General features: G+C 50.7%; 6 protein-coding genes and 1 long non-coding RNA gene across 8 annotated transcripts; 2 read left to right on the top strand and 5 right to left on the bottom strand.

Annotated features, from left to right (window-relative positions):
• Positions 1-4032: 4032 nt before the first annotated feature.
• TRIM46 (tripartite motif containing 46) lies at positions 4033-21924 on the bottom strand. Its single transcript, XM_063145629.1, has 10 exons — positions 21850-21924; positions 16891-17146; positions 15898-16244; positions 15232-15375; positions 14418-14513; positions 13202-13455; positions 12199-12320; positions 8372-8671; positions 5689-5986; positions 4033-4460 (listed from the first exon to the last, which is right to left on the bottom strand). The coding sequence occupies exons 1-10, from the start codon at positions 21910-21912 to the stop codon at positions 4085-4087; spliced, it is 2256 nt and encodes a 751-aa protein (XP_063001699.1). The 5' UTR covers positions 21913-21924; the 3' UTR covers positions 4033-4084.
• Positions 21925-23077: 1153 nt separating this feature from the next.
• On the top strand, positions 23078-25690 carry KRTCAP2 (keratinocyte associated protein 2). The gene is made up of 5 exons (XM_063145686.1): positions 23078-23191; positions 24077-24231; positions 24636-24699; positions 24829-24895; positions 25427-25690. Exons 1-5 carry the CDS (start codon positions 23188-23190, stop codon positions 25545-25547), a joined length of 411 nt encoding a protein of 136 aa, XP_063001756.1. The 5' UTR covers positions 23078-23187; the 3' UTR covers positions 25548-25690.
• Positions 25635-38587, bottom strand: LOC134411960 (uncharacterized). The gene is made up of 2 exons (XR_010026376.1): positions 38374-38587; positions 25635-25847 (listed from the first exon to the last, which is right to left on the bottom strand). It is a non-coding gene; the product is annotated as an uncharacterized LOC134411960 (long non-coding RNA).
• Positions 38588-38724: 137 nt separating this feature from the next.
• On the top strand, positions 38725-40176 carry DPM3 (dolichyl-phosphate mannosyltransferase subunit 3, regulatory). The gene is made up of 2 exons (XM_063145706.1): positions 38725-38791; positions 39600-40176. The coding sequence occupies exon 2, from the start codon at positions 39620-39622 to the stop codon at positions 39899-39901; it is 282 nt and encodes a 93-aa protein (XP_063001776.1). The 5' UTR covers positions 38725-38791; positions 39600-39619; the 3' UTR covers positions 39902-40176.
• Positions 40177-45561: 5385 nt separating this feature from the next.
• On the bottom strand, positions 45562-54234 carry SLC50A1 (solute carrier family 50 member 1). Its single transcript, XM_063145589.1, has 6 exons — positions 54113-54234; positions 53577-53654; positions 52489-52612; positions 49525-49686; positions 46664-46783; positions 45562-46376 (listed from the first exon to the last, which is right to left on the bottom strand). Exons 1-6 carry the CDS (start codon positions 54184-54186, stop codon positions 46275-46277), a joined length of 660 nt encoding a protein of 219 aa, XP_063001659.1. The 5' UTR covers positions 54187-54234; the 3' UTR covers positions 45562-46274.
• Positions 54235-73231: 18997 nt separating this feature from the next.
• EFNA1 (ephrin A1) lies at positions 73232-85376 on the bottom strand. Its single transcript, XM_063146346.1, has 5 exons — positions 85185-85376; positions 77551-77846; positions 76642-76707; positions 75865-75915; positions 73232-74720 (listed from the first exon to the last, which is right to left on the bottom strand). Exons 1-5 carry the CDS (start codon positions 85283-85285, stop codon positions 74605-74607), a joined length of 630 nt encoding a protein of 209 aa, XP_063002416.1. The 5' UTR covers positions 85286-85376; the 3' UTR covers positions 73232-74604.
• An 11783-nt stretch (positions 85377-97159) lies between these two features.
• EFNA3 (ephrin A3) lies at positions 97160-138614 on the bottom strand. 2 transcript variants are annotated; one of them, XM_063145594.1, is made up of 5 exons: positions 138380-138614; positions 102103-102392; positions 100191-100256; positions 98782-98859; positions 97160-98408 (listed from the first exon to the last, which is right to left on the bottom strand). In XM_063145594.1, exons 1-5 carry the CDS (start codon positions 138505-138507, stop codon positions 98287-98289), a joined length of 684 nt encoding a protein of 227 aa, XP_063001664.1. In that variant the 5' UTR covers positions 138508-138614; the 3' UTR covers positions 97160-98286. The 2 variants fall into 2 exon arrangements, with proteins under 2 accessions (XP_063001664.1, XP_063001665.1); XM_063145595.1 differs by lacking the exon at positions 98782-98859.
• Between the last annotated feature and the right edge of the window lie 2051 nt (positions 138615-140665).

Genomic DNA, 140665 nt, shown 5'->3' with positions numbered 1-140665 from the left:
GGTAAACTGGATCTGATTTATGCAGGCAGGGAGTAAACTCGGCCTGAAAATGCAACCTTCGTTGCACAATTTTGGATGGAGGAAATCCCTACAGGAACATTTGTTCGGAGACATGGAGGGGCAAAAATTTGTCGTTTGAGCGTCGGACTGGTCCTCGGAATTTGCACACCAGAGATAAGGCACTGGTGGGCCGTGCACATTCTTGGTCAACCGCCCCTGAAGCTGGCACACCCGTCACAACAGTGCCCCCTCCACACGCCACAGTTCTAGCACGAAGACCTTTTCTCTAGCCTTCTGCATTAAAAACAGCAGAAGGTAGTAAATAGTACTTTGTGGGTACATGCTTGTTCAACGGCCTGTGATGGCTGTTGGCTACTAGCCACTGCTTGTTCAATAACTGGTGAATACTTAGGTACAGAAAGACAAAACTGTCAAGTCCGATCCCGCTCAGTTTCTCAATATTAAACCTGCAAATTTTTATATTGTATTTTAGGCTGTATTTTGTGATTTTAGTTGTGGGCCACCCAGAGAGCTTCAACTATTGCACAGCAGAGAAATGTAATAACTACATTAATTAAGTTCATTCTACCCCAACCTTGCATCAGTTTGTATTTTCTTCTCTAAGAAGTCTAGGCAATTTCTTAAAACACATTTCCCCTAATCTATTCGTTTTTGTATGCACTTCTCCCAAATCTATGTATTGGGGGGTGTGCTTTTCCCCCTCGTATGCGTGATCTGCACACTTTCCCCAAGGATACGCCTTTTCACATGCGCGTTTTTCGATTGGCAAACTGCCTTGCGAAATTCGGAAAAGTACGAATATTGCCATAGAATTGTATTTCAGTTCGTGGGCGAGTTTGGGAAGTAACTCCATACTACATGCAAACCCAAATAATTTATCTTGCGTCCGTACTTCTAGCTACTCACATGGGTGGCTAATTAGCATGGCCTTTTCTGCTGTGGCACCTCAGTTGTTGAAAGAGCTTCCCAGAGAGGTTTGCTCATTTCAGCGCCAGGCGAAGATCTTTTTATTCTCCCTGGAATTTTAGTTTTTTAGTCTATTTTTTTATTTGGTCCTGTACTTTAAATTTCTTGCTGCCAGCTCAGTTTATTTATTTTTATATATTGGTATTTTAAAAGCTTTACGTTGAATTTTATCACCTACATTTCATTGTTCAATATTTTATCCTTTTAATACTTGCCAACGGCCCAGAGAGCTTTGGCTACTGAGCAGCATGAAAATGTAATAGATAAATACATCAATAAACATAAATCACTACCAATATTTGGCTGAGTGGCTGTTGAGGAGACCACTAGTTACCACAGCCATGAGGTGGGCTGAGATGAAACGGACTGCCGACGCGTTCTGCATGGCTAGAAAAGAAACTCGTTTGAAGAGTTGCAACACAGCCGGTGACGCAAGGCAGACAGCGCTTGAATTTGCACACATGCCGCTGGCTCTGGACAGGTGACCTAGGGGATTGATCCTGCATGTAAGCCTACTACTGTCTGCCTGCTTCTGCACCACCATCCTCATTCAATTTATGCATATGTCAATAACCAGATATTGCCAAAAGAATAAAATAAAAATGCCACGAAATCTCCCGTACTCTCTCGGCACAAGAATAAAGCTGTGAAAAGCTGCCTCTCTTGAAAAGCCTCCTATCACCTGAGAAAGAAAGCCAGGAGTACCTCAAGTCTCTAGCCGCATGTTACCCCGACCTGGTCTTATCTGACGAAAAAGATGATTGCTGCCATCTTGTGTTGGGGCCATTAGTGATGCAGCACTGCCCTCTGTTGGCTGTTGCTGGAAGCGCAGGGAGGAGAGGCCATGGTAAGCGATCCATCCCTCAAACTTATAAAACCCTTCTGGTTTATTTCGATTTTTAAAAGGTGGCCCGATGAATCAGGAGTAGGGATGTCAGAGGAATCCCTTTGGGGGGTGGAGCTCAAGGGGTTTTCCTCAGTTTGGTCCCCTGGCCTTCGTTCGGTTTTCCGCTGTGCAAAGTACAGCTAAAATTATCCTGAATTTGTGCAGATCTCTACAGGCGCAAAATACGGGTCGACGCACACACAGAAAACACGCAAAATGTCCCCAGAGTTCAGAGGAAAACGCGCAGTGGATGCAAACTGAACCAGGCAACCTGGAGAACTCTGACGAGGCAAAAAGGAAGCGGATTCCCCAGCGATGGATACCTCTAATGAGGTATCATTAAAACAAACAAACAATTTTATTACGAATATTAATGCGCTACCTTATAGTCAGACCCTTGGTCCATCTAGCCCAGTATTGTCAACACTGACTGGCAGCAACTGCTCTCCAGAGTTTCGGCAGGATTCTTTCCTAGCTCTACCTGGAGAGGCTGGCAATTGAATCTGAGACCTTCTGCATCCTTAAAAATAAAGTCAAGTTTCCAGTCCTCATGGTTCTGAATAAGGGCTGGCTTAAATAGGAACCTAGGGAGCTGGTCTAGCCAGTACTGTCAACACTGTCTGGCAGCTGCTCTCCAGCCAGTGTTGGCTAGATGGACCCAGCACAAGGAACGACAGGAGCCTGGAAGGCCAAAACATCCAGAGAACTGTCAGCTGTCCAACCCAGTGGGATCCTGCCTGACGTGTAGCCGCTAAAAGCAGAAGAGCTGCGCCCGGGAGGGAAGAGGAAAAGTTGGCAACCTCCAATACTTCTCAACAATCGAACAATCCAATGAAAGACAGAAGTGATAATCCAGGGGGTGGGGGGGTTGTCAGAAACATTAACAATAAAAAAGAAATCACGTTTTCTTTTTTGGGGGGGCGGGGGGGAAATAAATCAGTCACCTAGCACGGCAGTACAGAGAGCTTATGTCCAGGTTGTGAAATGTGGGTTCCCCATGGAAGAAAGGGGAGTTCAGAGGAATTTGGAGGGGACCTTTTTGAGAAGAAACATCTAGGGTTACAGTGGGGGAGAAATATATATTATTTTTCTAACCATCGAGCAAGAGAACCGGATAGGATTCACCATTCGTTTAATGGTCATGACGACTACTTGGAAAGGAGCAGGGATTGATTATCTAGACTACAAAATTTAAACCTGATCAAAAACAGTTTGACGGCCATGGCTCCCCCCCCCCCCCGCCCACAAACACTCCCTGCCCCCACCCCCATTTTTCCCTGACGGAGTTTTCTCATCAATTGCGCTTTAATCCCTTCCCAACAGCTCCAAGACAGATCAGAAACAGATTCAAGTCAGACGCAGTTGGAGGATGGATGCAGAGGGGCAGAGGACCTATGGGTTGTGGCAAAGTGTTCTGGGGGGAAAAGGGTTTCTACAAAACTCAGTTCAAAATGGGGGCCATTGGAGGGGTACGGCAGGTGCCAATCGCCCCACCAGGGGGGTGGATGGAAGGGATTGGGTTGAGGGGGGAAAGCCATCTTTAAAAAGGGGAATAGAAGGGACAAGCTGTTAAAAAAAAAAAATAAACACCTTGGATTCACCCATGCACCAAACAAATGTCCTTCCGACCTCAACGGTTGGGATTCCTGCCCCACAAGTGGATCAGGAACACCATTCCCTTAGTCTTTGGGGGTCACGTCCCCGGTGGAGAAAAGAAAAGCTTTGCATTTCACCCACCCAAGGCACAAGGACAGGAGGGGGTGGGGAAAAGTTGGGAGGGGGGGAGAAAGAAGGGCCCTATGACACAGAAAGAAGTCCTCCCTAAAACACAGGCGTGAGGGGGGCGGCGTGGGGGCAGCGCCGCTCTCGGCGTCTTCCCACCTCGACGACAACTTTCTATAAGGCGGGGCCTTAATAAATTCATAGTTGTGGCCCCCTTGCTCAAAAGTATCTATCTGTTGGAAGGTCCATCAGTCCACCAGGGGGCCCCATGGAGCAACTCTGGGTACACCCTGCAGTGGATGTTAGAGCCTCGATTTCCCCCAAATCCCGTTCAAGACTGGCTCGAAGCCACGAGGCGGTGTTTCCCCGGGGCCGGGTGGGGGAAAGAGACGGTCCCGCCCTGCTTCGTTTGCCCTTCAGGCCTGGGGGTTGAGCTCCCCTGCCCCGCCGCCTCCCGAGAGATGCCAAGGGCCCCAACAGAGGGCGAGCTCAGTCCAGCTTGGAGAAGCCGCCGATGGTGACCTTCCGCTCCTGCCGGTTGGCCACCAGCTCTTGGAGGTGCAGGGCGCCACCGCCGATGAAGCAGAAGGCCGGGCACACAGGCCCCGAGCAATCGATGCCACACTCCCAGAGGCTGCGGAAGGAGACAGCGTCGAAGAAGGCCACCTTGCCGCGCTCGTAGTCCAGGCAGATGCCCACCCGGGGGGGTAGAGGCACCGTACAGTTGCCTGGGTCCCGGGAGGTCAGCGCCACGCCGTGGGACAGCAGGATCTTTCCCATGCCGATGGTGAGGAAGGCGAAAGGCGGCGACGTGTCCAGGGTGGTGTCTTCGGCACCGCTGTCATGGCCGCTGTCGGGGTCATACCTGCGCCGAGGAAAAGCGAGGGGCAGGGGCAGAGGGGGTTAGGCCTCGGACGGGCAGAGGGCAAGGCGTAAAGGTGCGGAGGGACCGTAAAGCGGGTCGGACCGTCTGAAGCCGATATGGTCTACAGCAGGCGTGTTCAACCTCTTTTAGCCCGAGGGCTGAATTCCATTGAGAAGCTCTCGGGGGCCGCATCCCAGGGGTGGGTGGGGCCCCAAAGGCAAATGGGGCGGAGCCAAAATTGCCAGCCTATTGCGGCTTAAAGCCCTTGATGCCAGGAACTAAAGCCCCAGGAAGGGCCTTTTAACCTTGAAATGCACCAAGCAGGGAACCCTACAAAATGATTGGTGCTTGGAGAGCTAGACTGGGATCCCAGGCGGGCCGAATTTGGCCCCCGCAACTAAGGTTCCGCACCCCCACGCCTACTTCAACCTTCTCCACCTGGCGCCCTTCAGGTGTGGGGGATTACAACTCCCATTGTCCCCAGCCACTGGGGCCCTTTCTGGGAGTTGTAGTCCAACACATTTGCAGAAGGCTCACCAGGGACATCAGCGGACGGGGTTTTCCCTGGCCCGGTATCAAAGACCCTTTTAAACCAAAGACACCGGGGCAGAAGCTGGAACCTAGCTGAAAAATCTGCTACCCGTTACATGGTTCCAATGCTGCCCTCTGCAGGAAGAGAGACCAAGTCCGCCCCAGATCCAGCTCTTGCATAAGAAGCCTTCATCATGTCTCCCCTGAACCTTCTCTTCTCCGGGCTAAAACATCCTCAGCTCCTTCAGCCATTCCTCACAGGACCAGTGGCGTAGCGCAGCTGGGAATCCCAAGGTCAAAGCCCCAGGATTCTTTTTCTGAACGGGGTTGCCAATGTCACCGGCCTTCCCCCACGGAATACTCTCTGAGCTTAGCTGCATTCTCGCAGTAACGAGGGGGGTGGATTTTCCCAGTAACAATATATTGCTCCCTGTTGTAGTTTGGGGGCGACTTGGTCCGGAATAGGCAACTCAGACCCATTTGCTTGACAGGAGACCTGCTAGAACTGGTTTCTTATGGATCAACGCAGCTGCCTACAGTTTTATACTCTGCTCATGACAAGTTCCCGTTTGCACTTCCAAATTCAAACCCCACGTCATCAATAGCCTTCTTAAAATCTCAGCGGGCCATGGTCCGGACGCGTCCGAGCCAATTTCCCGCTGCCCCTTCCAAACCCTTGGTCTGAAGAAAGGCTCACCTGGGGCTCACCACATCCTGGGGCACCTGGAACCACTCCTGCAGCTTGCTCTCCAGCCCCACGCCCACCTTGACCAGGTAAGAGCTGGGATCCACGCAGCAGGCCCAATAGCTGCGGCCCTGGGTGACCGCCACGTCCCCAATCACCAGGTCGATCGAGAGGTGGCAGCTGGTCATTAGGCGCTCGGCGGCGAAGAGCATGGGCAGCCCCGGCACGCTGCGCACCGCTCGCTGGTCCTTGCTGATGGCCAGGCGCTCCCGGTTGAAGCCCCACCGGTTGTCCAGGAAGAAGTTCAGCACTTGGGGGGAGAGGAAGAGGAGGAAAGACAAGGAATCAGGAAGAACCCAACGCTGACAAGACGTTGAAAATCACTTCTGCATCCGGATCAAATTCCTTGCCCTTAAAACAGGGGTGATCAACCCCAGGCCCGCTGGTGGGTCAATTGTGGCCTGCCTGAATTCATCATCCAGCCCACCTGGGGTTCCCCAGATGGCCACGCCCCCTTCTAGCCCCACCCCCTTTCGGCCAACCACCAATCATTCCATGGTTCATTGGCCTTTGGACAGGCTTTTTCCACTTTGCTTGAACCCAAAGACAGCACATGGATGGGCGGCACTTCACTTTGCAGTGTGCCAGCCTCCCAGTTAAAAATAATTTAAAAAACCATTTTAAAAAATTAGTAAAAAATGAAGTAAAAATCAGGAGGGGCAGGGAAACCAGCAGGCACCAGGAGAGATGTCTGCGGACACATCTGTGCCACCGGTCACCATTTTGGAACCCCCCAGATACAGACAGACAGCTGGGCTACAATTCGAAATGTACTAAAAAACAGAGATGAGAAACCTCTTTCATCGTGAGGGCTGAACACCACGTTAGAGAAGGTCTGGGGACCACGTCCCAGTGGTGGGCGGGGGCAAAGGGGTGGAGTCAAAAACGAGCATATTTGAGTTTGACTCTCTTACTGCCTGTAACTGAGGCTTAGGAGAGGCATCTGAACCTTTTAGAAATAGGGTCAAAACTGCACCAGAACTCGGATACCACCCAACGATCAGTGGTTGGGGAAAGGGGTGGGGCCAGGCGAAGAGGGCGGGGCCTGATTGGCATGCCAGGCAGTGGAAGCGGGTGGCTCCGATGCCCATAGGGTGAAAAATCCGTTCCAGATTTCAAACACAACCAGTCAAAGCTTTAAAGGCGCTATCCAAGGTGCTGAACCTATTCATTGGTTTGGCTTCTGCCCCTTGGAGAGCTCCTTTATTTATTTATTTCTTACATTTATATACCGCCCCATAGCCAAAGCTCTCTGGGCGGTTTACAAAAGTTAAAAACAGTAAACAGTAAAAAAGTATGTTGTTGTTGTTTATTCGTTCAGTCGCTTTCGACTCTTCGTGACTTCATGGACCAGCCCACGCCAGAGCTTTCTGTCGGCTGTCGCCACCCCTAGCTCCCCCAAGGTCAAGTCTGTCACCTCCAGAATATCATCCATCCATCTTGCCCTTGGTCGGCCCCTCTTCCTTTTGCCTTCCACTTTCCCTAGCATCAGCCTCTTCTCCAGGGTATCCTGTCTTCTCATTATGTGGCCAAAGTACTTCCGTTTTGCCTTTAATACCACTCCCTCAAGTGAGCAGTCTGGCGTTATTTCCTGGAGTATAGACTGGTTTGATCTTCTTGCAGTCCAAGGCACTCTCAGAATTTTCCTCCAACACCACAGTTCAAAAGCATCTATCTTCCTTCGCTCCGCTTTCCTTATGGTCCAGCTCTCGCAGCCGTAGGTTACTACGGGGAATACCATTGCTTTAACTATGCGGACCTTTGTTGTCAGTGTGGATTTTAAACCATCAAAACATAAAAACAATGGTACAAAAATAACAGTATCCATTTAAAAAACAACAGTTCTGGGGTCCGTTAAAAACAAACAAACTTAGCATATGCTGTTAAATGCTGTTAAATGCCTGGGAGAAGAGAAAGGTCTTGAGCTGGCGCCGAAAAGTTAACAAAGTTGGCGCCAGGCGAGCCTCATCCGGGAGATCGTTCCATAATTGGGGGGGGCCACCACTGAAAAGGCCCTCTCCCTTGTTGCCACCCTCCAAGCTTCCCTGGGAGTAGGCACTCGGAGGAGGACCTTAGAAGTTGAGCGCAGTGTACGGGGAGGTTCATGTCGGGAGAGGCGTTCTGTCAGGTATTGCAGTCCCAAGCCATGTAGGGCTTTATAGGTTAAAACCAGCACCTTGAATTGGGCTCAGGAACGTATAGGCAGCTGACGCAAGCGGGCCAGAATCGGTGTTATATGTTCGAACCTCCTTGTTCCTGTTATCAATCTGGCCGCTGCATTTTGCACAAGCTGCCGCTTCCGAACCGTCTTCAAAGGCTGCCCCACATAGAGGACATTGCAGTAATCTAATCTGAAGGTTACCAGAGTATGGACGATTGAAGCTAGGTTATCCCTGTCCAGATAGGGGCGTAGCTGGGCCACCAACCAGAGTTGGTAGAAGGCACTCGGTGCCACCTGAGCCTTAGTGTTCCGACTGAAAGCTGGAGCGGATTCCCCACCCCACTAGCATCAAGGCCACCAGCCTCTACTACAGAAGCTCCACTGAACGTCACGGGGCATAGTCCCGTGTAAAACAAGCAGAGGACCACCCCGACAGATCAAGGTGGGCGGCTGCGTTTCCGACCACCGCCTTACCCGGGGCAGGGGGCGTGTGCAGGTAGATGTCCTCGCTGTACTCCCCAAAGCCGGCCTTATTGCAGCCTCGGACGCGCAGCACGTAGACGCAGTCCGTGTCCAGGTACTCCACCACGGCGCTGGTGCCGCGCACCTCCTCCCGCCGCTGCCACAGCTTCAGCGCCTTGCCCTTGGGCTCAGCCCGCCGGAACTCCACCGTGTAGTGCCAGGCGGGGGGCGAGTGTTGCGGCAGGCGCCAGCACAGGAAGATCTGGTCGTAGGCGTAGGTGCGCTGCGTGTCGATCACGGGGGCCTCCGGCGCTGCGGTGGGGAGAGAAAAGGGGGAGGGGGGAAGACGCCGGATGTCAGACGTCGGCCGGCCGCAAGGGCTGGGCACTCTGGACGGACCGACAGACAACCAGCTACAGGCTAAGGGTTCCAAGAGGCAAAAAGTAAACGGCACACGGGCCCAGGAGGAACGGCGGAAGGGGGAGAGGAGGGGAGAGCCGGGGCAAGCTGCTGAGAGACTCCAGGGAGCGAGAGAGAGGCTGAGTGCGAGTCGGGGAGGGGGGTGGGGAGGGAGAGGGTGGGGGGGAGAGAGAGAGAAACAGAGGAGGCAGTTGTGGGAGGAATGGCGGCGAGGCGGAAGGGGACAGACCATGGCAACGACGGAAGGCAAATGGACACAGGACTGGCAGCGGAGGGGTCAGTTTGGAAGTTCACAACAGTCCCCCACTGCCACGACCCCACGGAGAGTCCCACAAAGGCAGGTGGCTGAGATGATTCATGTCAGCAAAACAGTCCTAGCAGGGTTCATCCTCACCAGGTACGGGTCTCTTGTAAAGCAAATGGGTCTTAATGGACCATTCCAGAACCGAAACCCCCCCCCAAATATTTTGCATGGCAGCAGGGGACAATATATTGCTGCTAGGGAACCCCACCCCCGTTGCCTCTCACCCCCGCTCATGTGAAGATTGCAGCTAAGCTCAGAGGCACTATCATCTTGACCCTGTGGGGAAGAAGAAGGAGCTGTGGGTCTGCCCCTCCACTGGGAGATGAGAGGGCGGAGCAGGACCTTCCCACCAGCCTGAACAGTCTCCTTAATTTCTTTTTATTTTCTTCCTCTTCCCTCCCCATCTCCTGTTCCTTGTGTGTCATGTCTTTTTTTAGAATGTAAACCTGAAGGTAGGGACTGTCTTCTTTACTGATCAATTGTAAAGCCGCTCCGAGAGCCTTTTTGGCTGAGGTGCGGGATAAAAAATATTCTAAATAAATAAATGTAAACATCTGTCATATGCTGCCCTGAGGCTCTTGTGATACAGGGAAGGATATAAATGTTTTAATAAATAAATATTGCTCTGCTCCTCCCGTACATGACTGTGCAATCACGTCTTCCAGAATGCAGGAGCTTCCGTGGGGCGCAATCTACCTCCGTATGCCCAACCAAGGGGTACAGGCCATGCCTCTCCCTCTGTCTCACTGGGCCTGTAAAGGTGACATGCTAAGCCACAGTTAGGCCGCGAACTCTTTTGCACCAAGTGGTTAGCGAGCGAGTTTAAACCATGCTTAGGCAGCCACCGTGGTTAGGGCTGGTTCACACGACACGCTAAGCCATGAAGCTTAGCTCAAAATGCTTAACTAGCATTATGTCTGAATAGGGTCACTCTGATGTATACATAGTTGAGGCCTCGTTTGCTTCTACGATTGGATCAGGCCCAGGTTCTACAGGACAGAAGGAGTTAAAGCAGGGGTGTCTGATCACAGGCCAAATCCAGCCTGCATCAGGTTCCAATCAGGCCTTACCCAGACAAACACGCCCCCTTCCCCTGCACCTAACCCTTTCCCCACCATGGCTAAGCATTGGGTGGTTTCCTGGCTTTTGCACAGGCCCCTCCCCATTCTAAAAGGTTGAAATGCCCCTCCTAAAGCTTCGTGACTGTCAGTCTGATCTTGAAGCTAAATCAGGCTGGATTGTTTTAGATTGTAAGCCTGTGGGCAGGGACTGTCAAGAAATACTTTTGTAAGCCGCCATGAGAGCCTTTTTTGGCTGAATGGCGGCATAAAAATGCTTAAATAAATAAATAGTTTGGCCCCGCCCCTTTTGCCTTTGGCCACGCCCACCCCTGGAATGCTCCCCCGCCCGAGAACTTCTCTGCAATGGAATTCGTACTATAGTCAGTACGTCTCTACATAGTTGAAAAGACTCTCTTAAGGCTTAGTTACGGACACTAAGAGCTTTTAGCTGCAATATGCTGATATTTGGTGTCTTTCTGGTCACACCTCTTTGCCTTTGGCCTCGCCCACCACTGGAATGTGACCCTCCCTCCCCTCCGAGACGTCCTCCAAAATTGAATCTGACCTTTGAGATGAAACCGATTTGACACCCCTATTTGAAACCAATTAAACCACAGAAAATCTCACAGAGTTCAGGACAGCTGGGAGAAAGCTGGGGTCTTTTAAGGGCACAGAAGGCAGAAGCAGGAGGCATGGGATTGGGAGGGGGAGAGAGGGTAAACAGTGAAAGCACAGAGGGCCTGTAGAACCCTCTGAACCCACCCCATCCCACCAACACACAAGAAGCCTTCAAGAGAGGCTGAAAGTATCGTTTTTCTTCCTGAAACCACCAAGACGAGAAACCTTATTTGAACACCAGTGACAGCAAACCCTGTACTGGGATCCGGGGCTACCTAAGAGGCCCAAAGGTAAATGGGATGAGAACGGCCTTGCAGAGAGCAGTCGTTTTTCCACCCCTGCCCTGTTTCTCAGATGCTGGGCCTGGTGCCGTCTGGATGCTTGGGGTCACAACTCCCACCAGCTCCAGGCAGCAAGGTGTCTCCCCCAAATATCCGGGTTGCCTACCCCTGAATTCTGAAGGGTCCAAACCCAAAGTTTAAAAAAGCACGGAGAAGGGTGAGTGCGGGTGAAGCGTGCGGGATGGAGGCAGAAGGATGGTCTATGGGAATTGAACAAGAAGGGAAGAGAGAGAGAAAGAGAGAGAATAGGACGGCGGGGGAAGGGCTGGGTGGAGGGATCGTCTGGGTGAGAGATGACTTGCCTCATTTTACTTCGATGATGACTCAGCAGCAGCCAAAGCCTATAAACAAAGAGAGGTAAAGCAGATGGGTCAACAGCCAGGCATGGAGAGGACGTGGGCCTCTGTGCGGGGTCAGGGAGCACTGCGCCTGGAATGTCAGGTGGGCTATGGTTCATGGGATGCAGGATTTGCAGTGACTGGGGAAAGATGGGAGTGGACGGGGGCAAAGAATCCTGAGGTGGGGGTGAAAAAGATCAGGTGATGTGGAAATGCAAAGACACCCTCCTACCCACTACCCCCAAATTGGGATGGGGTGTGTGCGTGTGTGTGTGTGTGAAGAGGAATGGGTGAAGGAGGATGAATAAAAGCAGCCCCAACCTGGCACAGTCATACTCACCCGGCACGGCCCGTTGTTCAAGGTCCATCTTCCAAAAGGTTACATCACCTACGTACCATATACCCTCGAGGGGTTAGCAGCACAGAACTAGGCTAGTACCTCCATTGCCAGGGGACTCCAAGGCTCGGGCTTCTGTGGGAGAGGTCAGCCCACAGCCCGTCCGAAGAAGAACAGCCCTGCCCTGCTGCCGTTAACGATGAATCTGAATATGCCATTTGGCATCAGTTCTGCTCCGGTCATTTTCCAACCGAGGGCAAGCCGATTGTACGTGACAAGGCAGAGGGACATTTTAACGCCTCCCTCCAGAAACTGCACAGAAAACTCAACCTGGCATGGAGATCAACCCGAGTCCCCTGCCTGCTCTGCAAACACCCCCCACCAATTCCTATCCCTGGCCAACACCGATTTCTTACGTACCTTTGATAAAAGTAAGGTCCGTAAGCAGTTTCAGCTCCCGGCTCACGTCCACTTGGAAGTGGCTGAAAGATGCGCTGGCGGCCGGCCGGAAAACCTGCAGTGAGTCGGTTGCCCTGACGATCCTGCCGCCAACAGGGGACAGTGGGAGGGAAGAAGCAATCAGATAAAAAGAATGGAATCTAAACACAGACCCAAGGTCAACTCTAAAGCACTGTAAATTCATGCTTAAGAGGCCAGCATATTAGAACACTTTTTACCAGAGACGGTTTTGTGTGGACACTTGCTCAATAGTCTTTGATGGCTGGTGGCTACTAGCAGTGTCACTAAAACTGTGAGGCTGGTGTTATTTCAGAAGAGGGATTCTATGATACATGCACCCCAACCTTTCCCAACCTCTCACCCAACAGATGAATTGAACTACAACTTCCATCAGCCACTGACAGCATGCTCAGTGGTGAGGAGTGATGGGGGATGTAGTCACAGCCATCTGAAGGGTGCCAAATTGCTCTGATTTCTTTCCTCAATGTTTAGCTGCTAATTTATATACTCCCACTATTCTACACTGGGTCGCTTTCTTTTTTAGTAAAAAAAAAAAAAGTGATGAAAAGCTTCTAAAATAAAGTGTTTGCTTAAAGAAAAAGCTATTTTCCCTTCTCTATCACCCTCTTCTAAGATGGAACCTTCCGACCACAGTTTTTCGGCCTGACGGCTAGTAGCCACCAGCCATCAAAAGGCTATCGATCAAGTGAACATCGTCTAAATCAAAAGCAGAAGAACATTTTATTGTAAATATAATAAACGATCAATCTTCAGGAGGAGCGTAATACATTTGTAGAACTCCCAAGAGCTGAAGCTACAAGGGCGTTGCAGATAAGTTATGCAAACAGGGATTTCGAGACCACTGTTCGGCGTTGTTGTTTAGCAATTCCGGTGGTTCTAAAGGACTGCTAAGCCACTGCGAGCGGAAGGCCGGTGGGGAGCTAGGCGCATTTGTCATAAACACCTGTTATGTAGCTGCTTGGCCGCTTGAACGAAGCACGGCTGATCTGTCTCCTTCAGCACCTCCTGAGCGTATCCCACCATGCCGGAGTTCTCCACCATGGCCTGGTGCTCATGCAACTGCGTGCGCAGGTTGGAGACGCGGTCCTGCCGGCATTCCTCAATAGCATTCAGCAGGGACGCCTGCTTCTCCTCCAGTAGGGCACTCAGGCCGCGCATCAGCCGCGCCACCTCTTCCTTGGCTTGTGCGCCATTCGCCTGCAGCAGGACAGATCGCAGAAAAGGAAAGCGGGTGGCTAGCTGTACTGTGGGCACTGTGGGGGCTGGTGGCTCCATGTCAGTGGGGAGGTGAATCCACTCCAGGTTTCAGTCAGGACCCCTCGGAACTCTAAAGGAGCAATTCGCTCCTTGGATCGCTGCTTTAGAGTTCTGACTAAAACCTGGAGTGGATTCTCTACCCCAATGATATCGGAGCTGCCAGCCTTGACTGTACGGACAGCTCTGGACTTGGAGAAGGAACACCCAAGGTTCAAATTCACTCATTCATTTAAAATTATTCTCAGGCTCCTTTTAAGGGGAAAACCCCTCTGCAGGTGCCGAGTGAGCTTCCACAACTGGGGTGCCACCACTGAGAAGCCCCCCTGTCTGGTACCCCACTGCCTTGCTTCATTTGCTGGGGCCACCAGGAGGAAGGCCTTGAACTTTTATCTACAAATATATATATTGCCAGAGAACCAAGGTCCACTGGGAGGCTACACCCCCTAGCTCTCATGAACAATGTCATGGCAAGGAGGAGGCCAAGGTGGCCCCACACATTGTGTAGAGGAGGCACAATTGCAGGGACCTTGTTTTCATTTTTTCCTGCCAGAAAAAACACTTGAAAGAACTTTGAAACAAAAAACTGGTGCTGGAGCTGCCCTTTATTCCTCCTCCCTCCCGATCCTTTTTCCTTTGGTGTCGTGCCTGTTAGATCATAAACTTGTCCGCTTATTCATCTTTTTAAGCTGTTCTGAAAGGCCTTTTTGGCTGAAGAGCAGGGCAAAGAATGCTACAAAGTATGAGAGAGACTCTGCCGGCCCTTGGAACTCTACTCATTCGCTCCCACCACGTGGAAAGCGACACGTAAAGGGAGGAAGGAGGTTAAAAAATACGGGGGGGGGGGGGCCTTTCAGATGGGCTTCAAACACTGCCACGACCACAGCAAAAGAATGCACCCTGACCTCCGTGAGCCTCAGCGTCTCCTCCAGCTCACTGATTTGAGCCTGCACGGTGTCTTGGTTGCTCAGGATGTACGTCAGGCTTTTCGTCAGCTTTTCCTGGAAGAGAAAGAGAAAGGAAGGAAGGGAAAAGAGGTAATGAAATGGTAGGCAAAGGTAGCTCTCGTCCACGCTCAGCCCCTAGCTTCTGGGACTCCTGCTGCTATGCTCCCTTGTGGGTACCCAACTCCTTCCTTGCCTCTGCTTGTCCCACCGCTGCTGCCGAAAATCAGGACTGACTGTCCTCAAAGCAGAACCAGGAAGTAGAAGTGCCGCCTCTTTCAGAGGGCTGTGCAAGGCACACACGTCACGCTGCCCAGCGGCAGGGCCACCTCGGCTCCTGGCTCCCCCAAGGCCCGTTTCCTGACTGGAGCATAATGTAGTTAGATCTGTCAGGTCACTCGACGGCTCTCCATCTTAGCTACAGAGCCACCATTTAATTCTGTTACCTGGATATTTAGTACAGAGGGAAGGGCGCAACGCTGAACAAAGGAAACCAATTACAGGGCAGGACATCAAATAATTCAGCAGCTGTATTATGCTAGCCCCAATACCAGCACAGATGCCGTCCCGGGGGTTTCCCGCCCCGGCCCAACCCCATCTTGTGCCCCACAACGCCTCTGCAGCAGCATCCTTCTCAAACCATCTCCAAACTACCTTTGGAGACTCCATCGCATCGCCAACCAACCCTGCTAATTGAGAGGGGCTTGTTTATTCGTTTGTTCTCTGAGGCCCGGCGACAGGAAGGAGGAAGCTTAAACCCCTACAGAGCGCATACCTTGAGGGCCTGGTAGGCACTGAGCACAGGCGTGATCTTGTGCCCCGTGTGCGTGCGGCGGACCCGGCACAACTGGCACACCAGCCGCTGGCAGGTCTTGCAGTAGTGCGACACTTCTTCCCTGTGCTCTGGGCACGTCAGACCCTGCATGGGATGGGAAAGGGATCCGGTCAGAGCGAGCACCTAGCAGCCAGCACCGTGTCAAGCATGCCAGAACTCCCTGGGGCTTTAATTTGGAGAGAGCAAGTTCCTAGCCCTCATTGACCATTTTTCATTCCATGGGTTCACTCTATCTCGCATTCTACTATTACTGAATTCAGGCCTGATGAGAGCTGAATTTCTATGGGGTCCAGCACAGTGTGGGGGTGAGAGTTTGGGGTTAATATGCATAGGAATCCCCCTCCCCCCCCCTGGAAAAACCAGAAACAAAAGCTGTAGTTGCATCCTGCAATGCAGATCCTGCATTGAGCGGGGGGCGGGGGGTGGAACAGATGACCTTGCTTGGCCCCTTCCAACCTACTATTCTATGAAAACGAGACCAAGGCGGATGCCTCGCATGCATTTGGAAACAAAGCAAAGACAGTTTGGGTGTCGCCAAACGTGGGGAGACTTTTGTGCGAAAGCTGCATCCCTTCTACCCGGGGGTTGGTAAAGGGAGACCCTTACCTTGGGCCGGAAAGTCAGCGTGGGCGGTGTGGGCTCATGCTGTGCTTTCTGGGTGCCCCAGGGGTGGTACAGCTTGAAGCACTCGTTGCAGAAGCTGGACTTGCACTCGGTACAGCCCTTAGTGGCCTCCAGCTGCGGCGGCTTGCAGAACTGGCACATGATGGCCGCGCTGACGTTGATGGTGTGCCGGTAGCGCTCCACGACCCGTTCCAGCGTCAGGTTCCGGAAGAGGCTGCCCAGGCCCCGATCGCCCAGGTCCACATCTCGCTGGCACGAGGGGCAGGGGAAGAGAACGCTCTGGGGGTGCACGATGCCGCCACGCTTCCGTCCGGGGTACGTACCGAAACCTGGAGGCAAGGGAGAGGGCATTACGAACACCAGAAGAGCCCCAGAGTCCATCTAGTCCAGGATTCTGTTCGCACAGCGGCCCTTGGTAAGCCCGCAAGCAGGACAGGAGTGCAACAGCACCCACCAACCCATGTTCCCCAGCAACTGGTGTATGAAGGCATTCTCCCCCTAGCCCCAGCCATTGCCAACTTTTGATTCCCCAGAGGTCGGGCCAGAATTCTGCCATTCTGATCTTTACATTTGTAAACACCTCAGGGCAGAGATCCATCTTCTTGCCCTCCACAAAACACCAGGTGCACTGTGCACAGCCAGTGTGGTGTAGCGGCTAAAGTGTTGGACTGGGAGTCGGGAGATCTGGGTTCTAGTCCCCAGTGGGCCATGGAAACCCACTGGGTGACTTTGGGCCAGTGACAGACTCTCAGCCCAACCCACCTCACAGGGTTGTTGTTGTGAGGATAAATCGGAGAGGAGGAGAATTATGTACACCGCCTTGGGTTCCTTGGAGGAAAAAAGGCGGACTATAAAGGCAATATATAAAATTAAATAAATTAATTAAATAAAACATTCCGATGCCCCCCATGCCACTCTGCGTCCCGCCAGACAAGGCCCTCCTGCCGCCCATCTGACATCCCTCAAAGAGCCCACCTGATTTCAGGAGCCGGTCCAGGCGTTCGGGCTTGGGCACAACCCGGCGCCCCAGGCGGGGGCTGCGTGTGGCCGGTGTGGAGGCGGGTGAGGTGGGCTCGGAGGTGGGGTCCGGGCAGACGTAGCCCTGTTGCAGCAGGACCTCGGTGGCGCAGATGTGGCACACGTTGTGCATGCACGGCAGCACCAGCGGCTGCTTGTACATCTCCTTGCACACAGGGCAGAGCAGCTCCCGCTCCATGTTCTTCATGCTGGTCTGGAAGGTCAGGGGAAGCGGGGGCACAGAGGCAAGAGAAAAGAAAAGTCATTCCGACCAGCAGCCGCCCTTTCAGATCTCCTACCAGGGCCGGTCTAAGGTTAAATTGTGCCCCCAGCAAGGAGTGACTTTGGTATAACCTTTGCAGGGGCACCCAGAAGGTTTACAGGGCCTGATCCAGGTGTGATGTTGGCACCCCCCACCCCAGGTGACCGCCTAGCTCACCCACCCCGAACGCCAGCCCTGTCTCCACCCATATGTACATGCTTGGAGATCCTGTATCTACTTGCCTGGACCATTTTATCATCTCCTCCCATGTGTACCTGTCCAGACCCTATGATCCCGTATGCACTTGCCCGGACCCCAAAATCCTATATAAATTTAAAAAAACCCAGCAACTAATTTCTGTGGGCTGGTTTTGGAACAGAAATTCAGGAAAGAAGTTACTACGGGAGGCTTGTTCTCGTGCTTTTGGCGGCTGAATTTGCAGAGGTTCAGCAGGTCAGAACAAGCTGCTCTAACAAGGATGGCGCTGGAATGTAAATTCTGCACACCAAGATCATATACAGCGACTTGCTGGTCACCTAGGGCGAGTAGCAGTCATCTCCAGCCAACCAAGGAAGAAAATGTTTGCTAGCTGGAAGAGAAGTGCTTCACACACACACCTTTTTTGATCACTGATTTCCCAACTGTGTTCCTGGGATTGTGGCATTCCTCAGAAATTATTAGGGAGTCTTAAAACTGAAAATAAGTAATGGGCATTCAGGTTCCCTCCAAAAAGAGATAACCCAAAACTCCTTCCCCATCATCTGTCTCCACTGCATAGTGTCAGCTGAGGGCAGACTTCAGTTTTGCTGGACCGGCTTTGAACTCCAAGATCCACCACCTGGTGCAAAAGACACACACTAAGAATTAAAGAATTCTGAGCCCAGGGGTCTGTTTTGAGTACCAGAACTGAACTCGTGGTACTCACATTCCTTCCCTACAAAAAATAATTAAAAAAATAAAATTCTATTCCTGGTTACCCCAAACATTTCAGCAGTATAATTTGGCAGGAAAGAAGAGTCATTTTGTTACAGCTGTCGTTACACAATTGGTGGTCAGAAATCCGCGCTGATCTATTGCAGATCACCCAGAGATGGCCCAGTTGACCCAGATCAACTTTTTGGCTATTCTTCGTCCTAAATTGCTGTCCTGGTTCTCAATGGGTGGCATGAACCCAGTGTGCCAACTTTTCCCAGAATCCTTTGTAACATGCAGGGGTGCTGATTGGACAACTGCAAGCCCAAAGCCTTTCAGCCTCTTGTTTATTATTTATTTATTTAGGATATTTATCTACCGCTCCTCATTGAAAAAATTCAAAAAATTTATTAGGGCCTTCTTCACAGCCCTTTATGGTTACTCACTTGCAACAATGTCTGAAGCAATTGTGTTTTAAACAATTTGTTGTAAATAATAGCTGCAGACATTGTTGCAAGTGAGCATAACATAATTTTAACTGTTTTATTACTGTTTAAATATATGTGCCCAATTAACTATTTCTGTGGAGCACTTAAGTTGCTTTATTGTTTGCACGTATGTACAGGCCCTGATTTCAATGTGCTCCTCTAATGGTATTTATTTCTTTCTGTGTAGTCTCATTCCTGTTCTATATGTCTTTGATACAGCCCTTTTGAAGAAGGCCTAATAATTAAGCAAGAAACCAAAATAAATAAGTGGGTGTGACTTGCAGACAGACTTAAATCCCGCCATGTGCTCTTTTTAAAAATTTAAAGGCAGGCTATGTTGATGGTAGCAAACAAGCAGAAAAGTGAGGAAGAAGATTAAGCACAGATTATCCCCCCACCCACGGGAAAAATCTAAACTAACAACAGAGGTGGGAAAGAGGGCATCTGAACATGTGTAAAGCATCTCTCTCTTGCTCTTGAGTAAATAATAATAATATATTTATTTGTTACCCGCCTCTCCCTCCAGATCGAGGCAGGGTACAACACAAATGCAAACCCCATAAAATACATATAATTAAAACATTCAAAACTAATACATCATTAAAAGCAGCACATTATTAAAAGGCATCTTAAAATTCAACTGGGTAGGCCTGCCGGAAGAGATCAGTCTTTACAGCTTTCTTAAAATCCGGAAGACTGTTAAGTTGACGAATCTCTCCTGGCAAGTCATTCTATAATCTGGGAGAGGCAGAGGTAAAGATCCTCTGGGTAATAGTTGTCAGCCTTGTTTTTGTTGACCGGAGTAAATTCTTCCCAGAGGACCTGAGTGTGCGCGGCGGATTGTACGGGAGAAGGCGATCCCGCAGGTAGCCTGGACCCAAACCATGTAGGGCTTTCAAGGTGATAACCAACACTTTGTACTTCGCCCGGAAACTAATTGGCAGCCAGTGAAGAGATTTTAAAACTGGTGTAATGTGGTCACCCCTAGGTGTACCGGTGACCAACCTGGCTGCCATATTTTGAACTAGTTGAAGTTTGGGATTCAGTTTGGAAGCATTCAGTTTGGGATTCAGAGAGACTAAATTTCTATGCTGGAAGGTGTGACTTGTAGGTAAGAATTGGAACTTGTTTCAAAGTTTAAGGCCTACAGATGCGTGAGGAATATTAATATGCATGTGCCTTAAGATAAGAACTTGCACAGTGGAAGATGTGTGGGTATAGGAAAAGTACTAAACAGGGTAGCCTCCTAGATGCTTGGTACTACATCGTTCATTATTTCCAACCAGGTTGCCAACCACTCTGATCAGGGCAACTCTAGCCACAGTGCTATGCTTGATTACCCAGAAGTAAACACAATAGAAACCAGGACGAAAAACTTACTGGGGGGGAAATACACGTACAGATTCTGGCACCCGTCAAATAAGAGAAAGTTCAAGAAATCAGGGCTTTTGGGCTGACAGGAAGAAAAGGAGGCTGCTGTGGAGGTGCAAAGGAATAATGAAAGGGGACTACTTGCTTTTACGAACACAGAAAGAGAGAAATTTACTCCCTCTGTTATAACACTAGAACTCGATTGGCAGCAACGGACAAGTAAACCCTCTGTCACACAGTGCATAGTTCACGTACAAAACGTGGCCATGTCTTTGTACAAAAATAATATGGCCGTTCTCGGGAGGGAGACAAGCCCAGAGTCAGGGGTCAGCAGCAGAAGCTCAGTTGAACCTCCCTGTGTGGTGACAGTCTATCCCGCCCCCCTCCAGAAAAGCCGTCGCCTCTGCATTCTGTCTGGATAGTGTTAATAATACAAGATGCTGGAGTGGCAGAGGAAACTCTGATGGATTCCTGACCCTACAGAAATCCCTTTCTGTTCTTGCAGAAATCTTTTAATTTACTTATCGTTGCTTCCCATGCAAAATGGGTGAGTGGGCCCACCTTGCTGCTGGGCGGGGAGGGGGGAAGGAAAAGGTTTCCAGAGCTCTAGAAATTGCTCTCGTTCTGCCCCTCCCCTGCACCCGCCCATTAGTGTTATCCCCCCCCCCCCGCCTGCCCCCATCCTGGCTGGGTCCAGATCAGTCGCAGGGCCTGTCCAGAAATACCCTCTGGCCAAAGCTGTCTAGGAAACGAGAGATTCCCAATAGCAGACCTGGAGAGGGCAGCCCATTTTCCCCACCGCTGGGCACGGACAGACCCCGCCTCCCGGTTACAGGCAGCTTGGCTGGTTGCCCGGACCCTGCCGCGTCCCGTCCAAGGGCATCCGTCCTTTGGGGAGAGGGCGGGGGGCTTTCTGCCTCGGCAGTGCTCCCCCTCCCAACTCTGGGCACATCCCTGGCATCTCGTCCTGTTCCTTGCCAGCGCAAGGCGCACCCGGCATGCCAAGCCAAGGGAAGGCGGCAGGCACAAAAGGAGAGCCACCTTTACGCCCACCGGTGCCTGATCCATAGCCAGCTCTCCATCCACCATCTCTCTGGCTGCCTCCCAGCCAAGATTTCCCCGAGACTTGCCCCAGCCTCAGGGTGGGGTGGGGTGGGGTGGGGTGGCAACACTCACCTTGCCCATCACTCGGCGGGACGCCATCTCTCTCTCTCTCTCTCTTTTTTCCTCTCGGCTTAGCGAAAGGACAGCACACAAAGCGCGTGGGGGGCGGGAGATGGGAGGGAGGGGAGAACGGGAGGGGAGGGGAATCAGGCAGGGAGAGAGCCACGGCTGGACCAGGGGCCTGGCAGGCAGCCCTGGAGGAGGAGGAGGTTGCCATGGCGACGCAGGGATGTGCTCGGATGCTCACAGCATCCTTGCTTAGCCCCAAGGAAGAAGAGGAGTCCAGGGAAATAGGAGGGGGAAGGCGGTGGAGCGGGAGGGGGGGGATGTACATGCCTTCTTAGGCTAGATACCAACAGGGGGAGGAAGGGACAACACCCTGGGGAGTATAAAGGGGGGGCAATCGCCAGATTTAAAGGAGGAAGCAATGCTCAGACTTTTTCATCCTGGCCATCACAACATGGATACCGGATCATGCCGACACAGAGGAAGACAATAGGATGTAGTTCGCGGATAACCCCCCCTCCCAACCCCCGTCCCCCCCCCCCCGCACACCCGTTCCTCGCTGCATGCCCACCTCCTCCCCACATTACACTGCACACGGGTTTTAATTCCCTCTCCATTTCGCATCTCATCTAATCTCGTGTCTCTCTCTCCCCCCCTCCCCGGATTGCAATGCATCGCGTCGCACACCCACCGCCCCCCCCCCCAGGTTCTCACACTGATCCGGACGAGCGCATCCATGATCGAGGTGAAAGAGTGCAAATCCTCGCCCTCGGCCATGACTCCCGTGGGGGTGGGGGGGATCCAGGCCTCTGCACCCCCGTGCCGCCCCGGCAGCGGTTGCGAACGCCTCGGTCTATTGCTGCCGAGAGCCGAGCCGTCGGGGAGTGTTTGGCGGGGGGGGGGGGGAGAGAGAGCAAGCAGTGCGCATGCTCATCCGGAGAGCCTCAACCCAACTCGCCCTCCCTCTTTTTCTCCCCCCACCCCGCTAGCTTTGAAGTGCTGATGTTGGCGAAGTGGGGGGGAGGGTGTAATTAATTATTAGCATCGCTTCTGCAGCACGATGGCTGCACATGAGGCTTTACGAAGGAACAAAAGCAAGCAGAAGGGGGAAAGGTCCCTGCCCCGAGAAGCCTCCAGTCTTTGCGCGCCATGCAGACCCAAGGGTGTGGTCGTTTGAGCTAGTCTGCTCAGCAGGCTTTGGGTCAAGTCCAACATCAGCCCTGTTTAGAGTAGACCCAATGAAATGAATGGGACTAGAGTTAACCGTGACTATCTTATCTCCCATTCATTTCAATGGGTTTACTCTAAGTGGGACTTATGTTGGATTTTACCCTTGGGCCCCGGAAGGGTGTTTTCACTATACGAAGGACTTAAGCCTTGGCCTAGGCAAAGTACTGATTAAAAAGGGTCCTCTGAGCCTATGCAGAGTGACTCCCCCCTTCCGCACAGGATAACGTTGCCACCACCAGTCTGGGATTGGAGCTGCTAAACACGAGGCTATACAGCTCTCCAGTAGCCATACCTGACATTATTATAGTGGGTTTTTAGCTCGACCGCTACTTTGTTTTAATATTTGCCCAGGCACCCCAATTGTCCTTGTGGATAAGGCAGGACTCGAACCTGTAACTGCAGGAGCCGCCCAGGCCTCCGCGTTCCACCTTCGACTCCTTTGTTCGATGCCTCCCCTGGGAAGCGTGGAAGAAAACCGTGCGCGCATGCGCCCTCTGGTGGCGAGCTCCAGGAAAATCAACGTGGCTTGTAACTATAATGACGCTCTACGGCCGCTAGGTGGGACTCATTGCTGCGCATGCGGAAACGCCCAAACGCACTCCACCCTCCCCTCGGGTGAAGGCGCGGAGGGCTTTCTACACATGCGCAGAAACAAAGGCACACGTCTCCTCTCGGAGCTGTGGGCAGTCCCGCGCGTGCGCACCGCGCAACCTTCCTCCAGGCGACGCATGCGCAGAGGAAAAAGAGCGAGGGAACTTTGGTTCAAACTAGGGGGGAAATTGCTTCTAAACGGACGGATCAGGGGGCGCCTCGCAGTGTATTATGGGTAAGGCGGCATTATGGAAGGAGGGCGCGGGTGTGTGTGTGTTAATAACATTGATGCACTTTGTTCATGAGAGGGACGAGCACCGAGAAATGTGTTGAGACCTTTGCTATCAGCTCCTTTTGCAGGCTCAAGGTGCATTGTGGGTAATGTGGCATTGTGGGTAATATGGGGAGGGGGCACCGTGCCACGGCTAAGGTGGGTCCCCCCAATCCCTCCTGGCCGTGCCAAGTTGCCAGCCCTGTGCCAATGCTTTTGCCATCAGCTGTGGCCTCTTGGCATACTCAGGGTGCATTGTGGGTAATGGGGCATTCTGGGTAACGTGGCACTGACAGAAGGACAGGGGCATCGTACCATGGCTAAGCTGGCTCGCACCAATCCCTCCCGACCATGCTACTCCACCGTCTGTGCCCATCTTTTGCAATCAGCTGTGCCTCTTTGCAGACTCTGGGTGCATTGTGGGTAATGTGGCATTATGGGTAACCTAGCACGGGAAGGGGAATGCTGGATCGTGGCTAAGGTGTGTCTTCCCAATCTGCTGGGCACTCCCCTCCGGGCTAAGGTTTTGCTATCATGCCAAACATATGCTACAGACAATAGAGAGCTGTGGCTAATGTGGCATCAGAAAGTGGACTGTCCCACGGCGAAGGTGGGTCTGGACAGTGCCTCCCACCTACTAGGTGCTGCTGTGCTGTGCCAAGAATTTTGCTATGAAGTGGCATCTCTGGCATGCTAGGAAAAGTTGTGCTACCAGCGGCTGGATCCTAGTGCCACCCTGCACTGGTTATGGCCGCCCCAGCAGTGCCTGTAGGGATACGCCTCTCACCCTCTTCACATCCCACAGCTGTGAGGACCAGCAGTGACCCTCTCCTTGTTCTGTCTCCCCAGCTGTCGGCACGGGAACGTCTTTGGTCCTCTCATCGCTGCTCTGTCTCCTGCTGTTCACGGGGATGCAGATGTACAGCCGCCAACTCGCCTCCAGCGAATGGTTGACCATCCAAGGGGGGCTGCTGGGCTCCACCCTCTTCATCTTCTCCCTTACAGTATCCTCAAGGCAGCCTACTTAGAGTTGGGTGTGTCCAGTGGGTTGAGGTGAACATTTATCCTTCCAGTGGTGTAAGATCAGTCTTTTAGCTGTCAAGAGGGTGTGGAGTATCCCATCTGCGCTGAGCATGTATAAACTTCCAGGAAGCAGATAGATCATTCAAAAGGCAGGTACATCCGTAAATCTTAAGGAGTGTTCCAATTTACAGAATTTATCCATATCCTAATCTTAGAAATAAAGTGCTGTGGTGGTTGCAGCTATTGGGGCAAGGCTGAACTGATGGAGAGCGGGGCTTAAGGGATGGAGAAGGAAGCATTTGGAGGGTTGCGGGACAGGAACAGAGCTCCTTCTCCCTTCCTGATGGGTTACGAGACATTTTCCTTGACAGCAAAACCTTTCCAGGCCTTCAACAACCTCGAAAGCTTAATCTTTGGCAAAGGATTCCAAGCTAAGATCTTCCCTGAAAGTAAGCCAAACGGATGTTGTGGGGCAGAACTGACTGCCTTGTGTGGGGCAGCTGGGGGGCCTTTGAGATTCTGGGGGGCAGCTAGGTTGTTTCTGATCACTTCTCTCTGACCCTTTTCTTTTCCACCAGTTATCAGCTGCCTTTTGCTGGCGTTGTTTGCGTCGGGATTGATTCACCGCGTCTGTGTCACCACCTGGTAAGTACACTCAGACCATGGGGGATGGGGCAGGAGAGTTGGGGTATCCCCAACACCCCCACCCAAATAAATCTGGATCAAGACAATCCAGATTCTAGCAGTTTTCCCCAACTGTCACGCCCTCCAGATGTTAGACCACAAGCCCCAATTGTGCTTCTCTAAGAACAGCCCTGCTGGATCAGACCAAGGGTCCATCTAGTCCATCATTCTGTCCCGAGTGGCCAGCCGGCTGCCCACAGGAAACCCACAAGCATGACATGTGTGCAACAGCACCTTCCTGCCCATGTTCCCCAGCAACTGGTGTACATAGGCACACTGCCTGTGATACTGGAGGTAGCACATGGCCATTGGGACCAGTAGCCATGGATAGCCTTCTCCTCCAGGAATTTATCCAACCCCCTTTTAAAGCCATCCATCCAAATTGGTGGCCATCACTACATATGAAGTCTTTATGAGGGCGCTTCCTCTCCTGTGCAGGTGGTTTGTTACTCTGGACTAACCTCTACCTCTGGCATTCCCCCCCCCCCCCAGTTTCATCTTCTCCATGGTGGCCCTGTATTACATCAACAAGATCTCCTCCACGCTTTACCAGTCGGCGACTCCCATGCCTGTGCCTGCCAAGACCGTCAGCAAAAGCAGGAAGAGAAATTGATGCTCATGAACCTCCCTTGTCCAGCTGGGGGGTCAGGGAGTGGTGGGGAAGGGAAAAGGTGGGTTCCAGCTCAGCAAAATCCAGATACCCAATGAAACATTTTTTTACTGTTTAAAAAACAATAATAAAAAATACAAAAACCACCCTGGCTTCTTCTGTGTCCTTAGGAAGGGATCCTTGTTGATTATTTACATAGATCTTTATATATTGGGGCTGCTGAGCCTCAGGCACAGTGTCCAAATCAGCTCTCCTGGGGTGAATCAATCCTGATGTAAACAACTCCAACAATAGGCGGGATAACTGTGGAGGAACAGAAGAGGGGAGAGGTCAGAGAGAAGTGATCAGAAACACCTTTTGTACACACACACGTTTTTAACCTGTGGCCATGTGCAGGTGAAGAAAAGTTGCCTGATAAAGAAATGCAGGCAGGTCTCATCACTCCCAGTATACAAGTCCTGGGTTCCCACAGTTGTGAGAAATGGTAGACTCCAGCAGGGGGCGCTACAGGACAGACAAGATCCGAGCTTGGAAGCGTTGCAATTGAGAAATGAATCCAAAATCGCCTTTTAAATCACTGCCCTCTTTTCACAATATATGTTAAGTATAATTTTGGGTTGAGGGTGTTGTCACTAATATGTTTCTTAAAGGATTAGAGAGGCCTAGGGTTGAACCTAGGACCTTCTGCATGCAAAACAGGTGCTCTACCACTGAGCTACTCCCATCTCTGGTTCCTGAGCTGAGGCCACCCACAAAAGATACTAGCTCCCAAGGTGGTCATGAAATTAGAACACACACACGAAGTCCATAGATCTTTCTACAAGTCAGTACATAATTATTAGAGCACAGCAATAGAGCAAGGTAAATAAAATATACGGGATATATAATACAACTGATCTGAAAGAAATTAAAGATACACGCATGACAGAAAAATCAGCAACCAACTTTACAAGCAGCATCCATCCCATTCATCTCCCAAAAATCAGTATCATCCATGCATTAATTGCAGCAGCAAAATATCTGGTTGTTTGTTAAATTATTGCCTTATTTTATGCCTGCCGACAAATTGGGGACATAAAACCCCGTCATTCCCAACAACGGGATCAGTAGCAGCGATAGAATGGTCCCTAAATGAAAGCCATGGCTATAACTCCATTCTTTGTCCCCAGCATTTGGTATTCAGATGACAAATAAGTATCTACTGACAGAAGGCGAGCTTGCTGGTAGTCACATCTTGACCATCAGCCCGCCTGACTCCATTTGCAGTCGGTACTGGAGGGAAGAGGCTGTAACCTCAACTGTTTGGCCGGTAGTGATATATGCTGTACATGTGTGAGACTCTATCATCCCTCTCTATGCATTTTAATGGCAAGCTGCTTTGGGGAGCCAACCTTGGCCAAACAATTCAAAAGATAAATTGCTTCTGGACATGGCACAACTGATAGCTGGGGCATGCTGGGAGTTGCAGTCCATCTGGAAGGCACCAGCTTGGAGGTGGATTTAGAAGCAGGAAGTTGGATTTGATTGGATCTTTGCCCTAATCCAGCAGGGCTCCTCCAGAAAAGCTAGGCCTTGGGGGTGGCAGCTGGGGCAAACCTACCTTTTATCCCCAAACATGGAGAATCACTTCTCCTGTAGTTAATCCCTTCCTTCCCTTGCTATTAAAACCACAGCCTTTCACTTAACTTACACCCATGAGACCAAACAGATCAAAGGTGTCAAAAAAGTATTTTATTAAGATTTGAAGGACATGGGTCTTTTCTATACAGTTCCTCTGAACACCAATCAGGTGCTAGAAGCCTCAGTTCCTATCCCCTAACCAACCTTAAACCATTTCCCCTATCAAGCTCCCCACCAGTTCACCCACAGGCCTAATAGGAAAAGTTGAAAGGCAGTCTTCTTTCTGGCTGGGTTCATCCACAGGCCTGACAAGACAGCTTGGAAGGAAGTCTTCTTTCTGGTCAGATCAACTTCCACCTGGCACTTTAAATCCTGTTCCCTGGGCTTCTGAAGTCTTCTGTCTGGTCCAGCATCTGCTCAAGTATCCAGAACCCTGATACTAGCAATCAGGCTTCAGCTCTTTCCTTTAAAGGTTGCTTCAGGACTTCCTCTCTCCTGACAGGCCTTCAACTTCTGCCTCACAGGTTCTCAGCTCAATCTTCAGACCAGCAACGACAGCAACCACCAACATTCAGGCTTCAGCTCTTTCTTCCAAAGGCTGCTTCAAGAGTCTTCCTCTCCCCTCTTGCAGGCCTTCTTCAGCTTCCTGTGCTCTCAGCTCAGCCTTCAGGTCTAGTAGCTGCTCTTCCCCCTAGCTGACGTCTTCTTCAGGCTCCCCAACTTCTCCGGAAGACCCTTCCAGTTGACCCTTCCTCAGGCAACTCTCCAGTCAGACTGCCCTGCCAGGCTCTCCACAGCCCCTTATATTCGCTCCAGTCCCATCCCTCCAGCCAATCAGCTTTAGGGTGCCCAACATTCCATCTCCCCATCTCCGGGCAAACTTCCGACCAATGGGCATCTTTAGAATGTTCAGTTTCCCCCCAATCAGATGGTGCCAACTTCAATCCTACCTTCCCCTATAAATAGAGAGAACAGGCTTCATTTTCACCTCTTTTCGGTAATGGTGACTGCCAGTTTTTCTTCTACTCTTAACCCCTTCAGGTCATCAGTGGTTGAAATAAAACATGACTCGCTCGCTAACCCTTGGTGTAAAAGGGTTAGCGGCCTAAGTGTGACTTAGTGAATTGTCCGAAGGGCCCCGCACAATGCCTGCCCCAAACCTGGCCCCGGTACGATCAAACATCATCCTGGCCTTGCAATGTGAGGCCTTTCCCCATCTCTGTTCTGACTTCTGCACCAGGCCCTAGGGAAGGAGAGCGGTACGAGGGGTTGGGGGAGAGGAGAGGGTTTAGCAACGAGTCAGGGGGTGGAAATAGCCCCTTCTCCGTCCAGTCGCATTCCATCCAGAGGAAAGCTGTTCAGAGCAGTGTTTGTTTTGTAACTGAAACCGCTCCACCGTCGCTTGCCCGGCCTGGCTGTTTCGAGGCAAAGCTGGAGCCGAAAATTGATCCCGATTCCTTGCTCTCCTCACTGGGGGCTGGGAGCTTCTTTCTTTTCCTGCAAGACCAGCAGGAAGGGACTGCCAGGACTCCCCCGCTGCCCCGGGTGCAATAGGGGTGCAAAAGCAGGCATCACAAATCCGACCGCAAACACCCTGCTACTTCTTAAAATGATGCAATGTGTTTTCCTTTTCGGCATGTAAAAAGCCCTGGATCAAAAAGCTGGCTCTGAGGTTTAGTGTGGGCAGCAGGTTAGGCGGGGCAGGGGACCCGTTGCCCCTTTTCATCGGCCTTATTTTATTATATTTATTTATTTAAAGCATTTTTATAGCGCCGCCTCACCATTTCTGGCATCGAGGCGCTTTACAATAACATATAAAACAATTCCATTAAAACCCTCAACCCACATTAAGACAATTCCATTAAAACCCTCACCCTCAAACCATTAAAAGCCCTCGACCCCCAATTTAAACCACCCCCTCCCCAGGCTCTTGTGAAAATAAAAACGCCTTACAAAGGCGTTTGAAGCAATTGAGAGTGGGAGCCTGTCTAATCTCCAGGGGCACATTGTTCCATAACCGGGGGCCAGCCACTGAAAAAGCCCTGGCCCCCACACATTCTACTTTGTAGCAGGGGACCATCAGGGCACCCTGCTCCTGAGAGCGAGTCTGCCAATGGTGAGACACAGGAGAGAGGCGAGTGCTCAGGTATCCAGGACCCAAGCAATGCAGGGCTTTATACATGGTCAACAAAACCTTGTAGCGCACCCTAGCAGCCAATGGAGCTCTTGAAGCACTAAAGTGATAGAAGACCACTTCGGGAGCCCCTTGACCAACCTGGCTGCTGCATTTTGTACAGCCTGTAGGCATTGGATTTGCTTCAAGGGAAGCCCTGTATACAACAGATTGCAATAGTCCAGTCTGGAAAGAACCAGCCCGACACAAGATAGCCAGCATGGATTAGGAGCAGAAAAATCTGGGTTCAACCCACCCCCGCAGCCATGACGGCTACTGGGGAAACTTGAAGCGCTCACCCATTGTCCCCAAATCCCCTTTCCCCCTCGGGTTTCAGACTCCGCCGGTGATTCACAAGACAGCTGGGTTTGATGGGTTGCGTTGTTTTTAACTCAGCGTACGTCTCGGAATTCTGGAAAACAACACGGATGAGTTACCTGCTTGCCTTGCGGGTGGGTGTCTGTGTGTCAGGGGTTGAACCCAGAGCTTGCAACGCTGGTCACAAGTTCTGTCAGGATGGGGCATATGTTGGAGAGGTCAAACCGCCACAGTCTACAGCATCTGGGGCCAGGGGGAGGCAGAGGGAGGGGGAGAAAGACTGCAATTCTGTGGGCATGTTTCAGAGAAAATGTGAAAGGAAAGAGCAAAAAAAAGAAAGAAAGAAAAAGATGGAGAAAAAGAACCACACCATTTTTGTGTGGAGAGTGCTCAGGAAGAACAACGGTGGCACAGCTGAGCTGGCGACTCCAAAAGAAGCTTTGAAATCTCCCCACCCAAAATATGCCACCCAGAAAAGAGACCGGCATAACGTTGGTACATGATCTGTCAGCACCGTCGGACTACTAGCACAAAGGAGGGATCAGCCATGGCATTCCACAGAAGGCAAGCTGCTCTCCCTCCCGCCTCCCCTTCCCAGCACGGAGCAATGGATGCTCCGGAGATGTTTGTTCAGACCTGCATAAACAGCCAGGAAAAATCCAAGGAAAAGCGGGCAGGTCGGAGCAGGCCCGAACATCGAGAATCTATTTACTTGGTGTTCAAAGCAAGGCTGGAAATTCTCTCTCCCTCTTTCTCCAGAAGAGTTGGAGGCAGGGTTGTAAAATCGCTACTTGCCCAACTCGCCTGGGGCGGGTGAAGATTTGGATCCAGGTGACCCCCAGACACAGATTTATTATTCTTTTGGAAATGGGCAGGGAGTTCATTCAGCTTCACTTTCAGCCAGTTGCCATGTGCTGCAAGTGACTTACACTAATACGTTACAGGCATGCGAGGAAAGGGGGGAAAGCCTTGAGGGCCGGTAACTTGCATACATTGATTTCCAAGGGTTAGTTGGGACTGGAAGAAGAGGAGGAGGAGGAGAGGCGGTTTCCCTGCCATCCCCTCCTCCCTCCAAAAAACCCAAAAGGTCCCAGGTCTCCAGCTAAGGCAGAAAAGAAGTCTCGTCTGAGAGCTGCATGCCAGATGGACCCGTCTAGACTTGGAAGGCAAGCAGCTTTCTCCTATGTTACTTAATAGGGTGATCGCGTCAACGTTTACTCTGCCATCCTATACCTACTTCCACAGAAATAAGGCCCAGCAATGGAGGCTGGTGGCTCTGATGTCAGTGGGGTGGAGAATCCGCTCTGGGTTTCAGTGAGAACCACCTTGGTTCTGACTGAAGCACCTTCGACAGCTCCTTTAGAGTTCTGACTGAAACCCAGAGCGGGTTCACCGCCCCACTGGCATCTGGCTTGGGACTTGTGTCTGAATAAACATGCACAAGGTTGCACCCCACACAAACTAGAGTGATAGATTTTAAAGCATTTCATTGACTTAAACAGGTGCCCTGTTTAATCAAGCGTCCCAATCAGATTCATGGGATGATCCCCACTGGGTTCAAGTCTTATGAAAGCTTGAACCCAGTGGGGCTCAACAACCCCCCCCCCCCCCGAGGCTTCCCAAGGCAGATCAGGGCTGGCAGAAGCTTCTTCGTTCGTTGGCTATCTTGCAAGAGACGGAGACCGTCCAGAGGTTGGTTTTGGCAGGAGAACAAAGGCACCCGCCCTGCTGCGGCAGATGGCAGCACTGCTGGCGCTGGACGGATCGCTGACGGATGGAGCAGGTGGGAGAGCCACTCCCAGGCCCAAGGAAGCGAGATGTTAACTCGTGCACGTTGGTGCTGTGTGTCCAAAGTGCAAGCTCAGCATCCTCACAGCAAAAGCGTGTGTGTTTACACACACATAGATAGCAGCCTCTATCAGGGCTACGTAGGCGCCCCCTCTTTTCCACCTGAGCCGCTGTTTAATGAGTATGCGAAGAACCTCTGTTTTTAATAGAAGAAAATAAAGTGGTAAGCAGCTAGTCCTTATTGTATCGACATTTGTGCATCATTTGTGGAGCGATTTTTTTTTAAAAAAACCAAACCAAGTCTCCTGGGAATCAAACCTGACCCTTTCTGTTACACCGACATTCCAACCCTGTCGCCCTCCAGGTTCCTTGGACTACAACTCCCATTATCTCCAGCCAGCATGTTGCAACAGTCAGCCATGGAAGTGACAGCCTCAGGAGGAGGTGGGCTCTCCATCACTGGAGGTGTTTAAGCAGGCCCATCCTTCAGGGATGCTGTCATGGCGAGCTTCCCACACTGAGCAGGGGGTTGGACTAAATGACCTCTAGGACCCTTTCATTCTAACATTCTATGATTCTGTGAAAGCTCTGAGCTGCCCCTCCCTGCTGAACCTGGCCTGATTTAGCTGGGTCGGTAGGAGTGGGTGGCGGATTTGGCCTCCAGAGTTTGCATCAGAGATCTGCAATCCCCCTCCCTGCTGTCCCGAGCCCACCACGAACGTGCCTGGGCCTGTGGGGGTTGCTGTCCGGTTCAAGCGTTCCTCCCCAGCATGGGCAAAGGTCGGAGTGTGCGTAAGGCAGTCGGAGCAGTGACGTTCTAAGAACCAAGAGAGAACGAGTGAGAAGGGCACACACACACCCCAGGCAAGGTTTCGGGGTGGGGATTGTTTCTATGCACTCCATCAACCAGGAGCAAGGACTACAGTGACTCCGGCCACCCCACGCCCCTGAACATCACCCCTCCTCTGTTCCCAAAGCCAAAGCCACCCTGGAAACAACAACTCTCTCTCTCTCTCTCTCTCTCTCTCTCTCTCTCTCTCTCTCTCTCACACACACACACACACACACACACACACACACACACACACACACACACACAAACACACACACACACACACACACACACACACACACTGCAACCTTCCCAGTTTAGCCCAAGAACGGGGGTTCCCAAAACAGGGATTACATTTCCCATCAAAAGTCTCTTTCTTACACACACACACCCGCCCCCTGATCTCCAGCACGAAGAGAAATAATACTCCTGCACATGCGCATTGCCCTGAATTCGAATTGCGGCGGAGTAAAACGTGTCTCTTTTGAGACACGGCCCATAGCTGTTTTTAGGAATCTACCAGCATCATTTGGATAAAATTGGGGGGTGGCTTTTGGATCCCATTAATTCTCCTAGAGTGTGCCCACCCCCGCCCTCCCGGACAATAATTCAAGCTCTGTTGATTGTACAGAATTCAGGAGGTTTTTATTTATGTATGTATACATTTTTTACTTCTTACATTTACGGTATATCCTGCCTTTGTTCCTCTTGCAAGGGACCCAAAGCGGTTTACCCGGCCCTCCTCTTCTCCATTTTATACTCACAACAACCCTGTGAGGTAGATTAGGCTAAGAGCCAGCGACTGGCCCAAAGTCACACAATGAATTTCATGGTTGAGTAGGGACTGGAACCCGGATCTCCCAACTCCCAGTTCTCTGGCTAGTTGATGGCAGGATGGCAGCTGTCAACCGGTCAAATACATCATGCTGCTGCACGCCATCTATCAACTCCAGTCAAATACTTCAAGCCACTGCATGTCACCCATCAATCAGTCAAATCAAACACTGTCAAATATAAAACACTACTGCATGTCAAACTGAAGGAATAAAGCAGGCACTTCACATTTGAAGGAACGTCTCCATCAGGGATACATTCTTCATTGTGTTGGATATTTTACTAGCAAATGGACCTGACTTTGCACAGGTTGAAACAACCTTTAGTTTGATAGAATGAAGCCTTCGAGCAAATGTACACACTTGCCAGAGTTGGACCCCCTACCATGGGGCCCCCTAGAGTGCCCTGAGGGAGGGGCCTGTCCATTCTATTCCCCTGAGGGGGGGCTGCCCCACAGCAGGGCAGAGGGGGCAGCTATATATGTAACTCCATCCCCTGGACTACTCACCCTAAGCTTTAAACTGTATCGAAGACTGCAAAGCTATGCGCTAGTGAGGGATGGCTGCCACCTAGTGACTGAAGATGACAGTGCAATTTTCAAAATGCATGGACACTTTTAAATTAACCAATGCGCTTTTTTTAAAAAAAGGAATAACCCCCAGGGGCACAGCCATAACATTCCCTTAGTACACATGCCAAGTATCAGGTGTCTAGGTTTCACGACCTTGGCACTGACGGAGTGCCAGACAGACACGCCTCCCTTTTAATTATTAGAGATGGTTTCGAAACATTTGCTTTGTAAGCCGCCCCGGAAGGAGATGCAAATCAAATTTAAACCAGGAAATAAATAAATCTGGTATTCAGGAGCAGTATTTATGTATGTATGTATCTACTGGCTTCCACCCCTTGGATAGCTCCTTGAGAGTTCTGACTGGTTCGGACTGAAACCCGGAGCGGATTCACCGCCCCACCAACCTCGGAGCCACCAGCCTCCACTGGGAGCCTGTGTCCTTTTGCGTTCGGAGGACACTGACACCGTCCGAATGAGATCTGGGGATTGCCCCGAGGGTGGCAGTTCCGCCGCCTGCCTCAGCCAGGTAGATCCCGCCGGGCTGAAGGAGGAGACGCCACCTCTTGCTGGGAGGCCCTGCCAGGTTTGCTCGCTTCAGCATTTTGATAAGCTTGTCCCCCACACACCCCACTCCCACCCCCGCCGCCGCCAAGAGTCTCCATATCTAATGAGGCAGCATTCCTGGACAGACGCCTTCGGGGAGAACACGCCAGGTTACAGCTGTCTGCAGCGTTGAAGGAGCTCGAAGGGCGCCCAGACTTCGCAGAGGGAGGGGGAAGTGAGGGGCACCCAAAAGGGAGTTGCCGAAGGAGACACACGGAGCACTTGGTGCTTCGTTAGCAAGGGTAAGGTGCTCTGTGCATGCCCAGAGAGCCTTCTCTGACTCTACCCCCTGGTTATCAAGGGAAAGGCACTCTGCGCATGCCCAGAGAGTCTTCTGCAGAGTCTGACTCCCTTCCCTGTTAGTAAGGGAAAGGCATTCTGCATGCCCAGAGAGCCTTCTCTGACTCTACCCCCTGGTTATCAAGGGAAAGGCGCTCTGCGCATGCCCAGAGAGTCTTCTGCAAAGTCTGACTCCCTTCCCTGTTAGTAAGGGAAAGGTGCTCTGTGTATGTCCAGAAAGTCTTCTGCCGAGTCTCATTATCATCATAAAGGAAACCATCAAATCGTGACCGCATGACACTCCTTTTTAAAAGGAGCCGTTGACAAAGAGCATAGCGCTAAGTCCAATGCAGATTGAAACACAGACATTCTAAGGGGTTCTCTTAAAAAACAGCCATGATGGGGCCATGTGCACTCGCTAGGGGAGGGAATTCCACAAACATGGGGCCACCATGGAAAAAGCCCTGCTATCGACGGTCCAGGCAGCGTGGCCTTCGAGGCATATCGTAAAGACAGGGAGGCTCATTCCCTTCAGAAGTCCAAAATAAAAAGTTGTGAGGGGCGAGGAAAATCTCACCCAACTAAGAAAATCCAGGAACAAAATTCTAGTGTTTCGCTTCCCCGAAGTTGACACGCAGCGATGACTGTACCGGCTAGCACAATGGGTCACTCCCGCTCAGTTCTCCGGCCTCCCACGGATCCCCATCTTAAGCCCGACACTTCGCCAACTTCTCTTTCAGCTACAGTCCAAATCCCAACTGGATGCAAAGGAAGCCAGATGCTTCCTGCGGAAAGCCACCTTGGTTCTTCCGAACATACAAACCTCGCCGTTCCCTTTGGGTCCGATTCAAGGAACCAGGCGCAGCAGCGATGGCGGTGGTAGGGGGACGGCAGAAGGGGGGCACGCTTGTTTGTTTGCAGAGAATGAAATGCTGAGTGCCGCAGTAACCACTACTCGGCACTGCCTCTACTGCCTCTACTAACAGATCTGTGCCCAGCAGGTTTATTTGCTATATTTTACCCTACTTTTCAGACAAGTGTTAAGAACATGAGAAGTGCCCTGCTGGATCAGACCAAGGGTCTATCTAGTTCAGTGCTCTGTTCACACAGTGGTCAACCAGCTGTCAACGAGGGTCCCACAAAGCAGGACACAGTGCATCAGCACCCTCCCACCCATGTTCCCCAGCAACTGGTGCACACAGGCTTACTGTCTTAGATACTGGAGGTCGCACATAACCATCAGGTCTAGTAGCCGTTGATAGCCTTCTCCTCCAGCAATTTATCCAACCCCCTTTTAAAGCCATCCAAAATGGTGGCCATCACTACATCTTGTGGTAGTGAGTTCCATAGTTTAACTATGCACATTGTTTGATAAAGTCCTTCCTTTTATTTGTCGTGGCTCTCCCACCCATCAGCTTCATGGGATGACCCCGGGTTCTAGTATTTTGAGAGAGGGAGAAAAATGTCTCCCTGTCCACATTCGCCATACCGTGCATAATTTTGTCCACCTCTATCACGTCTCCCCTTAGCCTCCTTTTTTACCAAGCTAAACAATCCCAGCTATTGTAACCTTCCATCATAGGGGAGATGCTCCAGCCCCTTAACCATTTTAGTTGCCCTTTTCTGCATTTCCCCCCCAGCTCTATAATATCCCCGCCCCCCAGCAACTGGGGTACACAGGCAGACAGCCTCTGAAACTGGGGGTAGTGTTTAGCCACGAAGCCTAGTAGCCCTTGATAGCCTTTTCCTCCATCGATGTGTCTAATCCCCTTTTAAAGCCATCCAAATTGGCGGGCCTGGGTCCCCTGGCTGGAAGAAGAAGGGCTTGTCTACCAGGGCATGACCCCTGGACTTTCCCCCTGCTGCCCTTGACAGGGATCCCATTTCTTGCGTCACTTGCTGGCCGGCACATCAATGGGAACGTCTGAGTGGCTGGTTCCCAGCGCCCGCTACGGCTTCACAAAGGAAACGCGAGGCCAGGCAACAGGGGAACAGCCTGGAAGTGATGCCAGTCCACTAGTGTACAGCCAGGGGGGAACAAGGCCCCCCTCCTTTCCCCAACCCAATTCCTGCATTGGCAAAGCCTGGGGCCGACGCTACTTGGCACCCAGAAGGTGTGCAGTGGCGGCTGAGTGCCTGGCATGGGAACATAGGAAGCACCAGTAACCCAGTATTATCTACCTACCAACTGCACACAGCCTCTCTCCGGAACTTCAGGCAGGATTGTGTTCCCACCACATTGAACCTGCGGCCTTCTGCATGCACTCAGCCGCTGAGCTAAGATCCTTCCTCTAACGCAAGTTTCTAGTCCTCATTGTTCAAAAGGGCAGGGGCCAAAAATATATTTTTAAAAAACCCAGCCTGTTTTAGCCTAAACTGCTAGTAATTGAGAGGCATTTCAACCTTTTCGGGCAGGGGAAAACTGCACAAAATCCCAAAAGTTACAAAGTGGCGAGCTAGCTTTGACCTTCACCCTTGCCTCCGGTGTTCTCCCCGCATCAAATTTTTCAATGGTAAGATGCTGAGATTTGTGAGCTCCGCAGGGCGAACGTTTGCCCTTTTGCCCTTTGCAAACCGCCAGGCACGCTGATGATGCAATTCCAATAAAAGGGCAAAGGAAAGAAATGTGGGGTTTGGGGGGCATGGTTGGAAAAGCCCCACTTGTTACAGTGGAGGGGGGGCTTTTGCATTGCCCCATCTCAAAGACCAGGCCTGAGAGAGCTGGAAAAGGTGAAGGAAAGGGCAGCCCAAATGAACGGGGTGATTTGGTTAGAGCAACTCTCCTAGGAAGAAAGACTAAAGTAGGGTCGGGGAAAATTGTCTTGTGGGATCTCCTCCCTGTGTGTATTTTTTTAGCTAGATCTTTGAGGTCCATCACATGGAGCCCTGTGTTTCGCTATGCCAGGCTTTCATTTAAAATTAAAGAGTACCTCTGAGCATATGTTAAGCTCAGGATCTTTTGCTTCATTGCCAGAACAGAGCTCCTGGATTTTTCACATAAAAATCCACTCCGGATATCCCCACAAGTTTCCTTCCTTTTAGCAGACACTCCACACACACAGATACCCACAATGACTTTTAGGCGTTGCTGTTATTTAACAGTTGGCAGTCGGAAACCCTTTCCAATCTACTGCAAGACACACAAAGATCTACCAATCCACTTTTGCCCAGGTTGGTGACAAGGGCAGGCATGATGGGGCAGGATGATGGGCCAGGATCCCACATCGCAGAAGGGGCCCACTGACCAGAGCCCCCTGGAGTTGCTGGGGCATGCTGGGAATTGTAGGACTTTTTCTTTTGTCGGAACATGCATAGGATTGGGCTCAAGCTTGATAAAAATACAGGTGCAAGTGATGTGATATAGAGAGAGAGCCAACTCATTAAATACAGTTAAAAACATAAACAAAACTAGTGATGAAAACCAGCCAAGAACTTTAACAGGAGTTAAAACCATCAATAAATAGCGGGGATTTAAATAGCTACGTTTTAAAACTTCCAATGCAAGGCTTAGCCTAGGAATGCAGGTAAAGGAAGCATCTAAACATTTATCATCGCTGTTGCATCTTGCAGCACTCTCTTTCAGTCTAAATATGCATAGGATTGTGCCCTTATTCCTGTGTCTTTAGACCTTCGTTTGCATTTGATTGTATTATTGTTCTATTATTTTAAAATAATTGCATGTCACCCAGAGAACTTGTTTTAGAGACCTCCTAAAAATACAAATAAAACAAATAAAACTCCTGCTCTAAGTTAAATTAGGGAGGGGAGGGTCACCTTTTAATTCCTAAAATGAGAAAGGGCAAACACTTACCCCCGAAGTGTGAAATGTTGAACCCTGAGAGCCGTTTCAACACGTCGCAGCGGGTTGCACTCTGCCCATGCTCAGTGGAACGCTTTCATATTTGCCTTCAGGCGCCAGGGGGTTAAAACCTCGAGCTGAAAAATAGAAAGGGGGAACCTAATGAGCCCTAGCAGGACTGCAAAGTTTGAGGGGTGTGGGAGGAAAGCCCCGAGCCAGGGAAGGAAACCTATATTCGCAGCAAAAAAACAAAGATGAGATAAAACTACAACTCCCAGTGTGCACCGCGCCGCTCTGTCGGCGCCTTTGTCTCAGGAGAGGCGGTGATTGGAGGGAGGGGCGACGTCGTCACGGCGGGCGCGACGCTCGGCCAGCAAAAGGTACGGCAGCAATCAAGGACCTCTGTAGCCCAGGGAGGAATTGACTACAGGTGGGTCGTTGGCAGGGGAGGAAATTGACCAGGTGATGGAGGAGCGTGACAGAGGATTGCATGGGAGTGGGGGGGGGGGAAGGACTGGGTAACGGTGGCAGAGAGTTAGGAAGAATTTCATCGGTGGGAGTGGGCGATCTCATGCTCTTTGAATTTATTATCTAATAAAACATTGGGCAGCGGAATAAAATCATGATGTTAGAATTGCATTCTTTTTAAAAAGGCTGCACCGCGAAATAAAATCATGTTAGAATTGCATTCTTTAAAAAAGAAAAGGAAAAAGGATGCACAGAATAAAATCCTGCTCATAGAATTGCATTCTTTTTTTTTTTAATAAAAGCTTGTAGTGCAGGATTCAATAATGTTCGAATTGCATTCTTTTTTAAAAGGCTGCACTGCGGAATAAAATCCTGCTCTTCAGAACTGCATTCACACAAAATGTTTTCCAGTGGAAGCACGTCCTGCTCTTGGAAGACCACTGGTCAGAATTTTAAGACTGCTGGTGTAGACCAGCCTTGCCCAGCCCCGTGCCCTCCAGGTGTGTCCAGGGACAACTGTACTTTGCCGTAATTTGTGGTTTAAACGTTTGCAAACTGCCCAGAGTGCTTCGGCTACTGGGCAATATAGAAATGTAATAAATAAATAAATAAAAATTCATAACCTCCTAACATCCCCCAGGCAGATGTCTGGGAATTGTACTTGGAACACATCTGGCGAGCACGGCTGAGCTAGGCCCATGCCCTGTCTTGATAGCGAAGGCAGCTTTATCCGGAGCATCCTTTAGTGCTGACTTCCTTTCCCCTTGCAGGCCCAGCCAGCGCTCCTGCCATGACGAAACTCCTGCAGTGGTTGGTGACGCTGGCTCTCCTGGGCACTGTCTGGGCAGCTCTCACTCTGGGCCTCTTGGGGCTGGATCCGCTGCCCCCACCCTGGCACCAGGTGCTCTGGCCCCTGCCCACCTACCTGCTGGTGGCGTTTGGTTGCTACGCACTGGGTGTCGTCGGCTACCGCTTGGCCACCTTCAACGACTGCGAGGAAGCGTCGCGAGAGCTCCAATCCCAAATCCGAGAGGCCCGGGACGACCTCACCCGGCGCGGCCTGAAGTTCTGATCCTGCCATAGGACCGGGCGCTGTGTCCCTGGCAAGAAGAGGTGCCATCCAGACCAATTAAACCCCCCAGAGAATATGACTTGAGCTCCCCAGATGGTTTCTCTCTCCCATCTCTTGATCACCCTTCAGTGTGACCAAGAAACCAACTAATCGTTGCCCACCGCCTTGGGAGAGCTTCTGCCCTGAAAGGCGGCCAAGATATATTTTAAATACATAAAACATGGAAAAATAAATAAAAATCAACTGAGCCCAGTGACGCTTTTTCAAAATAATAAGCTGTTTTGCTGGGAACTGATTGGAAAGGTCCCATAGGCACAGGATGGCAAGAGGAGGCGAGCAACCACGCATAGGATGGCGTTGGAAAATGATGGCATTGCCCTTCCGCCATGGTTGGGATGGACCGGCAGAAATGAAGGAGTGGAGGGCAATTTTAGCATTTTGTATGTTCTCTTCCAACAAGTTTTCTAATCCTGGGTAGTGACGGTTGAGCTGCACATGGTGAGGCAGAATGTGTTGTCTTCAGGGCTGGCCCTACCATGAGGTAGGGTGAGGCAGACACCTCAGGTGGCTGTTGCTGGGGGGTGGGCGTGACAGGAAGGTGTTGGAGGACAGGGCTGTGTGTGCCACTTAGCCGGCCCTGCAGCCTCGTAGCCTCCCTCAGGTACAGTGTCCTGTCACCAGTGGTAAATTAAAATTCAGGTGCCACTTTGATCAGGTTTTGTATGGGGGTGGGCAGAAAGGCATCTTATGTCTTGCCTCAGATAGCAAAATATCTTAGGCCAGCTCTGGTTACCCTTCCCCTAAAATCCCATTTCAGAGTTTTGGATTATTTTTTTTCAACCCCAAGGGTTCCAATAGGCCAGAGAGTAAAAGAGCCTTCCTTAACCTATTGCACTCCTGATGGGTCTGACTACAATCCCACCTAGGTTTGGAGGTGTGTCAACCAGTTCTGGATGGGGTTAGACTCCCCCTGAAAGACTGTGTTCGCAGCTTGGGGTTGCTCCTGGATCCGTCGCGCCAAATGACAGCCCAGCTAGATGCGACGGCCAAGAGTGCCTACTCTCAGCTTCGGCTGATACGCCAGCTGCGCCCCTTCTTAGAGTCAGAAGACCTAAAGGCAGTAGTGCACGCGCTGGTAACCTCAAGGCTTGACTTCTGCAATGCGCTCTACATAGGGCTACCATTGTACCTAGTTTGGAAACTTCAACTAGTTCAAAATATGGCAGCCAGGTTGGTCACCAGTACATCTAGGGGTGAGCATATTACCCCAACATTAAAATCACTCCACTGGCTGCCTATTATTATTATTATTATTATTATTATTATTATTATTATTATTATCATCATCATCATCATCCACAGCTCATATGGCCATTGGCACCAGGTTGAGGAAAGCTGCAGTAAAATAAGCTGCATGGATTTTCTTCAACTGGCGTTCCCCCCGGCCCCCGCCTTCTCCTGCCTCTTGGTCACATTCCAGCGTGACCAAGAAACTGAGCATCCGTGCAGATCTACAGTGCCTTGCACAAGTATGCACACCCACCCACACACCCCTGTTTGATTTGTCCACACATTTTGTTGTGTTACAACCTGGAATTAAAATGGAGTTAATTGACGTGTTTACTATGTGTTTTACACAACATACACTTTAGCACTTAGAAGGTGCAAAATAGTTTTCATTGAGGCAAATAAGTTAAGTAAAACAAAAAACGAACTGGCGTTTGTTGGGTGCATAAGTAATCAAACCCACCCACTCCCCGGTGCTGTGACACCCCAAAATAAGCCCTGGTGCAACCAATCACCTTCAGAAGTCATATAGTTAAGAAAATGTTTTGTATGTAGAAAGACAAGGGATCCAAGCCCAGTATTGCTGATTATAGAGTCTGACTGCAGAGTAGGGCAAACTTCCCAAATCTGGTGCTATCCAGGTATACCGGGCCATGAGTCCCATTAATGCTACTGGGGATAACGGGTGGTGTAGTCCCACACACCTGAAAAGCACCCGGTTGAGGAAGACTGGAATAGAAAACACTGTGCTCTATATTAAACAGTTCCTTCCATCCAAAATGTGATTATTATTTTTTTAAAAAGAAGATGTAGAGATTCCCAAAACACTGAGCTCTGTACCTCAGGCTCAGTTCATGGATTCCCCACGTGCAGACAGTTCTAATCTTCGTCCCACTGCAGCCTGAGAAAATGGCAACGTTTTTACTCCCTCTGTTGACTGGTCAGTTGTTTCCCCTTGAGGGGACAGAAGTTTTCAAGATTTGTTTTTCAGGTGCACAAAACTCCCTCACGGCCGATGGCGTTCTCTTATTAACGCCACGGATTTTGTTGGGGTGTTCAAACTGGGAAGTCTTCGTGTCAGGGACTTGGGGTTGTTTTGTGCGGAATAGATCCAAAACATGAGTAAATTTTAGAGAGCGGGAGGCGAGGAAAGGAGGCACACTGGGGGTGGGGGGAAGAGGCACATTTAATGTGTCAAAACGCTGCTCTAAAGAGCTAGCATGTCCGCTGATCTGGATGTGTGGGAGATGGCTGGGATTAGCCAGAGATGAAAGAAAAACACTTCGTACATGCTCAGGACGACATTTGGTTCTGACTTCAAGCTTTCAGAATTGTATCTGGATGTGCAAGAAATTCCAGGCTGGATCCCTGGCAAAGATTGCACCTCGAAGGCAGGGCGGTTCTGGAGGAATTTCGGGCCAGGAATTCCTTGGAATTGGATCTAAAGGACATGGGCCCAATGCCTGGATGCTCTCCAGATATGCTCAGAGGGCATTGAAATCCTGAGATGGATTTGAGAGGGAGCGACAGGGAAAATATCCTCCCAGGCCAAGAAATAAAGAGACCGACGGAAAGAACACCTCTGCGCTTAAAATGCAGGTTGTAAGCTCAGCCTCAGAACGACAGGCTGATAGATTTAGGAAAAGTTTCTTTCACACATTGCAGAATAACTTAATGGAACTCACTGCTACAAGATGATGCAATCACAGGCTTTAGATGGAAAGGGTGAATAAGACAAAATTCGTGGAGTGGGGAGAAGAGGTGAATAGTTAAGGGCGCAATCCTACACATGTTTAGACAGGAAAAAAGTCCTACAATTCCCATCATGCCCCAGCCAGCATCAATGCCTGGGGCATGCTGGGAGTTGTAGGAACCCCCCCCCCATGCATAGGATTGTGAGGTGGAGGGTTATTCCTGATCATTGGGCATCTCTTCCTCTGGACATTCAGCTGAGCTCTTTCCCCACCAGTAAACAGGACTCTGGCTTGACTTGACTTTGATCACTAAAAGTTTGGGTGCTTCCAGATGGGCAGCTCCTACCCAACGGATCCAAAGACATACCACAGGTATTTCACCTTCTGCTCCTTAATCGATGTTCAGCGATCAGGGGGAAAAAGACACGGTGGGAAAACACAGGAGGAGGGCTAGCTGAAATCGCTGCCGTTTGGAGCCCCTGTAAAATTTTGCGAATGAGACAGGTCGAAAGCAGAATAAAAAACCCATCACTGAATTTACTGGATTTAATTTTTTAACTTCAGTTAACAATTAATATAATTCGTCTCGGGAAGCCAATGAAATAAGTAGAAAAACAATACCCTGTGTACCTGAGGGTCGAACTATACGTAACAAATTAAATATTTGGCAAGCACCGTTTTGTTATAGGCAGTTTTTAGACATAATGACATTTTTAATGTTTTTATTGCTCTCTAAAATACCTGGCTGTTTTAAGACCCTCGGGGGTACCCAATCCAGCCCCCCACATTTCCGAGGAGGGCCACGATTCCTTCCGCTGGCCCCCGCCTCTCCTCCCGTGGCTGCCTATCTTTGGGGTCCCCCCCCCAACTTTTGCATGGTCCCTCCCCCATTCTAAAAAGTTGAAAGAGTTTTAAGCTAAAATCTGCAGGTATTTTAGCCCCGCCTCTTTGGCCACACCCACCCAGGGAGAGATTTTCCAAAATTGAATTCGGCCTCTGGCTGAAAAAGGTTCTGCACCTGTTTTAAAGCCTGCTCCTCAATTTTTGTTTGCATTAGTTTTTGCTGTTGTTGCAAATGTGCATTGAATCTTCCATGCACAAATCACTTCAGATACTCCTTACAGAAAAAAAACACCAGGAATAAACTGAACTGAACTAAATAAACCTTCTATGTTTAGAGGCGGTTTAAGCTCTGAATACCAGATGCTGGAGACAAATCGCCGGCTTTGTCCACTTCACGGAGGCATCCGGCTGACCACTGTTGGAAACAGGGTATTGGGTTGGGTGGATGGTTTGGTCCGATCCAGCAAGGCCCGTCTTCTGTGACTTCTGTCTCAAGATTGATGCTCAAAGAAAAAGAGAGAGATGAGGAGGGGGCACTGGGAGCTTGAAAAGCCTAAAGAGAACATTAGTTATTGGGCGGATTAGAAATGTAATAAAATAAATAATAAACATTTCTCTTTCTTTCTTTGTGCGTGGGGAGCCTGTGGAAGAGCTTTGTGTGAACTGGCAGCTTGCAACCTCGCACTGGAATGCCTATCCGCCACGAAGATTATTGTTATTATTATTGTTATCGCCTCTGTGGCTGCATTCCTCATTTTGTGGCACCCAGAGGCTGTGACCGCTCAGAACGGCCTGCCCCCGTGTCAGACGTGTTCCGGACCTGCCCCATTCTCCCAGGCAGCTGGGCCAGATCGCTCTCGTTCCAGAAGCCGAGAATCGCTAGAATTCTTTTTAATTAACACCTGCGCACTTGACGTGGCAAGGCGAGGAATGGGATAATTAGCAGGAGCAAACTAATGAGCCGTTTCCGGAGAGAGATGGGTGACTTCAGGAACGGGAGGGAGGGTGTGGTGCCATTTCCCTGGAGTACAGCACTTGATTTATATTTTTTAAATGAAGAAAAAAGCAGAGGAAGCAAGGCTTGAACTTGGCTTGAGTTCTTTGCGCCTTATTCCCAAGAACACAGAGTCACGCAGGTGCAAGCTGCAGACAATCAGAGGCACTGCAGTTTCAGTACTTTGCACACTGCAGGACTCCGTTCTAAGGTTAGAAAACAAAACACCCTGAATAAAGCTCCTGTGGGCAATCAAATCCCTCTCCTACTACCCCACGCTGTCCCAGCTTGGTTCCGGCGACAGAAAATCCAATCGGCACGTCCTCCCTGAGTTCATAATTAACGTGATGCTCTGGCATGAGAGGAGTCGATACCTGCGAGTTAAGGCAGCTTTTAAAAGAGGCTTGGATGACATTTGTGGAGAAGGAAAAGAGGGGAATCAGCAGGGAGATGTACCCCCAAACAATGTTGGAAAAAAAGCCCAAAAATCTTAAGCAGGAGCTGGGAGAAGGACAAGCAAAAGCAGCCCTAACAGGAAAGAACACGCTCAATGGGTGCAAAATACCGGCTCACCTTTTTGGGAGAGATGGAACGGAGTTCCTCGGAAAAGGTGGTGGCTGGCTGGGACACTCCTGAACACTGTGTTGCAGGGCCTGCTTGGGTTCTTAAGGATTTGCTGATGCCTCAGGTCTGAAAACAGAGGTGTTGAACCTCTTTCAGACGGAGGGCCAAACTGGGGGAGGAAGGGGTGTGTGGCCTTCTGGGGACCCTAGGAAGGCTGGACACGGCGCTCAGACCGGAGATTCTGTACCCGAATTTTTCTTTTGAAAGATGACACAAGATACCCTTCCTTTCCGCAGAAACAGTTCTGTTTATTGCAAGGCACTTAAAAAACAATCGCACGGACATGGGAGTCCACCTGGGCAGGCTGTCTCCACCAGCGGAATGTCGCCATTGGGTCCTCCCGCTTTCTTTTCCAGAGCACGGCCTTCTGGGAGAGCCCCGGCTTGTCACCCCACAGATTGAAGGGGAGAACGGATGGAATAGTTGAGAAAGAGAGAGGAATTGGGAAGTCGATCAAAAGGCACCCCCGTTGGACGGAAAATGGCATGACCCAACAGCTTTGGTGGACAGAAACCGTGTCTGGGGAGAAGAGCCAGGGAAGGAGCCAGACATTCTTCAGAAAGGAAGTCGGAGGAAGCATCTGCATTTGCCCAGATGCTGCTTTCCGGGGCGGGAGGAAAAGGGTCTCTGGGAGTTTCGCATCCCACAAATCCCCCGGCTGCTTTACGAGTTGGGCGGCCTCGTCTTGCGCCGAAGCGTCGTTCAGGGCCCTTTTCGAACACACGGCCCACCCCAAGGTGGAGGAACTGCCTGGCAGAAGAGGCACTTGAAAGGTCTGGACGGCTGGTGGGCACAGGAGGCCACTGCGCAGATGTGCAAATGTGCTGTGCGCAAGGAGAGCTGGGAAGATTTCGTCCTCGGACCACCGGGCCTCAGCGTCCTTTCCCTTCCGTGACTGGCAACGCCGGCGGTCAAAGCCTACCCCTGGACGTCAGGCCAACAGCGACTTGTAGGTGTTCTCACGGACTGGAGGGAAACGCCAGAAAAGCCAGAACCGAACGAGGCTGGTGGCAATCCCTGGCAGGTTGGGGATCTGGCAGAAGAAGGGGGTGATGGCGTGGGTTAGAGCAGAGTGAAGGGCAAAGAGGAGAAAACCAGGAGCGGGGAGTATGGGGAGAGAGAAATCGATAAATAAATCCTAGGCCAATTGCATCATTCTCTCCCTCCCGCTTTGCCCAGGGTGGTTTATGGGCCTCTCCGTTTAATTAATTAAAATCAATGGCGCATGATTTATCGGAGGTCGGGGGTGGGAGGTGGGCACACTCGCTCATTAAGCATCGCCCGCATCCACGCACAGGCGCTGGGCAGGGCGGCGCTCACCGTGATGTACAGGTCCTCAAGCAGCAGCCCGTAGAGGGACCAGCAGGTAGAAGCCAGGAAGGTTGTGACCGTCAATGGGAAGGAGAGGCATTTCGTGGACCGGCTCTTGACGATCTTGGCCTGCAAAGGGGAAGAGAAACGTCGGGTCAGGAGCTGAAACCAACGCTTCCCAAAGCCACACCGCACAAGCAGAACTGACACTGCGCGCTTGTGCGCGGTTACGCAGGCGTTCATCCTGCCAAATTCTTCCTCTTATTTTTATTTTCTATTATTATTACATTTATTACCCACCTTTTTTCCTCTTGCAAGGAACCCAAAGGGAGCTTCCATGATCCTCCTTCTCCTCTTCTCCATTTTAACCTCACAACAACCCTGCGAGGTAGGCTAGGCTGAGAGCCTGTGATTGGCCCAAAATCACCCAGTGAGCTTCATGTCTGACTGGGGACTAGAACCTGTATCTCCCACATCCCCGTCCAACACTCACAGGCTTATTATTATTATTATTATTATTATTATTATTGATATTTTTATTATTGTTATATTGTTGTTATTGATGATGATGATGATATCGCACCATTAAAGTGCCTAATGCTTACACAAAATGTTTTAAAGTTGTATATATTTTAAATGCGCCGAATGCTTCACAGAACTCCAGAGGATAGGCTCCTGCCCCAAGCCGCTTACAACACACCACAGTTCACCTTAAACATGGTTTAGGGTTCAGACAACACACATCGCCATGGTTAATTGATATCGGAAGTATTCAGCAGTCAATAATTACTAGTCAAGACGGCTGTGTATTATTCTCCAGTGTTGGAGGCAGCCTGCCTCTGAATGCCAATTTCTGGGGACGCCCGAGCAGGAGGGTGCTGTGGGGCTCGTGTCCTGCCCGTGGGCTTCACATTGGACTGGCTACTGTGTGAACAGAAGGCTGGACTAGGTAGGCCTCTGGACAGATCCAGAGGGGCTCTGAGTTTCTTAAGCTTTGCCCTCACAGCCGCGCCCGAGGAAGAGACGGCAGGGAAGAAATGCACGGATCTAAGCGCCCCCCCACCTGTGACTGATCCTCACTAATGCTAAACTGTGGCTTAACGTATTTACCACCCGAGCTCTGCCATTGATTCCACCCTCCAAGTGATGAATGCTCACAGTCTCTGAGCAAATAAACCCGTTTCCTCCTCATCTCAAGAAAACAACCTGCTTTGCCAAGTCACTATCTAGCGGCCCTCCCTTCCGGAAGCTTCCGGCCCCTTCGCTGTCCTCCAAACAGGGGAAGAGGCACACCAGCAGACACACAACCTGCCGTGAGCCAAGTTTTTGGACTGCGAGCGACTTTGGTGTCTCCTAGGGTGTGGACGGCACTGGAGCCAGGCGGGAGAGAGTGATGCAGCAGCAGAAGCCAAAGAGGAAGAGCCAGGAAATGAAGCACTAGATAGCAGAAAGACTCCCTTAGACAGCGCAACCGCTTATTTAGCTGTAAATCTGCATATTTTGCTCGTTTTTGATTTATTTCTTCATGAACGCCTATCCTGCCCCTTGCAGAGAAATTTCCCCAGGGCGACTGGAAATGTTTTAAAGAGTCAGCTTAACTCTTCAAGAGTCAGTGCTTCATTTATTAAAGCCTGTTTCAACCCGGCGCCCTCCAGATGTGTTTAGACTACAATCCCCAGCATCCCTGACTGGGGATACTGGGAGTTGTAGTCCATCGTATCTGGTGGACTACTCATCTGTAGTCCAATGAATCTGGAAGGCACTAGGTTGGGGAAAGGTGGCTTATTTTATTCAGGGTTGGGCAACTAATGGCCCTTCATATGTGGCTCTCTCACTCCCCTCAGCCACTCTTATCCAACAGTGAGGGATCATGGGAGAGTTGGCCAAAAACCCAGAGGCACAGACATTGCCCCACCCTTGAATTTTTATTGTACTGACAAATGAAAAAAATGTTTAGATATACCTCTTTTCTCTTAAAGGAAATATGCAACGTGGTTGACAAGAACAACTCAATTGATAAAAACATACAAGGGGAAAAAACAGCTCAGCAGCAAGACACAGTCTAAACTTTTAAAAAATAAAATAAAAGAGATCAGACCCATAAAAGCAGCAGCGGCAACCAATCCCCCGTGAAAATGCTTTGGAGAATAAGAGGATCTCAGCCATTCATTTGATGAAAGTGGCGGCGGCTGCCGTACCTCCTTGGGGACGGCTGCTCAATAACCTAGGGGGCCACCAGTGAAAAGGTCCTGTCTTACAGCACACAGTTAAACTATGGAATTCGCTATCACAAGATGTTGTCATGGCCACCAATTTGGATGGCTTTAAAAGAGGGTTGCAGAAGAGAAGACTATCAAGGGCTACTAGTTCTGATTCCTACGTGCTACTTCCAGTATCGGCAGCAGTAAGCCTATATGCAACAGTTGCTGGGGAACATGGGTGGGAGGGTGCTGTTGCACCCATGTCCTGCTTTTGGGTCCCTGGTTGACAGCTGTTCAGCCACTGTGTGAACAGAGTGCTGGACTAGATGGACCCTTGGTCTGATCCAGCATCAGGGCTCGTCTTACGTTTTTACATCACCATTCAGTTCTGAAGGTGAAGGAACTTGGAGGCAATTGGGCCAGATTTGATCCCCCAGGGAAGAGGTTCAAAACCTCAGTTTTAAAACCAGCAGAATCCACCAGTCGCATTCACAGAGATCCGAATTCATTTGATCCCGGTGCGCAATTTCTCTGACATCCCTACAATCTGGGACTCAATTTCCACCTATGCTTTGGAAAAAACGGCCGTGATTTCAATTGCCGGATGTAGATCGCGTTGGTGAAAACCGATTCCGCCCCCGCAAAAGGAGGAGCGAAGCTGCAACGTACCAGATCGGCCAACGGTGAGAGGTACATGGTGATGGTAAAGACGCTGCAAAATAGACCCAAGCGGGCAAGACGTGTGGGAACGTCTGGCACCAGGAGGTTGAAGTAGCAATACCCAATCAGCAGCACGGCCAGCAAGCCCACTGTCTTCAACAACACAGAACGCTAGATGAAAGGAAAGAAAGGGGAGGGGTTATTTGGAATCCCGCCCTTCCCTTAGCCCCTTCCCCTCATTGGCCAATCGTTGGGTGGTTTCCCAGCTGCTATACAGCTTTCCCCCCATTCTATAAGGTTGAAACGCCTTTTAGCTGAAATACGGTTATTTCAGCCGGCCCCCTTTTGCTTTTGGCCCCGCCCACTTCTGGAATGCAGCCACCCCCACTCCCGAGAGCTTTTCTGAAATAGAATTCAACACTCCCACTCCGTGCAAGCTTTCGGATCCTTCAGAACTCTTCATCAAGCAAGGTGGTGAACATAGGGAGAGGAGGAAAAAAGTGGCTGATATAGAAGCCACAGTTACAGTCTTAAAATGGAACGTGGGAGAGGGCCACAGACATGCAAATTCAGTTCTACCAGGTATCATACAGGAAACCCTACCAGGGGTTGCTGGTAAAAAGAAAATTATAAAATCCAGCTGTTTACTGAAAATAGCAGCCATCTTCAAACCATAGTTGATGAAGCTGGCTTGTCTTCACTAACCGTGGTTAAGATTAACCACAGTTTAAGGTTTCGACAACACGCTAAACTGTGGTCAATCTAAAATGGAAGGGGAGTTTGCGATCTCCATGCTGGAGAAGGAAAAGGGGAGGAGGAACACATAGGCTTGGGGAGGGGGGTTAGACTTGTTTCTGTAACACTAAACTATGGTTTAGCACTGGGGCCTCCCGCGGACACCTCTCTTGACACCCACCATGTACCTTGTCCTTCCTGATTTTAATTTGTTTCTTAAGACTTTTAAATTTTTTTTAAAAAAAATTAACTGGAAAGCTGGCAGCCATTTTGTGACACTCTTTCAAAATTCCAAATTGGAATTCAAAAGGCTGGTTCAGCGTTATCTCTGGGCACAGCAACTCAGAGGAACTCTAAAATGTCGTATCTCTCATCCTGGTATGCCAAGAAGCAGGAATATATTTTTAAAACATTTTAAACATACAACGTACATAAAAGATTGCTAACTTTCTGTGTGTCCGCATGTAGAAAACCTCCCTCCGTCCTGTGATCCCTCAGTGCCCTGCAAATGACCCAGAGATAGTGAGATGGAGGTGGAGCTGGAACACCCTAGAATATTTATAGGGCCATCTGAGACATGGCTCGTTGTTGACTCAAGGTACCAAGCCTTTTGAGTCAACAACCTCTGAAACGTAGGCCTGAGTGTGCCAACCAGATGCCAGTTCAAATGCCCATTAAAAACGGCACTGTATAGGGTTCCTTTTTGGTGCCACTCAAGAAGGTAGGTGGCGGCAGGGTCACATGGCAGAAAACTCCCCGCCGTGTGGAAAGCTAGCATCTCAGGAAACAGGCTCCAACCTTCTAGAAAGAGGGAAAGAATGGCATCCTTTATATAAGCCTGGGGGGAAAGTTCAGCCACATAACTGAGAATATTAAGAGAAGGATGTGGCGAAGAGGAGAGAGAAGAGGTTTGGGGCATGCAAAAATTATAATCAAATTGTGGTCATGACGTGAGGATTTGCCCATATCTCTATTTTTTTCCAGACACATACCTATCGCTTGGTAGACATTTTATTGACATTAATTATTACTATTATTTATTAGTGTGTGGTTGGTTGTGAGACAAGGGAAAATTCCACTAAGATATGTATTAAAAGGGAAACAACCAGAATTAGAATATCTTTATATAAATCTAGGAATGTCCACATTTAGGACAGCTTGTACAGTCCTGGTTAACCCAACTCCAAAAGCAGATCATAGAGGTGGGAAAGATGTAGAAAAGAGCAATCTAAAATTATCAGAGGGCTTGAGCAATTCCCTTATGTGGAAAGGCTACAATCGTTGGGTCCTTTTAGTTTGGGGTGGGGTGTAGGAGACTAAAGAGGGGAGAATGCAGAGGTTTATAAAATGACACATGGGAATGGTGGAAAGAGAGACATCTCCCCCTTCCAAATACCAGATCTCTGACCATCCAATGTAACTGACTACCAGTTGAAATCGGTCAATTTCAGGAAATGAAACTGATTGGGAATTGACCAAAATAGTAGAACTCAGAGCCATCTAGTGAAATTGATATTGAAATGTAATGAAATGGATGGGCACCTAAAATTGGTCAATTTCATGAAATGAAACTGAGGGGGCACTCAGATTGAGATACTAAAGCTCAGAGCCATCCAATGAAATTGATGGGCCACCAACTGAGATACTGAAATGTAATGAAATGGATGGGCACCTAAAATTGGTCAATTTCATGAAATGAATTAGTTGACAGGTAGTCAGACTGAGATACTAAAATTCAGAGCCATCCAATGAAACTGATGGGCAGTCAATTGAAGACTGACCAATGAAACGTTCTCCTGCACACAACACTTTGTTCACTTATGGAACTCACTGCCACAAGAAGCAGTGACGACGGGGAACCTGTCTTCAAAGGCTTTGAAAGGGAATCGGTCTAGTTCACAGAAGACAGATTTATTGGCAGCTATTGGCCAGAATAGCTAAGTAGAGCTTGTGGGTTTATTTATTTATTTATCACTCCACATCTAAACAGGTTAAGACACAATCTCTGAATGCCAACTGTTCCTGGACGCAACTGGATGGAAAGCACTGCCTACTCTCTTTCAAGCCTACTTCGGTAACCATAAGTACTAGAAACTTGATCTTTTCAAAATGAAAGCTGAGGTTTCACTGGCCGCTGTGGGAAAGAAGAGTGTTTGATTAGACGGGATTGATCCGGAGGAGTTCTGCTTATGTTCTTAAGAGGGGTGACTTGGGCCATGCCCACCCACCCCCACTCACCTTCTCAGAGCTGAAGTAGAAGTAGACCAGGATGTAAAGTGTTTGAAGCACCACACCGATGGTGTTGACGATGATCAAGGTCCTGTCACCCTTCAGGAATCCGTAGCTCAGCCAACTAAGATTGCTGATGGAGAAAAAGAAGGGAACATTTCAGCGTGTGGGTCTGAATGAGAACAGCTCTTCCTGGAGTTCCAAGCACTCAGTGTAACTGGCACGCTATATACCCCAGCAGGAGGCAAGTGCCGAAAATACAGCAACCCCGCTAGCTATCGTGCGCACAGACGGGGCTCTGAGACTCTCTCAAAGCTCTGCAGAAACGCAGCCTAAAACAAGGATGGAGACTGTGCAGCCTTCCAGAAGTGGTTGGACTACAAACTCCCATCATCCTCAATATTAGCTAGGGCTGATGGGAATTGCAGCCTAACCATATCCGGAAGGGTCATACGTTCACACACCCCTTGGCCTAAAATGATCAGAAGCAGGAGAAACTACCTTTCATTTTTAAAAGATGTTTCTAGCCCTTATGGCTGGACAGGAGGGCTTAAAAGCATGTGGGCGATGAGGGGGTTGGAGAAATGAATTATTTTCAGGGAGAGCTTTTATATTGTATTTTATATTATGGTTTCATGCTGTTGTTTTATACTTTGAATAGTCTTAATTTTGTGAACTGCTATTGGCTATTAGGTGGTATATAAATGCAATAAATAAATAAATAGAGGGGTCCTTGCGTGAGCTGCGAAGGCCGAATACACAGAAACGAACAGAAATGACAGGACACGTAACGCAGCCCTAGGAAACTATGCAGACTGGCTTATGGCATGTTTTATTCAGGTGGCAGAATAGGGCGCGGAATTATTATGATTCCGCAGCGTTCATTCTACAGCTCCGCTTACCGTTCGGTGGTTGGATCTGTTTCCCCAGGCCTTATCCCCCCAAAGGGCCTATCCCTAAAAAGGTAGATATCTGCGCTCATGTCTGCCCATCTTCCATAGGATACAAAGGATGTGTGTACTGTAGTAAGGGTCCCCAAAGCACAATTTAGGGACGTGACACCCCCTCCTGCCACCCCAACAAGCCACAAAGCGTACTTGACATCGGTAGTGAGGAACGGCAGGAACTGGATGTTCTCCACGCTTTGGGTCGCAAACATCTGTTGCAGGTCGGACCTGGGCGGGAGAAGAGATGGGGGGGGATGGGACATTGCGAGGTTATGTAGACAGGCCTCCCCGGTTTTCCTCCCTCCCAGCTCCAAATTCCGTTGCAGCAAACGCCTTGGATCCAGGCAACAGTACCTGCCCCGCCCTGGCCTTTGCCCCACAGCAAGATGCTTGGCTCTGCCCCATACATCAGAAACCGTTGTTCTGGTCCATGTTTCAATTGTCTGTCCACCCCGAGACGGTTCTTCTGCCCCACAGCAACACACACGTGCGCCCTGGGGCTTATGGCGATGGGGCCGAGGGGGCAGCCCCTCAGCCCAAGATTTCTGTGCGATCTCTTGCAGGAAGAGACTGAGGGGGGCTGAGCCCTGCCTCAGATCTCTTCCTCTGCTGCTCCCCCACCCCCTCGGCTTCGCCCCCCAACCTCCGCCCCCCTCCTGCCCTCCCCGCCCCCGGGATGCGCTCACAGGCCAGTGCCGAACATGCCCAGGGAGAAAACCAGGCAGGCCCACGACAGCAGCTGCAGCCCGGTCGAGCCCATGGCGGCGCTCCGTTTGGGCCAGCCTCGCCAGGTGCGATGGCCCGGCCCACCCCGGGTGCCGGCCCTGGGCCCGGATCTGCTGCCTCCGGTTGCGCCCGGGCGCCGCCTCCCGCCCCGCCCCGCGGGGAGGCGGGCAAGCAGGCCGAGGCGCTCCGCCTTCTGCTGGCCGGCCGGCCGGGTGGCTGTGTTTCAAGGAAAGAGGTACCGGGGCTCAAGCAAGGGGCGCTACCTAGGGGGTTAAAAAAACAGGGGAGGGACGAAGAGGTACCGGGGCTCAAGCAAGGGGCGCCACCTAGGGGGTTAAAAAAACAGGGGAGGGACGAAGAGGTACCGGGGCTCAAGCAAGGGGCGCTACCTAGGGGGTTAAAAAAACAGGGGAGGGACGAAGAGGTACCGGGGCTCAAGCAAGGGGCGCCACCTAGGGGGTTAAAAAAACAGGGGAGGGACGAAGAGGTACCGGGGCTCAAGCAAGGGGCGCCACCTAGGGGGTTAAAAAAAAGGGGAGGGACGAAGAGGTACCGGGGCTCAAGCAAGGGGCGCCACCTAGGGGGTTACAAAAAAGGGGAGGGACGAAGAGGTACCGGGGCTCAAGCAAGGGGCGCCACCTAGGGGGTTAAAAAAACAGGGGAGGGACGAAGAGGTACCGGGGCTCACGCAAGCGCATAACGCGTTCCTGGGCTCAGCCCCGGCATCTATTTTTCCCACCCCACCCCCTTACTTAAAAAGAAAAAAGAAAATGTAACATAACCAGTTCAAGACAGCAGATCAAAACAACTAGTGAGATAATAGACAACACAATAGAACAGCAATAACAAGAGAAAGGTGAATTGTTACTCTTTCTGAGTCATTATTTATCAGACAGATCCACTTAGGCATAAAACCATCATAGGTCCTGGGGGCGTGTGTTTGTGTGTTTTGAAAGTGATGTAATGAGCATAACAACAATATTATAAATTCTCCAGTAATTAATACAGGAAGTTTATTTCCAGAGAGCCTTTATCCCTGTTGTTTTTATACAGTTGTTTTTATGCTTCTGATGGTTTTAAATGTTGTATACTTTTAATGTTTACTGTTTTTAACTTTTGTAAACCGCCCAGAGAGCTTCGGCTATGGGGCGGTATATAAATGTAATAAATAAATAAATAAATAGATTCCAACAGCAATTTCAACTCTGAGTGCCAATCATTTTATAGCCAAAATGGCACTGCCTACACACACAGGACGGAGCAGGCTTGGGTGAAAAAATATATACATAGGTAAGCCTGATGGGGAGGTGGAAATGGAATACCAGGGTGGTGATGGAAGAAGGAATGGAGTATCATAGAAGAGGGCATGGCTGGCTGGTATGCTGAGTAGAAGCACTCCATGCTGTGACATCTTGTTGCTGTGCCCACTAATAGTTATACTCGAAGAGGAGAAGTCGAAATCTAGGACAGGTAGACATTTAACCTGGTAGATTCATTTTCTTTTATCCCCAGCTGTTTGGATATGGTGTTGAAAAACACACTCTACACATGCTCTGAAACCCAATGGTGCGTATGTGTGTGTGCCCACCGAGAGACAAAGCATTAGTGCCAGAGACAAAGTATTGCTGATTTGATGTTTGGAATTATGGGTAGTTTTATGCCCATACCTTTTCATTATTACTTGATTATCCATTATTTATACAGTGCCGTCAGGCCGCGTGGGCATTTTACAGAGCGATGCCAAGAGACGACAGATCCCTGTACACAAAGCGCTTACAATCGAAAACTATGTCCAGGTTTAAGAGGAAGACATTTAAGATTAGGACACGGTGATGCATTGCCCCAAAATAATCAGAACATATGAAATCCCGACTTTGGAAATGTTGGAAGTTCTTTCCATCAGCAGTGGACTTATCCAGCTGCAAAGAAATTTTGGAATAAAGTGGCAGCCTTGAAGGGATCCCAGGGCTAAAGTTATCTTTAGATCTATCAATATCTCTTATTATTTTCCATGAAAGATGCACCAAATAATAATCAAGAGCCTATTTCGAACTCAACTGCTGGGATAAACGCTAAGCATCAGAGACTGCCATCACTCCATTCAATATCGGGATGTGAAAATAAATTATATGTATGTAGTACAGTGATGTCAAGATTATCGAACTACATAAAGAGTACAGCTAGACAAAGATGCTGATATGGTATTCAACATTGGATGCCCTTTATTAAGCATTGACAAAATAAGACCTATACATCCCCAAAGGTTGCTGTGATTAACATTATGATGTAACCAGTATGCTTGGTAAAAACACAGTAGGATTGGTCATTTTATAAATATTGCACATTTGTTTTTGTTCCAAAAATATTAAAACATATTATACATATACATGTATATTATCCTCCACCGTCATAAGACTCTGGGGCAGTTTGCCATGTTAAAATGCACTATGCTCATCTTACAACTGGGCGCTGCAACAAAAAGCTGCAGTTCTGAGTGGTCCTGTTTAGGGTGCCAGCCCATCAGCCATGCCCTTTTCTAAGCACTCCATTCCATTCCTCACCACGACCACCACCTGGCAATTAGGGTTTCCCCCCCCTACAGTTTTTGGGTGTTTCTGGAGCTGCCCCAAATCTGGTTATACATTTCTCTTTGGCCTCAGTGGTACTGTTTGGACATAATGATTGGCGCCACTGAATTTTGGAAATAGAAGGAAAGGTCATTACTGCTACTGTTGTGGCAGGCGTTGAACCACAAGCCCAACACTAGATCTCATCTGAAAAACCTCTCATTCAAGCTGTGGTGGAATGGACTACTTTACCTGTAAAGATACTCTGTGTATGCTCAGAGATCAGCAGCTAACTACTCTCCTCTCTCATATGAAACCTTCCCTCTCTAATGGTAGATGCTTGAGAAAGAGGGGAGGTGTTTCCTTAAAAGATACTCTGGAGATGCTTCATTGCAGGGGTTAACAACATTTCCATCGCCTCCCAACAAACCAGCCTGTGCAGCAGCCAATCTTTGGGACATGATGGTCTGTGTTCCCAAATCACACCTCGACCCTTATAGACTTTCTCCTCCTTTGGCTTGCCCTGCTGTGATGTCACAAGGACATGGCCATTCAAATTCATTGTGCCGCTGCCATTGGCTTGCCTGCTCTGATGTCACCAGAGAGGCTTGCCATCCTTGGCGTATCACAGAGCTTTGAGGCCCTAGAACTGGGAGAAGGTGGGTGAAAGCACTTGCTTTACATGCAAAAGGTCACCTTCAATAGATCAGGTTGTAGTGATAGGAGAGCCCCTTTTCTACTCCAGAGCTTTGAGAAGTTACTAGTCAGGATACAAAATGCTGAGTTAAATGTACAAATAGGTGCCTCTCATACTGCAGTGTGGGCTTTTATGTGGAAGGCTGGTTCTTTAATCCCCAGCTGTTTGAGAATGGATTGGAAAACACTCTACACACGCTCTGAGGCCCAGTGGGTTAGGTTGTTATTTTATCTTTTCTTTGCGAGAGACAGAGGGAGGGAGGAACCGGGCTTAAAATATTAGAAGGCCTTCCAGATTTGGCATTTGGAATTACAGGCAGCCTTTTACATCATTACTGGATTCTCTGCTCTTTGCCTAATGGCTAATTGTTGTTGTTGTTTATTCGTTCAGTCGTTTCCGACTCTTCGTGACTTCATGGACCAGCCCACGCAAGTCTGTCACCTCCAGAATATCATCCATCCATCTTGCCCGTGGTCGGCCCCTCTTCCTTTTGCCTTCCACTTTCCCTAGCATCAGCCTCTTCTCCAGGGTATCCTGTCCTCTCATTATGTGGCCAAAGTACTTCAGTTTTGCCTTTAATACCCTTCCCTCAAGTGAGCAGTCTGGCTTGATTTCCTGGAGTATGGACTGGTTGGATCTTCTTGCAGTCCAAGGCACTCTCAGAATTTTCCTCCGACACCACAGTTCAAAAGCATCTATCTTCCTTCGCTCAGCTTTCCTTATGGTCCAGCTCTCGCAGCCATAGGTTACTACGGGGAACACCATTGCTTTAACTATGCGGACCTTTGTTGTCAGTGTGGTGTCTCTGCTCTTAACTATTTTATCAAGATTTTTCATTGCTCTCCTCCCAAGAAGTAAACGTCTTCTGATTTCCTGGCTGCAGTCAGCGTCTGCAATAATCGGAACTCTGCACAATTCAGTCTGTGAGACATTGACAAGAAATTTACACACACACACACACTAGTCATTGGCATGTGCTTTTGAAGGAAGCCGCCGGCACAGTTTGCCTCCGCCTCGCAAGCTTTGGCATTTTACAGGTGAGAAACCGAGGCAGAGAGAGAGAGAGAGGGAAAGTCACTCGCCCAGGCTGGCAACCATAGGGTTGGATCTGACGCACCATGCGCTAGAGTCACAGTGGCATAGTCACACTACAAAGGCATTTCCAGGCTGGGCACCGCCATCTCTGGTTCATCCAGTCTAGCATCCTGTTTCTTGGCAGCGCCCGGCAGCACATGCTCTGCCAAAAATGTCATCAGTGCATTCATTTATTTATTTACTGCACTCACATCCTGCCCTTTTTAATTTTCTGCTGGCCTATTGCAGGGGTGTTGAACCTGAGCCGGGCCTTCGGGGTGAACCTGAATGACCCCACCTCATCACTGATCGTTCGGTCGTTTTGCTCACTTTTGTGGGGTCTTTTTTCTAAAAGGTGCCTCTCCTAAGCCAGAAGGAGCTATGAATATGCTGGTGTTTGGGGTACTTTAGCACCGCCCTTTTTCCCTTCGCCCCACCCACCCCTGGAATGCAGCCCCCGGGGAGATTCTCTGAAATTGAAACCAGCCCTGAGGCTGAAAGAGGTTCCATGAACAGCTGGGCATGGTTAGCCTGGAGAAGAGAAAATTGAGGGGAGACATGAGAGCACTCTTCAAATACTTAAAAGGTTGTCACACAGAGGAGGGCCAGGATCTCTTCTCGATCCTCCCAGAGTGCAGGACACGGAATAACGGGCTCAAGTTACAGGAAGCCAGATTCCAGCTGGACATCAGGAAAAACTTCCTGACTGTTAGAGTGGTACGACAATGGAACCAGTGACCTAGGGAGGTGGTGGGCTCTCCCACACAAGAGGCCTTCAAGAGGCAACTGGATAACCATCTGTCAGGGATGCTTTAGGGTGGATTCCTGCATTCAGCAGGAGGTTGGACTTGATGGCTTTAGAGGCCCCTACGGTTCTATGATTCTATGTCTCTGGCCCTTTGACAGAATAATCGATCCTTTGGGCTATTTGGTTTTGGTCATAATGTATCTTACGGAAAACTTCAAGGTGGGTGTCCTTTCCCAGACGTTGAACGCAATGAAGATGTTGCAAGGCAGGCGAGCGTCCGAGATGTACACAAAAAGGGAGAGAAGTCTCAGGAGGCTGCAGAAAAGTTTTTATACAAAAAACTCGGGGGGGGGGAACTTGTCTAATAGCACATAAAATACATTGCCTTCAGTACATCCCATCTACTTGCCATCACAAGACGCTTTGTGGTTAATGATTTCTCCAGATGTTGTAAAAATCAAGTCAAAAGCTTCAGTGCTTGATTAATCTACCTTGCGACGCTCGCAGCCCTGAATCAACAAGGCCACGGACCCTGCCATCCATCTTACCACGTCTCTGTCTTCCCCTTACACACAGATACAGCTCTCCCGCCTGTCTTCCTTTTCCGCATAAAAACAAAAACACACTCAGTATGAGTTTACCCTCTAAGTAACCCCACGGCCCAAAGTGCCACAAACTAATTATATCTTTGGTGAAAAACGAAACGTCCTGGGGTGTATTTTAGACAGACAGCGCCTGCACATATCTCTTCTCTGTAAATATATATGTGTCCGTTTCCGGCTCCCTCGGTGGCTATGCTCCACAAATGCCCTCCGCTTAACATCTTCTTTCCTTTTTAAAAGCAGAGAGGCTGTGAACTTGCTGGCCAATTGCACCCTCAGGCCTAGGGAGCCGTCACCCTGATTCCAGTGGAGAGAGGAAACACATTCGGCAAATGATCCGAGGCACTTTGGCCAGATCTACACCAAAACAGGATATAATACAATGAAAGCGGTTTGAAAACGGTATATGGAGTGTGTCATGGGCCCCAACAGTGCACTTCAATACCGTTATAAAGCAGTAGTGTAGCTCCTCACTGCTTGTACACCTTGGAACCAGGCTTGTGGGGTAGGAGGAACGTCCTGGCATTCAACCTGGCGGTAATTAAGGCCTTGCTTATAGGCTTCTGTCCTGTATACTCTGCTGCTATGTCAGCCCCCCTCTTTCCTAAAGATGCATTCCTGTGGCTGTTACTTCCTCTGACCTTCCTCTCTGAGTTTGCAACTGAGGCTGCTGCACCAGAGACGGACGGATTCGGCTTAGGGATTCTCGTTGCCGACCTCTAACATAACAGAATCCAGGCTTTCCAGACAGCTCCCCACTGAGCTAAAACTGGGCCCAATCCTTGGCACCAACTGGAGACCTCCTCATGTCATGTTTGCAAGAACGTGCATCTAGTAGAGCCACGGACGGTACCCGTTACACACAGTTGCACTAGATTTTCATCCGTTCAGCGCCCCTGCTGCCCAGGAAAGAGAAAATATCACATCGGAATTGACCCTCGGTGGATGGAACAGGATTTCTCCCCCTTCGTGCTGACATCCCACTTGGCTTTTTCTGTGTACCACATGAAGTATCTCACAGATATATAGATACATTTCTCAGTGTAACAAATGTTTTACCATATATACACCAGTCTTCTCCCGAATTAAAGGCCTCCAGGGGGTGCTGGACTACAACTGCCATAATCCCCAGCCAGGCTGGGGAGAATGGGAGTCGTGGTCCGACAGCCCCAGAGGACGGCTGGTCTATCTCCTTGCTCGTTTAAGGTATAATAAAGCAGGCGGTGCACGGCGTGTGCTCTCTTTTGGCCCTCAATGAAAGCACGCCAGCTCTTGTCATCCAGGTCAGTTGATCCCCTTTCTGCTCTGCGAATTAAACCTCACAGCCTTCTCGGGCGTTCCCTGGCGCTGCTTGCAGGATGAGGTAAGGGAAATATCCCCGTTCACTTTCTCCACCGCGCGCACAATCTTGCATAGATTAAGGTTATCACGGCGGGCTTGTCAGCACAGGCTCCGTATCGGCGTGGCCCAGCTCCGTGATACCTGATTCTCAGGGTCCACTGATGGAGAAGTGTGATTGTTTCCCCTCGGCAAATGTGCAGACACAGGACGCTGAGTGGAAAAGACGATGGTCAACCCAATCCAAGTGGCCGCTGGATTGGGTTGGCCACATTAGCGGTGATGGTTAGGAATGAAGCTTCCTTGGGTAGAAGCAGAGTATCCCAAACATTGGCCACTGAGGGCAAGTGTCAATAAGGGGATATCGCCACCTTGCCCAACCCAGCACCCTCCAGCTGTGTTGGACTGCAATCCCCATCATTCCCATGCTGGCTGGGAATGCTGGGCGTTGCAGTCCAACACACCTGGAGTTCACCAGCTTGGGCAATGCTGGGTGATCGCTGTGTTGTGCACGGCTGACAGGATTCCTGGAGGCGTATCGCCGGAAACAGGGTGGCCGTTTATGAATGAGGAAATTCACTGCCAAACAACCCGATGGCTGGAATTGGCATGAAATGCTCATGTGCTCATTTATATGTAGAGATGCACATTCAGAGATAATTCTTATAATTTAAATAGAAATGCAGAGCAGCTCAGCCTGATGTGGAAGACTGGAGACAGGTGACCTCTGTGCCTCACCTGTAAAGTGTGCTGTCCAGGTAGTAAATGCTGATGGACAACGGTTCTGTTGGCTCTTAAACCGGAATTGGACCAGACAGTCCTTCAAAGAGCTTTATCACACCAGCGTTATACTGTGCAATCACTGTGACTCAGTGGACTCAGAAGTTTTCCACCTTATAATCTGCTTTGATTGTGAAGTACTCCCAGGCATCCTGCCTTAATTGTGCAATAAAGCAAAAAGATTTGCCGTATTTAGCCCCTACATTTTGAGCGTATCTTCCGGACGCAGGAGCAGGATTTTAAAGAAATGCTTACATCTGCATAAGCTTTAAAGATAAAGACACCAAAATTGGCACAGTAATAAATATTAGGGAGCGCTTTAAGCATACCAAATTTGAATTGAATTGGGTCATCCGTTGATTTTTTAATGATTTTTTTTTACATTTCCCCCCCCCCTTAAACTCACTTCCTGGTATGCAAAGGATCGCTGTCGCCCGGTAGCAAAAACAACAACAACCGCGAAAGCTTAGCGCTACGGGGATAATCCGAGGGAAGCAGGTACATGGGATGAAGCTTAGAGAGAAGATTGTAAAAGAGGACTCATGGCCACCCTTAGCTGGAAACAGGACCCTAGGTGGGATGGATTGTTGGCCTGTTCCACTTCCTGACCTTATCGGATTCCCTGCCGCAGTTCTGGGTCGCATGCCCCAGGAGTACAATCCAACACAGTGATCTCGGGGGTGGCTGGGGTGGGGAGAATAAAAGTGAATGTTTGGGCAGGGTCTCAAAAGCCCTCTGGGAGCACAGAGGGCTTTTGAGTGCCTCGTTCTCCATGCCTCCCACCTGTGCCCATTTCAATGGTACGGTCCCTTTCCCCTTTTGTTATGTGTATGCTACGGTCCATCCTGAAACTGTGTCACAGCATTGCAAACTGTGCTTCTAGCGGCTGGCACCGTAGCCTATAAGCTGCCTTGCCAAATCAGACTAAAGGCCCGACTATCCCAGCCTCCTATGTCCAACCAGGGTCAGCCACGTGCCTCTAGGGAAGCTTCAAGCGGGGCATGAATGGTAAACCCTCTCTTTGCCGCCTCTCCCCCATATCTGGTATTCAGAGATAGACAGCCTCTGCCACTGGAGGTTCTGTTGGAACGTCAGAGCTAGCCAGAAGGGACAGGTGACGTAGCATAACATAGCAAGAGTTCTGCTGGATAACACCAAAGGGACCAGATGCGCACTGGGAAGCCTGCAAAAGCAGCATGAAGGCAAAACCCACCTCCCTGCCTGTCCCTGGCATCTAGTATTCAAATCAGAGAAGTTACTAGGCCTGGTCTCGTAGGCCCCAGAATCAATTCCCTGGGCCCCAGAATCAATTTCCCACTGCAGTCACGTGGCTCCTGACAGACAAAAAAAGGTTCCCACCCCAGTTTTAGGTGCTTTAATTAATAACATACACTAGTATCCATCACCACATATGATGGCCACGAGTTCCATAATTACGTAGGGCATGATAAAGTATTTTCTTTCAGTCTATCTAGAACTTGCTGCCAGCCATTGTGTCTCGTGACCCCTGAGTTGCAGTCTTTGTCTTATAGAATCAGAGGGGGGGAAATCCTCTCCCCACTCCCATCTTTCAGAATTTTATTCACCTCTGGATCTATCACCCGCCCACACTATTGCCGTCTAATTCCTCCCCGCCCCCCCTCCTAAACTACTGGCGTCTCACCTGCCTGAGAACAGATCTTCACAACCTTGTTGTTGTGCTAATGAATTTTGAAGGTCTGAATAATTTAGTGTTTGGGGACGGCTGGGCCGAGGCGTCAAGAACCTTTCAAAGTTATGATGACACTTTATGAACGCGAGCATCCTCGGGTACAAAGGGAAGAACAAATTGAAGTGAACACACTGGAAAATTCACCACCCGCCATTTCCCCACCTAACACTAAAAAGAACTAGCGGTGTTGCGCATTCCTCAATTCACCTAAAAAAAAATTTTTTTTTTAAAAAAAGACCAATTTCCCCCACCCCCAACAGTGCATGTTGATCCATTCGAAGAAACCCCCCAAATTGTGGGTAGAATCAGATAAAAGTGAAGGTGCGGAAGCAGAAGAGCATCCAAAATAGACCCAAATATGGAGATAATCATTTCAGGATGCTGAAACAATGATTTCATTTGTAAAACAAATAAACAAACAAACAAAGGAGGGGGGGTTGTGAATAGAATCTTTATTTCAGCATCTTGAGATATTTCTCTCCATTTTAGGATAACAGGGTAGACACTTATGTATTGACCCAAAAGGGGGGGGGGGGAAGGGGACCCAGATCTGCATAAAATTGGCATGTCCTAATTTATCTATCTTGATGCAAATTTGGAAATAATTGCTGTCATTTAGATAGAAATACAACACACCACCCCACCACAGGGAAGACAGTGGCCAAGTGAGCCTTGAGCCCACTTGTGCTGCTAAAAGTGGATGGAACCACTCTCCCTTTCTGTTCGGATCCTTTCTCTTTAAAGAGCCATGGACTGGGCAACCTTTCAAAGAGAGGATGCCTTCCAACAGAGGGCCTTGCTCTATAAATTCGGACATCCTATGGGATAACAGAAGGCCACTGGGACACACTAGGGAGAGATCAGAATGCCCCTAGTGCAACATTTTATTTGGTCACGAAAAAGCGTAAGACAATTCGACATCGGACCACAGAACTGTTGTTTTTAAATGGACACTGTTGTTGTTATACTGTTTATGTTTTTGATGGTTTTAAATTTTGTATACTTTTTAATGTTCGCTGTTTTTAAGTTCCGTAAACTGCCCAGAGAGCTTTGGCTATGGGGCGGTATATAAATGTAAATACAACAACAACATCCTGTTTGTTTGGCCAGCCAAAGGCCTCATCCCATCCCATCCCAGAGGCAGAAACATCAGAACATCAGAAGAGCCCTGCTGGATCAAACCAAGGGTCCAACTAGTCCAGCATTCTCTTCACACACTGACCAGGACCAGGACCCCACAAGCAGAACACGAATGCAACAGTACCCTCCCACCCATGTTCCTCAGCAACTGGTCTATGTAGGCATAATGCCTCTGATACTGGAGGTAGCATTTAGCCATGAGGACTAGTAGCCAGAATTCCCTCCTGCAGCTGCTGCCCAGCTTCAGATCCACAGAGATAGATTGCCTCGTGACAAGGAGGTTCTAGGGAGCTATCATGGCTAGGATTGGACCCGCCTCCTCTGAGAATGTGCTTTATCCCCTTCGAAAGCCAGCTGGAGCCGTTTCTCATGTCCACGCCTTGTGGGAACACATTCCACGAATTAATAATGCATTGTGCGGAGAAATATTGTTTTCTTGTCTCTCTCCTGGATCTCCTGCCAATCAGTTTCGGAGGAAGAGCCAGAGTTCTAGCGATACGGCGAGAGAGGGAAGAAAACACCCTTCTGTCGTCTTCCTCTCCATCACACACTGTTTCCTAAACTTTTGGCACACGCGCTGCTTAGTTGCAGTTTTAACAGACTGCTTTAAAAAAAAAAAGGAAAAGGAAACAGCCTCGTCTGCTTTTGTCTTTCATCGTAGAGCAAGGGTGTTGAACCTCTTTCGCTTTTGTATCTGGGCAGGAGGGCAGGGCTCCTGCAGCTTTCACTGTTGTGATGAAGAGGGAAGTTCACCAGGCGCTGCATGCATACAAATGACACCTGCTGAATTTCCCTTTTCTAGACAACTGTTAAAGATACAGGAGCCCTGTCCTCCTTTCCATGTGGCCACCCTAAGGTCCTTCCCAAAAATAAACTCTGATCAATTTGATCCGTGGTATAGGACTTGCGGGCAGAATAAGCAGGAGGTGCACCCCAAATTCTGCTGATCACATTTTGAAATTGGTGAAGTCATACACATTGCTATTTACACAGCCCCGGTCCACGGATAAGACTATTTGAAGTAAGTGAAGCAATACACATTACTATTGAAGGAGCCAGGGACACAGTAAGAGGATGAAATTACCTAAACACACCGCTTTTCTGCACCTTTTCTACGCCGGGGTTGGGTATAAAGATAGATCCTGGATTGACTTATTTATAGATCTCTGGGTGATCTGCAGGAGATTGGCAAGGATTTCAGAGGTTGTGCGTAGAAAGAGGGATGTGACCTCTGCTCGTTTCCAGTCGTTGCCAAAAATTCCTGGGCTCAGAAACCTTTAATTCTAAGGGTCTTGCCTTTCACACCAGGTTCGGGTTCATGGATCTTGGAGTTTTCATTTAAAAAAGGAAAGAAAAAGCCAAGGCAGATTCTGCAAGTGTGAAGACGGCCCACCCCAGGGGACAAAATCCATTTCAAGATGGGCTCCCAAGAAGGTATTAGGCTACTGAGGTTAAGAATAAATGAAAAAATAAAAAAAATCAAGGTAACTTTTTTCCGGCCTCCATTAAATTTGTTACAGGGCTATTTGTTTGTTTATTATTAACATGCATAAACTGCCTTATCTGGTAAAAGCCATCAAGGCGGTGTAGCTCCATTTAAAACAAGAAAAGCAAGAACATTTAAAACCTTAAAAGAAGACCTTTGAAATAGCAATCAAAGCCTTTTTCCACTCCAAGGGCCAAATTCAATTTTGGGGGAAGCAGTTAGGGTCATTTTCCAGCGGTGGGCGGGGCTGAAAGCAAGAAGGTGGAGCTAAAGAGGGGTGGAGCCACAAAACCAGCATATGTGGGGGGTTCAATGCACCTCCAGCAAAAAAAAAACCCAAAGTAGATCTCATAAGCCTGAAGTCTGCCCACGACATGAAGCTTGATTGGAGAGAAGACATGCCCACATGGAACAACTACAGGGAAAGCAGGAGAAATGCAAAAGGGGTGGAGTCAAGGGAAATTGGTGTGGGGTGCAATTCTATGTATGTTTAGAAAGAAAAAAAGCCCTAACATTCCCAGCAGTCTGGGGCACACTGGGAATTTTAGGACTTTTTTCCGGTCCAAACACGCATAGGATTGTAGGACTTTTTCTGTCCAAACATGCATACGATTGTAGGACTTTTTCTGTCTAAGCATGCATAAGATTTCACCCTTAGGGTTTTTTAAGTGCTCTACGGTTGCCCCCCCCCCACCTGCCTGTTTTCTATTTGAACTGGGAAACTGCATCATGGCAAGTTTAAAACTGGGTGTCAGCTGAAGCCCTACACATGCCACATCTGTCCCTCTCAGGTAGGTGGTATTTACGCCACGGCATGGCCACGCTTTAATCAGCTTGCCAGTTAGACCGGTGCTGGGGCTGAAATGGCCCACAGCCAGCACATAGCGAGGCTGCAGGTTTTACAACTGGAAGAACAGCTAGGACAGCATTTAAAATTAAAATGAATGTTCCAAATGCAAAGACAAATAAACAAAAAGGGGAAATTACATCAAGTTTAAGTTTTGTTGCTGACGTATTCTTTTCCCTATTTCCTAGCAGAAATATGGATGGGGTCCCTTGGCTGCTTGGAGGTTTTCGTTATGGTTTTTCATAATCGCCGGTTATATTTGCAGTGCAATTCTAGGTATGCCTATTCATGAGTAAGTCCTATTGGGGTCCAATCAAATGTATTCCCAGGAAAGTTAGGCCAGAGGCTGCATTCATAAGAACCTAAGAAGAGTCCTGTTGGATCAGACCATGCTGTAGGGAGGCTGTTGGTGGGAGGGCGGCCATCTTGGTAGCAGAGGCCAACGTATGCCAGCGATGTGTTCACGCTGCTGTTGGCCGCCTGAGGCCTGCCTGGAAAGCGAACATGGCTATGTCGCTGTGACAGTAGTAATCAAAATGGGTCAGTATCATGGCGCTCCAATGTGTGTCATATTTTCCAACTGCACCCATTTGCTCCTCATGACATGTACGGGTTGCAATCACATCTCAAAGTTGTACCTGAGTTTATACCCAACCGGTTCCACAATAACTTTGTAGGCTGACTATTAATTTCCAAAGATGAGAAGTTCAACCTATAAACTCGATATATCTTACCCCAAGCTGGTGCCTTCCCCAAACTGTACTACAGTTCCTATCATCCTCAGCTATGAAGACTTTTATTTAAAAAATCTGCATTTTATAAATTGCTGTCCTGAGTATTCTTAGTACTGTTCATTTGAAAGAATAGCACTATAGGGTGGTCTTCTCAGTGGTGGCCCCTACCTTATAGAATTCAAATTCCCTTCTAAGAGATTTATGGCTGCCTCCATCTGTGGCTCCTTTTAAGAGGGCATTAAAATGTTCTCTCTGGCTTTTAATTGGAAAGGTTTTAATGGTATTTGCTGCAGTTAAATATCCAAAAATAGATTTTATTTTCAAATTGTTTCCATTCAAGGTGCTTTTATAATTTGGTACAGAAGTATACTATCTGATATTTTAAGCCGCCTTGGGGAAAAACATGGCCCTGAAAGGCAGCTAAGAAATATATTAAATAAACTAACATGCAAATAATAAATAATAGAGATTTTATATTTGAATCATTCTTGTCCATACACCGCCTTGTGAGGGTCTGTTTTACTCTGTTACTGTTTTATTCTGTACAGCACCATGTACATTGATGCTGCTATATAAATAAATAAATAAATAATAATAATAATAATAATAATAATAATAATAATAGTCTTAAGTCCAGAAAGGTGGTTTACAAATTTACAAACAATAAATAACCCCATTCTCTATAAATCCGTTGTATCCCCTTTTACAACCATCTACATACGTCAGTGGCCATCACAGCTTGTGGAAGTGAGTTCCACAGTTTAACTATTTTCAGAAGTGAGTTCCACAATATAAGTTTTAGTAGATTGATTGTGGGGGGAGAGAGAGAAAATTGCCAACTTTCTCTGCACTGTGCATCACTGGATAAACTTTTATTCTCTCAGGTCTTTTAAACAGCTACTCGCTTTATTTTTAATACGCTGCATTTTCCCTGTTTTGAGCTTTCTCTCTTAAATACAGATTTTTGTCTTTGTTGTTTCTGCTGTGAAAATAATGTGCTTTACTATTGGTTTTTTCTTTTATCGTTGGTTGTTTTAAACCAACCCGTCATTTCAAAATAGTGTGTTGTCTTACTGGGCTTTCTAAAAACCGACGGCTTTTATTATTATGGGTGTCGCCTTTGGAGCAAACTGCACAGCAGCTATGACAACTGCGGCGAACGCAAACAAGGAACTTGGAGCTAGTGTGATCCCTTATTTCAGCGCATCGCATATTATCGCTTCACTCTGCTCGTTTCCCTTCACCAATGCCCCATCAAAATAAAACGTAATCTAATCGGACGTCGCCCTCAATAAATAAAGTTTTCAGGCAGTTTTGAAACCCAGCTATAATGGGCTACATAGACATTACGAATCAGGATACCCAACAGGCTGGCCCAAATCTCAGCTTTAGCCCAAATTAGGATGTCGCCTATGGCTCTTGACCTTCCTAATGTTTCCATTGCTCCCTCTCTTCTGGGCAAACTGAGCTCAGGGGCTATTCGATATCCATCACTTGACTGCCCTCATCACCCGTTTCCCCCCCTCCTCTGCCCCTACCCTGCAATTTTCCTTCCGTTGTACTGCCAGTTAATTAATTAACTAATCAAGAGGGCCCCCGCGGGCATGGCAGAGAAGGTCAGCCTCACAGGACCTCAGCGACTTGCGGTACTGAGAATGTTATATAGGCTGCTAGGATGTGAAATTGGATGCAGTTGCTAGACCCAGAACAGATTTCCATCTGGCTTTGGGAGGGATTTGTGTGCGTGTGTGTGTGTGTTGTGTTGTGTGTGTGTGTAGCTTTCCCCCCCCTTTTTTCTTCTTCCTTTATTGTGAATATCAACAAAACAGACCAGAAAAATACATCGTGAAAACGAAAAGAAAAACACACACGTTACATATATAAAAATAGCATCGCTTCCCATCATGTGTACCATTCGTTTAAAAAAACAAAGGGGGAGTTATACAAAGGTTTCAAGAAAAGCCGACCAAATATCCGTGTATTTACCCACTTGCAAGTTACGTCTATATGACACCCATTCAAAAGTTGATAAAGTGGTTAGGTCCTCAATCCATTGCATGATGGGAGGTGTAGATTTGTCCTTTCAATGTGATAGTATGGGGCCACAGCTAGACCTAAGGTTTACCCTGGGATCATCCAGGGTTCGCCCCTGCCTGAGCACTGGATCCCCTGTGTGTCACCTAGATGAACAGGTTTGACCCCTGGACGATCCAGGGATAAACCTTAGGTCTAGCTATGGCTTAAGTCTGTCATAAGGGCTCTGAAGATCCATCTGCGCTGACCATGTGTTAACTTCCAAGAAGCTGTTAGGTAATTTAGGAGGGCTTGCACATTGTTCCATATTATAGATTGTTTCAATACCAAGTTTATCCTTATTATAACCTCCTCCCCAAAAGGGGCAACTCCGGGGCATTGCCAAAACATAGGAGTTAAAGAAAGGGGAGAATTTGAGGGTGTATCATGTGAACTAGAAGAATAATCTCACTTCCTTTTCACCATTCTCTCCCCACCCTTTCCCAGTTTACTTGGTATGGTCAACCACGTTTCGAGTTGCAGCAATCACTGGGGTCATAAACGTTTACAGTGTTTACTTCGCACAGATTTAAGCTTAAACTGAATTGCCATAGAGTCTCTTTACTTTGGTGGGTGCGTGTTGCATTTCCATCTGACCTCAACGCTTACAATCCCATTGCGGCATTCTTCAAAGGGAGAGAGCGTGCGCTAGACGTTGTTGTAAATGTGTGTTGATATTATACGCAACATTATAGGAATGGTGATGTTTATTGTTCTTCTTTCGTAAGGAGCTGCCAAGGGAGAACTTTGTCCTATAAGGTAGACTAAAACGTTTCCCAAACAAATAAAAAGTTTTGAACAGTGTGTATGTGTGTGTGTGTGTGCGTACTTTAATTGTTTTTAAAGTTTTGAACTATTTTGAGGTGTTAATTTAGGAGCTGAAAGGCAACTCAAACATTTACAAATAAAATAGAAATGTATCTATCAGGTTTTCGGTATTTATAATCAGTCCCGACCAATCCCATACTGCCCTGCCAGCCGCTGGAGATGTTACTGCATCCCCTAATTCCCTTCCGGGTCTACAGGGAGCTCTGTGACCAAGCACATGTGGTCCCCAGATAGGTCACTGCTGAACAGGCCTCACTAGGCCGAACTTCGTCAGATCGCTCACTGTTCGCATCCTCCCACTTCAAGCAGATATGTGAGGGGAGGAATTTGATTTTGAGGGGCTGCTAAGCCTCCACACCATGCCTTTTCAACACCCTTTCACCCCAGCAGCAATCAAAATCACGACCCCCTTCTCCCAGATCGCTTTAAAGCAATTAAAAACAACATGCCACAACTTCCAATCCTAGATCACCCACCTCACATCTGTTTCGGCCCACGAAATGCACTCTGGCACTGTGGAGAGACAGGAAAAGACCTATTCCAAGCAAATAAAAGAAACACCACCAGAAGAAAGCCATGACCCCAAACCCAGCTTTTGACACAGACCACAAAAGCAGCCGCTGTGGTTGTGCTGAGTAACACGGCGCGTCTGGCTGGGTCACTTTCCCCGTCTCCGAACATACCGCAGCAGCAAAACATGTCCGTACAACCAGACAAATTGCTCCCATGACTAGTCCTCGTCCGATAAGACCACACCGGCGCATCATCCCTGGGAACCGTCAGCATCAACAAACCAATTAAAGAGACTTTGTATGTTTTGCTGAGATTTCTCCAAACAGTACATGGCAGACAACCAGTGCGCCACAATCCTTCCCCCAACACCTCTGTGACGCCGTTTCTTTCTCTCTTCAAATCCCTCCTCTGAAACCCACGTTTTCTGTAAAGCCCTGAGAACAAATCCTTAGTCCTAGCTTCCCACTGAAACTAAGCTTAGGTTGTATGGTTTGATTGTTCCCTTTTGGGTTCCAGTAGTTTGTTTGTTTCCTGTAAACTGCCCCCAAAACTTTTGTTACGGGCGGGGTGGGGGGGAACGGCAGCATACAACATTGGAAATAAGAACTTTTAAGTGAATTGTGGTTTTTAATGCCCACCTCCATTCTTCTCCACCCTCCCTGCTGGCTCTGTTGTGGCAAGTCTTAAATTGTAAACTCCTTGGGGCAGAGAACTGCCTTCTTGTCAATTACTGTGTCAAACCTTCTTGTTAGTTACGGTGACAAAAGTGAGGCACTGTATTTAAAATACACACACACACATACACACACAAAGCAATATGATTTGTACTAAAAAATAAATAATCCTGCAATCCAGCTAACAAAAATTCTGAGCCAAAGGGGACAAAATTGTAAACATTGCCTAAGTTTTAATCTTTTATTTTGCAACACTGTTTCGCATCATCTAGGCTGCAGTCCTATACAGATTTACCAGGAAGTAAGTCCCATTGAACGCAAAGAGGCTTACTTCCTAGTAGACCTGTATAGCTTACGTAGGGCAACCATATGAAAAGGAGGACCGGGCTCCTGTCTCTTTAACAGTTGTACAGACAAGGGAATTTCAGCAGGTGTCATTTGTATATATGAAGAACCTGGTGAAAGTTCCTCTTCATCGCCACAGTTAAAGCTGCAGGTGCCCTGCCCTCTTTTAAATCTGGTCACAGTTACACAGTTGTTCTGCTCTTTTGTAGGAGAAAAAAGAAGAATCTTAACCTCTGGAACTTTTGGTTCAGTCATTCCTCTGGCTGTTGAGTTTTTAATCATGCATTATCCACACCTGTTTTCAAGACCATCCATCTGTGCAGTCTTTAAGGACTAGAGCCTTGATTGGCTCTGTTTAAAAAGAAGCCAGAGATTTCCTAAAAGCCGGATTCTGTCAGCATTTTGCTATGCTCTTTTAAGCTTCCACGGAATTGTGGCAGATGCATACACACCCTTGCTGGTGCAATCCAGCAGACCAAGCGAAACAAAGGCACTGGTGATTCAAACCTGTTAATTCCAGCTAAGCTCCCAATTTCACCTATAAAATGGAAACCACACTGTACTACCTTACAAGACGGAGGAGAAGAGAACCAGGCTAAAAGGCTTTCTGAAAAATTAATTAAAACCCTATAGAAACACCAAATAGCAGCATTTGCAGCATGTAGACAAATGAATAAGTTTTTTATTACACATTTTCTACTACACCACACATGTTAAAAGATCAGCGGGGTTTGGCTTCAACTCACCTCCTTCTCAGAGTCTCTAAGAAGAGGAATAAAATGTCAGGGTAGAAGGAATGAAGGAGTCCACATACGTCTTTGCTGGGCTCTTACTCAATCCACCATTTTCGGCCTTGAGGCTCCGCCCAAATCTTCCAGGCTCCACCCCCTCAATGAACCAAGTCCCTCCCTTTATCACCCAGGCTCCGCCCCCTACATCTCAGGTTCTAAGAAGGCTGCATAAATTCCTGCAGCGTGACATAAGAGGGCAACACAGCAAATTCATTTTGAGTTATTTATTCTGTATAAAAAACAACAACCAATAATATAAAGCTTTAAGGATTATTCCCTCTCCTCCCCTTAATTTTTTGTGTTCAGGGGTCCTTTGGCCATCAATTCATTCTGTCCTTGTGACATAATATCTTCTCTGTCCTTATGAAGAAATAATGCATCGCCTTTTGTAATTCTCCTAAATGGATGCCCCCTCCTATGATACCTGAAAGGACAGGTTAAGTAGCTGCACACCCCAGCACCGAAAGGGAAAGGCCTGGTTATGATAACTCAGGGAGGTTCCGGACTTGGCAGCTCTCGAAGATTTCGGAAGGTCCGGAAAAAGCTACTGTTAGCCAGTGAGGAAGAACTTAGTGCCCTCCAGATGTTTTGGACTACCACTTCCATCAACTCCAGTCAGCCAAATGTCAGAGGTTATGGGAGTTGTAGTCCAAAACATCTGGAGGGCACCAGGTTGTGTATCCCTATTGTTAGCTTTCCACAGCTAAGTGGACCTTCCATGAGAAGAGATGGTCTACCTCTGAATACAAGATGCTGAAAACAAGATGCTGCATGGCCACTGTGGATTCCCAGCCGCATCTGGCTGACCACCATCGGAAGCAGGATACTGGACGAGAGAGATCTTTGGGTTGATCCAACATGGCCTTTCTTCTGAGCTTTCGAGGCCTGGTTTGAAACCAACCGGCTTCCCAGTTGTTTTTTGGGGTCTAAGGAAGCAATCCCCTGTACTTTAGCTGGGCAGAGGGATTCAGAAAGGGGTACACAAGAGGGGGGCATCCCCCCAAATCCAGGCCCTGCCTGTTTATTGTCCGATAAATTATTCACACTGTACACAGTCCAAGGTAGCCAGTGGTTGCAGTGCCTCGTGCCACTCCAAGAGGCTGTCAGTTCCACCAGCGTGGCACATTGTATTCCAAGCATCTCCAGCCTGCAGGATGCTCAGCGCCATGGCCTCCGTGGCCCATCCGGGTCCACCCAGCGTGTCCAGTTCCTCGCCGGGGAGTTGAACAAACCCCCCACCTAGTCCACATTAGTCCGTGGGGGGCTTATCTGCCAAATTGGGACACCATCCACGTCATTCCAAAGTGCTCCGCGTCTCCGTGGTCCCTGTGATGCCAACGGGCTACCGATGATTCGATCTCGGTGCTCGGCCCGCTAACACCGACCAGTCCGGAGCTTTTGGGGGAAGAGTGACGGGCGCGTGAGTCGCATCTCCGCCGCCCTGCCCGGGGCCAACGTTCTCCCCCTCCCCCTCACTCGCGGCTCAGATGGGGAGAAGACTCCATCAGGGTCCGCGGGCCATAAACAGCGGCAACAGGAGGCTGAGGAAGGTGAAAGGGCTGCAGGGCCGGGGGGCTGAATTCTGCCCTATGCTACGCAGCATCGGGGCATCAGGGTCGTCTAGAAAAAACAACAACACACACACATGCGAGTGAGGTCATGGAAGTTCAATCGCAGCTTTTAAAGCTCAGCTAAAAACTTTTCTTTTTCCTAAAGCTTTTAAAACTTGATGTTGTTTGGACTTTACACTGTTAGTTTTACCCTACCCTGTGCCTGTTTACCCTACCCAGTGCCTGTTTACATTCTCTTCCCCTCCTTATTGCTTTACTATGATTTATTAGATTGTAAGCCTATGCGGCAGGATCCTGCTATTTACTGTTTTACTCTGTACAGCACCATGTACATTGATGGTGCTATATAAATAAATAAATAAATAATAATAATAATAATAATAATAAGAAGAAGAAGAAGAAGAAGAAGAAGAAGAAGAGGCACTAGTTACCGAGGGAGAGCACAAGATGGAATCAAGGGTCAATTTGGAAGTGCAAGCACTCATCATAACGGTCCCTCTAGCCACAGCCCCCAAGGAGGTCCAAAACCGCAGCGCTGTTGATCCGTATCAACAGGCCAGCTCAGGCCGTGTGCACCTCCACCAGGATCAAGTCTTTGGTGGAGTGCATGGGTCTTAACTGCTCATTGATGACTAAGTCAGTTTGCATCAGATCAGGGACAATAGATTGCTGCTCGGAAAATTCCTCCCCTCCCCCAATGCCCCCACTACTGCAAGGATGGCAACTAAGTGCAGGAGGGGCAGGAACCCCAAGGGGAGAAGGGAAAGGCAAATGACCTCAGCATCCTCGCTGATCAAAAAAGTGTCGGTGTGGCACCCTTTGGAGCCCTGACTCCACTGCTTTAATTATTTATTATTGCATCTATATCCTGCCTTTTTCCCTCTAAGGCGGTGTACATAATCCTCCTCCTCTCCATGTTTATCCTCACAACAACAACCCTGCGAGGTAGGTTGGGCTGAGAGTCCGTGACTGGCCCAAAGTCACCCAGTGGGTTTCCATGGCTGAATGGGGACTAGAATCCACATCTCCAGACTCCCAGTCCAACACTCTAGCTACTACACCACACTGGCTCTACGCGGCTGGACAGAATAGATGAAGCTCCATGTTCAACCCGCCTACAGAAGCACAGTGCCCCCGTCTCTCTGCCCTCCCCAAAGCATGCTCTCCCCACCCTCTCTCTCTCACAGACATACCTGACTGCAGTCTCCCCTTCTGAGTGGGGCTGTGGCCGGGCAGTGTCCGAGCTAGAAGAGAACGGAGACGCGCGGTGAAGGCCAGATCTCTACAACATTCTGCCCTCCTGACCCCACCCCTGGGCTCTCAAACCCTGGTTCAATACTACGCATGCACGCAGTCCCTTCTCTCTCAGCCTGGAATACACACACATATACACAGGCGTGGACATGTACTACTACTGGTCTACCTAACAGGGATGTCGTAAGGGTTGCTGAGATGTGTAACAGATTTCCATATTGGACCTGCCTTATTTTCCAGATCTGGGGGAAGGGGGGGGAGTATTTCAATCTGAAAAATTGCATGGAGGAAGGGTTTAATCCCCTCATGTAGTGCTACTACACTGACCTAACTCATTTTCTCTCTCTCTCTCTCTCTCTCTCTCGCTTGCATACATACAAACACACACACTCTCTCACACACAGTGGCTCTTTTTAGACTTTCAATATAGACTCCGAGAGACTTGATTGTGGATCTCAGAGTTTGGCCCTATGAGTGGGGTCAGTTTACAGATATGCACTATTATCTTCATTTGCCTACTGACCTCTAAACGCAAAGACGCCAAACCCTCCACGGATGCATTCAAGCAACTGTTCTCTATCCCTCCCACAAGTATTTATCTGCAGGAGAGCCTTAAAAATCACTTTCCCCTGAGCACTAAAACAGGGAATTCCTTAAACAGGTTGGGGGAAGAGAGAGAGAGAGAAAATAAGGAGGTCCAGAGCTAGAATACTCACCATTTTTCCCGGCCACCATCACCTTCAATTTGAGGCAAGTGTCTCCATGGTGATGAATAGGTTTTGCTAACAAAGGGAGAAAGAAAACACACGCAGAGAGATTTGGTTAGAACGATAGAACGAGAGAGAGAGAGAGAGAGAGAGAGAGAGAGAGAGAGAGAGAGAGAATGATGTAATACCCAGAAAGTTTGCGGGACGTGGTGTTTGTGGGCGGGGAGTTCCTAGTTTCTACACAACTGTGGATCAATAGCACGAAACTGTCCAGTGAACTTTTACATTGATTTTAATTAGTGTTACAGTTATAGAGTTACGTGACATGCCGTTCACTGACGGAACTCAGTGCCACAAGATGCAGCAATAGCCACTCTCCAGAATGACAGAACTATCTACGCTAATTAAAACTCTGAACTTAACTAAAGCTAGAAAAGTCCAGGAGTTCTATAACCAGTTGCTCATTGAAAGTAACTATTCATGAACAGGGCTATATGCTGGCCAGAAACAGGTGGGGATCCGAGTTCAGATCCAGCCTCTGCCATAGTCTTGTTGTGCAGCCTCAGTCACCTCCTCTCTCACAATCTTTCTTTCTTTTTTTTACCCATCTGTAAAATGGACTTAAGCTAGGGCTGTTGTATTTCTTTCAGCTCGAGGGCCACTCAGGCCTGATTTGGCAGGCTTGGGTTCAACACCCCAGGTTTAAATAGTGAACTACCCTCTCAGAGCCAGACATGATTGGGATGAGCGGGGGAGGCTGGTGACTCTGATGTTAGCGGGGTGATGAATCCGCTCTGGGTTCCAGTCGGAACCAGCAAGAACTCTAAAGGAGCTCTCCACGGTATGAAGCTACCAGCCTCCACTGGGGCCAACAAAGACATACAATGAATGACAGCCTGATGTTCAAGGGACACTTACAGATATAATAGTAGTTATGACCTTCCCGAAACTCCTTGCCCAGCGTGAAGGGCGTGAAGCGTTGGAATTTCTCCGAGAAGCGCTCAGGGCCATGTAGGGCGTCCGGCCGGTTGCACTCCCAGCGGATCTGCTCCTTGGATTGCGGTTTACAGGTCTCGTATTCTTCTTGCTCCACCAGGTATAATGTGTAGCGTTCCATGGTGCGCAGTGGGACGCCGGCCTCCTCGTAATGCGGGCAGATGATGTCCAGGTAGTCATTCAAGCGCACTTCCACGGCATAATCCCCCTTCTGAAACCTAAGCCAGACGGAAGGAACGGCGTTTAGCATCCGTACGATGTGTCAGAGCGATCGCAAAACTTCAAACAATTCTGCAAGGTGGCATCGCTTGCCCCGTACTGCAGATGGGAGGACTGAGGCCGAAAGAATAGCAGCTCGGGGCAAGCTAAAACCGAGCTAACAGCAAAAGGTTGAGTTTTGAACTCAGGGCTCTCAAAGCTCAGTCTCTTAGCCAGCGCAAAACGCCAGCTCTGCTGATGGGGAAAGGGAGAGAAGGGAATAATCACATTAGCGGCAAATGTCTTTCCAGCGGTACTTTGACATCCTGGGAAATCCATAGGATTTCTGTTATGAGGTTGCTGTGTTATTGTGAATTTGCATTTTTACTGCTGTTCTCCGCTGCCTTGGGGGCGCTTTCATCTGAAAGCATTTTAAATAAAAATAGGAAAACAAATAAGCAAAATTAAGCAAGGGATGGTAAATGTTGACAGTAGCAGTTCACTAAATTTATCACTTTCTTTGTTTTTTTACACTCGTGGAGATTCCCCCCCCCCCAAAAAGCAACAAAATATGGGCAAATCATTGACAAGATTGTTTCCAATTACAGCTCAAAACCATAACCCACTACAGGTATGCGGCCATTGAGAGCTTTTCCAAAATGGAATTCAGCTGCATTCCTGATGGAAAGCCCCACAGTTCAAAATCCACCAAGAAACCATGGGTTGTCTTCATGGGTGCTACATTACAGCCAAAAAACAGCATAAAACAGCCTTCCCCAAACGCCACGCTGGCTGGGGATTATGGGAACTGTCATCCAATACACTTAGAAGGCGCCACATTGGGAAACGTTTACATAAAATACAATGGGCACCCCAAAAATGGGAAAAGCTGAAAAGTTCTTTCCATATGGGTTAGGACTTACAAATTGGTATATTGAGGGGTAGGGGAATAAGGGATCCAATAGAAAAGACAGCTGGGATAAGGGCACAACCCTATAGACAGAAAAAAGTCCTACCACTCCCAGCATGCACCAGCCAGCTATGGGCCTGCTGGGAATCGTAGGCCTTTTTTCCCTGTCTAAACATGCATAGGATTGCACCTGAATGCTCCTAAAGGACGCAATCCTAAAGCATACATCTCTAGGGCCGCATTTCAATATGGTGCTCTACAGATGTTTTGGACTACAACTCCCAGCATTCCTATGCATACCCTCCCCAGCTGCTAACCCCCTTGAACATTGCCCTCCTGCATGGCAATTAAGTGAGAATGATAAACTTTCCTATTGGTACTAATGGACACTCAGGGGCCCTGGGAAATACATCTGGGGCTCCGGGAAAAGCATTGGTGACCCTGGGAAATCAGGATCCGGGGTGCTACAAGGGGCATGCAGAGGTTTCCGGCTGGCTGACATTCCCAGCGCTGAGCCAGAGTGGTTATTAAAGGTTTACCAAGCCAGCTGGGAATCTGCTCCTCCCTGAGCTGGGAAAGGTTTGGGACCCAAGCGCCTCCCTGCAAACCGGTTTGGCCACCCGAGCAGGGTGGCAAATTCCCTGGCAGGAGGCCGTAAAGCCATCTTATTGCAGCCTCCGAAAAAGAGATACCAGCAATTCAGGCTGAAACCCCCACCCAGGGTCGCCTTCCTTGCCCCGGGGCAGCACACCACCCAGGTTCCTGACCCCTTCACCAAAGGTCGCCTGGAGAGGCAGAGGCAGTCCGCAATCACCTGGTTGCGCTGAAAAGCAATACAACGGGTAAAAAAGATTTTAAAAGGCAAAAGAGCCTGAGATGTATGTCTGCAAGCCCTCCTCCACTGTATCATCTTAAGACTCTAACTCTGCAGATTTCCCAACAACACCAACCAGTCGGTCTTCCATTTGCGTGTTTGCATTTGTGTGGTGTTTGCATTTGTGTTGTACCCTGCCTTGATCCAGAGGCAGAGGCGGGTAACAAACAAACAAACATATTATTATTCCCTCCCCCTGGTTTCAGCAGCATCTTGTCTGATGAAGAGCTCTGGAGAACTCAAAAGCTTGCACAGTTTTATGCAGCGATCTTTGAATTGGCCTGACGCGAATACAGATTTGGCCCAAACGGCTGCCTTTTGATATTCCATGGGCCTCACGCCAAGAATCTCCACCCCACCCAAGCTCACATTTTGGGGTGCAGCAAAGATCCCCCCCCCCCGCTCTGCACTGCCTGGGTGGCTTTAGATAAAAATCAGGCGATATATAAATGTTAAGAATAAGCAACATGAAATCACATTAAAACAGCAACAATAAAACCATCAGGAACCTCTGGAGGAAAAGAGGGCGCCCAAGGACCAAAGGTCCTGATCCGGTGGGCTTTGAAGCTTCATTTATATTGCAGGGAGGGCAGCCCACATCGGTTGCTGTGCTTGCTCCTGCATGGGCCGTGCATGGGCCCTTTCATCCCAATGAAGCTACTTCTGGAAGAGGGGTGCAGAAATTCAGCCCCCCTGGAGTCCTGATCCCACAGACAGCCACGCCCCCTCCCCCTAACTCCACCTCCTTTCCCCAACTGCCAATCATTTGGTGTTTCCCCTGCATTTCTCTAGTCTAAAAAAGTTAAAATGCCTCTCCTAAGGCGGAGCTCTTGACTGGAGGGCTTAAAGAGAAAAGACGCTGGTATTCTTGGTGGTGTAGCCCCTCCCCTATTATCCTTAGCTCCTCCCACCCATCCCTGCTCTGGAACAACTGGCATGGTGGAAACAATTGGGGGCGGGGGGGGGGAAACCCCATTCCATGGAAGCCGCTGCGAGAAATCCTTCAAAGGTGCTGCGACTTCAGCCTTGATGGACCGACCCGGCCCCGTCTGAGGAAAGAAACGACACAAACCCGCCTTCCCCCAATCTAACACGCTTGAGATGTTTTGGACTGACAGCCCATCATTCCCACCCACTTGGGGATGATGGAAGCTGTGGCACCAAAAACATCTGGAAGGGGTCAGGGGAGGCTGCGAGAGGCCCGGAGCACAGCTGTTTCGCCAGAGGCTGCCACATCTGCTCCTGTGTCCTCCTGCCTGAACTCTCCCTGACTAGAGCCGCTGCCCCGCTGGGGAAAAGCCACACATAAACACGACCCGCCCGCCCCTGTCCTGCGGCGGCCCAGAGGGTCCCAGGAAAATTGGCATCAGCACGGCCATCTTTTAAGGGGCGGAGGCAGCTTCTGCACGGCCGAGAGTCCAAGCCAAGACGGCCTCGTCTCCAGCGTGTCTTTGGCGGAAAACCACACGCGGTAATAAGGGGAGGAAAAACACACACACAGACTAAAAATCTCAACAACATGTTTGTCCGAAAAAAAAGAGAGAGCAAGATTTCCTGCCCTGCGTGGCCCTGGCGCCTTATCCTGGCCGCTCGCCAGCACCTGGCGGGAAGGAAGAGGCCCAGGACCAGCAAGGAAACTGACCCTGGGAAAGGAAGAGCTGGCTGGCCGTCGTGTGCTTTCACTCTCCTCCGCGTTGGGCCGGCTGCGGTCTTGCAAGACCCAGGTTGCCCCGTGAACTTTGGCCTGTTACAGCGGTGCCAACGCGCCTGTTCCGCCCTAGAGCTTTAAACCCCGAAAAAGGACGCCTGTTGCAGGAGGCGGGAGGGGACCTAGTGGACAGACGCTGTTCCATACACAAACAGCTCTGATCCTTCTCTTCTTACGTCTCGCTTTAGTTCCAGCCCACCTTTTGTCATTGCAAAGCCCCCCTCCCCATTTCTACTGTGTTGCTCCCCCAGGCTGGCTTTTTGCTGGGGCCCACAATGACCCAATCCCCCCCCCGCATCTGTTTTCAGTGCCAAAGCTCAGCCAGGAAAGTATGGTTAGGAAGAGGCGAGGGAACCTCTGAGCAGATACAGAGTGCAGGTCCCTTGCCATTTCTGCAGCTGCAGTGAACTCGCCATGACGTCAGGGCTGAAGGCATAAGACGTGCCCTGCGGCATCAAACCAAAGCCCATCTAACCCAGTACCCTGCTTCTGACAGCAGCCAACCAGAAACCTCCGGAGAGCACCCAGCAAGGTGTCTTCTCTGTGGTGGCACCCCGACAAAGGAAATACGACTGGTGCCGACCTAAGTTGACGAATTGAAATGTTTCTTTTCGCCCAGGCATTTAAGATTTTGTCATTTCATTGATTTTTCAACTGAATCTATTGTGTTGTGTCCGCTCTGCTCGCTGGCTGAAGAGTTTTTACTTTGCTTGCTCTTTTCATGGGCAGCTGTAGGTCCCCACCCAAACATTAGATTGGTCTGTTTGTTTTTCATTTTGTGTACATCATTGTTGCAATCCCTAGTGGATGAAGTGTGGTTTATACATTTCAGAAATAAATATAAACAAACAAAAAAATAAAACAGGGCCTGCGGTTTAGCACCAGTGTACTCAGAGGTACACTGCTCCTGAACATGAAGGTTCCATTTGAGAAGAGATTAAGAACATGAGAAAAACCCCGTTGGATCAGACCCAAGATCCATCTTATCCAGTGTCCTGTTTTGCACGGGAAACAACCAGATGCCTCCAAGGAGGGCCCCATCCCTCTCTCATTGACTGCAGTATTCAAAGTTAAACTGCTAAGGACCATGGAGGCTCTATTTATCCATCATAGCCTCCATGATTACAGGTGAAAGCAGCACATCTTTCCCCAAGCTCTCCCGATGTTTCAGACTTCAGCCCCCATCTGCCCCAGCCAGCTTGGCCAAAGGCCAGGGATGCTGGGGTCCGTAGTCCAAAACATCAGGATGTTGCCAGGTTCAGGGGGGATGCCAGCCACGACAGATTCAGGCCATCTCCGGTATCCGAAGACTCAAAGTGATCCATTTAGAGCCATATCAGAGCCAGGCCTGTCTATCCTGAACTCGGGGCTGACCAGAGGCTAGGGGGATGGGCACGGCACGGGCTGGAGGAGGGAGGGGAAGGCCACCTGGAACTCTGGCTTCGGCCTTGAGGTTTCCACAACAGGACACAGATGTCCTGGGCTTCTCTTACACAACTGAATGAACAAAGGCACCACCAGCTCTCCCCCGCGGCCCCCCTGCCTCCTCCCAGCCCCCCTCACTCCCACCCCGCCACACACCTTGCTTCTCAGCTTGAAAACAATCTTCTGTCGAGGTTAACCCCTCGGTCCCCGGGACGGATCCAAGGCTGAAACTCTCTAGCTCAGCTTGATGGGGGTGGGGGGAGAAAAGATTGCCCCCAGCCCAGCCAAGGCAGCCTTTAACAGTCCGCCCTGCCGACATCCAACAGGCAACCCCTCTCAGCATCCTGGAAAGCACCTGTTGAATTTCAACCTGGCCTGTGGCTGCATTTGTGCTTGTTTTTATGTACACTGGTGTAAGAACACAGAGAGAAAAAGTGGGGATTAATGAGCCCCAAGAGGCAGGACATGCGGGTCAGCTTGCACACTTGCGTGTGTGGGGTGGGTGGGGGGTGAGCACCCCCTCGCACGCATCCATCTCCTTGTGCTCCTCAAACCAAAGCCATGCCATTATACAGGGTTTAAAACAACTGAACTGAACTTTAGCCAAAGAGAAGCTAAACTAGTCCTCCCCAGCCTGAGGCCTTTCAGATGGGTTAGACTGCCATCGTGTCTGCCCATGCTGGCCGGGAGTGATGGGCCTTGTAGTCCAACTCATAGGAAGGCTGCCAGGTTTGGGAAGATTACCATAAACCAAAATTTATTTATTGCATTTTTTATACCGCCCAATAGCCGAAGCTCTCCGAGCAGTTCACAAAAATAGAACGCCAGCCACGGGCCGCCACCGTCACGCCCTCCCGTGACACAACCTGAAGCCCCACATCTCCCACACACGGACAGTCAACAGGAGAGATCTGTAAGCTCCTTGGGGCAGGAAACCTGTCTTTTTTCTTTTTTGCGCTGCGCGTACAAACTATATTTATGGCTGGCGTTACATAACTCATCAGGAAACCCGGCGCCTGGCGCAACAGGCTAAGAACAAGATAGGGGAACGGTTCCCCTCTCGCGACATGAGTCCAGTGCCCACCTTAGCAGAGAAGCAGAGGGCTAGAAAGGGAATGTTCTTATGAATGGGACGGGACGTCTTTAGCTGGCACTGCCCAGCCGTCCTCCGCCTCAGGGCCCAGGGCCCTTGTCACGTCGCCCAGGGGCTGGCCAGGCGCCAAGCGAAGGCCTCCGGTGTGGATGTTTACAAATGCTGACTCTGGAAGCTGGGCTTCCCTCCTGCCAAGGGCCCTGGGAGGAGACGGGACGGTCTTTCTCCAAAACAAACCTGCCTACCCAGTCTTCACAGGAGACCCTATTTCATAGCACGTGGTTCTGGGGGATGGGCCTTGCAGTCCCGGCACCGGAGATCTGTGCCCCGCCGTCCCTTGCAAAAATGCAGGGAGAGAGGAAAGGCTTCAGATTGCGTACACATACAGAGATTTGCGTTCGTGCCAGATTTAAAGAACCAGCACTCCACCTTGCTTTGCCTGTGGTAAGGAGTGTGACCAAGGCTGGATCAGGTTCAGAGAGTGCGCCAAAGCTCAGGCAAAGGCGACAGCGCAAAATCTGATTTCTCTCCCATTCAGGGGAAGCCGTGGGGATATCAAAAGACCCTACATGAGAGAATGAGCAAGCGAGCAAACTTATCACATTACGAAGTAAGTGAAGTAAAGCCCTCCTAACAACATTGGAAGAGTAAAACCCATCAGAGTGCAGTGAAAGACGTGACTCCACATTTACGGGGTATAACGCCCGTAAGCACACCTCAAGCGTAAAAAGCGTTCACCTGCCCCTTACAGTGCACAGCCAGGTCCTAAAATGAACCCCACTGCACCCCCCACCCACCCCTGGATTCCACACTGGCGGTGTGCGTCTATGTGCGTGGCCGTGCAGGATGTTCTCAGAAGTGTCCAGGTTTTAGAGCAAAACTCTCCCGGTAAAAGCTCCGGATTCAAGGTACCTCCCGGAAAACTCCAAGTCCCGGGCCCATGGGCGCCTTCTGCCACAGTGCAGCCCTTCAGTGTGGGACAGCAGCGCTCCTGGATTGTTAGAGGTGGGGTGAAACTGGGCACCCTATATGCATGCATGGGTGGTGGGTGGGTAAGGAAGGGTGCCTCCCATTGAACCCCCTATCATTTTGAGGAGGGGTACATTGTACCCCTTAACTAACAGCCTTCTGGGGGGGGCGACTTTTCCAAATCCCCACCCCATACCCCAAAGTGGGGCAGATGCCCCCACCCCAAATCTGGCCTGGGGGGCGGCGACGGGAGAGAGTCTCCCTCTCTGTAACGCAGGCTGTACCCCCCCTCCCGGGCAGGGCGAGCTGGTTCGCTTAACCACCCCCCTCTACCTCCAAGCGCACCCCCCACCCCACCCCACCCCACCCCGTCACTCACTTGGAGTTGGTGCTGTTCCAGAAAACGGTGTGCCTCTCCCCAGACGCCACGCACAGCCCGCACCACAGCCCCACCAGCGGGGCCCACAGCAGAAGCTCCATGGGGTTGAGGGGGGCTGTTTGGGAAGGGGGTTGGGGGGTGCTTGGGTCGGCAGCGACTCCTCGACGGCGCGTACAAGCTTTCGGTCCGCTTTCTCTCTCTCTCTCTCTGTGTATGTGTGTGTGCGCGGCTCTCGCTCTCGGCTGGGCTCTCGCTCCGCCTTCGCTCTCTTTCCCGAGCTGGGCACCCTGCCCAAAGCGGAGCTATATGTATCGGGAGGCGGCCCCCGCCCTTAGTTGGGCAGGACAAGGAGAGGGAGGCAGGCAGGCAGGCGCAGCTCCTACACAACAGAGAAGTCTTTACATACACACGGAGGCAGACAGCTGCAACCACTAGGCAACCCCTCCTCCCCGCGCCGGGTGCCTTGCACGCGTGGGGCGGGGGGAGGAGCGGGGGCGCAGGAGGCGGAAGGCTGCGGGCCCTCCGGCTGGGGAGCATGGGAGTTGTTGCTCCGGCGCATGCGGAGGATGGGAGTTGTTGGCCTAGCCCAACCAGGACGAGGGCTGCTGAGGCCGGTTGCCTTCCACGAGGTTTTAGAGGGGGACGTCTGCATCAGCCCCGGCCGGGTTCTGGAATGATGGGAGTTGTAGTCCGAAGATCCGGCGTGGAGGCTGGTGGGGGCAACACCGAGTTAGAGGGATCCAAGGGTGTTGATGTTTTTGTTCATTTAAAGGTATACAAAAAGCTTTAAACTATATTTAAGTCAACTTCTAATTCCAATCAGCCCTTGATTCGGAAACCATGAGGACTTGAGTCTTGCATGCTTTCTAAGGGAACAGCCCCCAATCAATGCTTTGCACGGAGAAGGGTTCAGGCTGGACCAGTGCAGGCAATGCTGCTGCCTGGCCTGAAACCTCAGAGAGCACTCATGCGCATGTGCACGCAAACAACCTACCTCAAGTTTATTTATGTGTTATTTATTTATTACATTTCTATACCGCCCAATAGCCGGAGCTCTCTGGGCGGTTCACATCTCTGGGCGGTTGAGGCGGGAGCCAGAAACAAATTACACCAGTCGCTTTTTAATGCTCCTGCAGGTTGAGTGGTATGCGTGTAGCAAGAAATGCCATGCTTGCATGTGCACCCTCATAGGCACGGAAAACACACACACACAGCAAGGCCCACAAAGGCACAGGCCTCCCAGAGCTGGAGAGGGGCTCTGCTTCACACGCACACACACACCATTTACCCATGGTTGTGGAAATGCACACACGCACACACAGTCACATTCTGCCAGGCCAGGCCAACAACTCACAGGACAATCAGTGGTCAATTACAAAGCTCCAGAGACGCCTCCCCAAGGAAAATCCAGTCAGCTCCATGGCTCTTACAGTCAACATTCCGGTTGGAGCAGTTTTCAGCTCTACCTGGAGCAGGTCTTTTCTAAAGCGAATGGGACCAAATTGCCTTATTCATGTCCAAGCCCTCCCCCCCCCCCCCATGCTTTGCATGGCAATAGGGAATAAGACACATTATTGCTGGGGGTAAATGCATTCCCACCCCACAGCTGCCATGAGGATTGCAGCTAACCTCAGAGGCAAGGGAGACGTCTGAGGGGGTGGGGGGGCAGATGAAGCCCTGCCCATCAAAAAGTGCTGGCGTTGCCACCCTGCGAGGCCCGGTTCCATTACACCACTGAGAATGAAGCATCCGACTCCAAAGCATGAGCAACCGTGAAAAAGCCTTTATCCTCCTAAAATAGGACACTGGGGAAGAAATAAAGATGACTGAGAGGGAAAACCAGGAGTGGATCTGCATGTGAGAGAAGGACTTGTGGACTTGGTTCTAGTGCCAATCACAAATTCTTGGGCTGAGCATCTGTTCAGAGGCACCCTGTTCCTCAGCTCTTAACGTACCATTTGGCAATGCCAGTCTCAGGTTGGTGGGTCTCAGTTAAACAGGGGCTTTGAACTGAATGGTGGGCAGGGCCAGAGACCAAAGCGGTAAGGCAAAAACAAAAAACAGCATATGGGAGCTTACAGCTCTTACTGCCGGTAACTACAACACCTTGGGAAAGGCATTTTGACCGTTTAGAATGGCAAAAGAACTGGCGCAAAACCTGGGAAGCCACCAAACTCTCTGTGGCTGGCAGAGCCTTCTCTGTGGTGGCACCCACCCTCTGGAAAACCTCCCCTCTTGCAGTTTGGGAGGCAGAAAATATCACGTCGTTCAAAGGCCACCAGAAAACGCACACAGGCTTTCCCTGGGCTGTGAATGCTGCTGGGTTTATTTTGGTTTTAGGTGGTATTTTTAAACAGTGAAAGCTTTATGTTATGTCTCCGAGTGTTGCATTTTGTACGATTCGGTTTTGTGAGCTGCCTAGAGATTCTCAGCTATTAGCAGTATAAAATGTAATGAATGCATAAATAAAGTAAATCAAGTGACATGGGTTTCTGGAGAACCCTGGAGGTCTAGAACAGAATCCTCTGTGTGTGTGTGTGTGTGTGTGTGTGTGTGTGTGAAATTCAGTCTGTGCGCCTGAAATACAACATGCCAGTAGAACCCCCCTCCCCCAAACCCCAAAGTAGATCCCATAAAACTGAAATCTGCCCGGTGCCTACTCCTATTTTTGCACCTGGTGCAAAGACTGCTTGTGAGAGAAGTCACAAACACATGGCACAACAACACTGAAAGCAATGCATAAGAACATCAGAAGAGCCCTACTGGATCAGGCCAAGGGTCCATCTAGTCCAGCTTTCTGTTCACACAGCTGTCAACCAGGGACCCACAAGCAGGACAGGAGTGCAACAGCACCCATGTTCCCCATACTGCCTCTGCTGCTGGAGGTAGCATATAGCCATCAGGACTAGTAGCCATAGACAGCCTTCTCCTCCAGGAATTTATCCACTCCCTTTCTAAAGCCATCCCAATTGGTGGCCATCACTAAATCTTGTGCAGTTTGACTGTGCTGTGTGAAGAAGCCCTTCCTTTGACTTGTCCTGAATCTCCCACCCATCAGCTCCATGGGATGACCCCTATTGGGTTCTAGTATTGTGAGAGAAGGAGAAAAATGTCCCCCACAACAAGGATACGCACAGCAGCAAGAGCCCTGCTAGTAAAACAATCTCAAAGAAAGGAAGGGACGATCGGAACACCACCCCAAGCTAACCTCTTGGTGTCTGAAGCAACATAAGGAACACTCCGGAAGCAGGAGATGCATCCACACACACAGAGTCCCCTGGGTTACTCCTTGCACACGGAGCTCATGTACAAGGGACTCATACGTTCACGTGCTCATGGAGAGACAGCACCACATGGTGAGCAAGCATGAACAGGCATGATGCACCAATCCTTCACACAGCCTCACACGTGCCACAAGAACTGGTTGCACAAGGCGGATCGGAAGAGTCATGCGCGAAGACGTCAGCACGGCAACGCAGGCACAGCACGACAATCCTTTTCGAAAGAGAGCAGTTAGGTGCCGGGGAAGAGGCAGGCACATGAAATATTCTCACAACGTGTGGAGACACACCTACCCGAGTATCTGTGGGCCTTGTGAGCTTACAGAGGAGAAGAAGGAGGAGGAGGAGGAGGAGGAGGAGAAGAAGAAGAAGAAGGAGGAGGAGGAGGAGGGAGGGGAGGAGGAGGGGGAGGAGAAGGAGAAGAGATCAGGGTCTCTATGGCTAATGATAGCATCTGTAGAAAATAGAATGGGGCTTGTGATATAGAAAAGTTGGAGGAAGAAGAAAGAAAGAAGAAGAAAGGAGGAAAGGAAGGGAGGGAGGAAGAAAAAGAAAGAAAGAGAAGAAAGAAAAGCAAGAGGCCTCTGCCCCAACAAGCCTACAGTCTAAAGTTTGACTGATTGGAAAACAATAGAGCAAAAGCAGAGAATGGAGGAATCTTCACCAACAATTTAAAAGAGAAAAGTCAGTGCTCCCCAGATATTTTGGACTAAAACTCCTATAAGATAGTCCCCCCAAAATCTGGAGGGCACCTAGTTGGCTTGGACGTTATTACATTAGGAACGCTGGGAGCCGGTCCTCATAACATTCCTCAAAACCTGCATGTTTCCTTTCCAAGCTGAAGACCCCAACCCAAATTTGGAAAAAACAGCAGCCTCCCCCCCCCCCCACAAGCTACATAGATCCCAAATCCTGAGATTTTGGACTGATTTGGAATGTGTGAGTTTTGGGTTCCAGCTCTTCCTATCTCTCTTTTTCTTTTCATCTCTTTCCCCTTAATCCCAGAGCAAACAACACACCTGAGTGTTGCAACTTTAAACCTTGGTTTTAATAATATAGGGTGGAGGCATGTGTGTGTGTGTGTGGGGGGGGGAGGTATTCCCTTAACTAATCAGACCCACTCACAGATAAGCCTGCCCGCCCGACCCTCACCACGGCATCAGGCCTTCCCAGCAAACTCTGTTGTTCCCAAGACATTTTGCTATAAAAAAGAAAGAAAAACACACAGCAATTTTCTCCCTATTCAACGCCTGTGCACAACCGTCTAATTTGCAAAGCAAAAACAAACCAAACATGATTGTTTTGTTATTGATGAGTGATAGGAAGAATCTAGTGCAACAGAGCAGCTGAGTTTGCCACAGTGCTGGCAAAACAGCGTCAAATGTATTTTGAAACCTGTGCAAACGGGCTTCTATCTGTCGAGGGGAATTTCGATACGATGGGGGTGCAACGATGCTAGGATTTCTAACGCGCTCTCTCTGTGTGCGTGTGTGTTTAATTGGACGTGTGTGTGTGCTTTAAATTGTTGTTATGGACAAACAAACAAACCAATGGTGAATCATGCGCTGGAAACCCACTATATGTGAACCAGCGGTGCGGCTGGGCGAACGTGCAATGTTGTGACTTGCTGAAGTTTCACAAATTCCTCCTTGAAGTTCGCTTCGCGGTCCAAGATCCCAGGTTTTTGGTGCTTGCTTGAGGCAAGATGACTGAAAAACAGTCTGTGCATGATGGGAGCATCTTTTGACTTCACATGTTTTGTTTTGTTTTACTTAATTAGAAATCCTGGGGTGCCCTGTCTTTTTTGTCCATAAAATGGGATTCATGGTGCATTAAAATATCCAGCCAGGAGGGAAAAAGATAAGACCCCCAACAAGAACAGCATTATCAAACTATCTGTGGGGTGCAGTGAGTCTAAATTTATCCATAGATTGTCCAGGCCGACCAAGTTTTGAGAGTGCACTGTTTTGACCTGTCACCTATACCTGAACGAAAATGGGGCGGCAATTGCTCACCCAAACGGTCCTCTTTATCTAGGCTGCATTTCCAAGCAACCTGTCTTTCACTAGTTCAAAGAAACTACCTTTGATCTGGAACGGTTCGAATGACCCAGTCAACCCACTCGGGAGAAGAAGGTGGTTTATTCGAAGGCTTGATTAATGATCTATGCAAAATAAATAAATAAAAAAGAACAACACGACTGCTCTCTCAAAGCAGAAAGCTAGCTCATCAGGGAGAAAGGTTCTAGCCCAGCCTGCTGGGCTAGCTTCCTGCTTGCGGGGAGCTGGCTTCATTTCCCCCTTCCATTGTGCTTTGAGCATTGCAAATCATCCAAAGCTGCCAGAGCCATTGTACAAACCCTGGGTCTCTACTACTGCTTCAGTCTCCTGCATGCGTTGGTAACAATGGATTCCTCAGAGGGATTCAACACGTCAGGCTCTCCTTACCGGCACGGAGACACGCTGGTTCCAAACACCAATCCATTCTCGTTTAAACAGCTGCCTGAGAGAGAGAGAAAGGAATAACTCCTTGATGCGTCTGCAAAACAACTTTACTCTTGTTTATCGCATAATGATGCATTGATTGTGGGTAATGTTGCATGCCCGACACGGAGAGGGCAGCGCAAAAGAGAGACACACACACACCAGACAGCAGGCCGTGGTAAACCGATTCCCCCTTAGCGACGGAGAGCAACTACCTTAGCAAATGACTCTCGTGCCAGATCTGCAAGTCTGGAAGTGTCACTCAGTGGGAGAGTGCATGTTTCGCATGCAGAGGGTCCTGGGTTCGGAATCTGCCATCTCACTGTGACGAGAAAGGAGCAGATCTGTTTTTTGTTGGGGTGGGGGGGAGGGTGGCTTCCCCAGCAAAGCGACCCCTGATGGCTCATCTCTATATCAGTGGACATTGGTGGGCCGCAGCTTGGAAGCAGACACGTTCTTTTCCTATAAAGCATTGCTCTGGGGCATTGTGGGAAATTGAAGTGGCAACTCCAAGCCGCCTAGCATCACCAGGGGCTCTGCCTAGGAGTGGGGTGACTCCGCCTTTGACCGTGGAAGCTGTGTGACACTGCACAGACATTACTCTGCCTGCATGCGTGGGTTAAAGGCAGACCTGTTGAATTTCTGCCTGGGCAGTCAGAGGGACAGGGCTCTGAAGAAGGAAAGAAAACATTTCTCTCTCTGTTGATTCGAATAGTCTCCTTGCAGCTGCCTTTCCCCCAACATGGAAACAAACTTTTTTGTGTCTCCTGCTGACCTCTTCCATCCAAGCGCGAAGGCTCCCGCCCACTTGGCCTCACAGCCACCCTTTCCTTTCTGGAGCGGTGTGGAAAGAACCCAGGTGTCCCCTGGGAGTCTTTCTTCACCCAGTGACCTTCCATAAAAGCAGGTGATAACAGGCTTGTCAGCTGGGAATTACACTCCTGAAGGTTTCTTTTCTCCACGTTCCGCATGTAGAGAGAAAAGCATGTGAGAGGGGAAATTTCGCTGCGGATGGCTTCCCAGAAATTGGGGAGAGAATTGGGGCTCCCCTTTGTGGGGGGCAGGGAAGAAAGCCAGAGAAAAGTTGAAACATAGAAGGCAGCACCCCCCAAAAACCCCAGCTTTCTTTTCCTGGCTCAACTCCAGGGGTGCGGCCATCCAGATGTTGTTGGACTACAATTCCCATCACTCTGAATCGCTGGGCATGCCGGCTGGGGCTAATGGGAATTGAAGGCCAACGTCATCAAGTCGGAACATGCTTTGAGATGGAATTTTGAGACTTTTGGCGATCTCAGGGGTTGTTGTTTTCTTTAGTTATTTATTTATGTTTCTTAACTGCCCAACGGCTGAAGCTCTCTGGCAGGTTCACCACCATTAAAACCACAAAATGCATCATAAAATACAGCGTGAAATGGAAAAGCTTAAAACTGGAACATAAAAGTCCAACCCAAACTAAAACCTGGCAGCAATGCAGAGACTGAAAAGTACAATGACAGATTTGAAGCAATGGAGCGAAAAGCCCAAAATACCTGGGGAAATAAAAAAGGTCTTCACCTGGCACCAGGAAGAGCACAACGTTGGTCCCAAACGAGCCCCTCTGGGAAGCTCATTGCACAACCGGGGTGCCACAGCAGAAAAGGCCCTGCTCCTCCTGGTAGCCACCTGCCTCACTTCCTTTGGCAGGGGCTCACGGAGAAGGACCCCTGAGGATGATCTTAGGGTCTGGGCAGGTACATATGGGAGGAGGCGAGCTTTCAGATAACCTGGCCCTGAGCCATTTAGGGCTTTGAATGTTAATATCAGCACTTTGAATCGGGCCAGGTTTTGCTGATCCGCGCAGCCCTTCCTGCACCCTACTCACAAATGCCCTGTGGAGTTGTTCATTGCATCCTGCTACTTCAGCTGCCTCTCACTCTGGCTGAGCAATAGGAAGGACAGGGAGGAAGAGGAGGAAGAGATACCAAGGCCGGCTTGCTCCCCACGTCTCGGCCGGACAAGCAAGCAGGTGAGAGCAATGATGAGGAAGAGGAGGACATGGAGGAAGAGCACCAGGGGACAATGATGGTGAAATGGTAGACTCAGAGACGGAGGGGGACAGGGAGGGTGTCTTGGCTCAAACTGGAAGTCACGCTCAGAACACACCATATAGCTTTTAAATTTCTTCTCTTATGGGAAAAGGAATCACAGGACTGCACCCCCACCACTGCCTGGATTGAAACGATGACTTATTGAGAGCTCCGGATCAATCGGGGATCGATTGATGACAATCAGAACGGCTGAGGGCGTTTTCTCGCCCTGTTATTTCTCCGTCTGTAGCTGAACGTTAACAGGGCCTTTTAACTGTTCATGATTCATTCGGCGCTGTTATTCACCCATCTGTTACGGGCATGTTATCTGGTGTTGCGTTCAGATCGGTTTTCCGAGCCACGCTTTGGCCAAACGGCCCCCGAACAGGTGAAGTTTGAAACAAAACAAGGCTAGAAAGGAGCGATCGTGCGCTGCCCAAGACCTCACAGTGCTCTGTGCATGGTGCGGCTGAAAACGGAGCATCCCGGGGACGTGTTTTGGGAGATCTCATATCCACCAGATACAAAACCCCTTCGTTCCTTCGACACGTCCCCAGAAAGGCCAAAAGTGTATGCCAGTCCTGGAGCAGGAATGCTTCGCTTTCGTCCCACTGGTGTCAGTGTGCGTGCGTGGCAATGACTCAGGATGAGGGCAGCTTCTTGAATTCCTAGCCTCCGTGGCCACAGAGAAGAACCTCCAAGGAGCAATGCCAATTTGGAGGCTCGACGGGTGAGCTCAGCGTTGTCAACCTGGTCACCAGGGGAGAGGTGAACCTCTGTTGCCTCGGCACGTCCACATCCGAGACGTAAACAGCAGAGGGCTTGTGAAAAGTGTGTTTGTGCTGAGCTCACGGTTGCATGGAGGGAATCTCGTGATGGACTTATTTATAGCTTATCTAGAGCGAGGGCAGTGCCCGCGTGAGGCGGCTGGCACAGGGCTGGCCGCGCAAGCAAGACGGCTGGTCAAAGGGCACGGTGGGCCGACGAGCGTTTTGGCACGGAGGCGTGAACGGTGCCAGGGCTCGGCAACAGGCTTGAAGGACACTCAGGGGTGGAAGGCAGAAAGAGTACTTCTAGGCATGTGCAGAGGGCATCACCTTTCCCACACCCCGAACAGAGCCCACACTACTTCTCCGGAGATCAGGGCTTCCGCGTCAGGGTGGCGACTCTTCAAGAGCTCCAGAATTTATTTTTAGGTCTATTTTTTAAAAAATAGGGTACCTCTAGGCATGGGCAAAGTGCACCCCTCTCCTCACAAACTCAAGCGAGCCCACAACTGGATGTCAGGGCTTCTGTGTCAAAGCAGTACCTCATTTGCATCAAGTATAAGAACCCCAGAACCTCTTTCTTATGTATTGATTTCTTCTCTTGCTTTTTTGAAAAACTATTTTAGGGTGAGCAACATCCGGGGATCAGGAGTGGGGGTGCATTGCCCCCCCCCGGAAACCACCAGGGGCCATCCGCTCAAGCCCTCAGCGAAATTGCCACCACTGCCACCGAATTTCCCATGGCGATGGCAAAACAGGCAAGGAATTTCGCCGGGAAGCTAGGTGCCCAGGAGGCTTCTGGGGTGTGTGATTCTGATTATAAAATTGCCCCTTTTGGTCGCCAAACTTGGCACAGCCAGGAGGTGGGGTGTGTGTGTATGCAGGCGCAAAAACAGCCATTGTGCCACTCACAATGGGGGTCAAACCCTTTTTTATCACTATTTCACGGCACACTCTGTGTTCCCCAAGCCCCACAGAATGCACCCTTTCCTGAACTAGCCCACCACGTCCCCTCCCTGCTTCCTAAATCTCTCCCCAACCCATTGCACCAACATTCACCTCTCTCTCCTCGCTGCCCGTCTCGCCCTCCCCAACCCCGATTGCAGACTCCCTGGGGCAGAGACCACGCCGCCCAACACCTCCGTTTCCCCGGGAAACAACTCTTGGCGGCCACCCCACACAGCCAAGCTGCTGTTTTGCCCCTTGCAGCCACCACCCTCGCCCAGGGCGCACGGTGAGGAGGAGCCGCACCCACAGGCCTACACAGGTCGCGGCGGCGGCTGGCACAGACTTTGACCCAGGGAATGGGATTTCCCCCGCCCCCTGGCAAGCTGGGGATCCTGGGGGAGGCAGTAGAGATGGGGGGGCTGTCCCTATCTCTGCCATAAATGTCCCTCCCCTCCTTGCTTGTCTGGGGGTCTGGGCAGGACCGCACCCTGCCGCTCGGCTGCGTTCACAAAACCTGCAAATCCGGTCTGCCAGACTTTTTCTCTACTCGGGCAGGCTGGGGCTTGTGCGGCGTTGGCATCCGCCGGTGTGTAAATCCAAAAGGGACCCAGGAGGAGCAGAGAGTGCAAGGGGTGTGTGAGCGTGCGTAGCTAGGAGCGTAAGTCCCCAGTTCAAATCTCGGCGCAAGAGGTACCCATGGACATAGCTCGGAGAAAGGCAAACTCTTCTTCTTCTGGGTCCGACAGTGGCAAAATATTAAAGGCCTGTTGAAAAAGAAAGAAAACCGGGACACGGGAGGTGGGATGGCCGGCTTTTTACAGCCCTCCCGAACCTGGCTCCCTCTAGCTGTTTTTGGAGAATAACTCCCATCAGCCCCAAATAGCCTTGCCAATGGTCTGGAAAGCTGGGCATTGTAGTCCAAAACAGGTCTATAGTATCTCGGAGGACCTGGGTGGAAACCTGAACAGGAGGGCCCTCCTGTTTGGAGACGAGGGCACGCCACACCAGGGTCGTTTTACGCAGAAGTAGCCCACCCCTGAAGATAGAGTCAAACAGCCGTGGAATGGCAGGGATGGGTGCTTGAGTCATAATACTGGCCTACCTTACAGGGTCATTGTACGCAGACATAGACAGCCTCTGGAGAGGAGAGTCAAATCATCGTGGTATGGCCGAGTCCTAATGCTGGCATGCCTTGCAAGCTCGTTGTACACAGAAGTAGACTGCCTCTGAAGATACAGTCAAATAGCTGAGAAAGGGCACGGCGGGTGCTTGAGTAACAATACTGGCATAACTTACAGGGTTGTTGTACGTAGAAATAAACAGCCTCCAGAGACGGGAATCAAGCCACTGCGGAACAGTGGATTGATAATACTGGCCTACCTTACAGGGTTGGATGCAGAAACAGGCAACCTCTAGAGATGGATGTCAAACAGGCAGTCAAAACACCAGCCTACCTTACAGGGTTGTCGTTCGCAAAAAGTAGACAGCCCACGGCAGCAGGTGATGAAAGAGAGACGCAGATTGCATTGACTGGAAATTTGCTGTGCCGGGGGTGGGGGGGGCAGTGAATGCAACTGAGCACGGATGGCAACCACGCGTGGTGATTCAAGGCAGCCGTGGGAGGGATTTCCAGGTTCATCCAGGCAGCTCCGGACAGACTTCATTAGATCCAGACTGTGACTCATCCTCAGCTGAGGAAGGTGGGCGAGGTGTTAGCCGGGCCATTGTCTCGCTGCTCAGAGGTGGGATATTCCAAAAGAGCATCACCCCCAGCCTGAGTTCAAGAGGAGACATTCAATGTTCCCTTAGTACAGGGCTGCAAAATCTCTGGCCTGGGGAGATTTTGAGCAGTGAATCCACTCCGGGTTTCAGTCAGAACCCATCCGAACTCTCAAGGAACACCATGGAGAGCTCCTTGAGAGTTCTGACTAAAACCCGGAGCGGATTTTCCGCCTCACTGGCACCGGAGCCACCAGCCTCCGCTGCCCACCTGAGCAGGGCTCCTCACAGCGTCACACCTCTTTCCCTGACCGCACTCCCTTCCCCCAGGCCATCCATCATCTGGTGGCCCGACAACCTTGAACCGGGTGCGAGTCCTGACATGGCCCGACTTTTTTGGCTGAGGGGGCAAAGGGGCGCTAGTTTTGCAGCCAACTAGCTTTAACGCAAAGGGACGCCTCACCTCTTTCAGCCAGAGTTCAGTTTTGGGGAAGCCCTTTGTGGTCATGGGGTAGTTGTGAGCACAAGAAGGAGAGGAGGGGTTGGATCAGGACACGGGATGCCGCTTCGGGGTCCTTGGAGGAAAGGCGGGATGTAAATGGCACAAGTAAATTTACGCAATCAATCAAGACAATCAATCAATCAAGACAATCAATCACACACAAAAATTATCAATCAATCAAGACTGGCTACTTGTTGTTTTTTCTCCACCTTTTATTTAATTTTTTTTTTAATAGACTAAGAGCAAGTATATGAAAATCGCCAGCCAAAAGCTCTTGGGGAGGGAGGAAGAAAACAAAAAAAACAAGGAGAAATAGCCCCCCCCCCAGTCCCGACCCGAAAAGGTCCTTTGTTTATTTTTTTGTCAATGTGGTTTTTGCCCTGACCACCCCCCACCCACCCCGGGAAGGAAAAAAAAGTGTCCGTGCGTCTTGCATAGGTCTGGTCTTCACAGAAGACAAAGGGGGAGGAAACGCCCCAACAAAACAAAAGATTCTGGCTTTGACGGGCAAACCGGTGCCCGCCCCGCACCCACCCACTACAAGAACGGTTTTATATAATCTATAGACACGGATAATGGAGCCTTCTCTCTGTACAGAACACATAAAGAGATATGTACAGGTACCCCCCGGGGTTAGGGCGAGGGTACCACCACGTGCCCCCTGCAGCCCGAGAGTCACTGGGAAACGGTGCCCCCCACCCCTCCAATCTCTGGCGTGGGCATTCCTGGAACTCTCCGAGGTGGGCACGGCTCTCCAAAATAAAATAAAATTGCCCAGCTGCGACGTTGCCAAGCCAGGAGGAGTTCTGGTAGAATGTCCGCTGCTCCGGAATTTGGCTGCCGGCCCTCTGCCCTGGGCGTCGGAAGAGACGAGCGAGAGGTCTATTGCTGTGGTGGTGGACACCTGTGGTCCTCTGGTGGATCGCCGGAGGTGGAGGCCCCGATTCCAGGGCGAATAGGAACGCCTTTCCAGGGGCATCAAAACCAACCCGCTCCCCCTCCAAAGTCCACGCGCCAGGCTGAAACTCCCTTCTGTCCCCAGAACAGGGCAGACGGGAAAGGCGAAAGAGACACAGAAGCAGTGGCAACGTTTTCCTTAGCTGGGGAGGGGGACGGAGATGGGAGGAGGGGGCGGCCTGGCCAAGAAAGTTCACTGTCCTCCAACTTCGGGCCGCCCGTCCTCCTCACCCCCCTCGCAACATCACGCCTCCCCCCCGCACCCCTTTTTAAATATACGTTTTGCCCTTTTCACGAACGCTGAGGAGGTCTCGGGCAGGACTGCGGGCCCGGGTGGGTTGGGATCGGATCGGCCCCCTTCCCACGGCGACCCACGCGGCTAGGAAGCCAAGAGCGTCATGAGGAAGAGGGCCGCGGCCACCGCCAGAGGCAAGTGTTCCCGTTTCGGACTGGTCCCGCTGATGCTTTTCTCCAGTTTGGGCATCTCGGGGTTAAAATTATCTGCAGGGAGGAGAGAGAAAGAGAGGAAGAGAAGGGGGAGGTCAAATGTGGGCGGCCAGGCGGGTGGCACCCCTCTTCCCCCAGCTTGCGCCTCCTGCTCAAAACGCCGCCCTTTCCCATGGCGCCTCCAAAATGGCGGGCAGCAAAGGCTTCTGGGTATGGGCAGGTGGAGGAGACAAACGCTACCGCAGCTTAGTGGCTTCACCCAGCCCACAAACGCGGCCTGAGTTCCGGAGAAGCTCTCGGCCTCTTCCGACAGAAGGGGAACTTGGGGGGGGGGGAGAGAAACACTCCTAATAGGGGATGCTAAACTTGGGGAAACGCCCCCACCCCCGCCTCCACCCCAGCCAAGGGCACTGTGGCGCTCACTCACCCAAATCCTCGATCTTCACCTCTGGGCCTATAGTGAACTGCGGGAGGGTCGGAACCGCTTTCTCCCCAGAGTGCGACGCTGTGGGCAGGAGATGGGGGGGGGGGGGAAGAGGGTTATGCCCGTGGTGGGGGAGAGAGGGCAGGGAACGTGCGCCCACCCTGCCTCCCTGCCATAGTTTCCCTCACTCTCCCCGACAGTTTGCTCTCCTTGGCTCTTAAAACAGGGGTGGCCAACCTCTTTTTGCCCGAGGGCCGAAGGTGATTGCGGAGAACGGCCCGCGTACCAGCAGTGGGCGGGGCCAAAGACAAAAGGGGTGTGGCCCAAACACCAGCATATGGTCCGTTACGGCTTTCGCCGCCAGGGACTCAGGCTGAGGAGCGGCATTTCGACCTTCTGAGAAGCCACAGCAAAGCCACCCCAATGATTGGTGGTTGGGGGGGAAGGGGCGTGGCCAGGAAAATGGGGGCATGGCCATCTGGGGAAGCCCAGACTGGAGCCCCAGGAGGTCTGGATTTGGCCCGCGTGCTTGAAGTTCGCCACCCCTGCCTTAAACCTGAAGCCCCTTTGGGAGAAAGAGATCAAAGAAGGTCACGAGGTCACATGACACAGAGCATGAGGTACAGGGGGTTGTGGGAAAGACAGTGGAGTATGTACAAGGCTGGCCACGGGCGGGAGCAAAAGAAGAGACGTGGGCACGAAATAAAAATCAAGCAGGCACACTTATGTGACCGTATCATTGAATGAATTATGGGGTGGCGTACCAAGTGCAAGTATGCGCAGGCACATGGAGGGGAGAATGACCGGGTGTGTAAGAGGAGCTATGTAGGCAAAAAAAACCAGTGAACTGAAAGCCCAAAGGGAAACAACAGGATTTCCTAGTGGTCAGAGTGGTGGCGTTCAGCACTTAGGCACACGTGGCTCCTGTGGCTCTTCATCCCTGGGCTTCTGGCTTTCCCTTCTACAGTGCCACATGATGCCGTGGGGACTGCTAAGACAGACGGCTTTATAAAGGGGATTCAAGAAAGAGCCAGTGTGGTGTAGTGGTTAGAGCGCTGGACTGAGATTCAGGATATTACTCGATTTTACATTTAAAATAAATGGTGATAATCTTAACCACTTTTGAATGTACAGAAGGAAAAAGCAGGAGGTAACATGTCTTAAAAAGGAAGTTTAAAACCTCACTGAACCCATGAGGACTAGCAGCTTGCTTTAGGGAAAAAATGAAGCTGTGAGAATGATGATTTTCAGTGACACAGAACAGGAGACACTCGAGAGGGGACCTTGGCACGGATGTGAATCGCACAGAGCCCTTTGGCAAGCGTTTTGCAAAGGGGGTGGGGGCGAGGATGTGCCCTGCGCACTCTGCACATGCCCGGAGCGGCGAGAGAGGAAAGGGAAAAGGCACTCACGAGAAGCGCAGCAGACGAAAACCTTCATTCGAAGGCAGGCCCAGCGGTGGTTGTGCGACGGAGTTGCTGGAAAGGAAACAGAGGAAGAGGTCAGCGTTTGCCCTGCCCACTCCACCACCGACAGTCAGCGGTGGAGCAGCCGCTTTGCGAACAGACGGGTACCGGGTTCGATCTCTGGCTAAAAGGATCTGGGAGCGGGGCGACCGCTAGTCTGAGCAGACCAGGCTTCCCCCACCTTGGGCCTTCCGGATGTGCTAGACAACAACTCAACTCCCACAGTCGCATTTCGACGCTGTGCTCCCGAAGTTCGTTAAGAATCAGCATTTAAGCAACGGCAACAGCAGCAGAAACGAAACCCTCCAAACAAGCCCCAAATCAATTGGAAAACACATGCAAACGGAACAGGGAAGGCAGAAGGGAACAGAAGGGGCTGACATGAGAGAGGGAGGTAACAGCATGGAATGCTGGGGCCACAACCGAAGGAGGCCCCGCTGCTTTTGGGGAGGCCAGCCTTGTGTTCAAAGAAGCTGTAACTTGCATTTGGGCCTGCCTGATGGGAGGGCGGAGGAGGCATTCAAACGAGTCCTTGGCGGGGTGGGGGGTGGGCGAATGCACATCATGAAGTGGTTCAGCCTTAGAACGCCTGTGATCGTGTGATTCTTTTCAATGAGGGCCAGCGTGGTGTTGCGATTAGAGTGTCACACTGGGACTCGAGAGATCTGGGTTCTAGTCCCTTTGGGCCACCCGCCGCCTCTCAGCCTGACCTACCTGGCAGGGTTGTTATGAGGATAAAATAGAAGAGGAGGACCTCGTAAGGCACTTTGCAAAAGGAAAAAAAGCAGGATAGCAATGTAAAGATCATAAAATAAAACGTGTAGCTCAGGCCCTGCACCAGAACTTAGTCAGGGGCGCCCCCTGGTGGACTTTAAGCACATGTTCAACTGGGAGTCCCCAGAGGTGTAAAAGGTATAGTAAAAGGGACCCGCACAGAATAATTTCCCAGTCCCCCACCCCAAAAGGGGGTGGAGAATCTGGGGCAGAATCTGGGCCGGTTTTCTGAATCCTTGCGGCATTAACAAGAGAGCTGCATCATTAACTGTTGCAGAACTAATAGCCCGTGGGAGATTTCTCCATGGCTTGGTCCCTACAAAGTGAGTAAACCATCCCAGCGTTGGAAGAGAGTCTACTTATACAGATTTCATAAACTCTGTTCCGTCTGTGTTATGTAGTTTGTCAGGTACCCTTTGTTTCATTGTCCACCCATGGGCGGAATCGTTTCCCCCCACCCCAATTTCCCGCATTTGCGCAAATTCACATTTGCAAAAACCCAATGCACATTTTCATGCATTAGCCTATGGGGTAAATGCGCCTTTTTGGTTGTTTTTTTTTAAAAAAGTGATGTATTTTTCTACGACTGAATTTGCGTAAAATTCCAAAGTAAAAAAAAAAGTCTGCAAATCCGTGGAAAAAGCCAGTCCGCTGTGGAATCCGCAGGCCGGATTCATAAAAACCTAAATGCAATTGATTTCATTATGGATTTCTCTGAATTCCCTACTTTGGGCTAGTTGCTGGCTCTCAGCCTATCCTACCTCCTAAGGTTGTTGTGAGGATAAAATGGAGAGGAAATGGACCGTGTAAGCCCCCTTGGATTGCTTGCAAGAGGAGAAAAAGGCAGGAAGGAAAAGTCATAATAAGACATTAACAAAAATGAATAAATGCAAAAAAAGAGAAAAGCTTCCATTGTGGTCCAGCTGAAAAGGGGGGGGGGTCAGAAGTCAGAAGCTCCCTCCCTTGATGCTCTTGCTGGGGGTGGAGAGATTCAGGGTGGGTGGGTTTCGGCAACCCTGCCTAAAATCCTGCAAGCCTGCTGTAATTCAAGGTGGTGCACAATGCCGTCCAAGCTCCAACTCACAGATGTAGTAATATTCGTGCCCGGCGTGGAACTCGTAGCCCAGTGAGAAGGCGCTGTAGCGCTGGAACTTCTCCGAGAACTTGATGGGGCTGTGCGGGGCGTGCGGGCGGTTGCACTCCCAGCGTTTGAAGCCCTGGCTGATGTCGCACATCCGGTAGCCTTCATGGTTGACCATGTAGAGGATGTACTGTTCCATGCGCCCCTCGGGCACCGAGGAGTTATAGTGCGGGCAGTAGATGTCCAGGTAGTCGTTGACGTTCACTTGGACGGTGTAGCCTTCCCGCCGCAAGCTGGAGGGAGAACAAGAAAGGCGAGTTAGGATGGAGACCCTCAGAGGACCGGTCCCAGGCTAAAGAGCGCCGCCCCTCACCACTTTTTCCACCCTCCTCCAAATTTAAATTTTAAATTGGCGAGGTCTGCATCCAAACACTATCCAACGCTCTGATAAAGTCATCTATAAAGCCTTACACAGCTTGGGACTACAATACCTGACGGAGCGCCTCTCCCGACGTGAACCTACCCGTACACTACGCTCAACATCTAAGGTCCTCCTCCGGGTCCCTACTCCCAGGGAAGCTCGGAGGATGGCAACAAGGGAGAGGGCCTTTTCAGTGGTGGCCCCCCAATTATGGAACGATCTCCCCGACGAGGCTCGCCTGGCGCCAACATTGTTACCTTTTCGGCGCCAGGTCAAGACTTTTCTCTTCTCCCAGGCAGTTAACAACATATGCTGAGTTTTTTTTAACTGACCCCAAGATAGTTGTTTTAAATGGATATTGTTGTTTTTATGCTTTTGATGGTTTTAAATTTTAGTATATTTGTTTTTAGTGTTCACTGTTTTTAACTTTTGTAAACCATCCAGAGAGCTTTGGATATATAAATGTAATAAATAAATACATAAATAAATCTTTCATCCCATATCTGTGAGGAGAAGCTGATTGCAGTCACTGCAGTGAGAGGCAGGAAAAAGGTAGATGAGTGAGAAAGAGCATGTGCAGAGCGTTCTCGGATTTGGCACTACGTGACTGCAAGCAGTGTCATTCCACGAATCTGAGAGTTAAGGGAAAGGAGTTACCCGATCAGTATGAGGGGTGCCCTCCAGACGGACTACAATGTCCATCAATGCCAGCCAGCATGGGAGTTACAGTCCAAGATGTCCAGAAGACATGGAAGTCTGGTTTAACGTGACAATTTATTATTATTTATTATATTTATTTATGTATTACCTTTCTAATCTGTCCAAGAACTAAAATTCTCCAGGTAGATTGCAAATGGTTAAAAAACTAAAACGCCAGAGAAGACGTAAAAACATAAAATGTAATACAAATATTTAAGAGAATAAAACACAGTAGACGGCAAAATAAATAAATAAACAGCACAGGAATTGGTAAAATAAATAGGTTGGATTATTCTGGTGCCCTTTTTAATTGCAGTTTAATATACAGCATTGAATATAAATTGGGGGGGGTGGAGAGAAAATGTGGGATTGCCCCGCAGGGTGCAAGGCCCTGCCTCTTTAGAAATTGAAGACACGCCATGTCCTAAAATGTAAATTAAATATTGCAAAATTTCCCCGGGAGTCTGAATTCGCATCCAAGATCTCCTCTCGGCACCCCTGCTTGACCAAGCCGAAAGCGGATACAAACCCCAGTTCTCTCCCCACTTCGACCCCCTCCCCAGCATCCTCTGTCAGTGGCGAGAAATTGGGGTACCAGTTCCCCAACCAGTCACACTTGTACTCCACCAGGCTGTAGTATCAGGAGATGGCCACTAGAGGCCGCAGAACACAAGAGATCAAAATGGCCGTTATTCCACCTTCTTCTCTAAATAGGACTAAAACAGCCATTCATTTCAATGGGACGTGCGCCCCAGACCTCTCTGGGGACCGCCCTCCATAGACCAGATTAACAAGACTCCCCAAACCAGGGCTGCATCTATGCTGCATGATCCTGCTGGAGCGCAGCCAGCGAAATTGAATGCTGGAGTTTTACGACACATGTTTGGTTATAAACCCACCACGTTTCTAGCCCTCATGGTTGCAAAAATTTGGTGTGAAGACGCCGTTTGGCGAAATCTCAGAAGCTGAGCTTGTTCAGAAGTTGAACAAGCCCGCCGGCGAAACCAGAATTGAAATGATGCACGGCTAAGAGAAGTTATTTAAACGAGCTCAATTTGCATGATATATACACATTTTGGGGGGCGGGCGGGGGAAGAAATAGAAATTAAATTGTCCGGGTTCCAGGTTCAAATCTCCACTTAGCTGTAAAGCTCAGTAGGCATCCTGGAATCTCTCTCTCTCTCTCTCTCTCTCTCTCTCTCTCTCTCTCAGCCAATCCTATCTCACAGGGCTGTTGTGTGGGGAAAAGGGGAAATCATGTATAGTGTCCTTAGCCAGCCCCTGACAACCTGGGCCCCTCCAGATGTTTTGGACTACAACTCACATCACCCCTATGTTGGCTGATGGGAATTATAGTCCAAAACATCCGGAGGCCCACAGGTTGGCAGACGTTGCCCCTAGGAGCTGGTATGAAATAGGAAAGGAATACAAATAAATAAAGTATTTTCAAGCGCATAGTGAACACAAAATCCAGGTCGAAATTCCCCCCTTCAGGTGGTTGCCTTTGTGTGTCCACGGGCCTGCAGCAGCATCTACAAGCAACCTATTTTCTGACCTCTCCAGCCACAACCACCCATTGAAGGGCCATCAAGCTAGAACAATTAAAATGTTAAAAAACCAACAACAACACCGTCAGTTAAATAAATAACCAAATAAAAAAAGCCTGCCAATGTCCCCCCCCCCCGCCCCTTGAAAAGATCACGTAGATGGTATCTGGTTCATGGCTTAGGAAAAGAGAAGGACTGGATGGACAGTTTTGTTTGAAATTTTTGTTCTCGCTTTTATAATAAATAGTAACAACCGAGCCAGGCCCTGCGCAACCCGCCGTGTCGCAGATTTCTCGTACATAACTAACAGGAGTGAGTCTAAAGCCACCGGGCATTCGTGCCGACGTTGACTGACAGTGCGCGAGATCGGACCGGACAGCCGCAGTCGTCTTCCGCGCGCCTGGAACAGACGCGGCCCGTGCGTGTCGGGCTGGCAAGAGTTCGGCGGCCCTTCGGAGCCAGCCGTTCCCCCGCCCCTGGTGACCCCTCCGATCCTCCTCTCCGGCTCAGACGGACCTGCTCGCTCTTGTGGGGGGGTCGCATCTCTAGCCTGTAGCAAATCAGGGGTGGTGGGGCGCTGAACATGAGCTGGCCACAGATGTGCGTGAAATGTCAGCACGCCTGTGCCGCCACTGCATCTGATGGATTGATTTTTGATTGGAGACGGTAACTTACGTTTGGTTCTGAGGGATGGGGGCCTTCTATTCCCACCCCCACTCCACTCCGGTCAAAATGACGCAAATCCCTGTATTAGGGTGACCCTATGAAAAGGAGGACAGGGCTCCAGTATCTTTAACAGTTGCATAGAAAAGGGCATTTCAGCAGGTGTCATTTGTATATATGGAGAACCTGGTGAAATTCCCTCTTCAACACAACAGTTAAAGTGCAGGAGCTATACTAGAGTGACCAGATTTAAAAGAGGGCAGCTTTAACTGTTGTGATGAAAAGGAAATTTCACCAGGTTCTCCATATATACAAATGACACCTGCTGAAATTCCCTTTTCTATGCAACTGTTAAAGATACAGGAGCTCTGTCCTCCTTTTCATAGGGTCACCCTACCCTGTATAAAACATTGATTCTGATTATGCTAACTCTGGGGAGGGGAATAGAGTTATGCAGGCCTTGCAGTCAGAGTGTCCAGTTCAGCGATGTTTTTTTCCGCCGACCTATCGAGCCCTGATTTATGCCATGAGGACTAGAAACTCGGGGTTTTACCGCCAAAGAGGGGGAATTCTTCTGAACGGTTGATTTGATGTGCAATACCAAAATGCGGTGTCTCTCTTAGTATTTTGCTGGGGAGTGCAGTACAAAAAAGAACTGTTTTTAAGTATAGGGGTTTCTCTGGGGCTATGGAGGGGTGTGTGTGCAGGGGGAGAACACCTCCCTTTCCACATGTGAAAGTAGGATGCTAGTGACCATCAGTAAATGGTTACTAGCTGTTTAGTTAGGGCTTCTGGGAGACTAGGTTGGAAATCCGTCCTTAATGGACACATTCTGTGTTCTGATGGTTCACACGACCCGTCCCGAAAGGGCTGCTCTATGAACCTGCCCGGTCACTTAAGATCATGATCTGGGGACATTTCAGATACTGGTGCAGTTTCTGTTGGCTTCTCTGTGTGTTTTTAGGCTGATTTTGAGTTTCTATGTGTGTTTTTAAATCTTGTGGGTTTTTATTTAAAAAAACGTAAACTCTTTTGTTTTGGAACACAAGATTCCTCAATGCCTTGCAAAGGACACAAATGAAACAATCTAAGGTGGGGATACAAATGTAACAAGAAAATAAAAATAAATAAACAAAGTGATCACGTTCAACAGCCGTGGAATGCTGACGGCCGACTGGAAAGAAAAATGGGACTCTGGAAGAAGACGTGGCCGGCGTCCTGAACAGGAGCACACCTGCGAGGAGGTGAGGGCGTGCTGCAACCTTTTGTCGCAGGTGCTCCCCTTATAAAAATAAAATTATTTTTAAAAAAGAGACTAAAAAGGGGTCAGGAATCTGTTGCCCGCTGTGACCGATCTCATGTATTTCTGGGGCAGGAAGTCCAGTTTCTAGCCCGGTGTGACCTCAGCTGTTTACTCCATTTCTAAATCCATGGGTGGCGAGAAGGAGATGCCGGAATGCCACCTGCGACCCGGAATTCCCCGGGCAGCCTTTTTTGCCAAAGCTGGCCTGGGGATGGCTGGGCAGGCAGGCCTCCTGTTGTAAGCCAAATCTCCAGAGGTCGCACGAAAGACAGAGCCGTTCCAGTGTCGTCCCCTGGTGCTGGGTTTTCCCCCTTCCAAGTGCCCAGTTGCGACAGGACGAGGGGGGGGGGACCTTGGTGTTTGGGGAGGGTGCCAGGGGTCCCCAGAGGCGGGGATTTACTCAGTGCCAACTCTTCTCTCTGGACGCTGCTGCCACCCAGCAGAAAGAGAGAGAGAAAACACGTGCCACGGCTCCAAGAGATGCTAATTGCATCCCACTGATCAATTAAGGCATCCTTGCCAACGAGCAAAAGCAGGCAATGGTGGGGGCGGAAGGCCGAGCTGAGCACGGCGTAACAGACACCACTGAGGGAGCAGGGCTGAAAACGGGGAGCTCCCCTCGGTCCTCCTTCTGCCTGTTTCCTTCTTCCAAGGTGGGTACGAGGAGACCAGCCATCAGCTGGCCCAAATCGCGCCACAGACACAGAAAAGCGGCAGAAAATTCTGCCTCTGTCTGTCTGAATTCCCTCTCTCCCACCCCTCTATTCTGCCAATGGGTTTGGGGCCTAGTTACAGCCAAACAGGGTCAGGACTGTACCACTTTGGGGGAAGGGCTCATGGTCCTCTGTACAAAACCATTCCTTGCACGTTCTAGCCTTGCCTCCACCCTGAGCTGCTAGCGGTCTACATGCAAGGAATGTCTGATGCTGGAAGGAGCATTCCATCACACGTGTGTCCCCTATGGCAGTAGTTCCCAATTAGCTAAGTACTGCAGACCCCTTGTTTTTCAAATGCCAAGCCATGGACCCCCTACTTTTGAAAAAATTGTTATCTCTATGGTAGTTACCTGGGAGAAGCAATTTTTTGGAGAAAATAAGAGGTAGCCCCTCATAAGAAAAGGATTTTAGGTATACTAAAAACAGACCATAAAATTTGTGATATTTGTGATATTACCACGCAAAAATGACAATGATTTAGTTAGAAATATAAAGACGAATTTAATTTTACTAAAGTCTAGTTTACAATTGAACAAATTGCGTCATGTCTAGCAGCTACTAAACCGAAATGTGATGGGAGAAATCATGCCTCTTTTTGTCTTGAACAATCCCTTCCACATCCAGTTCAATATTTCCTACTTTTAATCTCAAATCTGGATCAACATCGAGCTCATTTCTATGCTTGTTCTTCATATAACAAAATATCGAAAATGTTTGTTCACAAAGATATGTGGAACAAAAGGGAACTAGATGTTTCAAAGCTTTTTCACCTAACTTCTTATAACCAGGAGAAACCTTCACCCAGAATTGGTCCAGTCTATATTCTTGGGGAAATGATTTCAATGAACCATCACGAGTCACGTCTACAAGTGCATCTTGCTCTTCCGCAGACAGAGTTGTTAGTTGTACATCACCACATTCAAAAGGATTCCTTCTCCGTGAGTTTTCAGGATTAGGTGCAGGGAAGTCATCTCTGAAGCTAGTCGCTAAATCACACAGGTGCTCAGTGATGTTATATTTTACTTCTGGTAGGAATTCATCATCAGTGGACTCCAGAAATGAATGGTGAATATGTAAATGGTGCCATGGACCCCCTGGGTGAGTTACGCAAACCTCCTGGGATCCGTGGACCACCAATTGGGAACCACTGCCCTAAGGTATGTCATCTATTTTGATGATATTGGAGCTCTGGATGGAGAGAGGTCAAAAGGTAGACCTCAACTCCCACCTGCCCCGGCCAGGATGGTCAATGGTGCTGGGCGACAAAGCACCAGCCCCCAGAGGCAGCTGTCCCACCACGGCTGGAAACAGGACACTGGGTCAGATGGTCCATTTTGGCCCAATCGAGCGGGGCTCTTCTTGTGTCCTGAAGTTACCCTTGCCAGATAATATCCCCATTTTCCGAGAGCCTCTGCAACCCGCACGAGCGTCCGTGCGGATCTCCCGAACCCACAACCGAATTTAAAAGACTCCTCCGATTTCTACACGCCTCGCGGCAGCCGTGGACTTTTGAAGTCTCTCGCTCTGCCACCTCCGCTGCCCCAGTGGCGAGGGAAGTTACCCCAGGGCGTTGGATGGCGGGGTGGATCCACCGGCCGCAGGGATCTTGCAGGGTTTGTGTCCATTTGGAGTGTGGAGCAATTGTAGCCAGACACTCGGCAGAGAGAGGCAATCCCTGCTCTTCCCACTTTCTCCGCTACCCCTGCCAGCTAATCCTGTTACCCGTTAATGCTGTAAAAGGCCGCCCCCGGGGGAGCTTCCATTACGTTGATCCCGCGCCACGAGTCCCCTCTGATCTGCTCCGGGGAGGCCCCGGCGTCGTCTAATCCAGGCTGATTGGGAGCCCGGCTTTGATAATCCTGACAGGCTGATACGCCGCACACTGACACCCCCCCCCCCAGATCTGCCAATTAATTACCAACGGTTTCTGTGCTGCCATAGGAAGACAACAGCATGGCAAAACAGACGACGGCCGGCAGCAGGACGGAGTCCTTTGCGTTGCTGAGGGGCTCCGCCAGAAGCAGCATCCAAGATATGAGATAACAGAGGGCCTCTGAAAGCCAAGAGACCGGATACCCCTCGGTGCTCTGATTGTTGAATTTCCAGCAGCAACTCTTGTCTGTCCTCTGTCGGTGACAGAACACAGGGCCAAGATGGATCTTACTGAAGGACCTGGCAAACGTGTGCTCCCCACACAGGCCCAACGACAACAGCCATTAAGTAGAACCCCCAGGTTCGGAGAAAGTGTACCTCTGAATGCCTGGTGTTCGGGGTCACAGCAAAACTGACGCTGGAAACCAGGACTTCCTAAGACTTTGGAGGCACATGATAACATAGACACCCCTCCTTCCATGCCGCCATTGCACATGAACGGTCCACCACACTAGGGTGCTAGGAAGCCATGGGCAAGTCTACACACACACACACACACACACACACACACATTTCTGCAATCTCTCCTCCCGCCAGCCTGTCACTCCTCCAACTTTCCAACGCAACGAGCAAAGCAGCTGCATGCCCATATTGGAATCGCAAATCTTGCCAGAGTGACGGACAACCTGTCTCTCCGGTTTCCTTTTATGCAAAAGACGGGAGCCATGCTGTGATGCATGGAGGGGGTGGAATGAGCACAGAGTCTACCGTATCCGGGAGACAGAAGGAAAAAGGGAATTATTATTATTATTATATTTACTTATATTCTGCCTTTTCCCCAATACTGGGACTCAAGGCAGTTGGAAAAGCACTCGGGAGGATCTGGGGTTATTCGATACACGATACCTCTCTTTAACCCCTACCGTTCCCCTTCCCTGACTTAATAGCACCCTTCTAGGGTAGGATTCATGCGCACCTTAGCTGTGGCGGAACCTGCACATGTACAATCATTGCATGGCACAAGTGACGCATAAGCTAGCATGTGCACGGAGCATCTGGAGAAAAACGATCCAAGATTCCAATCCCTGTTTGACAGAAGGTACCCAAAAACGTTTCTCTCCCCAAATGGCGGTAGTTCCCCACCAACTAACAGCGCAAGATCTGCAGTGCTACACGATGCATTTATGTTTGAAGCACACAGTTCCCTCCCCAACTTCACTCCCTACCTCTTTCCTGTCCCTGCAGGGGCCAGTCTTTTGTGGCTTACGCTATAAAACCCACCGCATTTCAAAATTACAGAACAGAATGGGATCCATACGGCCTCTGTAAAATTTGGCAACGGGAGGCGTTTGCGATCAATGGCCTATTCCATGGAAGTTTTAAAAAAAAAATCGATAAAAGTTTACCGGAAAAAAATGAAAGAAAGAAAACCCCAAGAGGGAATTGGGAAGAAAAGGTTTGCAGCTGGAATAAATTCAGGCCTGTGCAAATCTGTTTCCACAGGTATTATTTGAGTAATAGCTGGAAATCATGTGTATCGCTTAGAGCAATAGCCATCAATGTTTTAGACCTGGGACCAGGTTTTAGAAGCATGAATTTTAATGAATTTAATTAAAACGAGACCTACTGTTTAATTTTCTTGACCGTACGTTTGCATGGGGGGTGGGGGTGGGGGTTAGTGCTGCTGTTATAACCTGGTTTAGATCAGTCCTTCACCTGTTGATGCAGGCGTCTTTGGATCTGAGTACCAAATTTCATTTCGGAGACGCTTTCAGGAAAGGGGGCGTGGCCAGGGAAGGGGTGTGGCTACTTGGGGCCACTTGGAAAGCCAGATTTGCCCTCCGCACCAGAAGTCCCCACCCCCACCCCCGCTGAAGCATGTTCCAAACCATGAGCAGGAGACAAATAGCTTAGATCCCTCAAGAACTCTGCAAGCGCTCAGAGACCTGATTTCCGCTCACCGCTTCCACGCAAACTAGGCCTCAGCCGGGGCAAACCCTGCAGGTTCTCTGGCTACCACCAGTTGGACCGGGCAACGAGGCAGCCGGCGGGCGGCACACCCAGAAGATCAAGGTGCGACCAGCCAAACCGCTCCAGAGCGAAACCTTCCACCTCTCCACACCAGCTGTCTTTGAAGTGGAGTGAACGCAGCCATTTATTAAAGGGGAGGGGTGGCGAAAGGGCAGAGCTGAACCAGGGAGAGGCCGGGCAAGGCTGCAATTAATCCAGGCGATTCTACTTGCCCCGGATCCAACCTGGGGCTGCCCTCCCCGCTGCACCCAACCCAGGGCAATCCCTACAAGTCCCACCCCACTGGGGCAGAGTCCAATTTTCTGGAACAAGGCTCTGCTCTCCACCTGCAACTCACGCCTGGGAATAATCCCAGGTATTTAGCTGCCTGACAGGTTCGTACCTGTCTGGATTAGGCAAGAGAAACACGGGAAGACGCCAAGTCAGGTCATGGGACCAGCTAAGCTCAGCTTTTCCCAACCAGGCACCCTTCAGATGGTATGGGACTACAAATCCCATACCTGGTTGGGGGACGCTGGGATTTATTCAGAGATTCTCTCGCCAGCAACATCCAGCCAGGTAACATCGGAGCCAGCTGGGACATAGCCTCATTCACGGCGCTGGTTCCTCCTAGCAGCTGGGAATATAGAGGTAGACTGCGACAGGACAGGGAGGCTCGGTTTAGCTCTCATGACTAGCAGCCATCATGGGGCTTCCTCCATGGTTCTGTCTAATCAGCTTTCAAAACACGGGTGTTAAGCCTCAGCCCTGGCGGCCAAACCAAGCCGTCCTTGGGGGACAAATCCAGACCCCTGGATTCCCTCGAGGGCCACGCCCCCTTCCCCTGGCCACTGGCTCCGCCCACCACTGGAATGCGGCCCCCGAGAGCTCCTCCAGCACTGAGGTTCTGTATCCCTGATTTAAATGCTATCTCAGCCGGTGGCTTCAGGCACAGCTACGTAGCAGCGTCTTCCATCGGTCAAGTATTGCGGAGACTGTGTGAAGGGCTCCCTTTGGGCAGTACATTGCCCCCCACTGGGACTTCCGTGTGTCCAGTCTCAGGTCTGCACCAGCTTCGGACCTGGGTGCAGATCACCAGCTACGGAGCGTGACCTGTTGTGGCTTGTGGTTCTCCCATTTTTGAAAGTCTCAGGGCAAGGGGTCAAGTCAGGGGATTTGCAGTCCGTTCCATTGCCCCACTCTTTCTTAGGCAGCTTGGCAGGTCATATGCTGAGCCTGGCCCGCTCGGGGATTTCGCACCCAGTTCCCTGACACGGGGTTCGAAAAGGGGCGGGCGCAGCAGTGCAGCAAGGCTGTGCCGGAGCCCTGTTGCAGTGAGTTCTGATGCTGCCTCCCAGGACATCGCCTGCACCTCTCCACAGGGAAGCAGTGGCAGCAGGCCGAAATTAAACAGGCACGGCTGCGCCTTGCTGCCTTGCACTGTGAAGCAGCAGGCAGAAATTCAACAGAGCAGCAGCTCCCCCTCTTCCTTCCTTCCCCTCGGTGAACCTCCTGCACCTCACGGGGAATGGGCAGGAAGGAATTCAACAGGTCCTGTTCTGATCGCCGCTGCTCCCCACCCTTGGGAGATCTGTTGGGTTCCTTTTACAAGGATGCTGCAGGCAGGATTTCGACAGGGGCGGCTCCCCCAAATGCAGGGATGGAAAAACATTCCCCGGTGAACATCTGTCCGAAGTTCTGGAGCCTTGCAAGGATGCTAGCCCTGTAGCAAGCAGGCTGAAGCCAGGCATGAAATTCTGCTTTGATGCAATAACAACATGTAGAGAACCAAGTCTGTTCTTTCACCATGGAGTGATCTCTCTCTCTCTCTCTCTCTCTGGAGAGAGCACTGAGGGTACAGGACAACCCCCAGGGACCAGCGCCTGCACTGGGGCCTATTAGAACCACCGCAGCAGCCTGGTAAACAGGCTCAGTAATAAACCGAAAGGGTTAGAGGAGATAAGCCGTTTTCTCAGGGGGGAGAAGGAGCACCAATCTGAAACGAAATTGGAGGCCGGGAAGCGATTCGTTTAAAAAAGGGAAAAGGAGACAAAGAGATGGGAGTCCGAATCTGCTTGGAGAAAAAAAAAAAAACCTCACCCGGCCCCAAGAATCAGGCCCCCTTTGCCCAGGCGTATGGGAGCAGGCTCCTTGGAAAGGGGAGTGAACCAAAAAGGAACTCTGCATACGTGCAGAGGCACAGGTGCTAGTTTAAATCCCGGGTGGGTGGATGGGTAAGTTGTTCACAAATACAGGCAGCAAAGGTGGTAAGGAATGGGTACCTGCAGCTACTTGGAAAGGGATGAAAAGGAACTCTGCATATGTGCAGAGGCACAGGTGCCAGTTGCATAGTTTAAATTCCCAAATGGCGGGGGATTGTTCACAAAGACCGGCACCAAAGGTAACAAGGAACACGTAGGTGGTGCCGCACCTACTGGGGAAGAGGATCAAAAGAAACTCTGCTTAGGCTTAGAGGCACTGTCATCGACACACACGTTTCTGAATGCTTGGGACTGAGCTGGGCGTTTTTGAAATGGCACCTTGGTTCAGGTTCACAACAGTCCTGCGAAGTGGGTGAGAGAGACGGACGGGAGGGCCTGGGCATGGAGTGGGGGAGCGGAGAAGGGAATTATTCAAAATGGCCGCCTATGCAACGTCATGGCTAATCTGGGATTCGAACCCGGGCCTTTTTAAGATCCAAAGATAACAATTTACCTCATCTCCCTGCCCTGAGACCCTGACCTAGAGAAGGGGGGAGAGGTCAGAAGATGTAAAAAGACAAGAAGCGGACTACGGTGAGGGGAAAAAATTGTACATGCTCAGAGATTCTTAAAAAAAAAAGAGAGAGATCAGGTCAATTTCCCCCTATATATAAGGCACTTGTTATCCAGAGTTTTGAGAGGTGGGGAAACTATGTCCCCTGCCCCCTCCCCACTGAGAAGAAATATTAACAAGTTTTCCCAAGCAGGGTTATACACGCTCAGCTGTCTTTCCCAGACGGATTTAAGCTGATACGCATATTTCATCTTATTTCCCAAAGTCAAAAAGGATCCAAACAGTTGCGTGTGTCTCTCTCTGCATGAGTTTTAATTGGGATAATCAACTGGAGAGCAAAAGAAAAGCCAATTCCAACCTGGACGATTTATGCAAATAACTCCATTAACATGCATGATACAGTTTTACATTTTAAAAAAAACCTTTTTACTGGGTACAGGGAAGGATTCCCACCAGATACTGCCTCCACTTTTCATGTCCATATGGACTAGAAACCTTTAGCAAAATTTGAGAGCTTGCTGAACCCCGTGCCGAATTTTGCACCCTGCCTCAGGCAATTGTGCAGCTGCAGGATCCGCGCCACGTCCCCCCCCACCCATCCCTCTTCCCTTCCCCTGCCAAAATTTAAGAGTGCAATGTCGCCTCAGGGCGAGGCAGCCTGCCGTTTTGCTGTGGTACCCTGAAAACTGCCACACATCCAGCAACGGCGCCCAGTGTATTCAAACGGACGACAGAAAGGCAGGGCATCCATGGCGAGTACAAGCCTGGGGCCAGGGGTCGGCATGATTGAGCCCTTGCTGACGAACGTGTTTCTTCAGCCCCCCCCCCCTCCACGGCAATGATGCCCGGAGCTTCCTGCCCCTGCTGTTCCTCCACTGCCTGTTCTCTGAGCATGCAAAGAGTGACGAAAGTGCCAGATACGCCCACCTTCACATTCCCTGTCTGTGGCGACTCACAACGAGGAAGAGGTGGTAGCAGTGATGGTGGGCCCACCTAGGGAATCTCACCAACAGGAAACGGGCGTCTAGTCAATTAAACTCACATGTGCAGGGTGCCAATTATTATGGGCCGTCAATGAGTGGCTGTAATGCCCCCGCTTCTTACACACGCACACACACACATGTTCACAGGCCTCGCCCGAGCCCCGTCACGCTCAGCTCCTGCCCGGGCGAGGACAACGTGCCGCCGTGCCCGGACGAAAAGGACACATCCTCCCGGCCATAACTCACTTGAGCCGTTGCGTCCCTTGGCTCTGTTTCCCACGTCACGGGATCCCACCCCTAACTCTGCAGCAGTGCCGGGGGGGGGGAGGGCAGTGGAAGAGGAGAGAGACAGACAAGAAGGGCTCCGTTGGGAAACAGAGCCCAGGACCTTCTTTGCACATGACGGGGGTCAGGGAGTCCCCCTGCTACCTCCGTGAAATTGCTTTTCTCAGGACCAGTGGCTGCTACCATGCCCCCCTTCCCCCGACTTGCCGTAGGGGAGTGATTGATCGCCCCGGTCTACCTTGCAGGGCTGCTCTAAGGCTTCGCGAGGAAACGCACTCTGCGCATGCTCGGAGAAGCACTTTGCATGCTCAGGGAAAAACAGATAGAAAGAAAAGGTTGTTCCCATCGTCATTTCTAAACAGAAGCAGGTTTGGGCCCAACTAGCACTTGAAATGGAGTGTGTGTGCGAGAGAAAGCGAGCGAGAGAATGAATTGCCTGGGAATACCAGCGTACACTAAAAACAGTAATTTGTGTCACTATAACATTCGGGTTTCGAGTCAGCCCACATTCAGGCAAGGCGATGCTACTCAGGACTGGGAACACGCTTACGGCGGACAGACCTAGAAGTCACTATTTCGCAATGACAGTTAAGAATAGAAGCGCTATGCTCAGAGGCACTTGGCTTCTGGAAAACTGCTCCCAGAGGGTGAACAGAAGGGGTGGTCTGTTGCCCTCCTGCCCTGCTTCTTGGCTGCCCAGGGGTGCCTGGACAGCCAACGGCAGAATGGCGACTGTGCTTTTGCGTCCTCCCCGCGTTCTCTCCTCTTTGCACTGCTCAGCATCCCACGCTCAGTGGCAGCTGTTCCCCCAGGGCAGGTGGGGCAGGAACCTCCGAGACAACGGGACCATCGGGGGGGGGGGAGATCTCCCTGCCTGCCCCCCCGCCTCTGCCCGTCTCTACCCGGTCGGCACACGGAGGGTTAAGCGCTACAGCGGAACGGAGCGACATCGCTTCTGCACGACTGGGTTTTTAGAACAGCGCTTTGAGGGCAGCGGCACCTTCCATCATTCCTGTCGGAGCCGGGCAGATGGATTTCCCCTGGCAGAACCGCGACGAGCGCAGCCCGGCACGGTGCCCAGCTGCCCCGGAACTGACAAGTGCTCCCAGATACCTGGCAAGCAGCGGTGGAGCAGGGATGGGGAGGGGTCTGGTTGCCCATCTGCCGGGCTAAATCCGGCACCGACGTCGCCCGTCCGGCCAACGCACCCGCCCGGTGCACGGTGCGGACGGGGGCGGCTTGGGCGGACAACTGCGAGAGCCACAGTCTGAGAACAGGAGTGGCGGGAAGGCAGAAGGAAAATGGGGGCACCCCTGAAAGACCAGGTACACCTGAAGGAACATGGGGTACGCTGGAAGAAAGTGAGCTCCTGCAAGAGGCCCTTGAAAAACCAACCAACCAGCTATTGTACTGTGTCAAGACAGATGATGCATTCCAACTCAATACTCTGTCTACTGATGGTGGCCAATTCAACGCCACAGGGAGGGTCACCAGCAGGGCATGATGGGAATATCCTCCCCTGGTGATGAGACCTCAGCAGCATCTGATGGCCAGGGTGACACGCTGCCTTCGAAATCGGCACTTGGGCTTTTTGGCGGCTCTGCGAATGATCCTATCCCTCCATGGGGTGGGAACCAGACTTAGTCAGAGTCGCCCCCCCCCACAAAACCACGGGGAATTGAATCATGATCAAGGGGGTCTACTTGTAAGTAGGACAAAACCTGGATCTGCCCCCGTGGTGTCTATGTGATGGTTTACAATACGTTAGGAACATGCAGCACAAATATTTAAACCCCGAAATACAAAGAGCACAGAATCAAACCAAAGTAAAAACAGCAGCAAAGAATAAAACCATGACAACATCGTAAAACCAGATTAAAGCCAACAGCAGAATAGAGTACCAAAAGCACTAAAAGCAGTTCTTAAAATGCCTGAGAGAATAAAAATGTCTCCTCCCAGGGCAACAAAAAGACCACAACATCTTTATGGGCCTGTCTTAGAGGCCTGGGGGCCGGTAGCCTCCGTTCCTTTCTTTTTAAAAAAGGAAATCACAAAAACCCAGCAGCAGCGAGTTCCATAGGTTAAGCGTGCATCACACGAACCGCCGGGTTCTGTGTGTCCATCTCTTTCGCTGAACAGCTCGAGCCCACTGTCATATCTAATTATTGAAGTATGTATTTTAAATGAGCGAGACAGAACGCTTTATTTATCTTGGGGGAACGGCTCCATATGCCATACACAATTTGACATCAGAGAGCCGCTGTGGTCCAGGCGCCCGACAGCTGGATGCGGGCCCGGGAGGCCTTAGACAAATCCGTACCTAACATATGATCAGAGCAATGTGATACGTCTAACCCAGTATCCTGTTTCCAACAGGCAAGCCCACAAGTCAAGAGCCCTAAGGCCGGCTTCAAGGGACGGCAAGTTCGGGCCCTTGCCAAAGTCCCACGCTCCAGCAGGGACCCACTGATAGGCGCTGATTCCTGCTCGCCCGCCTGCCTCTCGCTCATGGCCAGACCACGGGGGGTGGCAAAGAGGAGGAGCACGAGACGCCCCGGCTGACTTGCTCCTAGGCTTTCTGCCTGTCCAGCAAGCAAGCGGGAGCTACGAGGAGGAAGAAGAGGAGGAAGAACAGCTGATGATTTCCAGAGCCAGTCAATGGCTGGGTTCACACAACATGCCAACCCGCCATGCGTTGCCATGTTGTCTGAACGCATTTTCCGCAGGGTGGGTTATCGTGTGGCCTGCACGCAGCACGTGCCCCCACAAGATGGCTTGTTAACCATGCGGTGTGGTTTATATTTCTCGAGCGAGACACCTTGAGAACCCACGGCTTGTTGTTGGATCGTTCCGGGTGTTTTACAAGCCACACCGCAGGGTGAACGAGCGGAAAAGGTGCTGCATTCCGAAAGCACGATAACCCACGGTTCAACAACAGCCCACAGTGGGTGGGTCAGCGTGTTGTGTGAGCCCGGCCTACCCTACCTCACAGGGTTGTTGTGAAGATAAAATGGCGAGGAGGGAGGGCCCTGTTAGCCGCCTTGGGCTCCTCAGAGGAAAGGCAGGAGAGATTGATGTATGGTTCTGCCAGAGATCCACTATTGTTCAGTACAACACAGGCTTGGCAGGACTCCCAATCCCCACGGGGTAGGCGGCCACGCCGATCCTCATTCCAGCTCTGTCTTCGTGTGTCGGGGAGGGGGGAAGGAGTGGATATCGATCGGCTGAGAGCAAAACAGCTCATTGATTTTACACTTTCTTCCCCGACAGCGCGCGTAGCAGCACAGACTGGGGCGGAGCGGGAGGGAGAAGAGAAGAGAAGGGGCGGGGCCAGGACTGAGCTCGGAGGGGCAGATCAGAGTCAAGGCCGCAAAGCTTGCTAGCTGACGAAAACGACCATGCTAGCCCGGTTGAACACCTGCCCGTCCCCAACCTCCCTGTTCCTTGCCTTGATTAAAAGCTTCCACGCCGGTCCCACCTAGAGGCGATCCAAACACCGGCACAGGCGACCAAGCAAAGCTACTTACAAACCAGAGGCAGGCTCATTGCAAATCCATTAATTGATTGATTAATTTCCCGTTCGCGAGAAAAGCAAAGCAGAAGCTGGAGGAGGATCCCTCCTCTCAACCGTATGCTCGGGTCTCCAGTTCGCCCTTCTTCCAAGCTGCTTCGAGAAGGGGGAAGGGAGAAAGAGATGGCGGATTCAGCCATTGGGATGCCAGTTGCCAACCTTCCGCCAGCAAAACTCCAAGCGGCAGCAGATAGCAAGTTTCTCCGACAGCACAGAAAGATTGCAAGGGGTATGGGATACCCGGCGACGATCCTATAAGGCCGGGTAATATTGTTCCTGTTTCACAGAGGGGGGAACCGAAGCAGCGAAAAGTGGAACCACATAGGCCCTCTGGTGAGTTTTCTGGTGCCAAACCTAAGTTGCCATTTTTTTTAAAAAAAGTTCTCCAACGAATTCTCCTCGCGCACAACTGCACATACAAATGGCACGGCAAAAGTTGCCATAAATAACCAACAGAGATAGTTGTAGTCAGCCAGTTAGACATTTTTCTGGTCTAGAAATTTCGCAAACTGATTTACCATGCGGATTTCCGCTCTTCTAACTGGAATTCTTTTAAACATTCCTCCTTAGGAATGCTGTGGCATGTAAAATATATTATTGGGAGCGAGGGAGAAGAGGAGAACTAGATTATTATTCCAGTTAGTTAGAAGGATGGTTTAGGAGCAGGAGTAGACAAAACTCAATGGCCTCCAGATGTTTTGGATGTCGGTTCCCATAATCCTTGACCACTGGCCGTGCTGGCTGGGGCTGATGGGAGAAGTAGTCCAAAGCATACAGAAGGCACCTCAGCTAGAGCGCCAGACTAGGACCTGCACGACTCAGGTTCAAATCCCGCACTGGGCCACACGTTGACCTCTGGCCAGTGACTCTGACAAGCCTACCTCGCAAGGTTGTTGTTGTGAAGAACCACAGGGGGGAAAAATGTCTGAAATGAAACAAAAGCCAAAAGCGCTCAAGAGTGGTGGGATGTTTTAAGAGCCGGAAGCAAACGCTGAGATGTGGGACACGGAGGTTCATCCAGTATGCCCTCCCTATCACAAAATATGACCTGACTTTTTATTTGGGGTGGGGGTGGAGAGATGAAGAGGATAGAAAACTTGTCAGCCGGCCGAGGGAAGAAAAAAGAGCACAGGAGCCCCTTATATATTTCCTCCTGGCCACCGCAGGCCATACCGGCAAATACTCCGTAAATCCTAGACCTACCGGCTTTGGCTAACAAGATCAATGGGATTTTTAATTGAGTTTTAATTAAGCGATCAATCTGCAGCTGGCAACTCAATTAAGGGCCCGTGCAGTGAAAGGGAGCACGGTCCGCCCCTGGTGGTACTTCTGCTGCAGAGTGGAGGCTGGGAGTTCCCACACGGGACACCCTGCCCCAACAACTCCTGCATCCAGCCTGCTCCGTGCTATTCAATTAGTTACAAGGATTTTTACCCCAGTCTTTAGTAGGACGACAGTCCCTGCACTCAGGATTACCATCCCAAAGGCACGACACAAGAGGAAAAGTGAACGGGGAGGGAGGAGGGGGAAGGCAAGCTACATAAGTGCTACTTAGGTACTGCCATCCAATCTGCCCTCGTTGCTGGGAAGGAGCTAGAGATGTTAGAGGAATCCAGTTTGGGGGTGAAGCTCGGGGAGGTTTGGCCAGCTCAGCTCCCCAGACGCCAGCTCATTGATACCTGAGCTGGCTTGGTGCACTTCAAGTTAGTTTTGCGTGTGTGTATGTGTGCAAATCCTGATTTGCGCAAATCACAATTCGTGCAGATTCGCGCCTGCTTAACCTTCACAGGAACAGCAATTTGCGCAAATTCGTGGCCATAAACAGCACAATTTGCACAAAACTGCAGACGTAAATGGTCCTTTGCACCTGCATTTTTACACAAATTGTGCTATTTGCGACTGTTGTTTTGTGCAGGTCGCGATTGCCGTAAATAATCCCAGCTGCGAATTTGCGCGAATCACAGCTCTCAGACCTCCCCCAAAATGATGCCTGCCGGGAGCCCACAGACCATCTGGAGGCTTCCCTCGCATGCACACCAGAGTCGGCAAACATCAGGAGTCGGGTGAGCAGAGCATGACCAGGACTTGGTAGAGTTCACCCATCCCTAGATCTGGGCAACCCCAGGTGGACCGGATTTGGTTTGTAGGCCTTAGTTCTACACCCCTGCGGTAAGGATAGTACAAAGACAACTTCCCAGTTGTCCCCCGGCACTAGATATCCGGAGATAGCCTTCCCTTGGCCATGGAAGCTCCATACCGCCATTTACAGCTAACAGCCCACTACAGTGGCAATTCTAAGACCGCGCCCCAGAACATGCGAAAACCATGTGACAGCTTAGGCAACCAAAGGGTAAACAAGATGCACACCCCAAAAAACTCCAAAAACCAGCCCTCTGTGCATGCTCAAAAGGGCACCTTCTTTTGTTATTATAGCTCAAATCTTCCAGAGACAAAAGTCTGACATTCTCAGCAGAGCCAAGGGCTTGGTCCCGCTTCTCTCAGACACACACACACACCTTGCGCTTTCCTTTGTGGACAATTTTTCCACCTGGCTCTGTAGAGACACCCATGAATCATAGGGACCAGGTTTGGGGGAACTGCCTTGTCCTCAGGGCCTCGTTCCTCCTTTATTGGAAAAAAAAAGCAGGGTGCAAGGTTTTCTCGCCTCCTGCCACCCCCAGACTTGATGACACGCCATGCTGCATCAGCGCCTTTGATGGAACCTCCTCTCTCAATTGTCACCACCAGCAGTCCTTCCTGCAAGCTATAATGAGGGAGATGAGAGGGGGGGGGGGAAGGACCTTTCCAGCAGCCCTGGTGAAAGACCTCTCTTTTTTTCCTTTGCCTTCCCCGTCACTTTTTCCTTGCGTGTCGTGCCTTTTTAGACTGTCCAGTTTTATTAATTATGTGGAAACCACTCTGGGAGCCGTTTTGGCTGAGGAGATGGTGGGATGGGGACTCTGGAGACTTGGGTTCAGACTTTCACTCAGCCACAAGGTTTGCTGTCTGCCTCAGGCCAGTCAAAGTCTGTAGGCCTGACCTACATCACAGGGTCGTTGTGAAGAGGAAACGGTGTGTGTAGCTGCGTGCATGCGTGCATGCGCACACACACACACACAACGCATAATGCTTTGAGCTTCTTATGGAAGGAAAGTTTAAAAAAGAAAGAAGTAGTGTTAAAAATGGGAGGTAAAAACTCGGCAGCTAAGTCAGAGTTATGTTACTTAACGGTCTGAAACAGGACGCGATCCTTCCCCTGCTTACCCGTGGTGCTCTGATTCCTTCCAGCATCTCTCCTCGTGCAGATTTTCAGATTGTAACCCATGTGGGGCAGAGACCGGACAGCCTTCGAAAACAGCCCACAGATGTGGGACAGGGCTTGAGACGTATTTCTTCCAAAGCTGAAAAATGGCTGTCGAACCCAACTTTCCTTTGGGAAGGATGGTGTTTTCATTTTATTGAGGGCAAAAGGTGGGCCGGGCCAGGAGGATCAAATCCTGGAAGCCCTGCTTCCTCCGGCTCCCTTCCCGGGGCTGGGAAGGAAACCCCGTGCTTTTTCAACCTCCCGGCCTGGCTCTCGACGGCCCGGAGAGCTCAAGCCACCATTCCGGGCACAGAGGCGCGTGGCTCTGAGAGGCTGCCTCGTTGAAGGGTTCTTCTCAGACTCAACAGCTCGCGGCCTCTGAAGACGTTGCTGCGGCGGAGCTGAAGCAGATAAGAGACGCCTTGAAGTGGAAACGCCAGGGATGCTGAGGAGGAGGAGGCCGTGGGCAGCTGCTGAAGGTTTCTTTTCCTCTGGTGCTGCGGCGGAAGGGAACCAAGGCCTCCCAATGGTGCCGGCTCCAGCTTTCGGACGGCCCATGGCACAGACGCTCTCAATGGGACCCATCCCTCGGGGAGTCCATTTTCTCAGCGCCACGGCCACCAACTACCGCTCCTCATCCTCTCGATCATCCTTGCTTCCTCCTGACAGCCAGAGCGCCAGGGAGCAAGCAAGCCGGAGCATCTCCTTCTTGCAACCCCGTTGTCTGCGCAGCAGCAAACAATCAGATTGAAATGGGGAAAAGGAGGAGGGGGCTCTTGCCAGTAGGCCCCCGCTGGAGTGCGGGCCCTTGGCAGCTGCCTCACCATGCCGACCCTAGATGCTGGCGCTGCCTCCCACTTACCCACTCTTGGCACAGGGGAATCCTGAGAGAGAAAGCCTTTGGTGGAAAAACGGGAGTTGCGAACCACTGGTAAATGCAGATGGCTGAGATGGTGCTTTTGGGGTTGCCCAATAGAGCAGGTCTCCCCCTTTAATAGGCCTCCTACCCACTTTTCCCTGCCCCTCCCACAACCCAGAAACGTGGGCGGCAGTCGATTCAGGCCAAGGCAAAGAGAGGCGCTTCTTCGCACCGTGCGTGTAATTTAGCCGACAGAATCCGCCGCTACAAGGCTGTCATGGTTTCATTCGGTTTTGAAAACGAAAGGATAATCTTGGTCCAGCCCGGAGTGGCTTCCTAGAGGCATCTGGGTGACCACCGTGGCATTGAACTAGATGGATCCCTTCTGGTCCCATCCGGCAGGCCTCTTCTTTGGCTCTGAGCCCCCAGAAAAAAATGTAACGGCAGATGCAAGGCAAGGGGGGTGGGAACGCGCACAAGTGTGCAAGCGCGAAAAAGAACGGCCCTCCTCAGGAACTTGTAACCTTGCTCCCTTTATCCCACAAGAGCCGAGGCGCTTTCAGCCCAAGGGTTCATTCCAGCGGTGGATGGAGCCAAAATACCTGCATATTTTAGCTTAGCGCTTTTACTTCTGGTAACTCAAGCCATCGGAGAGGGAGGAGAAGGATGCAAGGAGGTAGGCCATGGTGGAGATGCTTCCAGGGCTGAACCCGGCCAAGAGCCAACCAGATCGTGTAGAGATCATGGCCAGCGGTCCAGCGGGGGAGAAAGGAAAGGCCAGATAACTCAAACAAGCGAGCTCAGCTGTATGCAAAAACCAAAGGCATACAGGCTCAGGTCTGTCCAGAATTCAGCCTGCCTAATATCCAAAGGTCCAGATCCCTAATAGGGTGCACAGAGGCTGGCGGATGTGGAAGGCACTCAGCACGTCCTCAGAGAGCTGGCTGCTGTCCTTTCACAGTCATCTCAAGCAACTCCCGACGCAGAAGGGGGGTGGAACTGCAGTTCATAATCAAGCCCTTAAGGATGTAAGGCAGCTTGCCCAACCTGGCCCCCTTCCAGATGTGCCAAACTACAACTCCCACCATCCCCAGCCATGCTGGGGAAGCTGTAGTCAGAGAAGGGCCATTTTTAGACATTCCAATCGACAACTCTAGGCCAGGCCACCCCAAACGTTATCAGATTCTGTCTCAGAACAGACCAACTGGATCAAGCCGAGGGGGCCGTTGAGTCCAACGTCCCAGTCAGATGCTTCCAAGGATGGTCACAAGCGGGGCGTGGTAGCAGCTGCCCTCCTCTGCTCCCCAAAAGACAGGCAGATTGCCCCTGCACAGAGAAGTTCCATGCAGTGATCACAGCTAGCATCCCTCCATCCGAGCTCTCCTGAGAATGCCACACTTTCGGTTGCTTTGCTTTTAAAAAGAAGAAGCAATTCACTAGTCCTTATGATTGCAAATACAAGGAGACGCCTACTGAAATAGCTTTAGAAAAATAGTAATTCAAAGGAGTTGCTGAATAAGGTTTCCAGTGGCTGGTTGGGGTGGTGGGAGTGAAGGGGAGGCATTTCTCTATCTCCAAATATATTTTTTGGTTTAAAAGGGGGGGGAAGGTCCTTGGTCCTGTTTGCAAATGCATGGGGAACTCCTGCTGAAATAGCTTTACAAAAAAATAATTCAGCATGAATAAAATCCATGTACCAAACTCCCCCCGCCAAAAAAAACTTTTAAGATGGGACACAACTCCACAATGTCAACACCCCACTCTCCAAAACATCCTCTCTGTCTCTGTACTCGGGGCTTCAGTGGAAGTCCTCCAAACAAGAGTGAGATAAACCCCCAGTAATGCTGTCCACAGATGTATATCTGGAAACCTTCCACGCCCATAAATCCTGTTCCTCAGCACAAATCTACCCAGAATCCTCCAGTTCCTAGCCGCCTCGTGCCATCGCCACCGCCGCAAGCAATTCCTTTCCTGGACGGCGACCAACTCCTTTAAGAGGCGCTTCATGGGCCTGACAAGGTAGATTTGAACGCCGCTGACATAAACGCAAACAGGCAAGGCTCTTTCCACGGCCGAGGCTCAGGCGCCCTCAGACCGCAGGGAGCCACAGTTTTGTTGGCAGTGCACATCGCCGCCCTGAGCTCTGACCCGGAACCAAACACTCCCCACCCCTTTGCCCCCATCAAACGACCTCCGAAAACGGCGTGGTTTCTGCCCCCTCCAGACTCGACTCCAGCATTTCAACCCGGCGCGTCAAAATGTGAACGATTCACACACAGGCTTGCTTTCCTCGCCCCTGAAGCCCAGGCACATGCGTCAGAACTACCGTGCGACCTGGACAAAATTCCTGAACTCTGCTCCAGCGGTTGTGTAGAATTTCAAAGGAGGCAAGTTCTCACCCCACTTCCTGGCTGAGTCGGGGTTCAAACCCAGTCCTCTCTCCAGCCACGATTCCATCTTGACTCCTGAGAAATTCCGGGAGAGGTTACTTCAACAAGTTGCAGCGTAGCAGCAAGAGTGCAGGGAGACCCAGTTTCGAATCCCCGCTCACTGCGTGACTGCGGGCCAGACGCTTTTTTCCAGCCCAGCCAACCTGGCAGGGTTGTTGCGAGGACAAAACGGGGGGAGTGGGAAAGGATCTTTGGAAGGAGCCCTGCTGTTTTCAGCTACGGAGATTTGTCCAGTGCAAAAGCAAGCCCACCGCACTGATCCCCCCACACACAAAATCTGGGGGCAGCTCACATTGCGTCTCCCAAACGAAGTCTCGTACCATTATTAGACTAAGGTTTTAAGCCTGCCCAAGATATTGGATTGGTGCCACATCAGGAGAGCTGTGCTGGAGGAGACCCAAAGCCTGTCTCGGGGGTCCCGGGCGTCCAATGCTCTCTACGCATGTCCCTTTGAAAAATACATTTTTCAGTTTAAAAACCTGGAAAATGTTAGGGCATTCGGTCCTCTTCCCCACCCTGTTGCTGAACAGCTGTTCATCATGCAGGAAAGTAAAGAAAAAGTTGCTTCCTGGCCTCACCGTGGGCATCTTCTGCTACTCCTTACTTTCCCCAACACTGTTGTCTGCGCCAGGGCAAGAAGATGGCGAACAAGCAGGTGGCAATGAGGAAGAGGAGGAGCAAGTCCAGGGGGCTCTTGCCCGTGGGCCCCTGCTGAGGTGTGGGCCCCTGGTAGATGCCCGATCAAACCAACCCTTAACCCTTAACACCTGACCCGTTGCCTGCAATAGTAGAGGAAACTCACAGCCATCATGAGCAGTAGCCGTATGGCAGAACGCTCTCCAGCGCTGCCCGGCGAAGACCCCCACGGATCTCCGAACCTCGTGCAAAACTCTGTGAATCGCGGCCGGTCCTACCAAAGGCTTAGAGCTTGCTTTTTCTTCTTGCTCGTCTTCCCCCGCCCCAAAGCCAAGAAACGAAACCCAAACTAAATAGCCCTAAAATAAAATCTCTGGCCTCCGCCGATGCACTCTAGTACTAAATTCGACCCCAGCCTTCGTGGGGAGAGGACCATGGTGCTTCGGTGTTTGCCGGGCAAGGAGTCTTACTCTGCTCTGATCCCGGTTCGAGATTTCTTCGCCTGGCGGGTTCGGTTCTACGAACGGAGACAGGCGAAACGACGAGAAAATAATAAAGAAGAAGAAACCGGTGCGAGGAGAAAGGGGGAGGGAGAACGGCTTTGCTTAACAGGATTAAGATGAATGCAGTGGGGGGAAAACCCTTTAATCTCCACCCTGGGGTTAATCTGGATTAAACTCCCCCACCCTTGCCGATCTGGATCGAAGGCTGCTGCTCGCTTCGCTGCTTGCTACCAGCGGCGGCTGGGAGTGTTAAAACCAAACTGCGCCTCTCTGATCTCCCCCCATCCCAAAGCCACCTTGCTGCCCTTGGTGTGAATTCCTCCCCTGTTGTGAAAAGGGCAGGCTCCTTGAACTGGTATTAAAATGAGAGATGTTCTGCCTCTGATGTGTAATCCCTCTTTAGACAGGTACAAAAGGGTCAGATGGCGTTGTTTACACAGTGGCAAACTCCACCGTTGCCCCATACCGACTCAGACCAGCATTGTCGGCACTGACTGGCAGAGGCTCTCCAAGGTTTTAGAAAGGGGGTGGGTCTTTCCCTCCAGGGATCAAACCAGGGACTTTTTGCATGGAAAAAGCACGGGATCTTCATGGGAAAAGCTACCGCCCTTCCCCTAAAGATAAACTAAAGTTCTAGTCCTCATGATTGAGAAGAATTGTTGATTTACAAACGAGCGTTGGGAGCTGCCTTCTCCGGAGTCGGACAACCGATCCATTTCGCTTGGTACTGCCTACATCAGGGCTGGGCAGAATTCAGACTTGTGGGTCCTACTTTCTTTCGTCACTAGTTCCCACCGGCCGGAGCCAGGCGCAAAATAGAATCTCAGGGAGGGAGAACAAGGAACTGCAGAACAGGGCACCTCTGAGCAAGTCCCGAGCCCAGGACTTTGCTTTCAGTACCAAAATTGGGGCTCGTAAACACGTCTCCTCCCGTTCCCACCCTACAAAAGTTCTTGGTTTCAGTGGCTTAATTTAGGCAGGAGGGGAAAAAAGGCTGTTTGTTTTAATTAACGTTCAAACCATCGATCGGTAAATCCTTGCTAACTTACCGCCGTTGCTAAACAACTGGGAATCAGAAATCCAAGCTGATCTACTGCTATTCACCCGGAGATCTACCAATAGATATTGATCTACTATCTGCCATGCCCCAACTGCAACATGCCGCTCTTGCAATCACCTGTATTGTACCATTTTATACGGTTTCTCCACGCAGGTCTGCCGTCATCTGGGAATCCCAACTCAGCTATGGAGGGTGATCTTAAAACAGTCTCTCCCCTGACCCTTATTACTCTCTGTCTGTCTCTCTCTCTATAAGCTACCTTTCAGGGTTGTTGTGAAAATCAAAGGTGGAGGTGGCGAGAAACAGCTGCATTGATTGATTATTAATGTAAACATGATTAATAATCAATCAATCAATCAATGGGCTCTCAACTTGAATATGAAAAGCTTTGCTTTTAGACCAATAGGTATAACATTAATCCAGCCTAGCACACCCTCACCTGTACAGGTCACAGTTCAGATTGGAAGGAGGTGAGTCTGGAACACAGCTGGCTTCACCTCCCCCTGGGGACTGTTGCGCCTCCACAGAAACGAGCGTCGAAATTATCCGGTCGCACCCAGTACAAAGATATGGCAGAAATTCCCAGCGCCACTAAAAGTCTGATCCAGGAAGAAGCAAGACCAGAACAGGTTATCGTGCAGAGAGACAGCAGGGCAAGACAGTCACTCGGAGGCCATTATTTCCCTATGGGAGTTCTCCTGGCATGCTGTTGGCAAATTCTTGAAGAAAAGGGGGCAGGGAACCACAGTGAACTGGTGTACGAATTCTCAGGTATCTGCTTTTTATCATTTTCGGGAAGCAGAGAGAAAGCCAGGCATCACCAGAGCATCCAAAAGCTGGTTTTTCGCTTTCCGTGCAAGAGACGCCTTCACGCAAAGAAAAAACGAGGGGACGAGACCGAATTTAACACAGGTCATGAGCAGCGACTGCAATGCAATGAAGAAGTGAAAATGAGGTGTTCTCAGGAAAAGATGGTGTGAAACACGCACACTCACCGAGGGTAACACTGCCCGCCTCGCAGAATGATCTACGTCACAACAAATGCGTTTGTCTTCACGATACCACCTGGCTCTGTCGCGGTTTTGGCTACAGCCCAAAGCCACGATTTCCAAACGCTGTATCTTTGGGGTGCACTAGCGCACTGCAAGCAATGAACAAAAACCATCTGAAGGCTCCCGGGAGCTCAATATAATCCACCTGCAGGGTCACCGCCTACCGCATCTTGGTACAATTTCAAGTGGAATTTCCCCCCCTTCCAATCCCTGGTAGCTTGCAATAACTAAATGACATGACACAAAAGGAAACAGGGGACAGGAGGGAAGAGGAGTAAGCAAGCTCAAGCACCAGTTCTTTCAAATTAAATAGTAGTCCTTAGCATGGAATAGAAACCTGGGAGTTTCTGCAGGCATTGCAGGGACTCTACCACTGAGCTACCGCCCTTCCTTTCAAGCTTAAGGGAAGACAGCTAACAAGGTGTGTGCATTTGGCACAGCACAGGCCACCCTCAGGAGCAGCTTTACAGCTCCTCCCCAGATATGCACATCTCTGTTCCTGTCCTCTCCTTTCTCCACCCGTCTTGTCTGTTTAACTGCAACTGTTTCAGACATGGCAAAACTCCTACGAGGGACACTTCTGCACAGGACACTGAGCCACTAGCAGATGGCTGTCCGCAAGGATCACCTGCGTAACATCGCAAGGACAGACGCAGGGCGATGGGAGTGAGCCAGCTTTCCGAAACACCCAGACCCAGTGTCCAGAGGTGGGTTCATGCTCTCCACGGGTAGGAATCGGGTGGCACAGGCCTTAAAAACACCAGCCAGGGACCACTCCTCTTCTATCTCCGGGTTCTAGCACATTTGAGGGGCAGCGGCAGTGTTACGGTGCCAGAAATGGAGCGTTACTAGTAAGAAGCAGTGGACAGGGGTGGGCAGAGGCTTGGGCCTCCATTCCTTGTAGCGGCCCACCGTGAGGCAAAGGAGGCGGGAACGTGGAAAGGAAAACAAGGAGAGAAGCAGCACACCTTTTCCTTTCAGCAACGCCACCCCAGCCACCGGGAAACGGCACACGCCCAGCCGCCTCCCCGCAACCGGCCCTTGCGAAAGGTACAAGAACGCCTAGGTGTGCCCAAAGGAGAATCGCAGGAGAGGTCATGGGCGGCAGAGAGATGTGCCAACAGAGAGGATGAGAGAACGAGTGAGCATGTGCATATGCAAGACATAGTTGTCACCGAGCATACCTAAAAGAGCTCTTATGATGTGTCAAGGCTAGAGCCCCCATCATCTCCTTCAAGCGGCATGGCTAGGGGTTGGGAATGATGGGAGTTGGGAGTCTCTAACACATCCGGAAGGCGCCAGGTTGGGGGGGGGGTCCTGGGATATGCCTCAACAGGGGTGACGCTAGACATTTTGGTGCCTGAGAACAAAATGGCACACTCCCCCGTTCCAGGTACAAAAGCTGACTGGACCAGCAGGGAAGTCAATCTTCAACATCCTCCACCACATCAGAAAGGAGAAGGCTACCTTTGGAGATACAAGGCAGGTCGCTCCTCCCGATACTTTGCGGCCACCTCCCAATATTTGCCGCCTGAAGCAACCACCTCACTCTGCGTCATGGAAGGGCCGGCCCTGTGCTTCAGACTGGCTTGTCAGCCACTATGTAAAGCTCAGATTGCTGCTTCTCCTAAATGGATGGAAGGCCACCTACTGACCACAGGTGGGCCAAGAACCTTAACCCAAATGTCCCACGAGGCCAAAAACGATGACATGAGTTTCCAGAGGGGCTGCTGTGCTGTGGAGCAGATGCCAGACCACGAATTTTTAGACCAGGGATATAGAAATTCAGCCCTGGGGGCTAAACCTACCCCACCTGGGGTTCCCCAAATGGCCACGCCCCTTCTCCGAACCCACCCACTTATCGTTGAGGGGTTTCTTGGCTTCCGTGCAATTTCCCCCCATTCTGAAAGGTTGAAATGACCCGGATGTTTTGGCCTACGACTCCCACCAGGATGCCTACTCCAGTTTCAAAGGCTTCTAGTTCAGCATGGCAGACATTCACAGCCCTAGAAAAACCATCCAGAAGAGACGAAGGGCCTGCTTTAATGTGATGCACCCTCTCATGTGAGCGCCACTGAACACTCTCTCGCACGGAGCTCTGTGGGAAGGCGACAGCACCATCTAAGAGCGTCTGACCACATCTGCCAACCCACACGTTTGCTTGTTTGGTACGGAAGGGCCTTTCATGTAAATACTACGCACCATCTTGATGGCTTTCTAGTAGACCAGGCAGTATATAAATGTTAATATATTTTAAAAAATGGAGGATACCAGGGTGCTTACTCTGGATCTAGGGAGGTCACGGGAGAAGTGCTATTCGAACTGGGAATATCAGCTAAGCCTCTATGCAATACCAGCCCTTTTAGTGGCCTGCAGAAGCGGTAGGCTTAAATAATTCTTCGATTGTCACAAAACGGCACTAGCTCCCAGGACAGACAAATTCTTCCAAAACCTCAGAGCTGCTCACACAGGTCCCATAGCATTTGATTGCCATGCCATTTAATTTCCTAGGACCATAGGAAGCTGCTTAATATGGAGTCAGAACTTTGGTCCATTTAGCCCAATATTGTCAACACTGACTGGCAGCAGTGGTTCTCCAGGGTTTCAGGAGGGAATTTTTCCCAGCCCTCCTTGGAGACGCCGGGGATCGAACTTGAGACCTTCTGCATGCAAAGCGGGAGCTCTCCCCATGAGCCATGGCGCCTGTGACATGTCGCTGCCATGCATTACGGAACCTTAATCCAAGAGGCCCATCTGCCGAGGACATGGTATGCATCCTGGCCACCGGTGTGATGTGGGCGTGACAATTATATACCCGGGCTTCGTTTGTTCGTTTTTGTAGCTTGTTTGTCTTTATGACTTCTTCCAAGGAGCTCCGTGCAGCGTGCCTGGGGTTATTCCCCGAGCTTGGCAAATCAGCCCATGCAAGTTCCTAGCCCATCATCTCTTCCAGCCAGTTCAGCTACCCAAATCTATGAGAACCATTGGTGATGTGAAAGCAGTGGAATAATAAAAAGCAACCAAGTTTTATGGAGCTTCCTTTTATGGGGTTTCTGACTTGCCACAGGTGACCTGGACGACGAGCCCTTTCACATCCTACCTGTCAGGCAGGTAAGGCAGCTGAGGAACGCGGGAACGTGACACATACAGAGTTAGAACCACGGTCTCTAACTCAATTCTGTTGACACCGCTTTCCCCAATGTGGTGCCTCCCCAGATGTTTTGGACTACAACTCCCATCAGCCCCAACCAGCATAACCAATCATTGGGGAAGTCTGGCCTACACTGACAGGCAGCGGCTCTCCCGGGTTTCAGACAAGAGTCTTTTCCAGCCGTTGCCTGAGATGCTGAACGTTGAATCTGGGCCCTTTTACACGCAAAGTAAGTGTTCCCCCACTGAGCTACAGGCCTTCTCCTAGAAATAAAATAAGGGCGCAATCCGATGTGTGTCCAGACAGAAAAATGTCCTACAACTCCCAGCATTGCGCCTTAGGATTCCTGTCCTGATAAAGACATGAATTAAACAGGCAGATAGGAAGCTGCCTGCTACCAAGTCAGGCCATGAGAACGTAAGAAGAGCCCCGATGCTGGATCAGACCGAGGGACCACGTAGCCCAGCACTCTGTTCACACAGTGGCCGACCAACTCTTGACCAGCATCCCTCAAGCAGGACATGGGTGCAACAGCCCCCTCCCACCCATGTTCCCCAGCAACTGGGGCACATAGCCTTACTTGGTCCTACTACTTTCTACACTAGGGCCTGAACCCAGGACCGTCTTTTATTATTTTATTATTATTATTATTACATTTATATCCCTTTAAGGTAGCTTACAAAGTCCTCCTCCTCCTCCTCCTTTCCATTTTATCTTTACAACAGCCCTGTGAAGTAGCTTAGGTTTAGAATGAGGAACTGGCCCCGAAGTCACTCAGTGAGCTTTATAGCTAACGGAGGACTAGAACCCAGATCTCTTGAGTCCCAGCCCAGCCCTCTAACCTCTAGACAACACACTAGCTCTTTACGTGATTCTGCATGTGAAACGTGCATTCTGCCACTGAGAGAGAGAAAGAGAGAACATGGCTTAGGGTCACCCACCAAGCATCATAGTTGAGCAGGGAGTCAAACATCTTTCTCCTTAATCCAAATCGGTGACATCTACACAGCACATTCATGTGCCAGGAAACGCCACACGTGAGAACATCCCACGTGGTTTGCGTGTCCATTTCCTGCACAGAAATGCCTTCAGAGAATGAATTCGATAACCTTGGATCAGCCCATGAAAAGGCAATATCCCCCCCCCAAAAAACCCCACCCTCCCTCTACAGCATTCTTCCCCTACCCAGCACCCTCCAGACACGCCGGACTACAACTCCCATCCTTGGCCATGCTGGCCGGGGATGACAGAGACTGTAGTCCAAGCCATCTAGAGCATGCTGGGTTTGGGAAGGAAGACTGATCTATGGTGGTAGACCCTAAATATTCAAAGGCAGCTCCTAAAAGATTTCCCCCTCCCAACTTTTGCAAGGATGGAATTATCTTGGTATTATGCTCTCTCCTGTGAAGGCAAGGTTGATTTATTTTGTGCACCGTTCCTTAAATGCTCATGTTTTAATACTGCCCTTTGCTTTGAAGCCATGAGAATGATAAGCCTTCAAATAAATATATATACAGATGATACTATATATTTTATTTGCATGTGTGTGTGTTGGCAGGAAGTTTATCCCAAATAGCTCTCCGTTTAAAGGGGTATTTGATCGTCGTGGGGAGAGCTCCCCTAAGACTCAGAAATAAGGTCAAGAGATCTATAGACCTGATGTATGCAGGACCCTCCTCTACCTATCCCGGACCAATCAGCAGCTCCATAGCTCATCAGCATACCGGTCACATCTGCCCTTGTCCAGAAAACACACACACACACGCACAGACGCACACCAGTGACATGAGGACCTGCTTAGAAAGGAAGAGGGACATAAACCCCGGAGAATTCAGGGAGCAGACCACGGAATTGCTGCAGGCAAACCGACAAACCCCACCCCAGAACCGGCAAGAGTGTAAAAGGGACGGACAGTGAGACAGACCACCATTACAACATTTATGGCGCTGGAGAGAATTAGAATCACGGAGCGGGGCGTGGGGGGGGGGGAGAAAAAGGTCGGAGCTGGACAAATCCCAGACTCTGGTTTACCCTAGCACCTAAAACCCCCAAAGTATTTTGGAATCTGGCACCCGATTTCAGAAACGCTGGCTCCAGGGAAAACGAGGTGTTGTTTCCTGTGATGGCGGGTCTTTATGGTGGTGGAAGGAGGGAACGTGGAGAGGTTAGGGAATGGAGTTGGAGGCGGGGTGGGGGAAGGTCCCAAAGCCAACATAGACTCCATCCCGTGAGGTTGGTTTCCAACACCAAGAACAGTGACACAGATAAGGCAAAGCTAGGCCACTGGGACACGTACGTTCATGTGTGTGTAAAAGGTACCGCATCAACAAGGCGAGACGCAGCGCATAGATCATAAAGCTCATTCGTCCTCAGAACCTGGGTGGAAGGAACCCAGACCAGCACGAATGGGAGAGGAGAAGCCGATATTCACAAATACAAACAAGCTGTGTACAGAAGGCAAAGGCAGCCTCTTTAATAGATCTCCAGGGGAACGGGGGGGGGGGGACGACGGTCTACACTCTGGAGGAGGAGGAAGGCAATAAGAAAAAACCCAATCTCCAGAATTGCTCCAGGAATGGGGCAATCTCCCCGAACCCAAAGGAAGGTGTCCTGCCGCAGCCCTGACGGCCGGCGGCGGATCGACACGCCTCAAAAGCAGCTACACAACAGGAGCAGGGGGGAGGGTGTGTGGGTCTCACAGAGCCTTGTTTACGACTTGCTTGACACCCAGTAGCCAGGTCCACAAGGACCAATTCCACCGATAATTTATCCCCAAAAGCCCAGCGCAAGGGTACGCCGCCGCGCGGCTGCCACGGGGCCGGCTCTGCCGCACTGCTTCGCCATAAATATCCCCGACGCGCCGGCAACCCGGCTCTGCGGCAGGGCCCCCCCTTCTCACTTCGGCTCGCCATAAAAACAGAGGTCTAGCACCTACAGCGAGGCTTGTGGGGTGCGGGAGAAAGGATCCACATCTCCTGGACGAAAGCAACAGTCTGGTTGTTAAGGAGGTAGGCCTGAGAGGAGACAGGTAACCATGGCAGTGAGGACAGGCTCAAATTGGGGTGTTTGGTGCAGAGCCTCCACAGAAAACAAGCCAGGCCAGGCCCTTACCAGGTTAGGCCTGTTCTGTGTCCACCACCGCCAAGGAAACCCAGTGCATTGTGGGTCAGGCTCTGCGGAGCAACTGTACCTGAGTCTTTTTGTGCAGCTCCCTAGCAACCATCCTTTCGCTTCCAACTGTACCCCCCTCCCTCCTTCATGCCCGCCCGCCTGCCACACACATCACTAAAGTCAGGCCAGGTTAGAAAGCGTTGGCCACAGGAAGGGTGGGTGGGGTGGTCCCAGCAAAGGACGCCCCGCATCAGCCGCTCCGCCATTGTGCGGTGCCCGCCAGCGCCCGATTCAGAGGCACAATTTATGGGGCCTGGGCTTCCGCCTCAGAACACATTCTCAAAGGAGATGGTGCTCCCTCGACACAAAAGAGGAGCGAGAGAGGGAACGAACGGAGGGCGTGAGACCCAGACGTGCAAGGCCGGACAGACAGACAGGATGGGTGTGCGTGTGTGTGTGGTTGGGAGGTGGAGGATTACAGTTGGACGCATGCACATTCCTGCTCTGTCTCTCCCTCCCAGCTTCGGTGAATGGCCAAATCTCAGAGAAAATGGAAGCCGTGGACGCAAAACGGCGCAAATGCCACCAAAGCAGGAGCCGGGCCCTCGCCAATTGGGCCAAAGGAACCACGGATCCAAAGGGCCGGCTGCCTGCATTCAAACTGCATTGCTGCCGTTCACAGGCCCCAGTCCAGCGCCGCCCTCTTGACACTGCTGCCTCGACTTCCCCCACGGCTTGGCAACTGCGTCTCCAGCTTACCCCATGCGAGAGGCATTACAGATGCGGCTCAGGATCCGTTAACTCCCCCATTGATCCGGCTCCCCGCAGCGTCGCTTGGCGGCCATGACAATTTCTAGGTTATTACTTAAAAACCCCACTGATTTAAAAATGAAGGGGGTGGAGGGAAGAAAAATCACACACACACACACACTGATGGTTCTGCAATTTATCGTGAAAGGGGAAGGCCGGCCAGGCCAGGCATTGGTGGAACCAGTGGCCAAAAAAGCCACACAGTGGCATCTGCCACAGAGGTACCACATGCTGTGGGGGGCAGTCCAGCCCCAGATCCGAGAAATCGGCGGGGGTCTTCTCTTCACAGACATTACCGCTGTTGATAAAAAGGGGGCGGGGGCTTCCCATACAGCTGGCAACCACGTCTTGGCCACTGTTCTCGTCACGCCGCCACAGCCCCAGTGTCCTGCCTGGGCAGTGCGAGGAATGCCAGACAGCTTCGTCGTGAACTGGCCTCCCAGCGGCCACGTTTGCCGGCCACAAGCGACCCAACAGGACCACACAAGAATGCAGAAGCAGCAGCAAAACAGGCAGAGGCCCACGAGCCCTCTCCCAGCTCTCAAAATACAACCACCAGCCCGCCCCCCCCTCCTTGGAGCTCCAACTTCGAGTTTGACTCATGCTAAAGTGCTGGTGGGGGGGGGAGAGAGGCAGAAAATCCCCTCCCCTTTTGAACCGCTTCCGACCGCCTGCGTGTTTACATGGAGCCCACCAGTCACGGGAGCGAGGCCAAATGCCCTGATTTGCGCTTCTGAAGCAAAACAAAACTGAGAAGGGGTGTGCGTGTGGATGGGGTGAGAGAAATCCCTTCCATTCCTCCCCCCTGCCCGCCCCCCCACTGCCACCACCAGCCCAGCAACCACAGCCAAAGAAAACAGGCACACTTTCCCCTTCCTTCCCCAGGTAAACCCTGCAGCTTTCATACCACGAGGGTACCAACAGCCAGCCGCCATCACGCCCCTGTTTGGTCAGCAGGGATGGGCAAAGGGTTCTTTGACTTGCCCCCCCCCCAACGCACACACACACACCACCAGCCGCTTCTTTTGTCAGATTCACAAGAAAGGGCCCGAGCGGGAATGTGGCACCATAGACGAGTGAACGGCATATGCCCGCACCCGAGCCGCCAGCCACCTCTAATGCCAAGCCTGAAGAGGTGGAAATGATCAGGCATCTGCCAGACAGTGCGCGTCACACACACACACATGCACACCAACACACACGCTCGCCCCCCCCTTCCCCCGATCCCCGCATGAGTGTTCAGAAGGGACAGATCCTCCCCTGGCACCTCGCCGGTTCGGCTTTGCAATAAACACCCGGCACCCTCTCCGGTTTTCTATACCTCGCCCAGTTCCCAGCGGAGGGCCGGCGTTGCCTGGGCACGTGCCACAGGGTACTCTGGGGATGGGAGACACACAGGGAGCACCGGAGTCCCGCACCCACGGTGTGTGTGTGTGTGTGTGTGTGTGTGTGCGCGCGCAGATCTCCTAGGTGGCTGTGCCCGTCTCACAGCCCACCCCCCAGCCACGACCCCGCTGGCTGTCACACGGAGTCACACCTAGGCTCAAAGGGGGGGAAAATAGGTCATGCCACACAGATACAGCACTGGGCACTCGGTCTTCGGCAAGAGGGGGGGAGGGGCATAGCAAGTCAGTTTCACAGGAGCCAGCCAGCGGCAGTAAACCAAGGGGGCACAGAGCAACACCCACCCCCCCGAATGGTGTTGCAGAGCGGTGGTGCTCACGGCGCAAAAGGCACACGTCCACACGGCACGTTCTTTTGCCCCCCCCCCCCCGAGTCCTCCTGCCCCGGTCCCCCCCCCCCCCCGCAATCTGAACTAAGGAAAACCTTGAAAGGAAAACCGAGGGTGGGCAGAAAGGAGCCCTGTCTAGAGGGCGGGGGAGAACAGCGCAGACAGTGTCCTCCCCCCCACTCCACGACTCAAAGCGCTACGGAGCCCCCCTTCTGTCTAGGTCTGGGGAGAGAAGAGGGGCAGGGCGGGATCCAGAGAGGGGGTGGGGTGGGTGAGAAGGGTACAGGTGAGAAGGACGAGGAGAGACGAGGTGGTCAGCGGAGGGAGGGAGGGAGGAGAGACGGGGGTCCCAGTCCAGACAGCCGCCAGACTGGGGGTGGGGGGAAGGAGGGAGTGGGGAAGAGGAGCGGAAGCCTCCATTGGAGGCAAGGGGCCCCTCTCTCAAAAATACGGACAAAAAAGGAGACACCCCACCCCTCCACAATCCTTCCTAACATCCCCAGGTACTGCGATGCGCGCCCCCTTCCTCCAAAGACCCCGATCCCCGCTGCACGTGCCCTCGCCCGAATCTTCCCCCCGCGCGCGCCCCCCTTCGCAACGCGCGCGCGCGCGCCCTCCCCCCTTCGACCCTCTTCCTAACACCCCCCCTCCGGGGGTCCAGATCGCCCTCCCCTCCCCCTCCCCCTCCGCCTGATCCCTGTTCTCCTTGAGCCCCGATGGCCCCCGTGCTCCACGCCTCCCCTTCCCTCCATCGGGCCGGTACTCACTGCGGGTTGGAGCTATTCCAATGCACCGCGTGCCGGTTGCCGAGGCTGCCGGCGGGGCCGTGGCCGAGCAGCGCGAGCAGCAGGGGCAGCAGCAGCGGGGCGAGCGGGGGCAGCAGGAGCGCGGCCATCCCGCCTGGCCGGAGCGCCGCGCCACGAGCGACCGAGAGCCCCGCAGCGGAGACAGGCGAGCCAGAGCCGAGCCAAGAACAAGCCGTCGCCGCCGCCGGAGCCCCCAGCGCCGCTGAGGCCCCTCCTCCTCCTCCTCCTCCTCTCCCCTCCCCACGCGCCTCCGGCTCGGGGACCGCCCCCTTGCGCGCGCCCGCGCGCCGCCCCCTTGCGCGCGCCCGCGATTTCCCACGGGCTCCCCACGCTGCGCCCTTGCCCGCGCGCCCGCCTCGCCATCGAGCGGGGCGCCCTCGTGCGCACTCTCCCTGGCCTGCCCGAAGGGGTGGTCGCCGGCTGGGGAGGCGGGGCCGTGGCAGGCTACTACGCCCCGCCCCCTTCGTCGGTCGCCCCTCTCCAGGCGGGGGGGGGCTTCTGGAGACCCCCCCCCCCGCACACACACATACACACAGTTTTCCTCTCTTTCTCCCTAAGAGTCAGAGGACACCTTTGTGTCATTTGATGCAAGGTGGGGATCCGAGGAAATCACTGCAGGGAAGGAAGGGCTCCGAGCATAAGCAAAGTGCAGTTATTGCTCCGTACATTTGGAGACACCCACCAACCCCATACGCACACCACATTTCCTTTCTCCTTGCAGCTTGGAGAACGGTGTCGTTCGATGCAAGGCTGGAGGTTGGGGAAATCACCACAGGGAAAGAGGTCTTCTGAGCATGAGCAGAGCGCACTTTGGCCTCAGCACATCACGACTGCGTCCATCGGAGACGTTGATGAACGGAGGAAAAGCAGGGCTTCTGACCATGTGCAGAGGGCTTCATCCTCCACCCTTTCCCTCAGCACATCAGGGCTTCATTCTCCAGCCCCCAGACCCACTTTTGAAGGCAAGGGGCTGTGAGATGGATGAAGACCACCAATTACAATTGTGCTGAGGCTGTTTTTGACTCCATGGGGGAAGCTGACGAGCAGAAGGAAAGGAGCCTTTGAGTTTTTCACCCCGGGTTTTGAAGTTGAGCACCCATGAGATGGATTAAGAACACCAACGTTGTGCCACGGCCATTTTTAATTCCTTGGATTTATAGGGGATGTTGTCGAGCAGAGGAAAAGCAGAGCCTCTGAGCCTGTGCAGACGGCTTTTCCCTTACAGCACCACAGTGAACAGCAGGCACCTCTGAGCCGTGGCGGGTGTTTCCCTCTTGCGCCAAAAATGCCTGCACATCTGGCGGGCGAAAGAACGGCAGTTTACAGGGACCACCGCTTCCAGACTCGCTCAAGGAGGGCTCCCGCTCCCGGCCCAGCGGTCTCTGCGTTTACAAAATAATTGCTACCAGGTGGAGAACATCTGGAAGGAGAGCCTGGAGGTTGTCTTTCATCCCCCAGTTTCCCCCAAACAGAGCTGGGGGCAGAGAGAACAGAGCTGGGAGAGGTCATGGGGTGGGGGTGGGGGGAAAGAGTCCGAGGTGGTCTGAACGGCTGCAGACCTCGTAGCCACAACATCCAGCCATGTGGTTGAATACCTCTCTTTCTTCCCTGGTCCCTGACTTTTATTCGTACCCCATAACCTGACGGAGAGTTCTACAGCGCTCCGGAGCTCCCAACCCTCGGGTCGCGTTTGGTTAGGCCCTAAGAAAAAAGTATTCTTTCTTTTCTCTGTGAATGGTAGGAGAGAGTGCCTCTGAGGCTGTGCAGAGTGCCTCCCCACCCCCCCAGATTGCAGCCAGCCTCACTCACTCACTCACTCACTCTCTCACACACACACACCCAGTGATGCTGTCCCAGTTTCCGAGATCAGCCGGGGGAGGAAACGGGTGGGACCCCTTGACACGTCTCCTGCTTAAAAAGAAGGTGCCCCGGGAAGGACGGCGGAGTGCCATTGGCGCGGTCCCCTCCTCTCCCGGGCCGAACCCAACCCCTTTCCCAGAGACCCCTGTCGCGGATCAGCCTCGCGCGCATGGACCCTGAGAGGCCTCTGTGGTTGTGCTGCCCTTGGGGCACCCAAGATCCCAGATGTGCTGAGCCAGAGAGCCGGGAGTTAGACACCTGCCCACCCACTGGGGAGACTCAGCGCCTGCCTTGCCTGAACACGCTGAGCTGTGGCCGTGGCGGCTCAGGCACGCCAGGAATGTTGCCCAAGGCCTGGGGCCAAGGTGTGGACTCTCCGCCCGGGGA

This window comes from Elgaria multicarinata, chromosome 21, assembly GCF_023053635.1.
Source record: "Elgaria multicarinata webbii isolate HBS135686 ecotype San Diego chromosome 21, rElgMul1.1.pri, whole genome shotgun sequence".
In the NCBI taxonomy this organism is placed as follows: domain Eukaryota; kingdom Metazoa; phylum Chordata; class Lepidosauria; order Squamata; family Anguidae; genus Elgaria; species Elgaria multicarinata.
The sequence above is the reverse complement of the archived record's forward strand: the minus strand, read 5'-3'. Positions and strand labels throughout refer to the sequence as shown.

Coding starts and splice junctions, on each gene's coding strand:
- TRIM46 (XM_063145629.1), bottom strand. CDS start 21,912: ATGGCCGAGGGCGAGGATTTGCACTCTTTCACCTCGATCATGGATGCG. Junction 13,456..14,417: donor AGACGCTGAGGCTCACGGAG/GTCAGGGTGCAT, acceptor GTCCTGCTGCAG/GCGAATGGCGCACAAGCCAA. Junction 12,321..13,201: donor GCCAAGCAGCTACATAACAG/GTGTTTATGACA, acceptor TGTTGGCGGCAG/GATCGTCAGGGCAACCGACT.
- EFNA1 (XM_063146346.1), bottom strand. CDS start 85,285: ATGGAGCTTCTGCTGTGGGCCCCGCTGGTGGGGCTGTGGTGCGGGCTG. Junction 77,847..85,184: donor TGGAACAGCACCAACTCCAA/GTGAGTGACGGG, acceptor CGTCTGGCTTAG/GTTTCAGAAGGGGGATTATG. Junction 75,916..76,641: donor GATGGTGGCCGGGAAAAATG/GTGAGTATTCTA, acceptor GTTCTCTTCTAG/CTCGGACACTGCCCGGCCAC.
- SLC50A1 (XM_063145589.1), bottom strand. CDS start 54,186: ATGGGCTCGACCGGGCTGCAGCTGCTGTCGTGGGCCTGCCTGGTTTTC. Junction 46,784..49,524: donor TCTCACCGTTGGCCGATCTG/GTACGTTGCAGC, acceptor TCCCCTTTGCAG/GCCAAGATCGTCAAGAGCCG. Junction 46,377..46,663: donor TTGAGGACCTGTACATCACG/GTGAGCGCCGCC, acceptor TTCTTCTGCCAG/ATCCCCAACCTGCCAGGGAT.
- KRTCAP2 (XM_063145686.1), top strand. Junction 24,232..24,635: donor TCTTCATCTTCTCCCTTACA/GTATCCTCAAGG, acceptor AAACCTTTCCAG/GCCTTCAACAACCTCGAAAG. Junction 24,700..24,828: donor AGCTAAGATCTTCCCTGAAA/GTAAGCCAAACG, acceptor CTTTTCCACCAG/TTATCAGCTGCCTTTTGCTG.
- EFNA3 (XM_063145594.1), bottom strand. CDS start 138,507: ATGGCCGCGCTCCTGCTGCCCCCGCTCGCCCCGCTGCTGCTGCCCCTG. Junction 98,860..100,190: donor TTTCGTCTGCTGCGCTTCTC/GTGAGTGCCTTT, acceptor TCCTGCCCACAG/CGTCGCACTCTGGGGAGAAA. Junction 98,409..98,781: donor GGTGAAGATCGAGGATTTGG/GTGAGTGAGCGC, acceptor TCCTCCCTGCAG/ATAATTTTAACCCCGAGATG.
- DPM3 (XM_063145706.1), top strand. CDS start 39,620: ATGACGAAACTCCTGCAGTGGTTGGTGACGCTGGCTCTCCTGGGCACT.